The sequence below is a fragment of the Oryx dammah genome, unplaced genomic scaffold, assembly GCF_014754425.2.
Source record: "Oryx dammah isolate SB20612 unplaced genomic scaffold, SCBI_Odam_1.1 HiC_scaffold_29, whole genome shotgun sequence".
Lineage (NCBI taxonomy): Eukaryota > Metazoa > Chordata > Mammalia > Artiodactyla > Bovidae > Oryx > Oryx dammah.
This window is the reverse complement of record NW_024070213.1, coordinates 88,253,408-88,396,730: the sequence shown is the minus strand read 5'-3', so window position 1 is coordinate 88,396,730 and position 143,323 is coordinate 88,253,408. Positions and strand designations below refer to the sequence as shown.

General features: G+C 41.1%; 5 protein-coding genes, 1 non-coding gene and 1 pseudogene across 6 annotated transcripts; 4 read left to right on the top strand and 3 right to left on the bottom strand.

Moving 5' to 3' along the window:
* The first annotated feature begins 1,725 nt into the window (after nt 1-1,725).
* On the top strand, nt 1,726-1,797 carry TRNAC-ACA. Its single transcript has one exon. It is a non-coding gene; the product is annotated as a tRNA-Cys (tRNA).
* Nucleotides 1,798-30,642: 28,845 nt separating this feature from the next.
* LOC120858107 (methyltransferase-like protein 7A) lies at nt 30,643-31,173 on the bottom strand. The gene has a single exon (XM_040233967.1). It carries the CDS (start codon nt 31,171-31,173, stop codon nt 30,643-30,645), a length of 531 nt encoding a protein of 176 aa, XP_040089901.1.
* Nucleotides 31,174-52,636: 21,463 nt separating this feature from the next.
* On the top strand, nt 52,637-84,471 carry LOC120858106 (natural resistance-associated macrophage protein 2-like). The gene is made up of 17 exons (XM_040233965.1): nt 52,637-52,721; nt 53,284-53,355; nt 56,019-56,170; nt 56,733-56,852; nt 57,503-57,622; nt 58,851-58,957; nt 59,699-59,769; nt 59,869-59,936; nt 62,398-62,553; nt 63,189-63,347; nt 67,616-67,702; nt 68,573-68,692; nt 69,121-69,270; nt 69,812-69,885; nt 71,772-71,925; nt 73,665-73,718; nt 84,320-84,471. Exons 1-17 carry the CDS (start codon nt 52,637-52,639, stop codon nt 84,350-84,352), a joined length of 1,782 nt encoding a protein of 593 aa, XP_040089899.1. The 3' UTR covers nt 84,353-84,471.
* A 3,449-nt stretch (nt 84,472-87,920) lies between these two features.
* On the bottom strand, nt 87,921-102,049 carry HIGD1C (HIG1 hypoxia inducible domain family member 1C). The gene is made up of 3 exons (XM_040234137.1): nt 101,956-102,049; nt 94,190-94,324; nt 87,921-87,985 (listed from the first exon to the last, which is right to left on the bottom strand). The coding sequence occupies exons 1-3, from the start codon at nt 102,047-102,049 to the stop codon at nt 87,921-87,923; spliced, it is 294 nt and encodes a 97-aa protein (XP_040090071.1).
* A 5,759-nt stretch (nt 102,050-107,808) lies between these two features.
* Nucleotides 107,809-115,026, top strand: LOC120858172. Its single transcript, XM_040234064.1, is given in 2 exon segments — nt 107,809-107,885; nt 113,048-115,026. Coding segments are annotated over 2 exon segments (1,842 nt in total). The 5' UTR covers nt 107,809-107,877; the 3' UTR covers nt 114,882-115,026.
* An 8,172-nt stretch (nt 115,027-123,198) lies between these two features.
* On the bottom strand, nt 123,199-134,709 carry METTL7A (methyltransferase like 7A). Its single transcript, XM_040234121.1, has 2 exons — nt 133,836-134,709; nt 123,199-124,576 (listed from the first exon to the last, which is right to left on the bottom strand). The coding sequence occupies exons 1-2, from the start codon at nt 134,331-134,333 to the stop codon at nt 124,340-124,342; spliced, it is 735 nt and encodes a 244-aa protein (XP_040090055.1). The 5' UTR covers nt 134,334-134,709; the 3' UTR covers nt 123,199-124,339.
* On the top strand, nt 126,257-126,710 carry LOC120858213 (annotated as a pseudogene).
* Nucleotides 134,710-143,323: the final 8,614 nt, after the last annotated feature.

Here is a 143,323-nt window from a genome sequence, read left to right as displayed (position 1 = left end):
ACTAAAGAGCCTCTTGATGAAAGTGAAAGAGGAGAGTGAAAAAGTTGGCTTAGAACTCAACATTCAGAAAACTAAGATCATGGCATCTGGTCCCATCACTTCATAGGAAATAGATGGGGAAACAATGGAAACAGTGACAGAATTTATTTTCGAGGGCTCCAAAATCACTGCAGCTGGTGACTGCAGCCATGAAATTAAAAGATGCTTACTCCTTGGAAGAAAAGCTGTGACAAAACTAGACAGCATATTAAAAAGCAGAGACATTACTTTGCCAAGAAAGGTCCCTCTAGTCAAAGCTATGGTTTTCCCATCCCATGTATGGATGTGAGAGTTGAACCATAAAGAAAGCTGAGTGTTGAAGAACTGATGCTTTTGAGCTGTGGTATTGGAGAAGACTCTTTAGAGTCCTTGGACTACAAGGAGATCCAACCAGCCCATCCTAAAGGAAATCGGTCCTGGATATTCATTGGAAGGACTGATGCTGAAGCTGAAACTCCAATACTTTGGCAAAGAATGGACTCATTGGAAAAGACCCTGATGCTGGGAAGGATTGAAGGCAGGAGCAGAAGTGGGCGACAGAGGATGAGATGGTTGGATGGCATCACCAACTCTATGGACATGAGTTTGAGTAAGCTCCAAGAGTTGGTGATGGACAGGGAAGTCTGGCGTGCTGCAGTCCATGGGGTCGCAAAGAGTCAGACATGACTGAATGATCTGAACTGATTAATCCCTTGCCTACCTCAAGTTCAACCCCTGAGTTGGGAAGTTTCCCTGGAGTAGGAAATGGCAGCCTACTTGAACCAACTCAGTATTCTTGCCTGGAAAATTCCATGGAACAAAAAATCCTGGTGGGCTACCGTCCATGGGGGTACAGAGTTGGACACAATTGAGTGTGCACCCATGCTACTTCTTAGATGTAGGAGTTCCCCAGAGTTCTGATCCTGTTGAGACAGTGTGTAATTTCCTTGGTTCTGTCTCTCCACAACAAAGATTTGAAATGGTGGACCAGTGTTATAGCTCGGTTACAGCTCAGAGTTTTATTTGGCAAACAGGATAGTATACCCTCAAGGCATGAGGGCAGGCCACCCCAAAGGAGAGGCCCCAATGTATCTTGGCTCCTTTTTTAAATATGTTTTGTCTCCCCCCACCTCATCTGCCCTGTGCAAATTAGGGCTAACCAGGAAGGGGGCATATTTGTTTCACCTGAGGTTCTCACTCTGTTCTGCGGATTTTCTTTTGTTCCATTTTCAAGGGCTTTTCCATTTATCTTTTAGCCACTGCCATTTTGGATCCCTTTTTCCTATTCTAATTACCTAACATTTCCCTCTCAAGAGATGGGAGGCCCAGTTCTTTGGGAATAGGGGTGTTGAGGTCTCTCAGGCTACTTCCTGCTGAGCTGGGATGGCGAGGGGTGTTGGGCCTCTCCATCTTGCTAGTCTCAAGCTTCAGAATCCTTATAGTGGTGTCCATCTAAGAGTGAGTGAGATATTTTCTGCAGTTGGATATTTATATATCCTTGTTGAACTAGCATTGCATTTTGTAGCTTGTTGACCTGTGCAGAGACAAAATGGGTTAAACAATTGACAATACACACAGCAATCATAAACAGTATCAGTATGGTGATAACAGGGGTTAGTAGGCCTCCTCAGACAGCCATTTTGCCTTTTTTGCATTTCTTTTTCATGGGGATGGTTTTGAACACTGCCTCCTATACAATGTTGGACTTCCCTGGTGGCTCAGACGGTAAAGCATCTGCCTACAATGCAGGAGACCCAGGTTCGATCCCTGGGTTGGGAAGATCCCCTGGAGAAGGAAATGGCAACCCACTCCAGTGTTCTTGCCTGGAGAATCCCATGGATGGAGGAGCCTGGTGGGCTACAGTCCATGGGGTCGCAAAGAGTTGGACACGACTGCAGTCCAAGGGACTTAGATGCTACCAGATATTCTCAAAACAGTGTCTGCAAGCAGCTAGTAACTTCAACCTTACTTTTTATAAAACAAACAACTGGCTACAGGCTACAAGTGTCCTCAAAGTGCCGGATTTCATGCTTATTGTTCTAAAAAAGTGAGATTTATTTTGCCTATTTTAAAATTCCTTATCATGAACTCCTTAGGCAAAATTCAGATTTAAATTGAAGAAAGTAGGGAAAACCACTAGGCCATTAAGGTATGACCTAAATCAAATCCTTTACGATTATACAATGGAAGTGACAAATAGATTCAAGGGATTAGATCTGATAAGAGTGCTTGAAGAACTATGAATGGAGGTTGTGTCTGAAGTCAGAACTGAAGTCTGACACAGTTCAGAAAACTCAAGTTCTTATCAATACAAGGACTAGTCTGAAATTATACCCATAATGTCACCTAGTAATTTCCTTGAATGTTTGATCCATAGCTACTCTATTTTGACTTTTAATTGTAATAGTCTCTTTAATAGCCAGAGCAGATATCACCATTAATGATGTCAGTGTTTCTTTAGGTATGTTTCTTTAGAAGATGCAAGAATTGGGACTTGTAAAGTCTTCTTTAGAAGTTCAGTTCAGTTCAGTTCAGTCACTCAGTCGTGTCCGACTGTTTGCTATCCCATGAATTGCAGCATGCCAGGCATCCCTGTCCATCACCAACTCCCGGAGTTTACTCAAACTCACATCCATGGAGTCAGTGATGCCGTCCAGCCATCTCATCCTCTGTTGTCCCTTTCTCCTCCTGGCCCCAATCCCTCCCAGCATCAGAGTCTTTTCCAGTGAGTCAATTCTTCGCATAAGGTGGCCAAAGTATTGGAGTTTCAGCTTTAGCATCAGTCCTTCCAAAGAACACCCAGGACTGATCTCCTTTAGGATGGACTGGTTGGATCTCCTTGCAGTCCAAGGGACTCTCAAGAGTCTTCTGAAAGAGATGGAAATACCAGACCACCTAACTTGCCTCTTGAGAAACCTATATGCAGGTCAGAAGCAAAAGTTAGAACTGGACATGGAACAACAGACTGGTTCCAAATAGGAAAAGGAGTATGTCAACGCTGTATACTGTCACCCTGCTTATTTAACTTCTATGCAGAGTACATCATGAGAATCCCTGGGCTGGAAGAAGCACAGGCTGGAATCAAGATTGCCAGGAGAAATATCAATAACCTCAGATATGCAGATGACACCACCCTTATGGCAGAAAGTGAAGAGGAACTAAAAAGCCTCTTGAAGAAAGTGAAAGAAGAGAGTGAAAAAGTTGGCTGAAAGCTCAACCTTCAGAAAACAAAGATCATGGCATCTGGTCCCATCACTTCATGGGAAATAGATGGGGAAACAGTGGAAATTGTCAGAAGAAGACTAGTTAGAAAATATCTAACTACTGGAAGGCCTGTTCTGCCAGAGTTTCCCAGAGCAGAGTGCTTGCTCCCTGATCTGTACCCTGAGCTCCTTTCAGGCATGTTGAAGGACAGCAGCTGCAGTGGCCATGATTTACCTTTGTAGAGGTAAATGGCAAGTGGCAGTTTCCAGTTGGCAGGGCCCCTTCATGGTCATAAACTTGACCGTGATTTGGGGGAGGGGGCATTTCATGACCATTTTGTCCCACGGTAATTAGAATGCTTACTCTCAGGTCTGTCAAAGATCTTTCTGATAGGCCACTCAATGTGCTGTTACTGGACTAGGCCATAGAACCGCATCCCAAATTCTCTAGACCACCTGTCTTACTAACCTCTTGGTCCAGGAAAAGATTTCCTTTTGTTGCTTCTTCCCATATCTAGAGTTACACTGTTATAATCATTGATCTCATATGGAACTATATTTTATTTTATTAGAGGCTCAGCCACACATTTGGTAAGGTAAGAAACAGCAAGTTTGTAAAATAGGCAAAATGCAAATAACATAGTAGCAGTATTAGTAAAGTCATAAGTAAGAATTAAGCCAAGAACTTCCATTAGATGCAGCCCAGTAATATTGCAAGTTATCTGACTTAGTCTGTTCTTCCAGGGAAATTATATATTGACTTTGTCCATAAGGCACACAGCTAGTTTCCTAGTGTTATTAGATTGATTATCCTTACTATGATTTGTTACCAACATAGAGGAGACTTTAAACTTAAGTTATCATAGCCCAGTGTTATCTACATAAATCCATCCCATTGTTGTGGGAGATTTTATTTCTTGGCTGAAACTTTGCTTGTTGCTCTGATTGAGATTGAGTAATAGAAGAAAACTCAAATTTATGGCCAGGGTTAGAGCAGGCATTATTAATTGACAGGTGAGGGGAATCCCATCTAGCATTATCAATAGTGATCTGAACATGACTAAGATTTTTCTTTTAAAGTAAATTTCCTCAGGACCAACCAATTAGAGCCTTGGAGAAGAGAAATTCACCAAAGTAAGCCAGAACTAAATGCTGGTGAAGTGAAAATGAAGTCGCTCAGTTGTGTCCGACTCTTAGCGACCCCATGGACTGTAGCCTACCAGGCTCCTCCGTCCATGGGATTTTCCAGGCAAGAGTACTGGAGTGGGGTGCCATTGCCTTCTCCTCAAATGCTGGTAATTGGCCACAAACCCAGCAACTGGATTGATTTCTAAAACTAGCATAGGATCATGCCTATGATAGAAAAACATTTGATTCATACGTAAAGGTCTAAGAAGTCAAGAAAACATCATAAATGATCATACAAGTCACACTGAAGATCCTGGGCAAGCTGTCTATCTCTGATGTGTTCTCATCCTAGTGTAGTGCAGTTTCCTCTGTTTGAGTGTCATTTTGAGGTGAGTTCAGGTCAGCTGTTCTCCCTATAGACCAGTCCGGTGTAGGAGCCTTTGAAAGTGGGAATTAATCTAAGAGTCAATGTTCCTTCAATTTCACTGTGCATGAGCTAGTTAAGAGTACCTAATAAAAAGGTCCTTCCATCCAGGTTGGAGACAGTCTCTTAAATTATGTCTTTTTCCAGTCCTGGTTGCAGGTTGTGAGGCATTTGATCTTTGTTTAAAGATTACTGAGATAAGTTTCAGGAACAAACTTAGGGTGTTCTTTAAACATTCAATTAAATTTTATGTTAATATCACATAACAGCAAAGAACTATCCAGGAAATGAGTCTTAGACACAGACCTCCATTAACAAACTGGGATTTAATATTCACTGAAACATCTTTTTCTCCCTAAAACCACCCTCATTACCAAACATAACCAAATTAAGACCAGTTTGTTTATGAAATAGGTCTGGTCTCAATAAGCTTGGCCTGATGATTTATAAAACCATAATTGTTCATAGACTTTTTTGCTTTGCTGAAACTTTTATACAATCTGAGATGAACTGTTAAAACCTTTCAGGGCTAAGAAAGTCATGCCAAGACATACACATATTCAGACAGACACAACACAAGATCTAGCTTCATTTTCTAAACTTAGTCATGAATCAGATATTAGAATATAAAATTCACTAATTTATAAATAAAAGTTGGAATAAATAAAAAATTTAAAGGCTTCTTCCCATTTCCCTCTCAGTCTCAGGAATTAGAGGTGGTCTAGATAAGTGTTCCTGAGAGCCCTGGTCTCAAGGCATAGGGAGAGAGGGTCAGAATTCTAAAAAATCATTTGGTCAAGTTTGCTTTTTACTAACTGTATATGCAAAAATTTTGGAACCAGTTTTTTAGGACTTTTACCTAAATCAACTTTCTCTGAGGTCTAAACAGAATGGCAGCAGGTCTAACAAAATGGTGTTCACACAAAGCAACATGGCCATTGCAAATCATAACACAGAACACAAAGTATAAAACACACAGGCCTGTCAGTCCTAATTGCACATTCCCTTAAATACAAGATGACAGTCTCTCAGAAAACCTCCTATGGATATACAGAACTTCAGATCCAAGTACTAATAGAGTAAATGAAAACAGCTTAGGTCTTCAAAAGATTTCAAAGGGAGGAAAGGAAGCCAAGTTGAAAGAAGAGGGGAAGGGAGGCCTGATAGGGGGAGCAAAAGGGGTGGCCTTACAGTTGTCTCCTGCCACCTGCAGAACCCAGGCGTTACAGGACCTAATGCTGGGGCTCCAGAGAAGGGAGGGCTGGAACTCGGCCCTACCAGAAACCAGTCCAGGCCAGACCAGAACGAAACCAGAATTCAAGCCAGAAACCAGAATTTGAGTTCTCTGCCAAGTGGAGGTGATCAGCCTTTGATCCTCAGTCAGGCTGAGGCCCTTTGACCAGATTCTTGCATCAGGACCCGGGGACTAGAAGAAAAGGGTAGGATAGGAAGGGTTAAGGAGAGGAAAGAGGGAGGGAAGGAAAGAGAGGTCAATAAAGTCTCTCGCTCCTTGCATGGTCGGGGCACCCTGGCGAGTTGTCTGCTTCAGGAAGAGACCAGGGACAAAAGCGTCCTGGTTGCGGCCGCTGAGTCTGGTCCATTGGTAGGCAAACTGGTCCCTGAGTACCCCAAGTGGTCAGGATGTCAGTTGCAGCAAAGAAAATTCCCTACCAGAGTCACCATTTGTTGCAGGAATGGGGACCCCTTCCACAGCCCAGAAGTGAGCTCTTGTCTAACACGCAAATGAATTGTCTGAGAGGACACACAAGCTGACAGAGCAAGAGATTTTACTGAAAAGGGCGCCTGGGCAGAGAGCAGTAGGGTAAAGGAACCCAGGAGAACTTCTCTGCCTTGTGGCTCCCAGTCTTGGGTTTTATGGCAATGGGATTAGTTTCCACGTTGTCTTTGGCCAATCATTCTGACTCAGAGTCCTTCCTGGTGGTGCATGCATTGCTCAGCCAAGATGGATATCAGCAAAAAGGATTTTGGGAGGTGGTCAGACACATGGTATCCCCTTTTGACCTTTCCGGAACTCTTCAGGTTGGTGGTGGCTTATTAGTGCTGCGTTCCTTACTAGGCCCTCCTGTTGTAAAATAACTCACACAGATGGTTACTATGGTGCCTGGCCAGGGTGGGTGGTTAGAGTCAGTGTGCTTTCCCTAACAAACAGACTGATACAGAATTTGGCATTAGAAGCTTCCAGAGATGCATAACCCTGAGGATTCCTTCTGGGCTATCTGGAGTTTGTTCTCTGATGCTTTAAAGGTATTAATGGTCTTTTTCACCTGCTCCAGTGGCAAAGAGTATGCTGGCAGTTCATGGCTTGTGTTAGCAAAACATTAAAAAAAAAACATCACTTTGCAGATACCCTTAATCAGGTGCCTATAGTAAGCAAGGCTTTGGATGAGCAAGTATTTACTGCCATAGAATATTTTGTGGAAACAAGGAGTATAATATAGTTGATTACTTCTAAGTGTGCTGGAGAACTTGAGAAAACTATATGATGGGCTCAAGGGTTGTTTTGTTTTGTTTTGAGAAGCAATATTATATCTTTATTTAGCTGCACCAGGTCTTTTTCAGCATGTGGGATCTAGTTCCTTGACCAGGGATCAAACCTAGGCCTCCTGCATTGGGAGCTTGGATTCTTAGCCACTGGACCACCAGAGAAGTCCATAGGCTTATAGCTTTTAATTCCCAGCTCAAGTTTGTGTGAGGGACCTGAAAGTTTTATGACTTTCCAAAAAGAAACTCTTAATTCCTGTAGCCATGAGATTGATGTTTCTGAAAAATATACAGAAAGGCTAATCTTATGGTTACTCACAACACAGATTAAACATCCTACTACACAACACCTCTTGTGTTAAAGTTTAGGGCATTGCTTTGGAAGGAGTAGGACTCTGAAAATTGATATGGGGACATACAGGCAGATTTCAGTGAAAATGGATCCTCAAATGCCAATAGCTTACAGACACTCCTTTGCCAGGAGAAACAGTCCTTCTATCTCAGTCTTAAGAGTGACTGAAACTTGGACCAACAAGTAGTCTCCATTAATGAAGCTGAAATACCAGAACTTTGTTAGGATACGTCCATGGTAGACAGTGATTCTTCTTTACTGGGGGGATTGTATTCCCCAGGGAACTCTGGCAATATCTGGAGACATTTTGATTGTCACAGTGGAATGGGGACTGTTGGCATCTAGTTGGGTAGAGGTCAGGAATAGTGCTGAACTTCCTGAAATGCACAGGACAATCCTCCACAAGAAAGAGTAACCCAGTCCAAAATGTCAATAGCGTTGAGTATGAGAAACTTTGCCACAAAGGAAGGTATTCAAGGGCTTAGGGAGATTGGAATGTTAGACTGGATTTACCCTGCTCTTGTGTGCAGGTGTGCTCACTTGCGTCCAAATCTTTGTGACCCTCCTCTCTCTATGGGATTTTCCAGGCAAGAATATTGCAGTGGATTCCATTTCCTCCTCCAGGGGATCTTCCCGACCCAGGGATCGAACCCACATCTCTTGTGTCTCCTGCATTGGCAGGTGGATTCTTTACCACTGAGACACAAGGGAAGCTTTAGCCTACTCATTCACCCCTTCAATATATCTCCTTCCTTCTGAAAGCTGTGAGAAATACATTTGTGAAGGGAGCCCTGGCCTCCTTGAAGAGGTATATGGTAGTGATTTTCTGTAAGCCAGAAATGACAGTGGCAGTTTCTGGGCTTCCTGAATTCAGTGGGAATGATGAGATTGTAGGTTGGCAGGGGTCAAGCAGCAGCATTTATTTGGCAAAGACAAGGAAAGTATGATTATTGTTATGGGCAGCAAATCTTAAGCAGTAATCAGAATAGTCTAAGCCAAAAAGATCTTTGACATTGCCTAATTCATTATCATGTACCTAGAGTTGAAAGTGTTGAACAGCATGTAAGCAGAAAAGCTCTAGGTTTGGTGAACAAAAGTTTGACTTGAATCATCACAGTAGAAAGCCATGGCCTCTCAACCAATTCCCAAATTTGAGTCAATTCATAGACCCAAAGTCCCTGCAGTAAAGGAGAGGACAGATGTCCTTAAGGAAAGACCTTAGTCCACAGCCAAAAATGCAAATACTATATAAATTCTCCTTCTAGTCTTCCTCAAGGAAGCTGTGACTATTCAGCAGGGTGCTTGTTCAAGAGGAAAGGGGAAATAATCACATTTGTGGGACACTGTAATAATGGATTTCTCTAAACTTAATCAGGCGATCAATCTAATTGCAGCTACTGTAGAGGTGTGGTTTCATTGCTATGGCAAATGAACACAATTTTTACTATTTGGTTTGCAGCTGTTCATCTGATAGGTTGCTTTCTTTCTGTACACCTTAGTAAAGACCATCAGAAGCAGTTTTGTTTCATCTGGCAGGGCCAGCAGTACACTTTCAGTGTTCACTTGGGGCTATGTGGACTCTCTAGCCCTATGCCAGAATCTAGTCTATAGGACCTTGATCATCTCTCTATTGCACAGGATATCACATCAGTTCAGTTCAGTTTGGTTCAGTTCAGTCACTCAGTCGTGTCCGACTCTTTGCGACCCCATGAATCGCAGCGCACCAGGCCTCCCTGTCCACCACCATCTTCCGGAGTTCACTCAAACTCATGTCCATCGAGTCGGTGATGCCATCCAGCCATCTCATCCTCTGTCGTTCTCTTTTCCTCCTACCCCCAATCCGTCCCAGCATCAGAGTCTTTTCCAATGAGTCAACTCTTCACATGAGGTGGCCAAAGTATTGGAGTTTAAGCTTTAGCATCAGTCCTTCCAAAGAAATCCCAGGGCTGATCTCCTTTAGAATGAACTGGTTGGATCTCCTTGCAGTCCAAGGGACTCTCAAGAGTCTTCTCCAACACCACAGTTCAAAAGCACCAATTCTTCGGCACTCAGCTTTCTTCACAGTCCAACTCTCACATCCATACATGACCACTGGAAAAACCATAGCCATCAGTCCATTACACTGATCTTATCTGTTAAGAGGAAACTGCTACTATATACTTAGGGTAAGGAGAAGTATGTCTGGAATGTATACTTTCTGGGGTATTTCTTAGTACTCCCATGTCCTGTGATTAAAGAAGGTAAAAAATTACATCCAATTCAGGAAAGATGATTAATGACCCGGATCATTTAAGAATGAATGTTTGGGTTAACACCACAGTCAAATAACCATGAATAGCCAAGATGCTTTCTGAAGGCAAACATAGATAAAATGGCTAGTGGAAAAACATAGTTATAATACAAGTCATGCTCATCTGACCAGCTTCAGAAACAAAGACTGTGATAGTTATATTATTTCTTCCTTTTTTTGATATAAATCACTGGTGTATACATCTACCAATTTTTTTCTGTTTGCCACTTCCATTTATCTACCATCTAATATAAAAAGTGTTAATAGTAGTTAACCTCATATCTCAGGATTTAAGTCATAGGATGTCAAAGAGGAACACGACTCAACTCAATGATAAATCAACATCACCCAAAGATGGACAGAAGGACTTGTATCCCCTTTTGGGAGAGAGAGAGCATGTTTTTGGTTATACAAGGTATGGGTGATTTTGCCATTGTCTTTGTTTAAATGTAAATGTATTAAGAGAGGTATATATGGATGCCAGGTGCACAAGGGGTAGACAGTGATAGATTTGTACTGCGTCAACTTAGCTAAACTGTAACTAGGGTTTCCAGAATTCCTCTCCTTTTGTCAACTACAGATTGGCACTTGCCATCTACCTCTACAGGGATTAAATCATGTGCTGCCAGTTTTTAACACCTCTGAAAGGAGTTTAGGGTGCAGAGCAGAAATGAGGCACTCTGTGCTTAGGGAAATACTGGCAAGACAGGTCTTCAGATTTTTCAGAAGCAGATTTTATGAGTCCAATTCTTATATCTCCTCATCTAGAAAAGTACTAAAATTCTTTATGGTGATGACTGTTCCTTGTGACTAGCAGAAAGCTCATGAGACTAGCAGAAACCTTCTGGAAAAATATGTGTTGACTGCATGTATTCCCCCTTCACCAAAATCAAATATATACTACCCTTCCCCCACCATGGGCTTCCCTGTGGCTCAGCTGGTAAAGAATCCTCCTGCAATGCGAGAGACCTGGGTTTGATCCCTGGGTTGGGAAGATCCCCTGGAGAAGGGAAAGGCTACCCACTCCAGGATTCTGGCCTGGGGAATTCCAAGGACTATACAGTCCATGGGGTTGCAAAGAGTTGGACATGATTGAGTGACTTTCACTTCACTTCACTTCACTTCCTCCACCTCACCTGCAACCTCTCTGGAGCAGTTTCTCAAAGCTATCTGATGTGCTGTCTCCCAGTCTGCAGTCCTCATTTTGCCCCCAAATAAACCTCAATTCTCAACTCTCACGTTGTGCATTTTTTTAAGTTTGACAGTTTCATTCCCTGAAAATCTGCACAGGTGACATTCTGCATGAGACCAGAAGGCACAAGTAAAGCAGCAGCCAAGTTCTTTGAACCTGGGAAGACACTCTTGCAGCCTATTTTTGCTTATGTGCTGGCCCACCTTGTTGGAATGGGGCAGCAATCAGGACTGCAGCTACTATGGCTTCTGCTGAATTTCCTCTTTCATGTTTTCTGACTCCTTGTTCAGGTCCATGGTTAGCGCCAGGATTAAGGGGCATTAGCTTTTTCTATGTCACTCCCAGCATCTAATTTGGATGCTTACAGATGGTGAGAAATCCACAATGATTCCAATCTGTTCTAGGTCTTCCTTGTAGGGTCCAGATTTTTCTTGATTCTCTCACTTTTCATCTAGTATTTCTTTCTAACTGCTTGTTCTGACCACTTCAGGTCCCAGCTCCTAATACATAATAAGCAAGATCCTCACAATTACGTAAATCTAAATATGTACAATAACTCTATTACTCTATGTTACTACTAATAATTCTATGGTCTCATCAAGCGGTGATGGATTCACCTACCATACCAAGCTAGGTAGCATTCCACTAACATGCCATGCCTCTATGTCCTTTGTTTTCTCTTCTACTCAGAGTCCTGACTTCCTTCTCTGCTTAGTTAATTCCTCTATATTCTTGGCATATCACATGGTTCACACCCTTAGAGAAGCCTCCCCTGGATTCTCAGCCCTAGTTAAATGCCCCTCCTTTGTGCTTGTGCCTCCATAGCAACGTGTGTTACCTCGTAGTACCTTTGACTTTATATTGTCTTCCCCTGCTCTTGGTCTGTCTCCCAAAGGAGACTAAACTATCTGAGGGCAGGGAGTTACTTCTATCTCCAGACCAGCGCAGTGCCTTGCACATAGCACATGCTCAATAAGTGTTTGCTGAAGGACAAGAAGAACACGTTACTTTGTACTAGAGTTTCTTGGTGTATTTTGTTCAAGACCTGGAGACTCAGACAGTAAAGAATCTGCCTGCAATGCAGGAGGGGTGGGTTCAGTCCCTGGGTTGGGAGGATCCTCTGGAGGAGGAAATGGTAACCCACTCCAGTATTCTTGCTTGGAGAATTCCATGGATAAAGGAGCCTGGCAGGCTATATAGTCCATGGAGTCGCAAAGAGTCGGACATAGCTGAGCGACTAACACTTTCACTTCTTTCACATATCACAGCTCATAGTAAGAAGATAATTACCACGTAACTCCCTATATGCAAGCCCCACACCCATCATCCCATAATCCTAGACCTACTCAGGCTGATTCTACTCTGCACATCATGAAGGGGAGCTGAGAACATTATGACTTGTTCTCATTAATGTAGACCAAAAATCCTTAAGTAATTTAGGTCCCAAAGTAGACTCCTTGTCTACCTGAACTATCTGATTGAGCTGTTGATATAACCTGAATTAACCAGATAATTTTATGCTCATTCTTTGGGTTTGACTGTGTGAATATCACTTAATTTATAGACTAATAAAAAATTGCCTGTTGCTCAAACTGGATAGGTGAGTTATATAGGGTACAAACTATTCACTGCCCCTTTTATTATAGAGGATAATACAAACTATAATCTAGTTCTCTACTGGGTTTTTCCTTTTTAAAACTGAAGTATATTTCACATACAACATTATAGTGTACAACATAATGATTCTGTGTTTGTATGTATTGAGAAATGATCACCACAATAAAGCTAGTTAACATCTATCACTGGCCGTAGTTACAAATTTTTCTTTTGATGAGAACTTTTAGGATCTACTGTGTTAGTACCTTTCAAATAGGCAATACAGCATTATTAACTATAGTCTCCATGATGTACATTACACCTCTATCACTTATCTCACTTATTTATTTTATAACTGGAATTTTGTACCTTTTGTCTGCTGAGTGTTTGTTTTGTTTTCCAGTGCTTAAAATACCAAGACATTAAGCCTATAACTGGGCAGCAACCTCAACCAAGTAAAGATCACTGTCTTTCTTACCACTCCTCTTCCATTAATCGTCTTGATCCAATATTCATGAATGAATATGAATGAATGAATACAAATAGTCTCTAATTCGAATGAATGAATAATAAAAAGATACCAATTAAGCAGGTTACCTAGAGTCACAGCTCCTACAACAAATCCTTGGCAGCAACTCTCATGTGAAAAAGATGAATGGATACTTTCTGATCTCTTCTGTATTTTAACTTGACCATAGGACACCATAATCATAAGGCCTGCTATCCCTGTAAATTAAAAAAGTTCAGTTCAGTTCAGTTCAGTCGCTCAGTCATGTCCAACTCTTTGCAACCCCATGAACTGCAGCAAAAGTAGAGATTATATAATGGGATGACGGAGGAAGAGTTGGTTGGATGGCATCACCGACTCAATGGACATGAGTTTGAGTGAACTCTGGGAGTTGGTGATGGACAGGGAGGCCTGGCATGCTGCAGTCCATGGGATAGCAAAGAGTCAGACACGACTGAGCAACTGAACTGAACTGAACTAAGTAGCAGGCTAAAATTCCCAATAACTTAGAGAATTGAAAAGGGGCTCTCCAAGGGATCATTACCTGGAAGACAAACAGGCAGGATACCAAAGAATAATTCATTCATGGATTCAGTATCTGCAGTTTTGACTCTTCCCAGAAAAATCTGAACTGTATAGTGTAGTAACTTGTATAGTAATTTTCCTGATAGATGGTTTCAAATTTATAAGCTGCAAGACTTTTATCTGGGATAAGTCACTTAACCAGTGAGTCAAACAACCAAAATCTCAGCATTCATAGATTTTGGATGTTTTGACTTTATTCTTCTCTACTTGTTATTTATGTTAAATAAGAAATAAATCTAGTGAAGTGAAAAAGACTATAATCCGTGACCACAATAGTCTCTATTTAAGTCTTCTTTGATTTCTTTCATTAGCATTTTATATTTTTCAGCATTCAGATTCTTTACACATTTTATGAAGCTTATACCCAATCATTTCATTTTCTTTAGAGTGATTGTGGATGGTCTCCTGTCTTTAAATTCATTCTCCATATGTTTGTTGTTAGTATACAGAAATCTAACTGATGTTCATGAAGGATAGCAAGTTTTGACTAACTGTGTTGGCACATGTTTGTCTCTGGTTGGTGAGGATATATTTATTCTCTCAGAGTCCATTTAATAAGTGGAAATTAGAATCAGAATAAATAATCACATTTATATGTATATTTTGAAGGCTGATTAGCAATAAGTGAAATTGAAGTTAAAATGACAAACAAAAACGCAAAAAACAAATAACAGTAAAACAATGATGGCAGGTACATTGATAAATAGGTACAATGCTGAAAGCTCTGTAAGTTCAGCCAAATCTTTCTGGAAAGAACTCTGGAAAGGTATAATAAGTAATATTAAACTGAATATACTTCCTGCCTTGGAAATTCTACTTTGGGGAGCATACTCCAAGGAAATAAGTAAAGGAAAAGTCAAGAAGTTGATACAAAGATGTTTATGGCTACATTATGTATGAAGAGAAGCAGGCAACAAAGAATGAGAGGGTTAGATGCCATCACTGACTCAATGGACATAAGTTTGAGCAAACCCTGGGAGACTGTGAAGGACAGGGAAGCCTGGCATGCTGCAATCCATGGGGTCTCAAAGAGTCAAACATGACTGAGTGACTGAACACAATAAGATATGAGGGAAAACAAAACAACCCAAACAGCCCAAACAGAGGAAAAACTGCCATAGCCATATAAATACTGGAAGCTTAGGAAGAACTAATATAGTACTATGAAATGCTAAGTGAAAGAAGCAAAAACAAATAATCTATTGACACAGAGTTTAAATACATGTAATATACACATAGACCTTAGCAGTGATCATGAGATTTTAAACAATATAAATCAATTATAATGACAAGTTAATGTAAGAAATTGAAATATTCTGTAAATTATCTGCACAGGAAACTCCATCCTGTGGCAGAAAATACTTAGTGGATATTCTTAGTAAAACAAGTGAAAGAAACTATTCAATAATATATATACAAACTTTATCATTTATTTTTCTAGCAAAAACTTGGCTCTCTTCCCTCATCAAATCAAGAGTCTGTTCTTACTGAAATTTGTTTTGTTTCTTTTAGAGATTAAAGTCAGAACCTTTACTGCTTTCCATACAGTGTCTATAGTTTGTATATAATTGAGTCTAGTTGGAAACATTTTTATCTTTTGACTTTAATCACTCTAAATGTCTCTGGAAAAACATTTAATTTACAACAGACACAGTGATTAATCTCTGTTCATTATAGTGATCTGCTCAAGTGATACTGATCTCTTGAATTGTTTTTCTAGTTAAATATGCTAAAGAAGATGAAGAAATCACTGTAAAATTATTTGCCTCCATTTCTTGCTTTTACAAGCCTTAATCAAATTAAGTGGAACATTTAAACACAGAATATTACCATAAAATTAAATTTTGATTTTTTTTTGGTATGTGAATAATAAGACATATAAAGTTGCTAGATTTGTAGTGACATTTAATGGAAACATACAACTTATACCTATTTAGAAGTTTTTGTGGAATTACTCACAAACTTACATATGTCTGATTTTCATATATATATATATATATATATGTATTTAAAGTTTGTTGACTTATAGTTGTGTTACAATTATAGTTGAATTACAATGTTGTGTTAATTCCTCCTGTACAGTAAAGTGATTCTGTTATATATATATTTTTTCTTTTTCATATTCTTTTCCATTATGGTTTTTCACATGATATTGAGTATAGTTCCCTGTGTATATATATCTGAATTAATTATTTTATTTTTTTAGCAGTTGTTTTATATTTAATCTATAAAAGAGACCCCCAAATAATAATAACAAATTATCCAGGGTCAGGGAAGTAGGATCAGGTCCTCCCCATCCCAGCTGTGCCCCTCTTCCTCTCTGGCAGGAAAAGAATTGGCCCCCCAGGGGTAAATAAGTTATTTTAATAGTTCCCAGACAAAATACACACAAGGAAAGAGGCATGGCTGAAGTATACAATCATAATGCTTAGGGCAGCTAAAGTATCCAAAAGAGAAGGAAGAGAAAGCTTAGCTTTTAAAACAAATTACTGATGCTTAGATTGTGTGTGTGTGTGTGTGTGTTTAAGCCCACATACATATAGTATTTGTTAAAAGTGTGAATGTATTAAATGTATGTTGGAAAAGGATATAAAAGCCAACACTCCAGATACAATTATAATAATATTGATACTTGAACCTAGAGTGTACTGAACCATCAATGTTAGCATCTGGAACACATCAGAAAGCCAGCAACAAGCCACAGAGCATGAACATCACAAAGTTCATGCTCTCAAGTATATAGGTAGGCCCAGGCTTTCATTCAGAGCTTTTTAACTCTGGATTGACTCACAGTTCTTTTAGCTTGGGTATCTAGCTTCTGTCAGCACAGAATATTAGAAGCAGAAGTTTCTGAGGATACCCAGTGATGGAAGAAACAGAAAAATCTATAAACATTAGACACAAGAACTTAACGGTTGGAGTTGATTAGATGACACAGAGACATGTATATCTTCCTTAACTCATGATCAGGTTACATCTTGATAAGCCCATCATAAGTTGCAAATCCATTAAGTCAAAAACTCATTCAATACTACCTCACTTACTGAACAGGTATCTCCAGTGACTCAGCGGTAAAGAGTCCACCTGCAATGCAGGAAATGCCGGAGATGCGGGTTCCATCCCAAGGTCAGAAAGGTCCCCTGGAGGAGGGCAGGGCAGCCCACTTCAGTACTCTTGCCTGGAGAATCCCATGGACAGAGGAGCCTGGTGGGCTACAGTCCATGGGGTCGCAAAGAGTTGGACAGAAATGAAATGACTGAGTATGCACCCATGCACCTATTGAACATCACAGCTTAGCCTCGCCACTTTAAACATGCTTGGCATCCTTACAATAGCTTGTAGATAGGCACAATCATCAAACACAAAGTCTATTTTATAATACAGTGTTGAATATCTCATGTAATTTATTGGATATTGTACTGAAAGTGAAAAACAGAATGGCTGGGTACACAGAGTGGTTGTAAGTGTTTTGGTTGTTTACTTTCATGATGGCGAGGCTGACTGGGAGCTGCTGCTGTCCATCATCACATACCACATATTGCTAGCCCAGGAAAAGATCAACATTCAAAGGATGATTTCTACTTTTTTTTTTTTTTTTTACATGTGGGTGTCCAGATTTCCTAGCACCATTTGTTGAAGGGACTATCTTTCCAGCATTGTGTAGTCTTGCCTCCTTTGTCATAGATTAATTGACCATAGGTGCATGGGTTTATTTCTGAGTTTTCTAACTTGTTCCTTTAATCTCTATTTCTAATTTTGTGCCAGAACCATACTGTTTTGATGACTATAATTTTGTAGTATAGTCTAAAGTCAGGGAGCCTGATTCCTCCAGCTCCCTTTTTCTTTTTCAAGATTGCTGTGGCCATTCAGGGTCTTTTCTATCTCTATACAAACTTCGTTATTTTTTGTTCTGGTTCTATGAAAAATGCCATTGGTAATTTGATAAGAATTGCACTGAATCTGTAGATTGCCACCTTGGGCAGTATAGTCATTTGACAATATTGATTCTTCCAATCCACAAACATGGTATATCTTTCCATCTGTTTATGTCTTTGATTTCTTTCATCAGCATCTTATCATTTTCAAAGTATAGGTCTTTTTTGTCCTTAGGTAAATTTATTGTCAGGAGAAATATCAATAACCTCAGATATGCAGATGATACCACCCTTATGGCAGAAACTGAAGAGGAACTAAAAGGCCTCTTGATGAAAGTGAAAGAGGAGAGTGGAAAAGTTGGCTTAAAGCTCAACATTCAGAAAACGAAGATCATGGCATCTGGTCCTATCACTTCATGGGAAATAGATGGGGAAACAGTGTCAGACTTTATTTTTGGGGACTCCAAAATCACTGTAGATGGTGATTCCAGCCATGAAATTAAAAGACATTTACTCCTTGGAAGGAAAATTTTGACCAACCTAGATAGAATATTCAAAAGCAGAGACATTACTTTGCCACCAAAGGTCCGTCTAGTCAAGGCTATGGTTTTTCCACTGGTCATGTATGGATGTGAGAGTTGGACTGTGAAGAAAGCTGAGCACCAAAGAATTGATGCTTTTGAACTGTGGTGTTGGAGAAGACTCTTGAGAGTCCCTTGGACTGCAAGGAGATCCAACCAGTCCATCCTAAAGGAGATCAGCCCTGGGATTTCTTTGCAAGGAATGATGCTAAGGCTGAAACTCCAGTACTTTCACCACCTCATGCAAAGAGTTGACTGATTGGAAAAGACTCTGATGCTGGGAGGGATTAGGGGTAGGAGGAGAAGGGGACGACCGAGGATGAGATGGCTGGATGGCATCACTGACTCGAGGGACATGAGTTTGAGTGAACTCCGGGAGTTGGTGATGGACAGGGAGCCCTGGTATGCTGCAGTGCACGGGGTTGCAAAGAGTTAGACATGACTGAACTGGACTGAACTGAAGTTTGTTCCTAGGTTTTTTGTTCTTTTTGATGTGATGGTAAGTGGAATTGCTTCTCGAATTTCTTTTTCTGATCTTTTATTGTTAGTGTATATAAATGCAACAGATTTCTGTGTATTAATTTTTTAACCTACAACTTTGAATTTACCAAATTCATCAATGAGCTCTAGTAGTCTTCTGGTACCATCTTTAGGATCTTGTATGTATGTATAGTATCATGCCATCTGCAAATAGTGATAGTTCAGCTTCTTTTTTTTCCTGTTTAGATTTCCTTTAACTTCTTTTTCTTTTCTTTTCTGATTCTTGTACCTAGGGCTTCCAAGACTATGTTGAATAAAAGTGATGAGAGTGGACATCCTTGTCTTATTCCTGATCTTAAAGGGAATGCTTTCAGCTTTTCATCATTGAGTATGATGCTAGCTGTAGTTTTGTCATAGATGGTCTTTGTAATGTTGAGGTATGTACCTTCTATGCCCACTTTGTGGAGAGTTTTTATCATAATTGGGTGCTGAACTTTTTCTGCATTTACTGAGATGATTGTATGGTTTTTATTCTTCAGTTTGTTTATGTTGTCTATCACATTGATTTGCAGATACTGAAAATTCCTTGCATCCCTGAGATGAATCTCATTTGATCATGGTATTCTTTAACTTAATACACAAAAATAAGCTCAAAATGAATTAAAGACTTACTGTGAGACTGGACACTATAAAACTCCTAGAGGAAAACATAGAGAGAACACTCTCTGACATAAATCACAGCAATATCTTTTTAAATCCATCTCACAGAATAATGGAAACGAAACAAAAAATAAACAACTGGGACCTACTTAAACTCAAAAGCTTTTGTACAGCAAAGGAAAAAATAAACAAAATGAAAAGACAACCTACATACTGGGAGAAAATATTTGCAAATGATGTGACCCCTGAGGGATTAGTCTCCAAACTTTTCAAACAGCTTATGATGCTTAATAGCTTCAAAACAAACAACCCACTGAAAAAATGGGCAGAAGGCCTGAATAGACATTTCTTCAAAGAAGACATACAGATGGCCAACAGGCACATGGAAAGATTTTCAACATCGCTAGTTATTAGAGAAATGCAAATCAAAACTACAATATCACCTCACACCGATCAGAATGGCTGTCATCAAAAAATTCACAACAAATGCTGGAGAGGGTGTGGGGGAAAGGAACCCTCTTACACTGTGTGTAACTGTCACTTTGGTTGTGTCAGACTGTTTGAGATCTATGGACAGAAGCCCACCAGGCTCCTCTATCTATGTGACTCTCCAGGCAAGAATACTGGCGTGGGATGCCATGCCCTCCTCCGGCGGATCTTCCTGATCCAGGGATCAAACCCGTATCTCCTGCATTAAGCTACCGTATGATACTGTGATCTTACTCCTGGACATTCATCCAGAGGAAAACCTGACCCCAAAGGTCACATGCATCCCAGTGTTCACTGCAGCACTGTTTACAATAGTCAAGACATCGAAGCAACCTCCATGTCCATTGAGAGAGGACTGGATAAAGAAGGTATGGTATATATACAGAATGGAATCTTACTCAGCTATTAAAGAGAATGAAATAATGCCATTTATAGCAACATGGATGAATCTAGAGAGTATCATACTGAATGAAGTAAGTCAGACAGAGAAGGAGAAATATTGTATGGTATCCTTTATATGTGGAATCCAAAAAGAAATGAAACAAATGGACTTCCTTACAAAAGAGAAAGAGATTCACAGACTGGGAAAACAAACATGGTTGTCAGGGGGAAGGGATAGTTGGGGAGTTTGGGAAGGTCAAGTATACACTGCTATGTTCAAATGGATAACCAACTAGGACCTATTGTATAGCACATGGATCTCTACTCAACAGTTGTGTACCCGTCTGGATGGGAGGGGGGTTTAGAGGAGAACAGATAACATGTATATGTATGGCTGAGTCCCTTCATTGTTCACCTGAAACTACCACAACATTACTATTGGCTATGCCCCAATACAAAATAAAAAGGGTAAAGTTCGGGGGAAAGAAAACAAAAAGTCATTAGCAAAATAACAAAGTGAAAAATGCACATTAAAATGATGTATAACATAACCATATTTAAGAACATATTCTAATATCAAACAGCAAATTTCAAAAATGTAAAACCATAATTACTTTTGCTCCAACCTAATATGTGCTCCATGAAATAAAAATCTCTCTGTGAAAGAAAAGGGAAAAAAAAACAAAACAAAATACACCAAGGATTTTAGTGCGGGGAAAACAAGATGACTAAATGTCAGATTATATATTATATTTATTATATGTCAGATTATATATATTTATAAGATGACTAAATGTCAGATTTCAGTGGCCCCAGAGGCCAACTTCATGAGAAGACATGGAGAAATCCAAACTTACTACGATACCGTTGTGGTTAATTGTATCATCTTCTGTCAGATTGTCTACAGAGCTGCCAATCTACAGTGTCTGTTCATACATAATAATAGCTAAAATTTAAAGCAATTTAAAGTAGTCAAGAGCCTATCCTTAATGCCTGTCTGTCACATGTTAATCCACTTAATCACCACAATGCACTTATTTGGTAAATATTATTATCATTCCTATCTTTCACAGGTAAGGAAACAGTCACATAGAAAATAAACAACTTGCTCAACATCATGCAACTTATAAATGTCAGAACCAGGTTTTTAACTTGAGTTGTCTGACTCCAGAGGCTTGTAATACTGTCCCACCAATATGTTTATTTTAGAAAATTTAGAAAATAGAGAAAAGTTTACAAAGAAAAACAGTCAGCCACCTTTCATTACCTCGAGATAACTAACTACTGTTAAGATTTTGTATGTACTTTTATATGAATAGGTATTTTCCCCTTAATACTAGGATTGGAATATACATTCTATTTTATAATCTTTTATTTTATCTATGTATTTGAGTATTATTCTAAAACATGGTATAAAAAATCTTTACAAAAAAAGAAACAATACAAAATCTCTACACAGTATTTCACATCACTAAAGTTACCATCTCCTATTTAACCATTCTCATTTAGACTATTTCCAGTTTTTCACTACTCTAAATACTGTTACAGTGAACATCCTTACCCATAAGTGTTCGTGATCATCTAAAATTATTTCCAAATAAATAACTTGCTAAAAAGTGGAGCTGCTGAATCAAAAGTCTGTGCCTTTTTAAAACTGTTGGTGAAAATGAAGTCGCTCAGTCGTGTCTGACTCTTTGCGGACCCATGGACTGTAGCCTACCAGGCTCCTCTGTCCATGGGATTTTCCAGGCAATAGTACTGGAGTGGATTTCCATTTCCTTCTCCAGGGGATCTTCCCGACCCAGGGATCAAACCCGGGTCTCCCGCCTTGTGCTTTACCGTCTGAGCCACCAGGGAAGTCCAACTGTTGGTACAGGTTGTCAAATTGCGTGTGTGCTCAGTTCCTCAGTCACCTCCCCATGGACTGTAGCCCACCAAGCTCCTCTGCCCATGGACTTTTACAGGCTAGCATACTGGAGTGGGTTGCCACTTCCTCTCCAAGGGATCTTCCTGATCTGGGGATCGAATCTGCACCTCCTGCACTGGCAGGCAGATTCTTTACCAACAAGCCATCTGAGAAACCTGTTTTCAAACTGCCCTTTGGAAAAGTTGCAGCAATTTGCATTCATACCAGCAATAGATATGAGTGCCCATTTCCAATAAATGCTCATCGATACATTTTTTGATCAACTTGATATGTAATGCAGTATTTTTGATAACATGCATATCTTTAATAATCTTAACATCTTTTACTAAATGTTATTGGTTGTTTAGATTTCTTCTTTTTTGATTTGTCTCTTGATGTCCATTATCAGTTTTCTAATAAGCTGTTGGCTTTTTTCTTACTGATTTGTAAGGGTTTTTAGTAAGACTATATACACTACAAATATTCCCCTTCCATTTGTTATTTGCCTTTTAATTACATTTTTTTAAAAACTTTAATTTTATCTGAAAATTGTTCTTAGGCTCTGCTTTGCAAACCTGTGGGAATCTGAATCCATGCCAAGCACTGCCTAGTGCTAAATAACCATGTTATATATTTTGTACCATTGTCACAGAATGTAAATGATAGGAGTAATTTAAAAAATTGAATCACCTAACAAATGAAAACATATCATACAGCACTATTTAGTGTACTGTGGTGATCTGAATGGGACTGAAATCCAAAAGACATTCAATTTGCTGTACAGTAGAAACTAATGCAACATTGTAAAGCAAATATGCTTCAATACAAATTAATTTTAAAAATAGGGACACAATTTAAAAATAAAAGTATAAATTTTTGGTTTGTTGAAATTTTTTAAAAAAATAAGCCATCTAAAAGTCTTACTAAATTCATGATAACATTTTTCTTCTTTTGATTTATTTAATTGGAGAATTACTGCTTTATAATATTGTGTTGGTTTCTGCCATACATCAACATGAATCAGCCATAGGTATACATATGTCACCTCCCTCTGAAACTTCCCTCCCATCTCCTACCTCATCCCACCCCTCTAGGTTGTCACAAAGCACCAGGCTGAGCTCCCTGCATCATACAGCAAATTCCCACTGGCTGTTTACAAGCCATTCATGATAATATTTTGTCATTAGGTATTTTATTCAATCTGTGGATGTTGTGTGTAAATAACGGTCATATAACAGCAATTACTGCTTTCATCTGGGACAGTCCAGGTCAAGTCTGGACACAGTAGTAGCTACACATTATTAAGGAGTCTTCAGAAGTTTTCTACTTATCTACATCTTGGGGGGAGAAGGAGGAAAGGGGCCAATGAGTACCTCTAAATCCCATGGTGAGTGTCCCATTCTCCTTAGCCTCTTCTAGCTTCCCTAGTCTTGACTGTCCGAGGCAGAGTCTAGAGAGGGAGTTCCCCCTAATTCTGTGGGCAAGTATGAGACCTGCGTTTAGGAATGGAAAACTTGAAATTTCCTGGTGGAAAACAAATTTCTCCATAGAAGAGGCCAGAAGAGAGAGGAGACCTGTGCCTGAGAGGTTGCTGATGTGCTCTGGGTTATATAGGTTAGGCTAGAGATGCCTGTTACCCATTCAGGTGACTGCTGTGTAGACAGCTGGACTTGAACATTTCGAGTTAGAAGAGAGATCTGAGCTTGATACTTAGATTTGGAAACCATCTATGTACAAGATAATTGAAACCTTTTGGGGGCATGAGATTGCACAGGGAGTATAAATAAGCAAAATTAGAACCAAAATAGAAATTCCAGTGTTTAGGGGATGGGCAGAGGAAGAATAGCCAGCAAAAATGGTAGAAATGTTGAAGTTGGAGCAATACAAAGCTCCAGTGATAAGCACTGTGGTCCAGTGATAAGAACATGTGCATTAAAGTCAGATCTGCTGGCTGTGTAACGTGGGGCAAGTTTCTTAACTTCTCTAGGTCTGTTTCCCCAACCCAATATGAAGACAGTCCCTGTGTTAAGGAATGCGTGATGGAGTGAATGAGAATGCAGGAAAGCCCCTGGTTCTATTCAGCGATGCTTTGTAGGAGTTAAAAGAAGAATATGATCCCCTAAGAGCATTCTCAGTGCTTAAACCTGAGATGATCATTATTTGCTTTGCAGAGGCATGAGATTAGTAACACTATAAGCAAAATGTCTCCTAACTGTGCCAGTTAATGCCCAATCTTAGGACATAAGGATCCAGGATGTGAGTATCAGAATCAGACATTTTTCAGATACTATTTTGATGTTGGCCTATCCTTGAGCCAAAGACAGAATTACAGTTGGCCCTCAGCCCTTGGTATCCAAAGGCTTCCCTGGGAACTCAGTTGGTAGAGAATCCACCTGCAGTTCAGGAGACCCTGGTTTGATTCCTGGCTTGGGAAGATCCCCCAGAAAAGGGATAGGCTTCCCACTCCAGTATTCTTGGGCTTCCCTGGTGGCTCAAACGGTAAAGAATCTGCCTGCAAGGTGGGAGATCTGGGTTTGGTCCCTGGGTTGGGAAGATTGGTTGGAGGAGGTCATGGCAACCCACTCCAGTATTCTTGCCTGGAGAATCCCTATGGACAGAGGAGACTGGTGGTCTACAGTTCACAGGGTCACAAAGAATCGGACACGACTGAACGACTGAGCACAGCAAAGTGCTCGGTATCTATAGGTTCCGTGTCCTCAGCTGTAAGCAGCCACAGATTGAAAATACTGGAAAAAGTCCAGAAAGCTACAAAAAAGCCAGACTTGAATTTGCCACATGCTGGCAACTATTTACATAGCATTTACATTATGTTAGGTATGCTAAGTGAGCTAGAGATGATTTAAAGTATGTGGGAGGATGTGCATGACTTATATGCAGATTGTACACCGTTTTATATAAGTGACTTGAACTTGTATAGATTTTGTTATCTGGGGTGGGGGCAGAGAGGGACCCCAGGGATACTTGATTTGACTATATTATTGTCTCAAAACACTTTCTTCAAGTCCTTTTCTTCCTGAGGAACTTCCTCTGTTAGAAAATAAAACTGGGGATTACAGAACATCCTTTTCCCCTAGAACAGTAAACTCAAATGTTAAGATGTTCATACTTAATATATGTTTACCTATATTTAGAAAATACAGTAAAACTAATTTTTAAATAAACAATAAAGGTAATATGTGAAAATTACATATAGGTATAAAGATTTCAAACTATACAGAGAGGTATAAAATGAAAAGTAATTCTTTCCCCTCATCCAATTCCCTTCCCAAGAGGTAACTGTTAATAGTTTCTTGTGTATCATTCTCATTAACATAAATACTTATATAGGTATATTCTTCCCCCAACACACACAAATGGACTTGTACTCTATGTAATATTCTGTTTTCATTGCCTTTTAAATTAACACTAAGTCGAGGATTTTTTTCATATCAACTTAGGTAACTCTTCCTTGTTCTTTTTAACAGATGCACAGAAATTCTTTATACTATGTGAAAATTTACTTAACAGCCTCTGACTGATGGATATTTAAGTTATTTTCAATTTGTGGTGTTACAAATACTATAATGAATATTTTCACATATAAATGAGTTTTTGCACATTTATACAGTATAGTTATAGGATAAATTCCTATTGGATGAAGGAGTAAGTGTACTTGAAAATTTAATATTATTAAATTGCCCTCCAAAGAGGACACTTCTTACAACTGGGGTATCCAGTCCTCCGAACCTACTCCAACACTATATTGAACTTAAAAGTCTCTGACAGAATAGTAGGTAAAATAGCATCTTGCTTTACTTTCTTTTTAATTAAAGTATAGTTGATTTATAATATTAGTTTCAGGTACACAACATAGTGATTCAGAACTTTTATAGCTTATACTCCATTTAAAGTTATTATAAAATAATGGCCATATTTCCCTGTGCTGTAGAATACATCCTTATTGTTTATTTATTTTTTACATAGTAGTTTGTATCTCTTCATCCCATACTCCTGTCTTGCCCCTCTACCCTTCTTCAGTGGAATGGCAAACCTACTTGCCTTGAGAACCCCATGAACAGAATGAAAAGTAAAAAAGATATGACATTGAAAGACGAACTCCCCAGGTCAGTAGGCACCCAATATGTTACTGGAGAAGAACGGAGAAAGAGCTCCAGAAGGAATGAAGAGGCCGCGCCAAAGCGGAAACGGTGCCCAGCTGTGGATGTGTCTGGTGGTAAAAGTAAAGTCTGATGCTGTAAAGGACAATATTGTATAGGAACCTGGAATCTTAGGTCCATGAATCAAGGTAAATTGGAAGTGCTCAAACAGGAGATGGTAAGGGTGAGCATCGACATTTTAGGAATCAGTGAACTAAAATGCACAGAAATGGGTGAATTTAATTCAGATGACCATTTTATTTACTCCTGTGGGTAAGAATCCCTAAAAAGAAAATGAGTAGCCCTCATAGTCAACAAGAGTCCAAAATGCAGTACTTGGGTACAATCTTAGAACAACAAAATGATCTCTGTTTCCAAGACAACCCATTAAATATCACAATAATCCAAGTCTATGTCCCAATCACTAATGCCAAAGAAGGTGAAGTTGAACAGTTCTAGGAAGACCTACAAGACCTTCTAGCTAGAACAAACACCATAAAAACATGTCCTTTTCATAATAGGGGTCTGGAATGCAAAAGTAAGAAGTCAAGAGATACCTGCAGTAACAGGCAAGTTTGGCCTTGAAGGACGAAATGAAGCAGGGCAAAGGCTAACAGAGTTTTGTCAAGAGAACGCACTGGTCATAGCAAACACCCTCTTCTGACAAGACAAGGTGACTCTACACATGGACATCACCAGATGGTCCATACAGAAATCAGATTGGTTATATTCTTTGCAGCCAAAGATGGAGAAGCTCTCTACAGTTAGCAAAAACAAGACCAGGTACTGACTGTGGCTCAGAGCATGAACTCCTTATTGCAAAATTCAGACTTACATTGAAGAAAATAGGGACAACCACTAGGCAATTCAGGTATGACCTAAATCAAATCCCTTATGCTTATACAGTGGAAATGACAAATAGATTCAAGGGATTAGATCTGATAGACAGAGTGAAGAGCTATGGATGCAGGTTCATGACATTGTACAGGAAGTGGTGATCATTGTACAAAAAGTGGTTTTTGAAATGCAAAAGGAAAAATGGCTGTCTGAAGGGGACTTATAAATAGCTAAGAAAAGAAGAGAAGCTAAAGGCAAAGGAGAAAGGAAAACTATACCCATTTGAATGCAGAGTTTAAAAGAATAGCAAGGAGAGAAAAGAAAATCTTCTTAAGTGAACAATGCAAAGAAATAGAGGAAAATAATAGAATAGGAAAGACTAGAGATCTCTTTGATAGCCTATGGTGAATGGTGAACGGTGTTGGGTTCCTGATCTCCAATGGAGAGAATTTTGCTTCAGATTCAGAGACTCAGCTTTAGTCACTCAGAGCTTCCTGGCAAAAGTTTTATTACAGTGAAAAAGGGGTAGAGAAAGCTTCTAACACAGACATTAGAAGTGTGCAGAGAGGGCCCCACTAGTCTTATCAAGGCCTTATGTACCTTTTCAAATGGTTCTTAACAAGAGAATGGTCTTATCAGACCCAAACAAACAAACATTTTAAGATAAAACAGGATTAGTCAGAAGGTTCTTAAAAAGGAAAAATATGTCTTCCAGCAAGATATAATGTTGTTATGTAATCATTAGTACAGAGTTTAAGGAAAAACAAACCCTTGAGCAAGATAAGTTGTTTTGTTTTATAATCATTAGCTGTATGCTTAAAGAAAAAAAAGTCTTATGTGACTAAGATGAAGGAATGTAGACAAAAATCTTTGTTGCTTTCTCCTCCTTGAGGGCCCTGGACTCCTCATCAACCTAAGAATTAACTCTCTCATCTTCAAGAAAATTAGAGATACCAAGGGAACATTTCATACAAAGATGGGCACAATAAAGGACAGAAATGGTATGGGCCTAACAGAAGCAAAAGATATTAAGAAGAAGTGGTAAGAATACACAGAAGAACTATACAAAAAAGATCTTCATGACCCAGATAACCACGATGGTGTGATCACTCACCTAGAGCCAGACATCTTGGAGTGCAAAGTCAAGTGGGCCTTAGGAAGCTTCATGACAAAGCTAGTGGAGGTGATGCAATTCTAGTAGAGCTATTTCAAATCCTAAAAGATGATGCTGTGAAAGCACTGCAGTCAATATGCCAGCAAATTTGGAAAACTCAGCAGTGGCCAGGACTGGAAAAGGTCAGTTTTCATTCCAGTCCCAAAAAAGGGAAAGGCCAAAGAGTATTCAAGCTACCAAACAATTGCACTTATTTCACATGCTAGCAAAGTAATGTTGAAAATTCTCCAAGCAAGGCTTCAATAGTACATTAACCAAGAACTTCCAGATGTTCAAGCTGGATTTAGAAAAGGCAGAGGAACTAGAGATTAAATTGCCAACATCTATTGCACTGATGCTGGGAGGGACTGGGGGCAGGAGGAGATGAGATGAGATGAGATGAGATGGCTGGATGGCATCACGGACTCGGTGGACGTGAGTCTGAATGAACTCTGGGAGTTGGTGATGGACAGGGAGGCCTGGTGTGCTGGGATTCATGGGGTCGCAAAGAGTTGGACACGACTGAGCGACTGAACTGAACTGAATTGAATTGCACTGTGGAAAAAGCAAGAGAATTCCAGAAAAACTTCTGCTTTATTGACTATGCTAAAGCCTTTGACTGTGTGGATCACAACAAACTGTGGAAAATTCTTAAAGAGATGGGAGTACCAGAACCACCTTACCTGCCTCTTGAGAAATCTGTATGCAGGTCAAGAAGCAACAATTAGAACTGGACATGGAAAAACGGACTGGTTCAAAATTGGGAAAGGAGTATGTCAAGGCTGTATATTGTCACCCTGCTTATTTAACTTCTATGCAGAGTACATCATGAGAAATACCAAGTAGATAAAGCACAAGCTGGAATCAAGATTGCCAGGAGAAATACCAATAACCTCAGATTTGCAGATGATTTCACCATTATGGCAGAAAGCAAAGAGGAACTGAAAAGCCTCTTGATGAAGGTGAAAGAGGAGAGTGAAACATCTGGCTTAAAACTCAACCTTCAGAAAACTAAGATCATGACATCTGGTCCCATCACTTCATGGCAAATAGATGGGGAAACAATGAAAACAGTGACAGACTTCATTCTCTTGGACTCCAAAATCACTGCAGATGGTGACTGCAGCCACAAAATTAAAAGATGGTTGCTCCTTGGAAGAGAAGCTATGACCAACCTAGATCGCATATTAAAAAGCAGAGACATTACTTTGCCGACAAAGGTCTGTCTAGTCAAAGCTATGGTTTTTCCAGTAGTCATGTATTGATGGGAGAGTTGGACCATAAAGAAGGCTGAACACCAAAGAAATGATGGTTTTGAAATGTGGTTGGAGAAGACTCTTGAGAGTCCCTTGGACTGCAAGGTGATCAAACTAGTCAATCCTAAAGGAAATCAACCGTGAATATACATTGGAAGGATTGACGCCGAAGCTGAAACTCCAAAACTTTACCCAGCTGATATGAATAGCTGACTTATTAGTAAAGACCCTGATGCTGGGAAAGATTGAAGGAGAAGGGAAAGACAAAGGATGAGATGGTTGGATGGTATCACTGATTCAATGGACATGAGTTTGAGCAAGCTCCAGGAGATGGTAAAGGACAGAGAAGCCTGGCGTGTTGCAGCCCATGGGGTTGCAAAGATTTGGGCCCTATTGAGCAACTTTAAACTCCATTTAAAGTTATTACAAAATAATGGCTATATTTACCTGTGCTGTAGGATATATCCTTGTTGCTTATTTATTTTATACATAGTAGCTTGTATCTCTTCATCCCCTACCCTTGTCCTGCTCCTCCCCTCTCCCCTCTCCCAACTGGTAATCACTAGCTTATTCTCTATATCTGTGAATTTGTTTCTGTTTTGTTGTATTCACTTGTTAGTTTTATTTTTAAGATTCCATTATAAAATATCTTGCTTTAATTTGTTCTTTAATTGAAAGACTAAGCATTTAAATCACATATTGGTTATCTTTATATTTCTGTTCCAGTAATTTGCTTCTTTTTCTCTTTTTAAAAACAATTGAAGAATCCTATTGTTGATTTGTAATGTTTTTTAATATGAAGGAAGTTAAGCCATTGTCTCTCATCCTTAGCAAATATTTTTATAATTTTCTTGTACTTTAAGTTTGTTTATAGTCTATTTCTTTTCCCTGAAGGAGTTCTAAAATTTTATTTATTTATGTATTCTCAGTCTATTTCTTTAAAGCTTCTTCTGCACTCTAAGATTTTTTCTTAAAAAATTCAACAGTATTTTTTTCTAGTAGCTTTACTTTTATGGTAGGGTGTTTGATCTACTGAAATTGGGAGGACTGCCCTTGGGGATGGCGGTTGCTACCAAGCAGCCCTCCGCATGTCCGCACTCACCGGCCTCAGCACTTGGCACACTTCCTGGAGGATCTGTTCCTGGTTCTTCACCGAGCAGAGCACCAGGGTGCAGACCACCACATCCGTGGAGCCTGTGGCCACCTGGTGCATGTTCTCCCCGGCAGCCACTATGAAGCGCTCAAACTGCAGGTGTCGGTTCTGGGCAATGCTCTTGATCAAGAACTTCTCAAAGTTGGGGTTGGGATCAACACAGGTCACCTGGCACCCAGAGGGGTAGAACTTGAAGTTGGCCCCCGTGCCACAGCCCAGCTCCAACAGGGAGAGTTTCCCAGAGGGGCCAGTGAACTCCCTCAGGTTGCTGAAGAGCTCCTGCTTCTTGCTCTCCATCTGTTTGTTGTACATCACAGTGAACCTCGCCAGGAAGTAGGGGAACCACTGTTTGCATATCCAGTTCCACAAGCCCAGAAAGTCCAGCAGGTACATGGGAAATGCCAGGATGCAGATGGCCAGCCGGAGGATAACAATGGTGAGCGCCATCACTCAGAAAACAGGTCAACGGTTAGAGATCCGACTCCTTTAATTGCAGGAAGTAGGTTTCTGGCCACACTCCAGAGCCAATCAGCTGCAGAGGAAAGAACTGGAAATACACAGCTGAAGTCAGATCTTGGGCAAGAGACCTGTTTTATCCGATTAATAGATGTTTGGCAGAAATTGCCTCATGGCTTATTTTTCATGAAGTGAAATGAGAAGGTTCCCAGCTTTTCCTTAGAAGGAAGGCTGATTACAACCCCCTATTCCTGCTTGGGGAGAAGGCAATGGCAACCCACTCCAGTACTCTTGCCTGGAGAATCCCAGGGACAGAGGAGCCTAGTGGGCTGCCTTCTATGGGGTCGCACAGAGTCGGACACGACTGAAGCAACTTAGCAGCAGCAGCAGCAGCATTCCTGCTTGGAGACAACTGCTGCAATTTTAAATGCAGAGTGTACTCACAGCTTGCCTGTTTCCCAGTGACCTCTCCTAAGAAAACGATCTGTAGGTGAAGCCTGGCTAAAGCCCACAGCAGCAAGCCAATGCCAAAGCCTAGTCATTACTACATGCCCCCTCCTGCTTCCGTTCCATCTTGCCCCTCTATGCCTCGGTTTTTTAAAAAAGAAATGAAAGCACGTGCCCGTCTGGTCACACTTAGCAAGACTTTTCCCTTTTGCATTCTCGGCAGAGGCTGTCTGCCGAGATTATTATTATTATTATCCAAAAATGGGAGTATTTTTAAATCACTGTTTTGGGCCCCCCATCTTTTAAAGGGCAAATTTCACCTTCAAACTGTGCCAAACCACTTCATTACTGGGGCTTCCCAGGTTGCTAGGGGTAAAGAACCTGCCTGCCAGTGCAATAAGAGGTAAGAGATGCGGGTTCTTTCCCAGGGTCAGGAAGATCCCATTCCAGTATTCTTGCCTGGAGAATCGCATGGGCAGAGAAGCCTGGCAGGCTACCATCCATAGGGTCACAAACAGTAAGACACTATTGAAGCAACTTAGCACACGTATACATGCATGGAGTACATTACTGAGCTTATTTACATCAAAAAATGCTTCCAGACATGCGTATGTTTTAAATAAGAAAGCCTGGGTTTTAGGGTGGTTGGGGAACATAGAAATTTTCAAAAATAATATTTACTTTTTAAAACCAGGTGATGGATACAAAGAATGTCCTGTTGTTTCATTATTTGTTACCATAGTTTAGTTGCTAATTTGTGTCTGTTTCTTGCGACCCCAAGGATTATAGTCTACCAGGCTCCTCTGTCTATGGGATTTAGCAAGCAAGAATGCTGCAGTGGGTTGCCATTTCCTTCTCCAGAGGATCTTCCCTACCCTGGGATGGAACCAGGGTCTCCAGCTTTGCAGGCAGATTCTTCAAAGACCGAGCCACCAGGTAAGCCATTATTATTTGTTATACCCTATACATATTTTATATATTCCATCTTAACAGCTTTCTTGAGGTAGCCGTGACATAAAATAAACTACACACGTTTAAGCTATCTAGTTTGGTTAAGTTTTCATGCATGGACACACCCATGAAATCATTGCTTCGGTCAAAGTAATGAATATACCTATCACCTCCCCCAAATACCTCTTGCCTCTTGGTAATCCCTCTTTCCTGTCCTCCCTGCTCCTGGGCCACCACTGATCTCTTTTCTGTTGCTAGAGATCAGTTTGAATTTCCTATAATTTAATGTTAATGGAATCATACAATATCTACATTTTTTGGTCTGGCTTCTTTCATTTAGCATAATTGAGAGTCATCCATATTGTTGCATGCATCCGTTGATTTTCCTGCTGAATAGTATTCCTTTGTATGGATCTGTAACAATTGGTTTATCCACTCACCTGTTGATGGACATTTGGGTTGTTAACAATTTTGGGCTGTTGCAAATGATGCTACTATGGGGACTTTCCTGGTGGTCCAGTGGTTAAGAGTCCACCTTGCAATGCAGTGGAATCAGGTTTGATCTTTGGTCAGGCAACTAAGTTTCTGGGGAGCAACTAAGTCCCCACGCCACAACTACTGAGCCTGAAACCCACTAGTCAAAACTAAAGAGTCCGTGAACCTCAAGGAAAGATCCATTGTGTTGCAACAAAAGATCCCACATGACACAACAAAGACCCTGTGTGCCGCATTAAGACTCAGTGCAGTCAAATAGATAAATACACTTTAAAAAGAGCTACTGTGAACGTTAGTGTACAAGTCTTATATATGTACATATGCTTTCTCCTGGATAAATTCCTATGAGTAGAATGTGTAAGTCACATGGTAGGTAGATGTTTATCTGTTAAGGAAAATGCCAAACTGTTTTCCAAAGTGGTTGTACCACCAGCAGTGTATGAGAGATTGAGTTGCTCCACATCCTCACCTACAGTTGCTGTGGTCAGCCTTTTAATCTTAGCCATCCTAAAAATGTCTTGTGGTCCCTCACTGTAGTTTTCATCTGCATCTCCCAGGTGATTAATGATATCAAGCATCTTTTAATGGGCTTATGTGCCATCTATGTATCTTATTTGAAGTATCTGTTCAAATCTTTTGAACATTTTATTTATTATTATTATTATCATTGTTTTGGGCTATGCTGCATGGCACGTAGGATCTTAGTTCCCCAACCAAGGATTGAACCTGCACCCCCTGGGGTGAAAGTGCAGCACCCTAACCACTGGACCACCTGGGCATTCCCTGAACATTTAAAAATAGGGTTATTTTCTTATTGAGTGTTGAGAATTCTTTGCAAGTCATCAAATATGTGATTTGCAAATATGTTTTCCTACTCCATGGCTTGTCTTTTTAATGGTATGCTAAGAAATGCAGAAATTCTTGTGGTGTCTTTGTCTGGTTTTGGTATCAGAATAATGCTGTCCTTGTAAAATGAATTTGGAAGTGTTTCTTCCTCTTCTGTTCCTTGGAAGAGTATGAGAATGATTGGTACTAATACTTTATATATTTTATAGAATTCTCTAGTGAAATCTTCTAGTCCTAGATTTTTGTTTGCTGGAAGATTGCTCCTAACTGATTTAATCTCCTTACTAGTAATCTATCTCTTCAGATTTTCTATTCATGATTCAGTCTTGGTAGGTGGTATGTTTCTAGGAATTTTTATTCATTTCTTCTATGTTAACCAATTTGTTGGCTCATAGTAGTCACTTAACGATTCTTTCTTTTCTGTGGTATCAACTGTAAAGTCTCCTCTCTACATTTCTGATTTTATTCATTTGAGTCATCTCTTTTTTTCTTGATAAGCCTAGCTAAAGATTTGTCTATTAAATCTTTTTAAAAAGCCAATATTTAGTTTCATTTATCTTTTCTATTGTCTTTTTAGGCTCTGTTTTATTTATTGCCACTCTGATCTTTGTTATTTCCTTCATTCTACTAATCTCGTGCTTTATTTGTTCTTTTTTTTAGTTTCTTGAGGTATAAAATTAGGCTATTTGAAATTTTTCTTGTTCCTTGTGGCAGGCATCTATCGTTTTGAACTTGTCTCTTAGTATTGCTTTTGCTGCATCCCATAAGTTTTGGTATGTTCAGTTCAGTTCAGTCACTCAGTTGTTAACTCTGCGACCCCATGAACTGCAGCATGCCAGGCCTCCCTGTCCATCACCAGCTCCTGGAGTTTACCCAAACTCAGTCTCCAGTACTCTTGCCTGGAAAATCCCATGGACGGAGGAGCCTGGTGTGCTGCAGTCCAGGGGGTCGCTGACAGTTGGACACAACTCAGTGACTTCACTTTCACTTCTCATTTTCATGCATTGGAGAAGGAAATGGCAACCCACTCCAGTGTTCTTGCCTGGAGAATCCCAGGGACGACAGAGCCTGGTGGGCTGCCGTCTATGGGGTCGCACAGAGTCGGACATGACTGAAGTGACTTAGCAGCAGCAGCAGCAGCAGCAGGAGCATGTCCATTGAGTCAGTGATGCCATCCAACAATCACATCCTCTGTCATCCCCTTCTCCTCCCACCCTCAATCTTTCCCAGCATCAGGGTCTTTTCAAAAGAGTCAGCTCTTCGCATCAGGTGGCCAAAGTATGGGAGTTTCAGCTTCAACATCAGTCCTTCCAATGAACACCCAGGACTGACTTCCTTTAGGATGGACTGATTGGATCTCCTTGCAGTCCAAGGGATTCTCAGGAGTCTTCTCCAACACCACAGTTCAAAAGCATCAATTCTTTGGTGTTCAGCTTTCTTTATAGTCCAACTCTCACATCCATACATGACCACTGGAAAAACCATAGCCTTGACTAGACGGACCTTTGTTGGCAAAGTAATGTCTCTGCTTTTTAATATGCTGTCTAGGTTGGTCATAACTTTCCTTCCAAGGAGTAAGCATCTTTTAATTTCATGGCTGCAGTCACCATCTGCAGTGATTTTGGAGCCCCCGAAAATAAAGTCAGCCACTGTTTCCATTGTTTTCCCATCTATTTGCCATGAAATGATGGGACCGGATGCCATGATCTTATTTTTTGAATATTGAGCTTTAAGCCAACTTTTTCACTCTCTTCTTTCACTTTCATCAAGAGGCTCTTTAGTTCTTCATCACTTTCTGCCATAAGGGTGGTGTCATCTGCATATCTGAGGTTATTGATTTCTCCCAGCAATCTTGATTCCAGCTTGTGCTTCTTCCAGCCCAGAGTTTCTCATGATGCACCCTGCATATAAGTTAAATAAGCAGGGTGACAATATACAGCTTTGACATACTCCTTTTTCTATTTGGAATCAGTCTGTTGTTCCATGTCCAGTTCCAACTGTTGTTTCCTGACCTGCATACAGGTTTCTCAAGAGGCAGGTCAGATGGTCTGGTAATCCCATCTCTTTCAGAATTTTTCACAGTTTATTGTGATCCACACAGTCAAAGGCTTTGGCATAGTCAATAAAGCAGAAACAGATGTTTTTCTGGAACTCTCTTGCTTTTTCCATGATCCAGCGGATGTTGGCAATTTGATCTCTGGTTCCTCTGCCTTTTTTAAAACCAGCTTGCAATCTGCAAGTTCACGGTTCATGTACTGCTGAAGCCTGGCTTGGAGAATTTTGAGCATTACTTTACTAGCCTGTGAGATGAGTGCGATTGTGTGGTAGTTTGAGCATTCTTTGGCATTGCCTTTCTTTGGGATTGGAATGAAAACTGACCTTTTCCAGTCCTGTGACCACTGCTGAGTTTTCCAGATTTGCTGGCATATTGAGTGCAGCACTTTGACAGCATCATCTTTCAGGATTTGAAATAGCTCAACTGGAATTCCATCAGCTCCACTAGCTTTGTTCATACTTCCTTTTTTATTTTTCTCAAGGTATCTTTCAATTTCTCTTTTGATTTCTTAATTGACTCTTTGATTGTTCAACAGCATGTTTTTTTAACCTCCATATAGCTATAAATCTTCCAGTCTTCTTAAAATTAATATCTAGTTTCATACCACTGTGGTGAAGAAGATATTTGATATGCTTTCAGTTTTCTCCTTTTGCTTCTATTTTATGTTTTGGGTTTTGGCCATATGGCATGTGGGATCTTAGCTCCTCAACCAGGGATTGAACCCACACAGCCTACATTCGGAAGACAAAGTCTTAACCACTGGAATGCCAAGGAAGTCCCTGTATGTCTTAACCACTGCTATTTTCCAGTGTTGAGAATAGTATCTGGCACAGAGTAGATCCTCAATGCTGTATTATATGAATGAAATAAGTGAAACAAACATATGTGTTTGTGTGTCTTCATTCTAATGTTGTTTGGTGACATTAAATAGAAGAGACTGAGATGTCTTTCTAAACTAACCTATTCAGCTTTGGAAACTTGGTCATTCTGAACCTCTGACCCTACCTCTTGAGAAGACTCCTCCCCAACCTCTTTTTTACTCCGAGTGATTCACCCTCTAACTCCAATGGTCAGCTTGTGTCCTAGGCACCCTTGACCACTATTTTTGGTTTGAGACTTGACTCATAACCCAAGCCAGCTGTCAGACAGAGCCCTCCTGAGATTTTTGCTGGAAAAATAGGGAAAAGATAGTCTATTTGCTAGTGGTGAGGATTCCACCAGCCCGGAGCAGGTGGTGGCCACAGTCCCACCATGCAGGCAGAACCTGTCTGGGGATAAACCACACTGGGACTGAAGTAGAGCCCAGAGCAAGAGGGAGTTAGAAAGAAAGAGATAAGTGGACAGTGGCTTGGTTGATATTATCTGAGTTCCCAGATGAAGCCCTGTCCAAACTCATTATACCATTGTGTTATGTGTGATTCACTTCCCTTTGAGCATAGTCTGAATTGGGTTTCTAAACAGGTAATCTAAAACCAAAACAAGGGAATTTCCTAATGGTCCAGTGGTTAGCACTCAGTGCTATCACTGCTAGGGCCTTGGATGGAATCCTTGGTTAGGACATCTTTTTTGTGTGTTAGTTTTAGAAGGTCTTTATAGAATCTTTCACCTTCAGCTTCTTCAGATTAGTGGTTGGAACATAGATTACTATGATATTGAATGGTTTGCCTTGGAAGTAAACTGAGAGCATTCTGTTGTTTTTGAGATTGCACCCAAGTACTGCATTTCAGGCTCTTGTTGACTATGAGGGTTACTCCATTTATTCTAAGGGATTCCTGTCCACAATAGCAGATATAATTGCCATCTGAATTAAGTTCGCCCATTCCTGTCCGTTTTAGTTCACTGATTCCTAAAATGTTGATGTTCACTGTTGTCTTCTGCTTGCATGCCTGCTAAGTCGCATTAGTCTTGTCCAACACTTTGGGACCCTATAGACTGTAGCCTGCCAGGCTCCTCTGTCCATGGGATTTTCTACGCAAGAATACTGAATGGATCAAGAATAGTTGCTTGGATATGAAGTGTGTGATCATTCCTAGTTAGGGGATCTTTCCAACCCAGGCAACGAACCTGCATCTCATGTCTCCTGCATTGGCTGGCAGGCTCTTTACCATTAGTGCCTCCTGAGAAGCCTCTTAACATCTCTTGCTTGATCATGTCCAATTTACCTGGATTCATGGACCTAACATTCCAGGTTCCTATGCAATATTTTTTTTTTTTTTTTTTTAGCATCAGACTTTACTTTCACCACCAGGGCCACTGGTGACTTAACTTTCACCACTGGACCACCGGGGATGTCCTCCCTAGAGGAAGGAACATCTAAAGTGAGACATCAGGGACTTCCGTGGTGGTCCAGTGGATAAGAATCCGCCTGCCAATGCAGGGGACATGGGTTTGATCCCTGATCCAGATAGATCCCACATACCATGGAGTAACTAAGTCCATAAGCCACAACTATTGAGCCTGTGCTCTAGATCTGGGGAGCTGCAACTACAGAGCCCATGTGCTCTAGAGCCCATGCTCTGCAACAAGAGAAGCCACCGCAATAAGAAGCCTGCACACTGCAACTGGAAAGAAGTCCCTGAGCTCTGCAACTAGAGAAAAGCCTGTGCAGCAAAGAAGATCCAGCACAGCCAAAAATAAAATAAATAAACACAATTATTTTTTATAAAAGCAAAGTGAGACATCAGTGGTAAGTAGGAATTAGCTAGATGGAGGATGGGCAGAGCCAGAATGCTGCAGCAGAGGCACAGCATGTGAAAAGACAGGGAGGAAAAGGGAACATCGGTGCATTGGGGGAACAAAACATATAGGGAGCATCCTTGTGAGGCTGGTATCATACTCAGTTCAGATAAACGAAACAAAGATTTGATGGTTTACCCACAGTTTCTCAGTTGGCTTGACCTGGAATCCAGGTCTGTTTTACCCTTAAGAGGCTGTTTTTACTCTCACTGCCCCACGAATGTCTCTAATGCTGATTGGGTCCTCAGTATTATTACACTGAAATTGCAGACAGGTTGTTTAAAATTAGAAGAGGACGAAGGAGTGAACCTAAGCAATGCCTTCATGTGAGGTGTAGGAAGAAGAAAGTCCCAGTGAAGGTAGGAGAGAGAACAGTTCAAACAGAATGACTCAAACAGCACAGCGTAATGGAAGCCAAAGAAAGCATTGTAAGAGGAATGGTATCACATTTCAAAGATGGAGAGAGTTGAAGAGTTAGTGGGTTTTCTGACTCTACTTGGCGATGATCTCTTTTAGCTAATGAGAACGTAATTTCTAGGGGGAGAGGGAGTCACAAAAGGATGGAAAAAAGAGTGTTGGAGACATAGAGGAGTGCAGATCATTTTTTCAGATACATTAATTTCTGGATGCAGTAAGTAGTAAAAAGGGAAACCAACTTCAAAATGGAGGCAGTCAGTTATTTGGAGGTAATCTTGAGATAAAGGAAGGGAAGGAAGCAGTCAGCACAGGAGTTGAACTGTGATGTAGGATACAGGTTGAGCCGACCATAAGAGCTGTCCCTGGTTGGGAAAAGAGGGGCGAATCTTCATCTTCCCACCTAGATCAGTTATTTGATGTGGGCTGCCTAAGAGAGGCATAAGAGGTCATGCCTGAGGCCAACAGCATTCCCACTTGAAACAGGGGTAATAAATCCTTCATTCTCACAGGGGATACTTCTAGTGCATTCCAGCATTATCACAAGGAGGAATATTTTAGGATAGATAAAGATATCACAAGACTCAGTTTCAGTCTCTCGGTTGGGAAGATCCCCTGGAGGAAGAAATGGCAATCTATTCTAGTATTCTTTCCTGGGAAATTCATGGACAGAGGAGTCTGGTGGGCTACAGTCCATTGGGTTGCAGAGTCTGATATGACTTAACAACTGAACAAACATACAAAGACTCAATTTTGGAAATAGATACATAAATATAAACAGATATAACCTAGTTATTAGTCTTCACTGCTTGAGCCATAACATGTTAAAACAATGGGATTATACATAGTTATGGAACACCTCTTATATATCTGGACTTTGTTAACACCAGGTGTACAAAGATAATTTCCTCTTTTGAGAAGCTTATATTTTTGTGGGAGAAGAAAGCATAAAACATTAACCCACTAAGGGGCTGTGTTTATATTATTTGTATTGTGTCTGTTCCACCCATCTTCTGCCTGGTAGGTAATTGATTTTCAATAAATGCATTCAGAATGAGTTGGTGTTAGAGTAGAGTAAGAAGTGCTTGTGTACCAGACAGGATATAGGGCTAATGCTGCCTGGAGGAGGGAGTCAGCAAATGCTCCAATAGAGGAGGGGTTTTAATGGAACTAATAATAATGACAATTAAAAAAAAAACAACAATAATAATGAGGTTTTTTTCCAGGTAAGAAATGTGTATAACTATCAGCATAACTGATGCCATCATGCCCAAGTTCCTCTTGTCTTTACCCTGACCCAATCCAGGACTGTACTGTGCTCTTACTCACTTCTCTGTGGTCAAGTGCTTTGTAGTTAATAGTTGTAGTTTAATAATCATTAGGATCAGGTAGCCCCTATGCTCTGTTGATCCTCAAACAATGACAACCTTTGCTGATGTATTCCCATGAGACTAGTTACCCATTCATAATTCTTGACTTAGGAATACAGGTCCTGTTTTGAGTACCTACCCCCATACCTTTAGTTTAACAATAAAATTGTCCCAATGGACAGTGGTGGAATGTAGTTTCGAAGTCTTCTGGATCATTGTTCGCCCAATCCCACCCTGTGAGTAAGTTACCATATAATAAATAGAAACATGATTATATGGAACTGCCTGTCTTGCTTTCCTGTCTCAAGATGCCATCTCAGTTTGATGGGTATGTTTTGTTCCCTCTGTCCTCCAACAAGAAGGGAGGGGTGAGAGGACTTAGGAGGGGGCTTCTTGGGTGGCTCAATGGTAAAAAACCTGCCTGTCAATGCAAGGGACACAGGAGATGTGGTTCTTGTTCGATCTTGGGGGTCTTGGGATCTTGAGTTTGATCCCTAGGTCTTGAAGATCCTCTGGAGGAGGAAATGGCAATCCAGTCCAATATTCTTGCCTGGAAAATCCCATGGACTGAGGAGTCTGACCTGCTATAGTCCATGAGGTTGCAAAGAGTCAGACAGTACTGAACCTCTGAGTAGGCATGCATGGAGGAGTTAATTTCAAGGAGTTGTTCAAGCGGGGAAGAAAGCGTGAAAAAGAATACTGGGAGAGTGGATGGGAAGTGAGCATGGAAGAAAAAGTCTCATATTTAAATAAAACCACACATGATACTGATACATATTAACATCTATTTAGAAATCAGTTGTCTATCATGATAATGTGAAATGTTCAGTGAACTTACACAAATAGGATTTTATAAGAGAAATTATTTCTGAGCTAGAGATTTGAATGGAAGGAAACTGTTTTAGACGTGTAAGATGAGGCACTGTGATATGGTAGTTGGGGTGCTGGCTTTTGGATCTAACAAATTTTTATTCAAAGCCTGACTCTACCACTAACATGCTGTTAGATTAATTAACTTTAATTAATTTACCTTCTTAAGTAACTAATTACTTAACCTCCCTCAAACTCAGGTTCCTAATATGCAAAATAAAGATTACAGTCCTTGCCTCACAAATTTATTGTGACGAGCAATTCTTGTTTATAATGTCCTAACTATGGTACTTGACACAAAATAAAAATTCCATTAATGTTACTGTAAGTGCATTGGGGACCTAGCAGGCAAGACTGGAGTGTGTATGTTGGGAGCAGTTCCTGAGTAAAGACCACAGGAGTATTATGACAGAGTCTCCTTGCAAAGTGGATTCCTATTTTGGGAATCCTAAACCACAATAGAGACTTTTCCTGCAACAGGTTAGTTCTTAGGTGATTTCATATTTCTTCTTTTATTTTTCCATGAAGGGGGGCAAATTGAGCCCAACCCAATCTAAGGCTGTTTTGCCTTAGGGAACTTGTCTGCTGTAGAACAAGGACAAAGAGATAGGTCAGTTGTAATGAGATGGCTTCTAGTCCTGAAAGGAAGGGATCTTCTTCATCTTGTGGTGCTACGGCTGTTCTGGGCCTCTCGCACCTACAAAATGAGACAGAGATGAAATTTTAGAATAAAAGTTTTTAAATGTAATTAACTGTTTGCTAATATCCAGGAGTGGCAAATATACACGTGCATGCTCAGTTGCTCAGTCATGTCTAACTCTTTGCGGCCATATGGACAGTAGCCCACTAGGATCCACTGTCTATGCAATTCTCCAGGCAAGAATACTGGAGTGGTTTGCCATTTCCTCCTCCAGGGGATCTTCTAACCCAGGGACTGAACCATATCTCCTGTCTCCTGCATTGATCAGCAGATTCTTTACTATGAGCCTCCTTGGAAGCTCCTGAAGATATAGGATGCTTTCCTTTTCACAACAGGCAAATATGAAATTTGATTATGTTTTGAAGGGTGTGGTTTGCTTCTTGAAATTCCCTGTGGTGTCTTTAACAATGTGTTGCCCAGAGCAGGGTAAGTGGCCTTGTCTAACCAAGGGGAGGCGCACTTGTCTCCATATATAGAGGCAAGAGACAGGAGCAGAGCTGGGAAAAGTCAGACTGAGCCTGCACAATGAAGAAACAGCTTAAGGAGGAGGCAGCCCCACACTGTGAGCTAAGTACAGCAAGTAAGTACATAACAGCAAGTAAGTACATAACAGCCCAGGGAATCTGCCCACCTGAGAGCAGACCTGGAATGTGAAAAGAAGGGTCCAGCCATTTTATTTTCTAGTTGCAGCAGAAGTTCCCAAAGGAAAGGTTCTGGTCTGGAGGGACTTCATCAAGCCTTTCTGAAACACCTCATATGCATTGCAGAGAGATTCTCAGAACTAATTTGTGGTAAAGAACCTACCTGCAGATGTAGGAGACGCTGCAGACTCAGGTTCATCTTTGGATTGGAAGATCCCCTGGAGGAGGAAAGGCAACCCACTCCAATATTCTTGCCTGAACAGAGGAGCCTGGTGGGCTACAGTCCGTGGGGTCGCAAAGAATCAGACACAACTGAGCAACTTCAAGTACACACACACGCGTGGTATAAGCTTAGTTTTTTAGCTTTGGATAAAGACAGTTTAGGAGAAGGCAATGGCACCCCATTTCAGTACTCTTGCCTGGAAAATCCCATGGGTGGAGGAGCCTGGTAGGCTGCAGTCCATGGGGTCGCTAAGAGTCGGACATGACTGAGCGACTTCACTTTCACTTTTCACTTTCATGCATTGGAGAAGGGAATGGCAACCCACTCCAGTGTTCTTGCCTGGAGAATCCCAGGGATGGGGGAGCCTAGTAGGCTGCCGTCTATGGGGTCGCACAGAGTTGGACACGACTGAAGAGACTTAGCAGCAGCAAAGACTGTTTAGGACTTGCATAGTGTTGAAAGTTGGATACTGGCTTGGTTTGAGTGGAGGACATTGTCTTTATGAATCCTGTTTATATAAGGAAGACAGGGAGTGACATCTTGAAAGAGTGGAGTGTTTGAGGCTGAAAGGGAAGCCTTTTGCCTTATTATTGTCGTCATCTTTATCGTGGGAGTCTCTCTGGTTAGGGAGCATTTGAATGTGCAGAATATAAGTAGTCAGAAGAACTAGACCCTTGCTGTCTCAGCCATCCAATGCCATTTAGTCTTTTGATAATTTAACAGGCATGTATTGAACAATTAATGTTTATTGGCCCCTGGAGACACAGGAAGAGCCCTACAGGTACCATTGGGAATATCGTGGACATAGTAAAACAATAAATATAAATTATAAACTGTAATACCATCAGAATGGAATATAAAAGAGTTGGCCAATGATAAACATATATTTGTTGTCTAATTCCTCTTCCATTTTTAATTTAAGGACAGAGTAACTTACATTTCTTAGCATAAGGATCAGTTCCCAGTAAAGACTTACACTGGGAAATTAGGGTTCTCAGTCTTGTCTTTGTTCTTATTGCTAGCAAGTCATCTTGTGTGGGTTATTTTAGTTTTCTTTTGTTTCATCTGTCACTAATAATAGAGTATCTATAAAATTCCTAGGTAATAAAAGGAGGCTGAAAGTTAACTATTGAAATTTCAGCAGGTTCCAAATGGTAGAAGAAGGAATGTATGAGTCTTGATTCCCTGGTGGCTCAGGTGGTAAAGAATCCACCCGAAATGCAGGAGATACAGATTTGATCCCTGGGTTAGGAGGGTCTCCTAGGGAAGGGCATTGCAACGCCCTCCGGTACTCTTGCCTGGAGAATTCCATGGACAGAGGAGCCTGGCAGGCTGCAGTCCATGGGGTGGCAAAGAGTTGGACACAACCGAAGTGACTTAGCATGCTTGCACGCACACTAGAGAATCATATATATATATATATATATATATAGTCTGCCATTACAGATAATTTTTATTTGCTTTAAGCAAAGAAACTTTGAGGAACATATGTACTAAAAATTGTTAAGGTCAGTCTACATTGGGGGCAGCCAGTATCTGTCACTGGAATAAATAAGTTGAATGTAACCTAATGGTAATCATTCCTCACATTTGCAAGAGAAAAGCTACTTAAGTATAAGGGCAAAACATTTTTTTCTGAAGTAAGAAGTGTGTACAGACTGGCTTAATAGAATTTCTTACTTCAGGGTAAAGGAGTCTTTGAAATTTTTACAGAGCTTGGAGTTGTGTTCGGAGATAGGTGTGTCAGGACAGGAAGCCAGGTTGGGCTGTCAAGAGGAAATACACTGCTGTGAACTTTGGGTTGGGAGGAAATCAGGAGAAGCTTACAGTGAGAGCTGTGAGGAACAAAGACCAAGCTATAATTTCTGAAAGTAAGATACTAGTGGCCCTGACATATAAGCAGGCAAGGAGGTTTGGAAGCTGGCAAAGCCTCAGAGGGCTGAGCAGAGAAAGTGAAGAGCCCTATTTAATGGGCATTAATTGGGCCATTCTAGTTCTGAAGTCTCTGGTTGATGAGTGATTATTTTTGTCTAAAAACTCAGTACTTCTTGACAGCCTGGCCACATTTCTCCCCACTGTTATCACCTTTGACACCAAGGCAGCTGATGTTATTTTCAACTTTACCCTTCCTCCTTGTATCTTACCCCTTCTCTCCTCTTCTTGCTGCCTAAAATTTTCACTTTCTCTTTTCTCTTAATCATTAGATGTTCTGCATGTCAGATTTTCCTTTCCACCTTAAAACAGATTTTCAAAAGTCTAAGTCAAGTGGAAACAGGAAACTTGGTGCTGAGTTGAAATTATGGTTCTCCGATTGACTAATTGAGATGTCTCCAATTTTGAGATTATTACCATGACATAAAAAGTCAGTGACACGGTCCCTCTCCGTGGCCACTGTGTCAGAGAGAGAGAGAGAGAAAGAGAGAGGCTCTGAAGCAAGTTAAGCATGTGGTACAGTAGCAGGACTGTTTATGAACGGGGCGTGCTTGTGTGATGTTCAGCTTACCGAAATATTAACCACCAGGGTAGAGAGGGTTAGAGTTTCAAGGCTTTTCTCTTAAACTGACACCAGAGGGGCTTCTCACTCTGTTCTCTGTCAGGTGACAGACACTGAAAGTGTTCGTTGCTCAGTCGTTTCTGACCCTTTGAGATCCCATGGACTGTAGTCCACCAGGCTCCTCCGCCTGTATTCTCCAGGCAAGAACACTGGAGTGGGTAAACAGTCCCTTATCCAGGGGATCTTCCTGATCCAGGGATCAAACCCAGGTCTCCTGCATTGCAGACAGATTCTTTATCATCTGAGCCACCAGGGAAGCTTGTCAGAAGTAGATGTAATCTGTCTCCAAACTGTCTTTTTTTAAATTATGTCATTTTATATCAATATCATTTTCATAAGAGAAAAATGGGATTTGCCGGGGGCCAGCGTGAGGAACTCCACCTATGGCAAAGGTCATGAGGAAGGAAGCTTGGCATACGCAAAAGCATGATCAAGCCTCAGGAAACCCCCTGTTCCCGAGCATCTACCCCCAAACCAGAGTCTGTTTTATGCTCTCGCCTACACCTCTGACTTTATGGGGGCTCTCCCCCATAACCGTTTCTCTCGGAGAAGGAGTAAACGTGCAGCTCCAAGGCAATAAAAATTCCTGGGCGTGACAAGAGTGTTTCAGCTTAGACGCCTCTGAAGGTTATCTAGCCCGCCTGTGTAGGTTTGTCAGGCCACATGTGATTGTTTACAGCCTCCCAATCTGAGAGGCATGAGATGTTTTAGACTTACTAAAGGCAAATTCCTTTCGGAAGTTGGAAATTGTCAGTATAGTGGGTTGGTTAGGAATTATATTGGTGAAGGGTTTTTTCATTTGTTGTGCTGATAATTGCTGCTAATTACCTGCCCTGGGTGTGACAAGGGTGTCTCAGGTCAAACCTCTCTGCTGACAGACTAGCTTGTGTGACAGAATTATCCACACTCCTGCCACTATGCACATGATTGTTTACTTCCCTGGTGGCTCAGAGGTTAAAGCATCTGCCTCCAATGTGGGAGACCCGGGTTCAATCCCTGGGTCGGGAAGATCCCCTGGAGAAGGAAATGGCAACCCACTCCAGTATTCTTGCCTGGAGAATCCCATGGACAGAGGAGCTTGGTAGGCTACAGTCAACGGGGTCAAAAAGAGTCGGACACGACTGAGTGACTTCACTTTCACTTTGAATCATAAACAGCACAGAGAGTTTTGGAGTATTTTGAAAGTCTTAATTAGCATAGGGCTTTTCTCATTGTTGAGTCAATGATTGCCACCAGGCCTCCATATCCTTAGGCACCTGGGAATATATTAATCAATGTATTTGGAATATAGAAAAGGAAATATAGTAGTTTTTAAGGTTAGCAATACTAGACTTTCTGAGTTAATGAATTTTCTCTTTTGTAATAGATCACTGTACTTTGTTATAAATCACTGTGTCCTTGCTATGTAAAAATGTAACTTTATCACTATCTTAAGACTAAATAGATCTTAAGAGGAACATTGGTGAAAAGGATTTTCATTTGTTGGGCTGATGTTTGCTGCTAAATCTCCATGTTCCCTGCCCTTGTAATGAATATAACTAGCATATAGGAGAAATAAGTATTAACCTTTAAGCATATAGGAGAAATAAGTGTTAACCTTTAAGATTAATCATGTTAACCTTGGGTCAAATAAATTCCTTTCTTGATTGTAACTCACTACACCCTCACCCTATAGGAATGTAACTTTATTTGGAGGGTGGTGCCTGGTTTAAGAAAAAACACCCTTGGAAAAAATAAGTTTTTTGGTTATCAGAAAGAAAGGGTCGTAAAATGTCAGCAGGTCTCATGGCCAGAAGATGATGTAAAACCCCTAAGACCTTTTTTTTTATACATTTATGTGAAGCACCTGATTTTGATAAAGGTCAGGACTGCTGACCCTCGCGTGACTCTGTATTCATCCCTATGTGTAACAAAAGGTATATAAACAAATCTAAAAAATAAAGAAATGGGATCAGTTTCCGGAAAGACTGATTCCCCCATGTCACCTCTTTGTTGCTCTCCGTTTTTCTGGCCGAATTCCCATCTGGTGCATGGGTGTCCACCAAGCCTATTAATTTTGCCTGGGCTTCTAAGATCGGACTGGTGGGGGGGCCTCAGTGCCTCCTCTCCTTCGGGAGAACAGGAAGACGCCTGCGGCCTACGTAGGTGGTGATTGGTATTCCATGTGAACCAAGTTATTCAGCCTCTTTTTCTCTGCTAATTTTCTAATCCCTCTCTATCTGTAATTAAATAAGTTATTTCCAAGGACGCCGACTCTGTCCCCACCTTCAAATCACCCTGGATCCACCGGGGCTGGACCCCAGCGGGGATTATTGTGTATTCAAATTTTAAAAATAATTCTGAACTTCCCATCCTCAATTATAATTTAGAAATTCACATGGTTTCTCTCTCATCACCCCTAGTGGGGGCAGACTGAGTTTCAGAATCAATTAGATAAATATCCTGATGGAAAGACAGAAACTGAGGCTTCTTTATTGACCTGGAATGGAAAAACAGAGGAAGCTATCATTTCTCATTCTAAAACATGGCCAGTAATATTCCTTATTCAAATTCATAGGTTCAGACAGCAGTTAGCTCTGTTTGAAACACAGAATATTTCAGTTTGTTGACTCCTAATCATACAAGGGCAGGAGCTCACCTTCACGAATAGCATCTTATACAATATAAAAGCTATACTAAAAACAATGGTTTAGTAGGATTATCAAGTATTTTAGCCTTAAAGTAGACCTTTAGAGGAAAAGGAATTTTAGAAGGATCTGGAAATCTTTACATTTTCTTCAAAACCAATGGAATTCTGTGTTTGTTTGTTTGTTTGTTTTTAAGTCACAACTCCTTTTTATTCTCTAATAAACAACTTGGGTATGACTTTTAAGGCCTGTTTCAGCAGTTTCCATTTGTCATCAGCATGTTGAACACTGAACATTGGCTGAGGAAACATCAAAAGGAAGAAGAGGTGGCTTTGCCAGTTAGCTTTAAATATTCCTGTTCACATTTATCTAATCAGCTGATTCCATGCACACTTTTCTGGTTGCCCCCATGAAACTTCTTTTCCTACTTAATGCTGTCTCCAGTTTTATCTATATAAAGGAGTGAAAGAAGGAGAGAAGAATTAGAAGACTGTTCAAAAAACATTCCTCTCCAAAACTAAAGATTAATTTTAGGGAGACCTTTGCAACATTGAATACAGCTCTAAAATCAATGAAATGGTTTTGGGTGACTTTGCTCTTTATAAGAGAGTTTAATAAGATAAATATTAGTTTAAATTCAAATTTTTTTTAACCATGAGGGGAAAGTTGAAATTGTATGTATTTTAATACTCAGTATTTCACACTTTCTTACTGGCAATTTTTAAACCAGGTTTGGGCTATCCAAATTGTTCTTCAGAGTTCTTGTAAATGCTAAGAAAACACTTGGAAGTATTGTCAATTAAATATTCAGAATTTATGATAGCTAATAAGTGTTGGGGGATATAACTTTTTATGTGGATATAATTTAAAACTTGCAGAAAAGTTGCAAGAGTAGTATCAGGGAATGAATGCTTTCAGGGTAACATGGTATGATAATAGTAAGCTGCAGATACCTTGGGGGAACAAGAAAGAGGGACATTTAACCCAGGTTAGGTCAGATACGACTGAGCAACTTCACTTTCACTTTTCCCTTTCATGCGTTGGAGAAGGAAATGGCAACCCACTCCAGTGTTCTTGCCTGGAGAATCCCAGGGACGGGGGAGCCTGCTGGGCTGCCGTCTATGGGGTCACACAAAGTCGGACATGACTGAAGTGACTTAGCAGCAGCAGCAGCAGCAGGGGGTGAAGAAACACTCTCCTGAGGAAGATTTTTTAATTTCTTTGGATTCAGGAGAAACTTCCAAATCACAATTTCAGAGCATGGCTATTTGCACACTAAGTCAAAGTAGAAGTGAGTTAAGCTTAAGGCCACATATGCCTGTCCGACACCGACAGCTTCAGATCTCTGGTTATCCACTGCAGACGCTTATCAGAGAGAACTGATTTATCCCTGAGGTGTTCATTGAGAAACAGAAGGTACCTGAGGTGTTTGTTGGGAAACTGAGTAAATCTGCATGTTCTTTATGTTTTTAAAAAATAAACAATACATTTACTTGGCAAAATTTTTTAAAATTGCGAAACCTTATACAGTGTATATTCATGAGAGGTCCTTTCGCCTGACCCCGTTTGTGCTCCTCCACTCCTTCCTCTTGGAGAGGGCATTACCAGTTTTTGGCATATCCTTTGGATTTTGTTTGTACGTATATTGTATATTCTGTGTCTCTCTTTTGCTACATAAATGATAGCATACTGTTCTAAGATCTTTAACTTCACAGTGTATCTTGGAGGCTGCTTCCTGTCAATCCGTTTAGATCTGCCTTGTTTATGGTATTCCATTCTATGAGTGTCCTAGGGTGTTTTGGTCTTTTGACACGACACACAGTGCTGTGGGAAATATTCTTGCATATGCTGATACTTCCTATACAAGTGTTTCTTTAGTATGCGTTCTTAGAAATGGAATTGCTGGGTCAAAGGATATGTAGACTTTTGACATTTAGACAGAAAATGTAATTAGCATTCTTATCTTGTAAAACAGTCTGTCAACTTTTTTGATAAGGAATGGGATGAAATAGTTATATTACATTGACCCGTGAGTGCCCTTTTTCCCCCTGCTGTTGATGGCTGTTTGATAGGAGGAAACTTACTGGCTCTAAGAGAAGGTGACACTTAGTGGTTGGGGGTGAGCTAGAATGTCAAGGCACATTGTTAATCATAACTGTCCGAGTACTGCAGGGTTGAATCTTGTTGCTTGTATCTCCACTTGATCTTTTTCTTAGCATAACTTAATGACTGAAATGACCTGGTGGTATGGTCCTAGAGAGCAAAGTAGTCTTATATTAACTTACTGCTTCTATATGGGTGTTGGATTTTCGTGGAGACCTAAACACTGGGCGGCACCCAGAGTGTATTGACTCTCATTCCTTGCCCTAGTTATGTTCTCTAGACACTGCAAGCAATGAAACTTATAGTTGTTTACTCAATGTTTTGATGAGAAAGTTGGAATCTAGGGGATTCCCTGATGGTCCAGTGGTTGGAACTCAGGGTTTTTGCTTCCAGGCCCAGGTTCCATCCTAAGATCCTACAAGCTGCACAGAGCAGCAAAAAAAGAAAAAAGCAAGAAGCTGAAATCTAGAATCCTTTTTCTTTCTTGGAGAGAGATTTTAGAAAGAAGATCAGACTCTTGTGTTTAGAAGTTCTGTAAGTAATTATGGGAATAATCATTTAGAATACTAATTGCAATTATTCTTTTTTTGGTGAGACATTTCTTTTTAAAATTATTTAGCTATCACCCTTTCACACATGATACTTGGGGGAAAACACACTACTGTCTCAACTGTTTGCTTTTTAAATATAACCTTTAAAGGCCTGTTTTGAATAGGAATCTTCTTCAAATGTATTGAATACTTCTATGCCTTCTGAAACCAGATATCAATCATCAAGACAAAACTAATCTAATTGAATTGGTCCTTCATGAGTAGAGCAGCAATTAGAAACTTGAGTTATTCTTACTAATATAATATTAATAATACTACTCTTAAAAAAATCATTCAAGACATTTTGGCACTTCTTTCTATTTTATTTTATTTATTTAATTAGTTTATTTTTTGGCTATGCTGCGTGGCTTCAAGATCTCAGTTCCCCAGCTAGGGATTGAACCTGGGCCACAGCAGTGAAAGGCTAGAATCCTAACCACTATGCCACCAGGTGGCTCCCATAATACTATTCTTCGGGAGGTAGGTTGTCGGGGGCCTGTGCTGTGTGACTTGTCGGATCTTAATTGCCTGACCAGTGATCAAATTCACACCCTTGGCAGTGAGAGCATGGAGTCCTAACCTCTGGACCACCAGGGAATTCCCAGTAATCTTCATAACGATGTTTCAGAGTGATTGAAGTATATGGAAGTTGTCTCATATAAATAGCCCACGATTTTCCGTGTAAGAGCCATAGTCCAAGATCGGATTTGCGGTTTCTAGTTTCTTGTGTGTTATCCTGGCTTCTTAGAATTAATGTAAAATAAAAGTAAAAACGCTCTGAGTGGGGTCTAGGAGCTGTGCTGTGATTGGAATCCAAGTGGTATGCTGAGTGGTCAGATGTGTCAGTCCTATTTAGGTGAAGTGCTGGCTGAGAGGGGTGGGATTTAGTCAGCAATATTGAGGTCTGCTGGTGAAACTGTCTGGTAGCTCAAACTCTGATAGGAAGGACTTGGATACTGTTAATTATAACAAAGTTCTTGATATTGGTGACTATAGAGATGAAAGATTATGTTTTCTAACTTAGCAAGAGGTGGTATGTTTTACACTCCAGAATATAGATGAAATCTAACACCCCCTTCAGGTCTTAATTCTGAAAAATAGGTATAGAATATGTCAATTTATTGTTGTTGTTTTAGTCACCAAGTCATGTCCGACTCTTGAGACCCCATGGACTGTAGCCCACCAGGTTCCTCTGTCCATGGCATTTCCCAGTCAAGAATACTGGAGTGGGTTGCCATTTCCCTCTCCAGGGGATCTTCCCAACCAGGGCTCAAACCCAAGTCTCTTGCATTGGCAAAAGGATTCTTTTTGCCTAAGCCACCAGAGAAGCCCCAGAATATATCGCTAGAATATCTAAAAAGGAAAGTAGAGCACTGTTCACACAGGAGCAATAATGGTACAAGAGTGGAAAAAGACTAGTAAAGGATAGAGAAGGGGAGGCTTCCTCAGGTTTTTAGTAGGAGAGTTATTGGGGTTCAAGGGGAGGTGGTTAACAATTAATATTATTTACTTTTCCCCTTCGAAGTTTGAACTTACCTGAGAAGTAGATTCCTTAATCAGTAGATAAAAATTTTTAAAAAAAATTAGCCTTATTGGTGGAGTTCACTGGATATTATGCCATAGATCTGTGGCCCAATGGACTTACTGATATCCCCGCTCTAACCCCCAGTTAAACAACCCGGTGGTCCTCGCGCTCTCCTTCCCAGGCTGCTATTGCTGATGGAGAGAAGCGCAGGTGGCCTGTGGACTCCGCCTTGTCCTCCGGGTGCCTCTGCGGGGCGGGGAGGCGGGGCTGGTCATTCATCTTTCTCTCAGCGTTGAAGTGTTGGGAATGAGACCTGAAACCTTAGCGCTGAAGTCTCTGTTCGGGGAAGAGGGAGGCTGCGAAACAGTGGCCCTCTTCTACCAGTGTGCTCGTGAGCTGCTTCCCCCCAGCCCAGAATCTTGAAATATGAGCTTAAGTTGTTAGTTAGATCAAAGAAAGTCCTTAGAAACCCATCAAAATGGTGGGAAGTCAGGCTTTTGAATATCTGGGTTAATCAGGAGGCAAAGGCAGAGACTCGGAGATTGCCTGGAAGCCGCTGTGTGCCTGCTTTCGTTGGGTTGTTCAGTCGCTAATCCATGTCCGACTCTTTGCGACCCATGGACTGCAGCCCGCCAGGTGTCGCTGTCCCTCACTGTTTCCCATGGATGCTTATTACAAACTACTTGCCCACTTCCCTGAAATACCTTTCATTTCAGTTTTATTTTGAAGTCTTGCTAGCCAAAATATGATTAAGACTTTTATATTTTTTCTATTAAACATCTCTTAATCATAGTCTGAAAACTGTGATTATTTCCAAGGTTATCTAATTCAGTAGAATGATTATTCTTTTCACATAGTAAGGGTTCAGTCATACAGAGTCACCGAATGCTGGTCGTGAAACTTGTTTTAATTTGTTCTGGCTAAGTCCTCTCCCTCTCTTCTCTCCTTTCCAGAATCCTATTCTGTGAACTCAGGCACTCAGGTATCCACCACAGTGTTGGGTCCTGAACAGAAGATGCCAGATGGTAATTTACAGCTTTGTGTTATTGACTCATTTTTGTTTGGAATTAGGCTTAAACCAGTAACAGAAATTTACCATATTGTCCTTCTTGTCCTCTATTTCATAAAAAACTGTCACCATCTCCTGTCCCCCAGCCATCAATATCATGGAGACCTGCTCCATTCACACAAGGGAAACACTGAGGATTAGTCGGTGATGAGCCCTCCTGTCACGAGGGTGACACCTCCCCTTCCCCAAGCTCTTCCCTGCAGGTCTTCAGTTCAGTTCAGTTCAGTTCAGTTCAGTCGCTCAGTCGTGTCCGACTCTTTGCGACCCCGTGAATCACAGCACACCAGGCCTCCCTGTCCATCACCAACTCCCGGAGTTCACTCAGACTCACGTCCATCGAGTCAGTGATGCCATCCAGCCATCTCATCCTCTGTCGTCCCCTTCTCCTCCTGCCCCCAATCCCTCCCAGCATCAGAGTCTTTTCCAATGAGTCAACTCTTCACATGAGGTGGCCAAAGTACTGGAGTTTCAGCTTTAGCATCATTCCTTCCAAAGAAATCCCAGGACTGACCTTCAAAATGGACTGGTTGGATCTCCTTGCAGTCCAAGGGACTCTCAAGAGTCTTCTCCAACACCACAGTTCAAAAGCATCAATTCTTCAGCGCTCAGCCTTCTTCACAGTCCAACTCTCACATCCATACATGACCAGTGGAAAAACCATAGCCTTGACTAGATGGACCTTTGTTGGCAAAGTAATGTCTCTGCTTTTGAATATACTATCTAGGTTGGTCATAACTTTTCTTCTAAGGAGTAAGCGTCTTTTAATTTCATGGCTGCAGTCACCATCTGCAGTGATTTTGGAGCCCCCAAAAATAAAGTCTGACACTGTTTCCACTGTTTCCCCATCTATTTCCCATGAAGTGATGGGACCAGATGCCATGATCTTAGTTTTCTGAATGTTGAGTTTTAAGCCAACTTTTTCACTTTCCTCTTTCACTTTCATCAAGAGGCTTTTTAGTTCCTCTTCACTTTCTGCCATAAGGGTGGTGTCATCTGCATATCTGAGGTTATTGATATTTCTCCCAGCAATCTTGATTCCAGCTTGTGCTTCTTCCAGCCCAGCATCTTAGTCAGGTGGCAAAAGTTTCCTGTTTGGTGGTTTCCCTGAAACTTCAGATTTTAGCCTGAAATGTGGCAGGATTTTGCAAGTTACCCATTTTGGGGGCAGCCTGATGGAGATCTCATGTCCAAGGATGATCTTTTAAGTAAATCCTACTAAAAAATGGGTAGGGGGTGGAGATTGGAGTGTCCCATTAGCCTGACAATTTCCTCCTAAAAGTTAAGATTTTGACTTCACTGGTGGCTCAGATGGTAAAGCGTCTGCCTACAATACGGGAGACCTGGGTTCGATCCCTGGGTTGGGAAGATTCCCTGGAGAAGGAAATGGCAACCAACTCCAGTACCCTTGCCTAGAAAATCCCATGGACAGAGGAGCCTGGGGTCCATGGGGTCGCCAAGAGTCGGACACGACTGAGCGACTTCACTTTCACTTTCACTTTATCAGTGTGGCTAGTCTAGGGATGTTCTATGTTAAGCGCTAGACATCAGTGATTTTAGAAGAAAATGATTCTAAAAATTGGCAAGTGGCAGTAGAAGCGTGAGGGCTTCCCCAGTGGCTCATCTGGTAAAGAATGTGCCTGTAATGCAGGAGACCTGGGTTTGATCCCTGGGTGGGGAAGATCCCCTGGAGAAGGGAACAGCTACCCACTCCAGTATTCTGGCCTGAAAAATTCCATGGACTGTATAGTCCATGGGATTGCAAAGAGTCAGACATGACTGAGTGTCTTTCACAATGCAGTGCAATAGAAGCGTGAAAGTAGGGGGAGACCATTTGTAAAATTAGTGTTGAAAACTCATGTAGAGCTTAGTGACTGGGAAGAGGGTAGAGAGGGAGATTTATCACCATAAGCAATTTTGTATTTCTCAAGTTTTCAGCCATGTGAATGTGTTGCCTATTTAAAAATTAATTTATTAGAAATATAAATAAAAATAAAGTAACAGAGACATTATTTGCCAACAAAGGTCCATCTAGTCAAGGCTATGGTTTTTCCAGTAGTCATGTATGGATGTGAGAGTTGGACTATAAAGAAAGCTGAGCACCGAAGAATTGATGCTTTTGAACTGTGGTGTTGGAGAAGACTCTTGAGAGCCCCTTGGACTGCAAGGAGAGCCAACCAGTACATCCTAAAGGAGATCAGTCCTGGGTGTTCATTGGAGGGACTGATGTTGAAGCTGAATCTCCAGTACTTTGGCCACCTGATGCAAAGAGCTGACGCATTTGAAAAGACCCTGATGCTGGGAAGGATTGAGGGCAGGAGAAGGGGACAGCAGAGGATGAGATGGTTGGATGGCATCACCGACACGATGGACATGGGTTTGGGTGGACTCTGGGAGCTGGTGATGGACAGGGAGGCCTGGCGTGCTGCGGTTCATGGGGTCGCAAAGAGTCGGACACGACTGAGCGACTGAACTGAACTGAACCAAAAATTGATATAGAGTCAGGTTAATCTTGTGCATGTAGGTGTTACAAAGGTTTAATTTCAGTATTTCGATGATGATTACTAATATCAGTGTATTCTGTTAATTTTAACTCATTTCTTCTCAAATCTGTTAATTCAGAAAATGCTTCTGGAGACCATGGGGTCTCTGTCAGTCTTGGTGCCATCAAGCCTGCCTGCAGTAACTCCTCAATTCCACAGTCCTTCGGGGTGCACACAGAGGAGCCCTTTACCACCTACTTTGATGAGAAGATTGCTGTTCCTGAGGAGAAGGTTAGTGACAGGTCCTTAGAGAAAAATATTATTATCTAGGGAAAACCTATGTACAATGTCTGCTGGATAACTCAGGATCAGCAACCCCAGAGTCAGTTCTGGAAAGCAATCTCTGAAGACTGAATTTTTGTAGAGAATAAACAGAAACTTTTAAGGAAACTAAGGCCCTTGAAAAATTGCCAAGTTGTACTAGTGAGCATTTTTTGACCCAGAAAGGGAAAATTTCATGTTCCCTTTTGTACAGTGCCTTTTGTCTCATTTGGGTAGTGTTTGAGCACAGAGGTACTGCTATTATTGCTGGGGTTTTAGATAAACTAAATGTGATAAAATAATAGATAAATTAGATCAGCAGTTTGGAGGCGATAATCTTTTTTTTTTCTCCAAGAGACACTTTTATTATCATTATTTTTAAAAACTTTTTCTTCTATATTGGAGTATAGTCAATTAACAATATTGTGCTAGTTTCAGATGGACAGCAAAGGGAGTCAGCCATACATAGGCATGTATCTATTTTCCCCCTGGAGGTGATAATCATTTTGCTCTGTTTTCCTCTCTTGTACAGCACTCTTGTTTTAGCTTTCGCAAACTCTGGGCTTTCACGGGACCAGGATTTCTTATGAGCATTGTGGATCCAGGAAACATTGAATGTGATTTGCAGTCTGGAGCACTGGCTGGATTTAAGGTGAACATAAAGTCTTCCCTCATCCCTTTTTTTGGTTTACCTGGTGGCTCAGGTAGTAAAGAATCTTCCTGCAATGTTGAAGACACGGGTTTGATCCCTGGGTCAGGAAGATCCCCTGGAGAAAGGAGTGGCAACCCACTCCATTATATTTGCCTAGGAAATCCCAGGACAGAGGAGCCAGGGCAGTCCATGGGGTCACAAAGAGTCGGACAAGACTTAGTGACTAACACTTTGACTTCTATCCTTTTTAAACACACACAGCACACCACATCCTTTTCCTCTGCTCTGCCTGTTGGATATGAACCTTGGTGGCTACACGCTGATTCTTCATTGGCTCTGACACTTCGATGAAAAGTACTTTTCTATCTGTTTTTAAATTTTATTTTATTCACGTAGTTGATTTTTAGTTTTATTTACCCAGGTAGCTTCCTTGAACAAAAGTGAAACAGCAGATGGGAAAAACTAGAACTCAGAAAGGTGCAAGGTGACCTAGCAAGTTCTGTGCAGAATGTAATAGAGGACTCAGGTCATTGGATCCCTGAACGGGGCGCTTTTCTGAGTGTACTGTTTCCCATTCCCATTGCCAAACAACCAAACCAAAACTTCCAGTTGTCTCAAGAGTGTAATGGTGGGATTTTGCTCTTCTCTAGTTGCTCTGGGTTGTTCTGTTTTCCACCATCGTGGGCCTCCTGCTGCAGAGCCTTGCAGCTCGACTGGGAGTGGTCACTGGGCTGCATCTGGCTGAAGTGTGTCACCGCCAGTATCCCAAGGTAAGCAATGTTTGTCTCATATCATAGGTAACTATGTGTCTGGCAATCTGTGCTAGCCCCCGTATACTAAAATAGTGGAGGATGTGGGAATCGTGGCCCTGAGGGCTGGGAATCCCAAGGGAAATTCTATAGCTCCTCTTGCTGCTAAACCATGTTTCCCTGATGCTGGGAAAGATTGAAGGCAGGAGGAGAAGGGGACGACAGAGGATGAGATGGTTGGATGGCATCACCGACTCGATGGACGTGAGTTTGAGCAAACTCCAGGAAATGGTGAAGGACAGGGAAGCCTGGCGTGCTGCAGTCCATGGGGCCGCAAAGAGTCGGACACCACTGAGCGACTGAACAACAGCAACAATGTCTGGAAGACAGGTTTAAACTGACTTGATCTTTAGATAAGTACTAATCTGCCTCCAGTTTGTCTTAAATGTTCAATCTCCTTTCCTGGCTGTGAGAGTATCCTTACCTGCTTTTTATCTTATATGCCTCTTAAAAGAAAAAAAAAAAAAAACTTGGGACTTTATAGTTTGTTTTGTCTTCTCTTTCTTCATGTATCTTAGTGGTTGTTTTTTTTGTGACATGTATTTTAGGTAGTAGATACCTGGAGGTTGTTTTTTTCCCTGGCCTCAGTGAGCTAGCAACGACTAAATTTCTTTCTGTTCTATTATTTGACCAGATTAGATCCCAGATTTTATTATAGGACACCCAATTCCAACACTTTGCCCCGAGTCCCTTTGCCTATCTGTGTTTTTTTACTTGCTTGTGTATTATTACACTAAGGATGACTCCAACCTTTTCATGCTTGTTTTGTCTCTTCAGCTGTGATCAGGAGAGATATTTTCTTCTGCAGTATTTTTCTTCGCTCCTGAACAATATTTTGACCATCCTAGCATTCTCATTTTCCACTAAAACTTTCAGGATTGTTTTTAGATCAAAAATTAAGTGGAAATAATGAATGGAAATTCCATTCTTCTGTCAAGTAAAACAGAAGGAGAAGAAATTGGCATTAGCTGCTGCCCTGACCCTGACTCACAGGCTCTGCCACAAAGAGCAGCCTGGCCCTCTCCATCAGGGGGCCAAGTGCAGCTGAGTTCTGGTCCTTCATCTCTAGACCTAAAGGCTTAATAAAGGACTGTTATTGGATCAGTGCCAAAATGTGTATTCCAAACTATGGGGGAAGTTCTTAGAAATGATTAATTAGAACCATATCTTTCTGCTGTTTGATGTTTAGGTTCCACGAATCCTTCTGTGGCTGATGGTGGAGTTGGCTATCATTGGTGTAGATATGCAAGAAGTTATTGGCTCAGCTATTGCCATCAATCTCCTCTCTGTAGGAAGGTGAGGGGTTTTTCTCTAGAAAGTAATCAATGTTTTGTGGGATTTCAAAGCAAGTATAAAAACAAAAGTCCTTCCCAGGTGGCTTACTGGTAAAGAATCTGCCTGCCAAGCAGGTGATGCACGTGTGATCCCTGGGTCAGGACAATCCACTGGAGAAGGAAATGGCAGCCCACTCCAGTATTCTTGCCTGGGAAATCCAATGGACAGAGGAGCCTGGGGGGCTACAGTCCACGGGGTCACCAAAGAGTTGGACACGACTTAGCAATGAAACAACAACATACAAACAAAAACCCAAGTCATTTTCAATTTTGAAAATTCAACTCAAGTATTATTTTTTCTATGTAACCACTCTGGAACCACCTTCTTCCTAGCTCTTTATCTCCCATGTTCTCGTGTTTGGTCATGCATATCTGTGTTTTCCAGTGTGGGGCAACGTATTTTATAATTCATTTGTATGTCAGTTTATCCCACTTGTCAAGTGAACTCCTTGAGAGATAAGACACATACTTTTCAGCTTTGTGTCCTGAATGTCTGTAATAGTAGATAAAGTTTGAATGAATGTATTACTTTACTTGGTACTGTGATCCTAAAACACCCAAGGCCTGGCCTCCTTACCACTGTTCCCTTTTCCCCAGGTCCTTGCTCCTCCAAGCATCATATATCTAGAGAGTTGTTGGGAAGAGAGTCTTTCTTAATGTTTCTTTTCTTTTCTTTAATCTCCCTTTTAAATCTCTGATCTAGGATTCCTCTGTGGGGTGGAGTTCTCATCACCATTGCAGATACCCTTATATTTCTCTTTTTGGACAAATATGGTAAGGACAGTGGGAACAGAGGGGTTGGTGAAACTTCCATCATGTGGCTTACAGGGAAATCTGCCTTCTGTGAACTCACTGCTACATTTTCCCCTTCAGGTTTGCGGAAGCTAGAAGCGTTTTTTGGTTTCCTCATCACTATTATGGCCCTCACATTTGGCTATGAGGCAAGTATTACAGGCTGATCATTAGCTGTTGTTTGTCTTTTTTTCCTTAGCTTTTTAAACAAAATTTTTGTCCTTTTGTTATAAAAGACAGTGTGTATTAATAAAACCCAAATTAAGCACTAGGCCAATTTAAAAGGAATAAGGATGTAGGAGAGACTAGCGTCCAGGAAGTTCTGCAGGGACTCGTAGGTCAAAAATGACTAGAATTTCTAGGACTTTCCAGACTAGACTCCCTGGTCCCAAATTGGCCATCTCAACAACAGAACAGCCTTGGCAAGGATTAGGAGAGGATTTGTAGAGTTATTCTTGGTTGTTACCTTGACGGGTTCTGTTTTTGCTCATCCTGGTTGACAGTGAGTCCAGCTTGGACTTTCTCTGTATTGTAACAGTTAATGAACTAAAGGGGATACGGTGTGTGTTTCCTGTTTTGTGCCCCAGCCCCAACACTACATTGGGTTAAGCCTAACCTTATCATTATATGCAGTGAAGTGAAACCCAGCACCTTTCTGTGTCCAGTTATTATAAACTGATTTCTGCTTATTGGACTAGCTAAGCTTTTGAAAATATGTCTACTCTATGAGTAGATGATACAGCTTGGTCTAAGGCTTCCAAGAGAAATGCTGAACCAGGAAAAAGAGTGTATGAAAAGTGTTTCTGAGTGAGTCTCAGCAGATGCTAGTGGCAAGCATAAGTGATTTTTATATACATATGTGAGCACAGATGTTGGATCATTGAAAAAACAAGAGAGTTCCAGAAAGACACCTGCTGCTGCTGCTAAGTCGCTTTAGTTGTGTCCGACTCTGTGCAACCCCATAGACGGCAGGCCACCAGGCTCCCCCATCCCTGGGATTCTCTAGGCAAGAATACTGGAGTGGGTTGCCATTTCCTTCTCCAATGCATGAAAGTGAAAAGTCAAAGTGAAGTCAGTCAGTCATGTCCGACTCTTAGTGACCTCATGAACTGCAGCCTACCAGGCTCCTCTGTCCATGGGATTTTCCAGGCAAGAGTACTGGAGTCTGCTTTATTGACTACACCAAGGCTTTTAATTTTGGATCACAGCAAACTGTGGAAAATTCTTAAAGAAATGGGGATACCAGACCACCTTACCTGCCTCCTGAGAAATCTGTATGCAGGTCAAGAAGCAACAGTTAGAACTGGACATGAAACAACAGACCAAATTGGGAAAGGAATATGGCAAGGCTATATATCGTCACCCTGCTTATTTAACTTACATGCAGAGTACATCATGCGAAATGCAAGGCTGGATGAGGCATAAGCTGGAATCAAGATTGCTGAGAGAAATTTCAATAATCTCAGATACAGATGACACCACCCTTATGGCAGAAAGTGAACAGGAATTAAAGAGCCTCTTGATAAAAGTGAAAGAGGGGAGTGAAAAAGTAGGCTTAAAACTCAACATTCAAAAACTAAGATCATGGCATCTGGTCCCATCACTTCTTGGCAAATAGATGGGGAAACAATGGATAACAGTGAGACTTTATTTTTGGGGGCTCCAAAATCACTGCAGATGGTGACTGCAGCCATGAAACTAAAAGACACTTGCTCCTTGGAAGAAAATCTATGACCAACCTAGACAGCACATTAAAAAGCAGAGGCATTAGTTTGCTGACAAAGGTCCATCTAGTCAAAGCTGTGGTTTTCCCAGGAGTCACATATGGATGTGAGAGTTGGACTATAAAGAAAGCTGAGCACTAAAGAATTGATGCTTTTGAACTGTGATGTTGGAGAAGACCCTTGAGAGTCCCTTGGCCTGCAAGGAGATCAACCAATCAATCCTAAAGGAAATCAGTCTTGAATATTGGAAGGACTGATGATGAATTGAAACTCCAATACTTTGGCTACCTGGTGTGACGAACTGACTCGTTGAAAAAGACCCTGATGCTAGTAAAGATTGAAAGCACGAAGAGAAGGGGACACTGAGGATGAGATGGTTGAATGGCATCATCAACTGAATGGACATGGGTTTGAGCAAGTTCCCGGAGTTGGTGATGGACAGGGAAGCCCGGTGTGCTGCAGTCCATGGGTTCACAAAGAGTCAGACATGACTGAGCCACTGAACTGAACTGAGCACAGAAGCATGATTAGTTGGGTGATCAAGAATTGACTGTATTCTAAGGTGTGTCTCACAGGAGTTATTGTGGCACTAATATCAATAAGCCCTTAGCAGCCATGTTATTTCTTTAGAATATTAATTATATTATTTACACATCTATTTAGTATATATAAAATACAATATGAAATGTTTGGATACCCCAGTCATAAATTCTCTAACCTTGTGCTGCTTGGTTTTTTCTTTTTTGGATGGTTCTATGTTCCTTATTTCCTAAATAGTGTTGATGACGGGGTTTAAGGAGTAAAGGATGCAATGTTATCTAGTACCGTGTTACTCCCCTAGTGTTAAGTTCCAGAAAAGGCTAATAGCTGTTCTCTTTGTATGTAGTATGTTACAGTGAAACCCAGTCAGACCCAGGTCCTCCAAGGCATGTTCCTGCCATCCTGTTCAGACTGTCGTACCCCACAGATCATTCAGGCTGTGGCCATCGTGGGTGCCGTCATCACACCGCACAACATTTACCTGCATTCTGCCTTAGTCAAGGTGAGCAAGACCTATCTTATCCCAATGACTTATGTAGTTCATGGCATCTTTTCCTTTCGTTGCAAGGGACACATACTTAGTTTACAATTGTTGGAGCCCTGAAGGAGCGCGGCGTTTTTCCACAGTTGGACACCACACTCTTGTATCCCAAGGTGACCAGAGGTGACTGACCCCATAGAGAAGGGACTAAAGTCCTTAAAAGATCTGAAGGGGCACCATGTCTCTTGTCTTTAAATCTCAGAAACCTCAATGGCCTCATGGAGGTCAGGAGGAAGGAGCCCAACCTAGCTTTTACCAAACACAATTGTTTGCTGGAAGATTTCAGAGACCTTTGTAATTAAGGCTAACTCCCGCTTAGGTCTAAAATCAGGTTGTTTTTGTAGGTCAGCGATTCTTCAAGCCACAATAACTGAGGGTTCATCAGCCACTCAGTCACTTTCCCCTGTTTGGGTGTGTGTGATGTCATCAAAGGGTCATGATTGAACTCAGTGAACCAGGATGTATGCGGGGTCTCTCACATTTCATGTGGTCAGTTGTTTGACCTCTAGGACTTTCAGCTGACTCCAACTCATGAAATATTACAAGGAAACTTGTTCCAACTTGTCAAAAAATGACTGTTGCTGTTACCTCTCTAGTCTAGACAGGTAGACCGGGCCAGCAAGCAGGATGTTCGAGAAGCCAATAAGTACTTCTTCATTGATTCCTGCATTGCTCTCTTTGTTTCCTTTATCATCAACATCTTTGTCATCTCGGTGTTTGCCGAAGCATTTTTTGAGAAAACCAACCAGCAGGTGGTAAGTAAGCCAGGGACCTGGGTAGTAGTGAATGTGAGGGTAAGGAGGAGGCTAACTGGGCAGGAAAGCGTGACAGTGACTTGGAGCTCAGGGGACGTAGATCTCAGTGCTGCACCTAAGTCACTGCGCTAGTCAGGCTTATAGTCTAGGGCTGTGGCCAGGTCCAGAGCCATCATTCTCAGCTTTGGACTGGGAAGGGAGCATGCCTCAGACAAAGACTGCCTCATGCTGTGGTCAGTGGCTTCATGTTTATTTGCTCTTTCTCATCCCCTTTTGCTTCCAACTACTGACTGCTTTCCAGCCCTGCCATTTGGTGATGACAGGTTAGGAGGAGTCAACACACAGGAAATAGAATCTGTGGCTAGACAGACTGTTTTATCACACTTAAGTCTCTGTCCTCTTGACTCCTGATTGCAAATCTAGTTTTGATCACTCCTTTGTTTCCCATCATAGGACCTCTGATTCCTGGCTCTGCTTTGAATAAGGACTCTCTATTCTGGGTGTCCTTTCATATTTGAAGCCTTCTAAGGACCCTCTTTGGGATTGAAATGAAAACTGACCTTTTCCAGTCCTATGGCCACTGCTGAGTTTTCCAAATGTGCTGGCATATTGAGTGCAGCACTTTCCCAGCATCATCTTTCAGGATCTGAAATAGCTCAACTGGAATTCCATCACCTCCACTAGCTTTGTTCATAATGATGCTTTCTAAGGCCCACCTGACTTCACATTCCAGGATGTCTGGCTCTAGATGAGTGATCACACCATCATGATTATCCAGGTCGTGAAGATCTTTTTTGTACAGTTCTTCTGTGTATTCTTGCCACCTCTTCTTAATATCTTCTGCTTCTGTTAGGTCCATACCATTTCTGTCCTTTATCAAGCCCATCTTTGCATGAAATGTTCCCTTGGTATCTCTAATTTTCTTGAAGAGATCTCTAGTCTTTCCCATTCTGTTGTTTTCCTCTATTTCTTTGCATTGATCGCTGAAGAAGGCTTTCTTATCTCTTCTTGCTGTTCTTTGGAATTCTGCATCCAGATGCTTATATCTTTCCTTTTCTTCTTTGCTTTTCACTTCTCTTCTTTTCACACCTATTTGTAAGGCCTCCCCAGACAGCCATTTTGCTTTTTTGCATTTCTTTTCCATGGGGATGGTCTTGATCCCTGTCTCCTGTACAATATGACGAACCTCATTCCATAGTTCATCAGGCACTCTTTCTATCAGATCTAGGCCCTTAAATCTATTTCTCACTTCCACTGTATAATCATAAGGGATTTTATTTAGGTCATACCTGAATGGTCTAGCGGTTTTCCCTACTTTCTTCAATTTCAGTCTGAATTTGGCAATAAGGAATTCATGATCTGAGCCACAGTCAGCTCCTGGTCTTGTTTTTGTTGACTGTATAGAGCTTCTCCATCTTTGGCTGCAAAGAATATAATCAATCTGATTTCGGTGTTGACCATCTGGTGATGTCCATGTGTAGAGTCTTCTCTTGTGTTGTTGGAAGAGGGTGTTTGCTATGACCAGTGCATTTTCTTGGCAAAACTCTATTAGTCTTTGCCCTGCTTCATTCCACATTCCAAGGCCAAATTTGCCTGTTACTCCAGGTGTTTCCTTGACTTCCTATTTTTGCATTCCAGTCCCCTGTAATGAAAAGGACATCTTTTTTGGGTGTTAGTTCTAAAAGGTCTTGTAGGTCTTCATAGAACTGTTCAACTTCAGCTTCTTCAGCATTACTGGTTGGGGCATAGACTTGGATTACCGTGATATTGAATGGTTTGCCTTGGAGACAAACAGAGATCATTCTGTCGTTTTTGAGACTGCATCCAAGTACTGCATTTCGGACCCTTTTGTTGACCATGATGGCTACTCCATTTCTTCTAGGGGATTCCTGCCCGCAGTAGCAGATATAATAATCATCTGAGCTAAATTCACCCATTCCAGTCCATTTTAGTTTGCTGATTCCTAGAATGTCGACGTTCACTCTTGCCATCTCTTGTTTGACCACTTCCAATTTGCCTTGATTCATGGACCTGACATTCCAGGTTCCTATGCAATATTGCTCTTTACAGCATTGGACCTTGCTTCTATCACCAGTCACATCCACAGCTGGATATTGTTTTTGCTTTGGCTCCATCCCTTTATTTTTTCTGGAGTTATTTCTCCACTGATCTCCAATAGCATATTGGGCACCTACTGACCTGGAGAGTTCCTCATCCAGTATCCTATCATTTTGCCTTTTCATACTGTTCATTTGGTTCTCAAGGCAAGAATACTGAAGTGGTTTGCCATTCTCTTCTCCAGTGGACCACATTCTGTCAGACCTCTCCACTATGACCCACCTGTCTTGGGTTGCCCCGCGGGCATGGCTTAGTTTTATTGAGTTAGACAAGGCTGTGGTCCTAGTGTGATTAGATTGACTAGTTTTCTGTGAGTATGGTTTCAGTGTGTCTGCCCTCTGATGCCCTCTTGCAACACCTACCATCTTACTTGGGTTTCTCTTACCTTGGACGTGGGGTATGTCTTCACAGCTGCTCCAGCAAAGCACAGCCGCTGCTCCTTACCTTGGATGAGGGGTTTCTCCTCACCGCTGCCCTTCCCTTCCAGCAAATTTGGAAAACTCAGCAGTGGCCACAGGACTGGAAAAAGTCAGTTTTCATTCCAATCCCAAAGAAAGGCAATGCCAAAGAATGCTCAAACTACCACACAATTGCACTCACCTCACATCCTAGTAAAGTAATGCTCAAAATTCTCCAAGCCAGGCTTCAGCAATACATGAACCGTGAACTTCCTGATGTTCAAGCAGGTTTTAGAAAAGGCAGAGGAACCAGAGATCAAATTGCCAATATCCGCTGAATCATGGAAAAAGCAAGAGAGTTCCAGAAAAACATCTACTTCTGCTTTATTGACTATGCCAAAGCCTTTGACTGTGTGGATCACAATAAAGTGTGGAAAATTCTGAAAGAGATGGGAATACCAGACCACCTGACCTGCCTCTTGGGAAATCTGTATGCAGGTCAAGAAGCAACAGTTAGAACTGGACATGGAACAACAGACTGGTTCCAAATAGGAAAAGGAGTATGTCAAGGCTGTATATTGTCACCCTGCTTATTTAACTTATATGCAGAGTACATCATGAGAAATGTTGGACTGGAAGAAACTCAAGCTGGAATCAAGATTGCCAGGAGAAATATCAATAACCTCAGATATGCAGATGACACCACCCTTATGGCAGAAAGTGAAGAGGAACTAAAAAGCCTCTTGATGAAAGTGAAAGTGGAGAGTGAAAAAGTTGGCTTAAAGCTCAACATTCAGAAAACGAAGATCATGGCATCCGGTCCCATCACTTCATGGGAAATAGATAGGGAAACAGTGGAAACAGTGTCAGACTTAATTTTTGGGGCTCCAAAATCACTGTAGATGGTGATTGCAGCCATGAGATTAAAAGACGCTTACTCCTTAGAAGAAAAGTTATGACCAACCTAGATAGCATATTGAAAAGCAGAGACATTACTTTGCTGACTAAGGTCCATCTAGTCAAGGCTATGGTTTTTCCTGTGGTCATGTATGGATGTGAGAGTTGGACTGTGAAGAAGGCTGAGCGCCGAAGAATTGATGCTTTTGTACTGTGGTGTTGGAGAAGACTCTTGAGAGTCCCTTGGACTGCAAGGAGATCCAACCAGTCCATTCTCAAGAAGATCAGTCCTGGGATTTCTTTGGAAGGAATGATGCTAAAGCTGAAACTCCAGTACCTTGGCCACCTCATGTGAAGAGTTGACTCATTGGAAAAGAATTTGATGCTGGGAGGGATTGGGGGCAGGAGGAGAAGGGGACGACCGAGGATGAGATGGCTGGATGGCATCACTGACTCGATGGACGTGAATCTGAGTGAACTCTGGGAGATGGTGATGGACAGGGAGGTCTGGCGTGCTGTGATTTATGGGGTCACAAAGAGTCAGACATGACTGAGCGACTGAACTGAACTGAAGAACCCTCGCTTCATGTCACCATTTAAATTGGCTTAACATTCATGTATTACCATGCATATTGTAACTCAGGAAAAGTTTTTGATGATGTGGGTGTGTAGAAAAATTATCAAGGAAGACCTCAAGGCCATTGCTGCCGGTCTCTGCTGTCATCAACCCAGGTCCAGTGTCTCGCCTTCAGCACTCATCTCTTAGATGACCTGTGTGTGATCTATAGGAGAGGTCTTCTTATCTGAATCCTGGACTCAAAATTAAAGATTGTTCCTAAACTGCTTTGGTTCCAGGTTGCGGTCTGTAAAAACAGCAGCAGCGCCCATGCTCACCTTTTCCCAGACGATAACTCAACACTGAACGTGGACATCTACAAAGGGGTAAACGTGTTCGGATTTCTGATCTCTGCTCCTGGATCAGTATTCTCAGCATAATATCTGGTCTTTGCCGTGGGTTCACTTCAGAGCTCAGCATATCTTCTCTGAAGTGTTGTTTTTTTTCAGAGGTCCAGATACCAGATAAAACTTTTGGATTATGTAGGAGGGAATAGAAGATCTGCTGAAAAGATGAATTAATTGAATCAGCAATTCTCAAACTTGTGCTGCTATAGGCATTAATTGGGATGACTAGAGAAAGTGTTCTTAGTAAAGTGATTTATTTTTTATACTTGTTCCCCACCTAGCTGGACACTTTATTTATTTAGGCCGTGCTGTGTGGCACGCAGGACCTAGTTCTCTGACCAGCAATTGAACCCATACCCCCTGCATTGGGAGTACAGGGTCTTAAACCAGTAGAAAGCCAGGGAAGTCCCTGGAAAGTCATCTTTACTGGGGCCTCTCTGTCCCTTTATGCTGGTTACATTATGAACTTCCAAGAGCAGAATATGCAGCATCTCCAAAATTCATTTGTGCTTTCTCTTCATTCCTATTACCCTCTTCCACAATACTGTGTTAAGGAATATAATTTGGGAAATCTGGTGTAGACGTTTTTGAATAGTTAACATGTAAGCTGAGGATAAAGGCTTTAGGAGCCTAGAGAAGAGAAGGGACTAGGCTGAGGAGGAATGGGGGCCCATCCAGCAGAATTTAGGTTGAAAGCCTCCAGAATGAAGTCAGGACCCAAGTCTAGCTCCTAGGACAGTGCCAGCACAGCTTTTGGTAGAGGTGGGTGTGTAGCCAGGAACAAGAAGTGACATCAAGGAGTATGTTTGGGGTGTTGTCTCAGGTGATCTCTCTCCCTTGCCTCTCCAGGGTGTTGTGCTGGGCTGTTACTTCGGGCCTGCTGCTCTCTACATCTGGGCGGTGGGAATCCTGGCTGCGGGGCATAGCTCCACCATGACAGGAACCTATTCTGGCCAGTTTGTCATGGAGGTACGTGCTGCTGTGACTGGGATAGACGAGAGGAAGAGGACGATGCCCTTTTGTCCTTTCTTAATCCCATGCCTCTAAGGTCTTCCCAAACCTCCCAGCCCTTTTCGGAGAAGGCAATGGCACCCCACTCCAGCGCTCTTGCCTGGAAAATCCCATGGATGAAGGAGCCTGGTACGCTGCACTCCATGGGGTCGCTAAGAGTCGGACACGACTGAGCGACTTCACTTTCAGTTTTCACTTTCATGCATTGGAGAAGGAAATGGCAACCCCCTCCAGTGTTCTTGCCTGGAGAATCCCAGGGACAGGGGAGCCTGGTGGGCTGCCGTCTATGGGGTCGCACAGAGTCGGACACGACTGAAGCGACTTAGCAGCCAGCCCTTTTGCTATTTCCTTCCAGATATTCATCCTGTTTCTGTGTTTTCTTCCAGGGATTCCTGAACCTAAAGTGGTCACGCTTTGCCCGAGTGAGTCTGACCCGCTCTATTGCCGTCATCCCCGCTCTGCTTATTGCCGTCTTCCAAGACGTGGAGCATCTAACAGGGATGAATGACTTCCTGAATGTTCTTCAGAGCTTACAAGTGAGGAGGGAGCTGGGGAAACTCACATCTCACTAAGTCAGGAGGGATTCTGTACCTTTATTCTGTATTGCCTTTAGATAACAAGCCTAGTGTGGTTGTGGGGAAAATTCAGAGGAAGAAAGAGGCACAGTCTTGGTCTACGGTGAACGCATATGAAATCTCTGGCATCTAGAAGGCTTTTAGAAATGGCTTTATTTTTAAGCCTGTTGAATGGGAATTATAAGCTGTAATTACACATAGAATACAATTATTGTTTGTTAATCCAAACAAACATTAACTAATGTATAGGACACTGTTTGGCTTTATAGAGATTAAGAAGACAAGGCAGATACAGATTTTGTAAAGACTCTGTGACCATAACTGATGCTGGGTTCATGCTACAGATTTCCACATAACCCTGCAGCCTGCTGCGATGACAGGAACAATTTCTCACAGAGTAGGTGAGGCAGGGCCTGTGCTTCCCTTTTGCTAACAGTGCTGCTCTCTGGGGTGTTACAGGACCCTCTGTAGCCCCGTCTGATCTTAGTTTTTTCTTTTGCAGCTTCCCTTTGCTCTCATACCCATCCTCACGTTTACGAGCTTGCGGCCCGTGATGAGTGAATTTGCCAATGGACTGTGAGTGTACTTCTTTTTGTTTCCTAAGATGTATGGGGGAAGGATATCTTCATCAAACAGGGCAGTTATGAAATAAGTCATAAGGGGACTATGTGCTTTAAGAGGTGGTTGCTAGAGCTGCCCCCTCAATCTCTGACTAAGAAAAGAGAGACTTCTGGGGACTTCCCTGATGGTCCAGTGGTTGAGACTCTGCCTTCCTGTGCAGGGGGTGAGGGTTTGATCCCAGGTCAAGGAACTAAGGTCCTACATGCCACAGAGTGTGGCCAAAAATTAAAAATAAATGAACACAACATTGTAAATCAACTATACTTCAATTTTTAAAAATTAAAGAAAAGAAAATAGAGATGGTAAATGTAACAAAGGGGGGCAAGCACATTTTTTATTTCTGGGGGAAGTTTTTCAGCTTTTAGTGCTTTAACTCTTCAACTTCAGCCACTGAGGGTTAAAGCATCTTAAATCCATGTTAAATGATCTTGATGAGAGAGGCATAAACTAATACCTTTTATATACATGTCTAAAGGACATGGGGTATTTGAAATGACTTCTTGTATTTCTAGGGATTCATGACCTTTTCCGTTGTAGGGCTTGTTGCATTTTTTAGGGACTTATATGCTAAGGATTCATGCAAAGATGGGCTCGATAAAGGACAGAAATGGTATGGACCTAATAGAAGCAGAAGATATTAAGAAGAGGTGGCAAGAATACACAGAAGAACAGTACAAAACAGAGCTTCACAACCCAGATAATCACAATGGTGTGATCACTCACCTAGAGCCAGACATCCTGGAATGTTAAGTCAAGTGGGGCTTAGAAAGCATCACTATGAATAAAGCTAGTGGAGGTGATGGAATTCCAGTGGAGCTGTTTCAAATCCTGAAAGATGATGCTGTCAAAGTGCTGCACTCAATATGCCAGCAAATTTGGAAAACTCAGCAGTGGCCACAGGACTGGAAAAGATCAGTTTTCATTCCAATCCCAAAGAAAGGCAATGCCAAAGAATGCTCAAACTACCACACAATTGTACTCATCGAACATCCTAGTAAAGTAATGCTCAAAATTCTCCAAGCCAGGCTTCAGCAATACGTGAACCATGAACTTCCTGATGTTCAAGCAGGTTTTAGAAAAGGCAGAGGAACCAGAGATCAAAATGCCAACATCTGCTGGATCATGGAAAAAGCAAGAGAGTTCCAGAAAAACATCTACTTCTGCTTTATTGACTATGCCAAAGCCTTTGACTGTGTGGATCACAATAAACTGGAAAATTCTGAAAGAGATGGGAATACCAGACCACCTGACCTGCCTCTTGAGAAACCTGTATGCAGGTCAGGAAGCAACAGTTGGAACTGGACATGGAACAACAGACGACTGGTTCCAAATAGGAAAAGGAGTATGTCAAGGCTGTATATTGTCACCCTGCTTATTTAACTTATATGCAGAGTACATCATGAGAAATGCTGGGCTGGAAGAAGCACAAGCTGGGATCAAGATTGCCAGGAGAAATATCAATAACCTCAGATATGCAGATGACACCACCCTTATGGCAGAAAGTGAAAAAGAACTAAAAAGCCTCTTGATGAAAGTGAAAGAGGAGAGTGAAAAAGTTGACTGAAAGCTCAACATTCAGAAAACTAAGATCATGGCATCTGATCATGGCATAATGGCAACTGAACTGATAATATGGATTATTTGATAGTGTTTTTTTTCCTCTTTCTCCCTATCATTGTGTAATTTTTGCTCATTTAATCTAATCTGGGACAAAAGAAGCACTTTCAGTTTATTTTGAAATGCCCCTTACCCCTGTCTTGTGACCTCAAAAGGCACAGTGTCCTTTTCTGTTTGTGGACAGGGTGGACTATTCCACCAGTAACTGCTGATTCTTTTGACAGAGGCTGGAGGATCATAGGCGGTATTGTGGTCCTTGTCGTCTGTTCCATCAACATGTACTTTGTCGTGGTTTATGTCCAGGGTCTAGGGCATGTGGCATTGTACGTGGTGGCTGCAGTGGTCAGCATCACTTATCTGAGCTTTGTGTTTTACTTGGTAAGTCCAGCTGGGAGGAGGCGGGGGTGGTTGAGGTGGGGCTAATGCTCAGAAGAGAAAGGATCCCACAGAGCACTTACCAATCTATCTTCAGGTTATTGACACAATTTACATGAAATTGTTAAATCAGCTGTGACTAAAGAATATTTTTAGCCATAAATTTCCCCTGGTTCCTAAGAGCTGTCATTTTTCTATTTCTCTCATTCTGTCTGATTTCCATTCTAATAATTCCTAACCAGAGAGTGTAGTATGTTTGAAGAACTCGAAGAAGATCAGCCATGTAAAAGTAGAGAGTGGTACAAGATGGGGTTGGAGAAGGGAGCTGTGTTGTGTGATTTCAAATCTTTGGAGGGCAGCACATATGGGTTCACAGCCCTGCCCAGCTCTACTACATAATAGCTGTCCAATGATGACACAGGTAAATAGTGATAAACTCTCACTGAATTATTAAAAATGGTGGTTGTAAAACATTGCGCTCCATAGGAAAAGAATGGAGAATTATGTGTACCTAGATAATAAAAAAATTATCAAAATTCTAGAGTAAATTATATAAAAATAGTAATAGTAGTTGCCTTTGATTATGGGATTATGGAAATATTCTTTTCTCTATTTTCCAATTCTTCTGTAATATTATTTCTATCAATGAAAAGTAGCTATAGCAACAACACATCCACCTCCCTATTCTATGCAGGTTTCTCTAAAACAACACAGGGTTGAGGATTAGGGACTACTACAAAGAATGGCAAGGCAGTAGGGTGGAAATGCCCTGCTCGTCTTTATAACACTTACCTAGTCCCCATGTCACTGTCTGCCACAGACAATGTCTTGATTGCGAAAACATTTTAGTGAATACTGAGAAATTATGTCTTGGATAGATATATCTCTTCTTTTTTCTTGCCCACCACGGTAAACCATGGGTACACTTAGATTAAGCTGACTCTATAATATAGGGATGGTTGTTATTGTTCGGTTGCTAAGTTGTGTCCTACTCTTTGGAACCCCATGGACTACAGCATGCCAGGCTTCCCTGTCCTTTGCTATCTCCTGGAGTTTGCTCTAACTCATGTCCATTGAGTTGATGATACCATCCAACCATCTCATCCTCTGTCACCCCCTTCTCCTCCTGCCCTCAATCTATGAAACCTAAATAACTGAGTATGGCCTTGACAGAAATTGTTTTAACAATTTGCTGTAGGACATCTCCTGGTTGCTTAGTGGTTAGGATTTTGGACTTTTGCTTCAAAGTCCTAGGTTCAGTTCCTAGTCAGGGAACTGAGATCCTATCCTACAAGCTAGGCAGCATGGCCAAAAAGAAGTTTCTGTAGAAGTTAAGGGGATCCTTCTTGTACGTGGATTGGTTATGAAGGTGCTCAGGTGTTCTCAGTCAGCCAGAGGCTATAGAAATTGTTGAAGACCCAGTTTTAAGGCTGAGGACTGATTCTAGAATGAATTACTATACTACTCTTTTGTTCAGAAGACTATCACAGTTGTTCTTAGGCAGTCAGTCATTACCCATATTGTGAAGAATGGTGTGGGACTGAAAAAAAGTGGTCTTCAGGGACCTCTCCCAGTCAGATAAAAGAAACAAATGCAAAGCAGTAGGAACAGAGGGAGCTGAGTATTGAAATTAGTACAACAAAGAGTTTTGCATCTAAGCAGTGCAGTCTGGGCAATGAGGGGCATAAGAGGGCTCTCCAGAGGGGTCAGTGAATGATGACCAACTATATTTTCTCTTCCAGGGTTGGCAATGTTTCATTGCACTGGGCATGTCCTTCCTGGACTATGGGCACATGGTAAGCGTCTCTAAAGTCCTGCTAACCAAAGAAACCACCAGTGGCCGTACTCAGTAAACGCTGTTCACAGGTAGCCATCAGAGCCAGTGTTTCTGTGGTTCACTGTGTGAACATAGCCAAAGGTATGTGCTGTTGCACAGGCTACATTTAGGACTCGGCTGTTTGTTGGGAAAGGCTTTGTTTCATATATTTTTTGAAAGATAGCATTATTTTTCTTCCCAAGCTTCTAACATGGGAATTGGATTAGGTAGGATCTCTGACAACTTGACATCTGCTGCTCTCAAACGATGCTGAACATTTTCACTGTCGCAGGGTCAACTTGTTTTATCTTTATGAGAGATAATCCACTATGCCTGATTCTTAACCAGACTGACTACATGTTAAAAAAACATGTTTGGAAAATACAATACATTTTTCATAATACAATTTACAAAATAGGTATGCATGTTTTGCTTATCTAAAGATAATGGATTTAAAAGGCTGAGAAGCCGTTAAAAAGAATGAAATAATGCCATCTGCAGCAACATGGATCAACCTGGAGAGTGTCTTACTGAGTGAAGTAAGTCAGACAGAGAAGGAGAAATATTGTATGACATTCCTTATGTATGGAATCTAAAAAGAAAAAATACAAATGAATTCTTACAAAACGGAAAGAGACTCACAGGTTTAGAAACCGAATTTGTGGTTGCTGGGGGGACGGGATAGTTAGGGAGTTTAAGACGGTCATGTACGCACTGCTATATTCAAAATGGATACCCAACAAAGGATCTATTGTATAGCACATGGAACTCTACTCAATGTTATGTGCCAGCCTGCAGGGGAGAGGGATTTGGGGAAGAAGGGACACATGTATATGTATGGCTGAGTCCCTTCACTGCTCACCGCCCCCCTCCACAACATTGTTAATCAGCTATATCCCAATACAAAACAAAAAGTTTAAAGTTTGAAAAAAATAAAAAGTATACAGCAAAAAAATAAAGGGCTGAGAAATACTTTCCTTATACAAATCCTTTGAATTATTTTTATTATAAAAAATAAAATCTCAATTAGAGTAGTTTGATTCATATTATGTTTAATTATGAGATAATCTTCATCTATCAGATTCAGGATTTTTTTAACTTATTTTCACTTTAAATTTCTCAGTGGAAGTTGGAAGTTAAGAGGGGTGAGAAAGCATTAAGATGATAAATATACAGATGGTAAAACTCACTTGTGGTCGTGGTGACTAACACTAATCTTTTCTGAAAATCACTCTGATGATTTCCCTCAGAGATTGAGAACTTACTGAAATGTTCTTGGGAGTCCCGATTTTAATGACTCTCATGTACAGAGCTCTCTTGATGGTATTTCTTCTTGAGCAATTAGAGTTGGGAAACCTTCCCCTTCCTCCTCCAGGAGGGTAGTAATAGAAAAAGATGGTAGCATTTATGAACTGATGTTCTCAAGAGACTTTGGAGTGAGGAGAAAAAACCTGAAAGAAGAACCATCTGTTTTATTCCTAAAATACAACTTCTTCTAGAATCGTCATGTTTTTCTGAAGCATGCCCAAGACGACTTGCCAGGCAATCTCAGGAGCTCTGGATGTAAGCGTTGGAAAGCCCGCTCCCTCTCAGCTAGTCCTTTGGTGTCACTGGTTGCCAAGTTCTCTCTGCAGGGTTGCACTGGGCTACCTCTCTTCAGCCATTCCCTCAGAGGGAAAAACGTTGAGACCAGATGGTGGAGCTCTGGAGTCAGAGGAAATGGGTCCCTTCAGCATGGAGCTGCTGCTCTTCAGCCACTTCTGACATTTTTACTTGTGGAGCCTGGGACCATGTGATTATCTCAAACCAAGTCACATTGTCCGGTGGAGATAAATAATCAGGTCTTTTGTAGCCACTGACTTGGTGGGAACAGTCATGGGAATGCAATTGAGGGACTGCATTTCTGGTGTCTTCCTTCTGGAGTGCCTGTTGATTGATGTTCTCTGTCCACCTGAGCCCCTAAAGGCATTGTTTCCCGTGCTTTGTACACAGTCTAGAGCACAGACTGAATGGACTGTCGTTTACATGGCTTTAAGGGTAAACTTCTGTGTTCCACTGACCACACCTTTACCTCAGCCCCTCCAGTGACGTAGCACAGAATCACGAGAGACAAACTCCCCAACCGTTCCTCCTCACATCCCTTCCTCTCCCCTACCATCGTTCCCTAACTGGTCACAAGGGCACTCTGGAGATATCGGGGACTGACCTCTTAAGCTCTCGTCTGGCCTCGGTAGGTGAGGGCCATGTTGACAAAATTCTTTGTAAAGGTGGTACACTAACATTTACCTTTGCCGGGAGTTTGAGTGGGTCCAGTCAGTCTCAGATTCACAAATATTTAGAAGCCCAGGTAAAAGCTGCTAGTTTTCTTTTCAAAGTTATGTATGTGTCTTGCAGTGATGAAAATTTTTTCCCAGTTAAATGTCAGTTTATGTCACTCTGTGTGTAGTATTTTACAGTGTTAAAAGCACTCCCATACTGTGTTCCACCTAATGCTTTCAGATGGAAAGTGCACTTTCTATCCAGCCACTACTCTGGGTGCAGTAAACAGTGCTTAGAGCTGACAGCTCCCAGTGCCAGCATGTGCACGCTGCTTGTGTGAAATGCTTAAGGATACACAATTGTACTTTATGTAAGTTGGTCCTTGTTCTCCATAAAACTGTGCTGCTACAGTGTACTGGGAATTAACAGGGATGGGGAAGAGCTGTGTTTTGGTTCCTGTGAGGTCCTGCTAGTGGTTTTAGGAGTGGTTACAACGAACTTTTACTGACATTTAACAATATGTAAACTCAGTTTGTGGGGATTCCCTGATGGCTCAGGTGGTAAAGAATCTGCCTGCAATGAGGGAGACCCGGCTTCAATCTCTGGGTCAGGAAGATCCCCTGGAGAAGGAAATGGCAACCCACTCCAGTATTCCACGAACAGAGGAGCCTGGCAGGCTGCAGTCCACAGTGTCACAAAGAATCAGACACTGCTGAGCTACTTTCCCCTGGTGGCCCAGCGGTAAAGAATCCTCCTGCAACACAGGAGACGCAGAAGGCTCAGGTTTAATTCCTGATCGAGACGATCTCCTGGAGGAGGGCAAGGCAACCTACTTCAGTATTCTTGCTGGGAAAATCCCATGGACAGAGGAGCCTGCCAGGCTACAGTCCAAAGGGTCACAAAGAGTCGGACACAACTGAGTAAGCACACACACGCACCAACTTTGAAATACTGAAACATCAATTACCACCTGTATTGACCTGTTAGACTCATACTGGTTAGTGATGTTCTCTTTAGAAGGTGTAGAGGTATACAGTTGATCTCCGGACATGGAGGGGTTAGGGATGTCGACCTTCCATGGAATAAAAAATCTGCATGTAATTTATAGTCAGCTCTTCATGTTTATACTTGGCCTTCCATGACCAGTGTTCATCCAGATCTGTGGTTCCGCATGCTCAGATTCACCCTGTCTGGGATCATGTATTTCTGTCATATTTACCATTGAAAAAAAAATCCCTGTATGAGGAGACTCACAGGGTTCAAATTCATGCTGTTCAAGGCTCAACATAGGTTTAGTTCCCAGAAGACTTGATGAATTGTTGACACCAAACACTAATCTCTATCACCAATTTAGTTTTGCCATTGCTAAAGATAACATCATTATCATTCTGCCTTTCTCCACTCTAAGCTGAACATTTTTCTGTCTGTAGTCTTGTCTTACCATTGACATAGGCTTTTATATTCTGTATATGCTGCCAATAAAAAGTATGTGTATTTGAAAAGAGAAACCAAAATTGTTTAGCTTAGACATGAAAACATTTTTGGAGACCAGATGTGAATACAAGGGCAAAGCTCAGAAACAGTGAACTACTAGGATTGTCACCAAACACAGGGCAGGAGAAGCTAAGTCAGCACTGAATTTGTTCCAGAGGTGTCACTAGAATTTTCCCTTTCTGTGTTGCAAGCTTCCCCTGTCTGTCTCAATAGGAACTGAGTACTATAAACACCACCATGGAAGTTATGAGAACTTCGCTCTCCATGTTGTCCTTTCTCATTTAGCTCTTTTTTTCTTTTAATCTTTTTTTTGGCTGTGTTATGTGGCTTATGTGATCTTAGCTCCCTGCCCAGGGATTGAACCCAGACTAATGGCAGTGACCGTCTGGAATCGTAACCATTAAGCCAAGGGGAACTCCTTATTTGGGTTTAATTTTTCAGAACTAAAATAGGATGCATAACCATTTGAAGATCCTGCTTTAGCTTTAGCTCTGCCCTCTGCAGCGCTTTCTGTTCCTTCCTTGGACAGGACCAGTGAGTCCAGATGTGTGTCACCTCCTTTTGACATCTTAGCTTTGGAATATTAAAAATGACCAACACATTACTCTGCTGGTTGGAGTCTAAGCATTCGTGTGTGTGTATGTATGCTCAGTCACTCAGTCATGTCTGACTCCTTGTGACTCCATGGACTGTAGCCCGCCAGGCTCCCCTGTCCATGCAATTTTCCAGGCAAGAATACTAGTGTGTGTTGCCATTTCCTACTCCAGGGTATCTTCCTGACCCAGGGATCAAACCTGTGTCCTTGGGCCTCCTGCATTGGCAGGAGGATTCTTTACCACTGTCCCACTGGGGAAGCCCTTAACACTGATAAGATCTCTTGTAATTCTTACAACAAAAGGACAAACATAAGGCAACTGAAGGGCCAAAAGTAGAATAACATCGCTAATAACTGTAGTTGTCATTTGAATCTGACTAGCTAAATTCCAGCCGAGAAGGTAATGGCACCCCACTCCAGTACTCTTGCCTGGAAAATCCCGTAGACGGAGGAGCCTGGTGGGCTGCTGTCTATGGGGTCGCACAGAGTCAGACACGACTGAGTGACTTCACTTGCACTTTTCACTTTCATGCATTGGAGAAGGAAATGGCAACCCACTCCAGTGTTCTTGCCGGGAGAATCCCAGGGACGGGGGAGCCTGGTGGGCTGCTGTCTGTGGGGTCGCACAGAGTCGGACACGACTGAAGCAACTTAGCAGCAGCAGCAGCAGCTAAATTCCAGAGCCCATGTTACCATTACCAATCATTCTATACAATATATAGTACATATTTCATAGTATATACTTTAAGACACCAACTTGGGTGTTTAGCAGCACCAAGAACAGCACCATATCAAAGATACTTTGCTTAATACTCTGATTAGGGTTAGAATATGTTTTAGGTCAAAAACTGCCAATTGATAGGCTAATTTTGTTTGGCCTGTCCTACATTTCCCAAACTACCTGAATGCTTTTGCAGGTATATGTGGAAAATGGCAGGGTCCTGTATGATCCTATCCCAGCAATAAGTAAGAACTGATAGCTTATTCATTTTCTGGTGGCTCAGACAGTAAAGAATCCTCCTGCAATGCAGGAGACCTGGGTTCTATCCCTGGGTTGGGAAGATCCCCCGGAGGAGGTCATGGTCACCCAGTATTCTTGCCTGGAGAATCCGCATGGACAGAAGAGCCTGGTGGGTTATAGTGCATGGGGTTGCAAAGACTCAGACACAGCTGAGCAGCTAAGCACAGCACAGCAAAGTTTAGCCAATTCCTCTACCATTCAGCCCCATTTCTCAGCGAGAAATGCAACAAACTTCTCCAATGAATGAGTTCTCTCTACTAAGTCACCAAATGATACAACCTGGAGATCATGGAACTAAAAAAAGCAGCCCTTGTTTACTACACGCCCACCCCACCACCTTAGCTCACTTGAGAAAAGGCTGCAGTGAATTGTCAATGTATCTGACAATTGCTCTTGGTTGCTAAAATCAGATGGTCAACACTAAAACCAGATTGAGACAGAGCTGTTTGGAGGCTAGTAGGGGTGGTGAGGCCCGAAGCAGGTAAGAAGCCTGCTCTCTACTTTGGTTTGTTGGTCTGTGGGTCCGGGCAGGGGACCACTTTGCGGTCCACGGAAATCTAGCGTATCTGGGCCCCATTTTCAATTATGGCAAGAATTCTCAGTGACACTCCTGTTCGCCCCCTTTCCTGGTTTCCACACACCCCCTGTATTTCCCCGCCCCCGACCTCCGTTTCCTAGTTCTACTTTTCATTCATCCCTCAGACTTTTCACTGAATGGTTTCTGTGCGTTGGACTCCAGAAAGTCAGAAGCAAATGAAATAGTTTCAGCTTTCTGAAGCGCTCTGTCAGAGACGAGGAGATAATTCGCAGTGGTAGTAAAGTAAAATTAAAGTAGGGAGAAAAAACCTACAGGACACTCTTGAGCAAGATTGTGTAGAAAGACTTGAGGAACCCCTTCGAAGGTGACCTTTGAGTCACTCTTAATTTTTGTTAAAAGGCTAGTGAGCAGTAGGTGGTCAAAAAAAAATAGGAGAAGAGATAGAAGCAGAAAGTACAAAAGCATGTGCTAGTACTGGCCGAAAGAGTAAAAAGTTAATCAAACAATATAGCTGGTGAAAACCATGCAAGTGTAGGCTACCCTTTAAAAAACATCGTTGTAAAGTGGTTAGGGGCAAGCGTGTGGGCCACAAGACTCTTCAAGATGGGAGACTTTGGGGCATAAAAGTACCATGGAACCGAGAAGACAATTTATTGGTGCGAGTAGTTAACTTACAAAACCAAGAATACTCGTGGCTTTCAATCTTGTATGCACATTAGAGTCACCTGGGAAGCTTTTAAATTATAAAACCAATGCAGTTGCTCCACCTGAGGCCAATTAAACCCAGGTATTGGTATTTTTTTTTTAACTTCTGAGATGAGTAAGGCTGTGGGTTAAAAACCACTCAACTAGAACAAAGGAAAGCAATGAGAAGTAGGGGAGGGCAGAAGGTTGATAAAAGTGGCCCTGTAACATTAAGATGGGAGTCATCTGATGAGAAAGAGTTGGAGATGGAATGCGAGCTTGGTCAGAGTGATGACGTTTTGAATAATGGCTCTGGAAAATGGGGGAAAGAGTCACTCCTGCCTTTCCCTCTGGCACAGTTCCATCCTTCCGTCTTAATCAGGTCCACCTCAGTTACTGCTCTTTCCTTTTCCTTTCCATCCAGGGTTGATCAGCTGGGCATCCAGGCTTCCAGCTCCAGGCCATCCTCATTTCTTTACCCCAAAAGATCAAAGCTAGGCTAATTTATGAGAGTCAAGAGCAAACTTCAGACCCCTAGAGATGAGTACGGTACACAGTGCCTTGCCAGTTTAGAAACTGTCTTTTATAATTCATCAATCATTTAAGGAATGAGAAAGACTTAAGAATCAGCCCTATTAGGACCTCATAGTATTAGGAAAAACAAACCTTTAAAAGAATTCTTTTGGCAGCCAGAGAAAGTCTGTGTAAGGCCAAGCTCAAGCCATTGAATGGTTTAACTAGGGTTAATTCGAAAACTTATCAGCCCCACCAGATAAGAGTGAGTCACAATTGTCTGGTGTGACTAGAGTTTAGTATGAAAAGTAGGGGTGGGACAGAGATGAAGATGAAAAAGTGAGTGTGAACAGATAATGAAGAGCCTTGAATTCCATGCTAAAGTGTTTAGGTTATATTCTACAAGCAATTAATATGTATAATATAGATGTATAAAATAAAATACATAGAAACAAACAAACAAACAAAAATAAAACCAGATTGATTATATTCTTTGCAGCTGTAGATGGAGAAGCTCCATACAGTCAGCAAAAACAAGGCCTGGAGCTGACTGTGGCTCAGATCATGAGCTCCTTATTTATTGCAAAATTCAGGCTTAAATGAAGAAAGTAGAGAAATCCACTGGGGCTTCCCTGGTGACTCAGATGGTAAAGAATTGCCTGCAATGCAGGAGACCTGGCTTCAATCTCTGGGTCAGGAAGATCCCCTAGAGAAGGGTATGGCTACCCACTCCAGTATTCTTCCCTAGAGAATTCCATGGACAGAGGAACTTGGCAGGCTACAGTTCATGGGGACGCATGCAAAGAATTAGACACGTTTGAGCGACTAACACTTTCACTTTCAGAGAAAAACACTAGGCCATTCATGTATGACCTAAATCAAATCCCTTATGATTAGACAGTGGAGGTGATAAATAGATTCACAGGACTAGATCTGGTAGGCAGAATGCCTGAAGGACTATGGACAGAGCTTTGTAACATTGTACAGGAGGTGGTGACCAAAACTATCCCAAAGAAAAAGAAATGCAAGAAGGCAAAGTGGTTGTCTTAGGAGGCCTTACAAATAGCTGAGGAAAGAAGAGAATTGAAAGCAAGGGAGAAAAGGAAAGGTACACCCAACTAAATGCAGAGTTCCAGAGATGAGTTATGAGAGACAAGAAGATTTTCTTCAGTGAACGATACAAAGAAATAGAGGAAAACCACAGAAAGGGTAAGACTAGAGATCTGTTCAAGAATCTATCAATTATTGATATCTGATATAAATATCAATCTATTGATATTTCTTTGGAAATATCAAAGGAATTTCATCCAAATATGGGCACAGTAAAGGACAGAAACGGTAAATATCTAATAGAAGCAGAAGATATTAAAAAGTGGCAAGAATACACAGAAGAATTATACAGAAAAGGTCTTAATGATCCAAAGAAACATGAAGGTGTGCTCGCTCACCTAGAGCTGGACATCCTGCAGTGTGAAGTTAAGGGGGCCTTAGGAAGCATCACTACCAACAAAGCTAGTGGAGGGGACAGAATTCCAGCTGAGCTATTTGACTTCACACTCCAGGATGTATGGCTCTAGGTGAGTGCCCACATCATTGTGGTTTTCTGGGTCATTAAGAACTCTTTTCTATAGTTCTTCTGTGTATTCTTGCAGTTTTCTGCTGATGGATGGGCCTGTGCTCCCTCCCTGTTAGTTTGGCCTGAGGAGGCCTAGTCTTGGAGTCTACAGACTCTGTTGTAGGGCTAAACTCTAAAAGAACTTATGCCAATAGGTGCTTCCCAGGACTGCTGCCGTCAGTGCCCCTGTCCCTGTGGCAGGCTACTGCTGATCAACGCCTCACAGGAGACTCTCAGTCACAAGCAGGTCTAGCTTAGTCTCTTGTGGGGTCACTGCTCCTTTCCCTGGGTCCTGGTCCACACAAGGTTTTGTTTGTACCCTCCAAGAGTTTCTGCTTCCCCAAGTTCTGTGGAAGTTCTGTAACCAAATCCCACTGCCCTTCAAAGTCAGATTCCCTGGGGATTCCCAGTTCCTTTGCTGGACCCCCAGGTTGAAAAGTCTGACATGGGGCCTAGAACCTTTGCCGTAGTGAGAGATCTTTGGGATTACTGCTCTGCAGTTTGTGGGTTGCCCACCTGGCCAGTATGGGATTTGACTTAAACGTGATTGCACCCCTCCCACCATCTTGCTGTGGCTACTCCTTGGTCCTTAGACATGGGGAATCTTTCTTCATGGGTTCCAGCATCCTCCTGTCGAAGGTTGCTCAGCAGCTAGTTGCGTTTTTGGTGTTCTTGCAGGAGACAATGGGCACACATCCTTCTACTCTGCCACCTTGATATCTCATTTCCCACTATACTGTACTAGAAATGTTTTCTTTCTATGATTTTACAGTGTGCATTTGGTGTCCTGAGCACTCATATGATCTCATTTTAATTCTTCCAACTAAATAATTAGCCTCTATACAGATGAAGTAACTGAAAGGCCAAAAAAAGGATGTTGGTACCTAGCAGCAACAATATTCCTAAAACCCCAGGTAATACCCGTGGGCTAAAAGGAGACTCAGTGATTGTCCCATGTTGAATGGAACTGGGTCTTGGTTGCATCTCGTAGGATCTTTCATCGCCGTGCGCAGGCTTCTCTCTAGTTGCTGCTTGTGGGCTCCAGAGCCAGAGCTTGCTTAGTTGCCTCCAGACATATGGAATCATAATTCCCAGACCAGGGCTCAAACCTATGTCTCCTGCCTGGCAAGGTGGATTTTAAACCATTAGACCACAAGGAAGTTCCTGGCAATGTGTTTTAAAAGCAGCTAAAGTAATTCTTATTCAACCTGATAAACACTCGGGACCGTTGGTCTTCTCCTTTTCTCTTAGCACATGCCATTTTATTCCTTTTTTTTTTTTTTCACATGCCATTTTATTACTATTTTTAATGAAAGGCTTTTCTCTGCTCAGGTGCCAAAGGATATTAAGGCCCAGATAGTAGGGCTCAGGATTTAGACCATTTGAAATTTGATTTCTTTTCTCTTTTTTGGCCACACTGTGCAGCTTATGGGATCTTAGTTCTCTAACCAGGGATTGAATGCTAACCCTCAGCAGGGAAAGTTCAGAATCCTAACCACTGGACTGCCAGAGAATTCCCTGAAATTTTATTTCTAACACACTCGGTATTAAAGTATAAAAGCTCGCAGTGCATTTGCTCTTAAGATCCTGATCAGAAACACCCATCCTGAGGTAGAGTGTCATAAGAATAGTTAAAGTGAAAATTTTGCATTTGGTATTACCTCAATCTTGATTTTAGCTCAATAGATTATTTTATATACAATAAACCATTCATGTGTCTGTAAGCCATTTATTTTCTGAAAGAAAATCAATATGGCAGAACTGAAACAAGAGCTACTTTCATATGCTGATTATAGGTACTTAAATTCCAATTTTAAATACTAGCAAATCAGTCTAACCCTTTTCCATCTTTTTGCCCTCAGTACCATCTGGGATTGACAGTTCAACTTGAATGAACTCTACCTTCTGAACACCGTGGATGCTGACTCACTTGTGTCTAGATGACTGATAGCCTGACAGACTATATATGACCCACTTTCTCTTAGTCCTTTGTGCCAAATATCATGTTAATAAATCTCTGTTCAGTGGTGAGTTTTGTTCAAACATTTTGAACAAATGGTAAAGATTTCCTCATAGGAAGGGTGTGGAAGGCTGATAGCTACTAAGTGTAGGTCAGAGACCCACCCACCTCACAACAGTCCTACAACTGCCAGAGTTAAATGATTAGCCTATGATGGCCACACACCTTTATGGGTTTGTGCCTGGACTTCTGGAATTTTACAAATATATATGTGTGTATGTTTATGTAAACCTGAACATATCAGTTTGGGTAGAGTTTTATATAAAAGTAACAGATATGTTGTATTTTTTAAAACAAATATTGCTCAGATAAATCAGATATTTATTTTGTCTGAATCACAAATGACAAAGGAAAAAGAACACTGTTCTTTTTCAGAATGAACTGGCCAAATTGACTTCTTTTTAAAGTGATAATTGACTATGGCCCGTTAAACTTGACTTGGATTTAATTAAACAGCCCTTGGTAAGTACCAGTATTAGCACATCATTTCCAAAGAAGACTTTTCTTTACTTGACAGTTATATTTCATCCTGGTTGTCAGCATGCTCCGTGATTTTTTTCTCTATTGTTTTTTTTGAATTTTTTTTTTCAGAGATATGATGGTATTTTCCAAAGAGCTTAATACCTAGGAACAGGATCCAGAAATTATACTTTAACCAATGATCAGTTTTCCATTCTGGATTGTAACTCAGCCCATTCTGGCATTTTAGGTATAAAAAGAATTCTAACACTGAGCTTTGTAAGGCCCAACAGACGATAATGATAATTTTCTTCCTAATGTATGTATAGTCCCACCATGTCTTGTCTTCCCCCTTTTCCCATTAATACTCCAGACATGATTTCTAGGTCAAAGTCTATTTCTGGAGTGGCTGATGTTTCTAATGCTGACTCTCCTAAGGAATGTTAAGCATTTTAAGTTATTTATAGCAAGTGGTATGATATTAGAACTAGCCTGGGGCTTGGAAGATTAGTCCACAGGTCACAAACTGCCTGCCTGCATGTGGTTTATAGGTTTTTTTTCTGACCCTCCTTTCTAACTAGGATTTTTTTTATTTCATAACTTTTTTTTTTTTTTTAAGGGAGTCAAAACTGTTTACTTGACAACACAATTAAACAGCTGGTAGTTTAAAAGTCAGTCTAGGTTCAAGATGGCAGATTAGAAGGATGTGTGCACCCATCTCCTCCTGTGAGAGCAAAATATTGCAACTATCTGTTGAACAACCATCAACAGGAGGTTGCTGGAGCCCACCAAAAAAAATACCCCATCTGCTAGTGTTGGAGACTCTCCCACCGTGGCATGGGTTGGCAGTGGCTCACTGCAGGAACCTGGGCACCCATAGCAGCCTCCATAAAATCTGTATAATAAAACATTTAATACTTATACTTGAAAGTTTCTGCATATTGATCTGATTGAAAAGTCAGAAGATTTTCAACACCAGGCTCACACCCCTTCATGGAAGTGTAGTTGGCTTACACTGAATGGCAGCTATCCATTTTTAATAAAATACACTCCATGCCTTCTCTCATTTCCTTTCGGCACCAAAGGCATTGAGTTTACAAACCCTGCAGCCTTTGTATGTTTGAGCATCATTTTCCTCCTTCAGCATAAATCTTACTGCCTTATTTTAAAACTTAGCACCTTCCAGACATTCCCTTTGTTCATTTATAATTCGATCCTCTAAGTGGCAGGGATTTTTTTTACCAAGGTGATTCTTTAAAATGCCCTTGTTTCTTCTCTGTGGCCCTTGAAACTTCTCATAAGAGCCTTGCCAGAGAGATTATAGACCTTCTGATCTTAAAAGAAAAACTGAGTTAACACCATTTATCAGCTTTTACTTGAAAAAGAAACAAAAAATGAGTTTCAGTGTTTTGGTTTCTTTATACAGCGACAGCAACTCTAGATGAATCAGTTTGTTAGAAGAGCCCGTTTCTGAGTAAATACTTCAGTTCATCTATTTTTAATGCTGAGCCTGTTTTGGGAGAGGGGTATCTTTCTGGTAGCCTTATTAGAAGTATCTTTTCATTGTGTAATCAACATGAAGGATGACATTTCTATGCCAGAGGTCTTAAATTTTCCTGATTTCATGGAACATATTGGAGCCAACTGCTGGAATGTTTATTCTAGTGAATAGAGTAGTTGGATTCTTTCCTTGCCTGTTTTCTAAAGTGCTGACTGAAACATGTCTGTTTGTTGGTGGCACTTGAAGAGTCTCCTAGTAGGTACAGATGGCAACTTTAAAAATAATTACCTGGAGCCAGTAGAGAAAAGTATATATAATACATAGAACAGTGAGTTAGTGTCTAGACTGCAGATAGACTTTCAAACATTCCTGCATTTTTCACTTCCCCAAACGCTGGACTTCACCTTCCAGCCAGAATATTTCTCTACTACAGAAAATATCAAGGAGGAGGAAATCATCGCCACAGATCATATTACATGCCTTTTAGTGCACTTTTTGATTTTTCACCGTGCATTCTTGTTTTTATCTCAGTGGGGACTTTTTTCCCCCATCTTTGGTTTTCTTTCCCATGCCTGGAGTCAGAATCAATCTGAGGCATAGCACTTAGGACTTCAACAAGATGGAACTAGTTTTTAGAAACCTAGGGCTTATAGAGGAGCTTGAGGCCTCAGGTACACTTCACATTTATTTTCGTCTTTGTTTCTTGTGTTTTCTGCAGTGTCATGCCAGATTAGCAGTAGCACAAAGGGACTAAATCTTTCCACTCCCACAGTACTGCCATTTGAAGGGAAAAGGGATTGTTTTAGCAATTTACCTTTGTATTCTTAGAAATACTTTCAAGAAGTATAAAGATGAACACACAAATATTTAATGTTAGACATTCATGTTTGTGGTAAATAAGTCAAGTTTCTATATGAGAGTGAGGTGTAGAGTGGTAAACCAAAAAAATTTTTTTTTTTTTAATTTCACTGCGCACCCTCCTGGCAGTGCACAGCCCTGCTGCTCCACAGGGGCCCTCAGGGCAGAACCAAATTTAAATAACAACATGGCCATTCATTTGCCTCTGACGTAATTTTTGCCCATTCTAAAAAGGACTTTGTGAAAGCCTTAATTACCTTGCCCTGTTTGGAGAGAATTAAGCGATGAATACAGCATCACATTTAATATGGAGAAAATTTTTCTATAGCCATTATATAACTCCTAATTTTCAGATTGATTTGGTATAATATAGATTATTTTCTGCCACTAACTAGAAAATAAAAATTTTTTAAGTCAGAAAATCATGTCCTAGGTTCTAAAAGACATCAACAAATACATTTTTTAGTTGACTATTTATGATTGTTGATTTGGACGTCAACATCTTAAACAACTGAAGGCTATGAGAATTCTGGCTGAAACTTCTGCAGTATAATTTGCTACATATTGAAAATTCATTCTTTGTAAGTACTTTTCAGAAGGCTTCTTATTTTTCTTGTGTGTAACTTCATTTTTTGTACCTATTGAAGAATCGAGGTCTAATGTAATCCTTGTACATAGAGTAGAGAACACCTAGAAAAAAAAAACGTATATCAATAGAGTATTCATGGGAAACAAACACTGCATTTCTTCACTTGTATTTTTTCTAAAACTAACCTACAATTAAAAACAAGCACCCTCTATCTTATTAATTTTTGTTCATACAAGTGGCTCCAGGAAAAAACAAAACAAAACTCAACTTCGATCCCTGAGTTGGGAAGATCCCCAGAGTAGGAAACAGCAACACACTTGAACCAACCCAGTATTCTCACCCAGAAAATCCCATGGACAGAGAAGCGTGCTGGGCTATACAGTCCGTGGGGTCACAAAGAGTTGGACGCTAATGAGCACACATGCACAGTACCTCTTAAATGTAGGTGTTTCCTGGAGTTCTGATCCCAATGCTTCTCTCACCTCAGTCACACCTGCTGTTTCACTTGGAAGCAAGTAGATCTCTCTTCTGAGAGTGAGACCCACATATAGACTATATTAAATGTGACATTTCTACATCCATATGTAGATGGTCTCCAAAACTTGTATATAAGCAAATATGTTGAGCATGCCCCTCAAAATGTGCACTTATAAACAAAATAACTGTACTAGAGCCAGTCAATATACTGATAAATCTTTTTCGTTTTGTTTTTGGCTTTGGTTGCACAGTGTGGCATGTGTGCTTATGACCTTATGGACTGTAGCTTGCTGGGCTCCTCTGTCCATGGGATTCTCCAGGCAAGAACACTGGCGTGGGTTGCCAGGCCCTCCTCCAGGGGATCTTCCCCGACCCAGGGATCGAACTCGTGTCTCCTGCGCTGCAGGCAGATTCTTTACCAACTGAGCTGCCAGGGGAGCCTCCTTCTCTGCCTAGTTCTGAGTTAGCTTGTCCATGAGAGACATTTTACTTGAGATCTGAAGGTGAAAAGTGAAGCAGCACCTGCCGATACTTTTTGCACTGGTTAGGCTTGGTATAGAGGACCAGCTGCTATTATAGTTTGTGTGTGTTGTTGTTTATCTGCTGGCTCTCTTTGCTACTGTTGGGCAGCAGTCAGGCCCACAGGTCTTTCAGCTCCTAGTGAATCTCCTCTATTAGCTTTTCTGGCTCCTGGGCCAGATGTGGATAATAGAAGGTGCCAGCTTTTCTTAAGGGTCACGCCATCTAGGTCGGAGTCGACAAGATTCTGACTCAAGTTTCCACTTGTCTTTGTGGGTTCCAGTTCATCCGTGCAGATTCTAGTTTCTTTTTCCTTCCCAACCGCTGCCTTGCTCAGGTGTCAGGATTAGAAATATAACCAACAGCCTAACATGGACTGTTTAACCAGCTACCCAAATTGCTTAAAGTCATATCTCTATAATAAACCCCTTTTTCTGTATCACTACTAGTAGTTTTAGAAGGAAATGGCAGCCCACTCCAGTATTCTTGCCCGGGAAATTCTGTGGAGAGAGGAGCCTGGCTATAGTCCATGAGGTTATGAAAGAGTTGGACATGACTTAGTGACTAAACAACAAAAACAGCTAGCAGTTCTGCTTATCTGATTGAACAGAATGATACAGAATTTGGTATTAGAAGCTCCCAGAGGAACATAACCCTAACATAACATAACACAACCCAGAGGATGGGTTCTGTGAATTAGTTCTGGGTTATTTGGAGTTGGTTCTCTAATCTGATTAGATTTAAAGGTATTAATGGCCTTTCTCCCCGCTTCCAGTGGCTAAGAGTATGCTGGTAGTCCATGGCATACATTAGTAAAACATTTAAAAAATTATCACCTTGCAGATACCCTTAACCAGGTGCCTATAGAAAGCAAGGTTTTAGGTGATCAAATATATACTGCCATAGAACATTTGTTGGAAATAAGAAGTATAATATAGTTGGTTACTTCTACGTGTACTGGAAAACTTGGGAAAACTATACAATGGGCTTATGGCTTTTTTTTTTTTTTTAAGATGCAATTTATTTATTTATTTTTATTTAGATACACAAGGTCTCAGTTGCAGCATGTGGGATCTAGTTCCCTGATCAGGGATCAAACCCAAGTCCCTGCATTGGGAGCTTGGAGCCTTAGCCACTGGACCTCCAGGGAAGTCCCTGGGCTCACAGCTTTTAATTCCTAGCTCAGGTATGCATGAGGGAACTGAAAGCTTTATGACTTTCCAAAAAGAAACTCAATTCCTGTGGCCATGACATTGCTACTTTTGAAAAATATCCACAGAGTCTAATCTTGTGAGTGATTAATCACAACACAAAATGAATTCCCAACCTCACAACACCTCTTATATTAAAGTTTAGGGCATTGCTTTGGGAGGAATGGGACTCTGAAAATTGAAATGGGGACATATGGTCAGATTTCAGTGAAAGTGGGTCCTTGAGCCCTGATATCTTACTGACACTCCTTTGCCAGGAAAAACACTCCTCTGCCAGGAGAAACACTCCTCTATATCTGTCTGAGAAAGACTGAAACTTGAACCAAAAAAGTAGTCTCCACTAAATGAAGCTGAAATAGCAGAACTTCCTTAGCATACTTCATGGTGGAGCAGTGATTCTTCTGACCCGTGGAGCAGGGGCTCTTATGGTAGGGAAAGCTAATGTAAATCATTCTATATGCATCTATTATCAATGTAATACTGCATTCCCAGGGTGATGGTACAGCTTGGTGTCATCAGCAACGACTTTAAAGATGTCAGGGTGGTGATTTCTACCACATCTCTATTCATTTTGCCTCTTTTGCCAGAAGGCAGAGAGATCTTAGAGAATGATAATGGATTTATAAAAACTTAATCAGGTGATCAGTCTAATTGCAGCCACCGTACAGGTATGGTTTCAGTGCTACAGCAAATCAACATAATTTTTGCTATCTGATTTTCAGCTTTTAATCTGATGGATTGCTTTTTTCTGTACACCTTTTAGTATAAAAAGATTGTCGGAAGCAGTTTGCTTTCATTTGGCAGGGCTAGTGGTATACTTTCAGAGTTGAGTCTCAGGACTGTGTGAACTTTTTAGCCCTATGCCACCATCTAGTCTGTAGGACCTGGATCATCTCTATTCCACAGGATAGTACATCAGTCCATTACACTGATCTGATCTATCAAGGGGAAATTGCTACTATATTGTTAGGCTAGGGAGAAGGGTGTCTGGAATGTATACCTTCTGGGGCATTTCTTAGTATTCCCATGTCATGTGATTAAAGAAGGTGGAAAATTACACCCAATACAGGAAGGATGATTAATGACCCACATCATTTAAGACTGAAGGTTTGGGTTAACACCCCAGTCAAATAACTATGAATAGCCAAGGTGCTTTTGGAGGGCAAAGGATGGAAAAATGCCTAGCGGAAAAATGTGGTTATAATATGAGCCATGCTTACCTACCAGTTGTAGAAACAAAGACTGGATGGTTATGAATATTTATTCCTTATTTTTATATGAATACACTTGTGTATATTCACCAGTTTCTTTCCTTCCTTTTTTTTTTTTTTTTACTGTTTGCCACTTTCATTTACCTACAATCTAATATAAAAAGTGTTAATAGTAGTTAACCTTCTATCTCAGTATTTAAGTCACAGGATATCAAAAGGGAACATGACTCAGCTCAAAAATGAATCAACATCACCCAAAGGCACTTTGAATCCTCTTGGGGAGAGAGCATGTTTTCGGTTATACAAGGCATGTTTGATTTTGCCATTTGTCTTTATTTGAAAGTAAGTGTATTAAGAGATGTATATATGGATGCCAGGTGGACTAGGAGTAGAAGGTGATGGATTTGTATTGTGTCAACTTAGCTAAAATGTAACTAGGTTTTCCAGAATTCCTTTCCCTTTGTCAACTACAAATTGGCACTTGCCATCTACCTCGATTTTCAACACCCCCCAAAAGGAGTTTAAGGTAGAAAGCAGAAATGAGGCACTCTGTGCTCAGGGAAAAACTGGGAAGGCAAGTCTTCAGATAGATATTTTCAGTAGCTGACTTTATGAGCCCAATTCTTATATCTCCTATCTAGAAAAGCACTAAAATCCTTCATAGTGATGACTATTCTTTGTGACTACCAGAAAGCTTCACAAGACTAGCAGAAACCTTCTGGAAAAATATGTGCTTGACTCCATGTATTCCCCCTTCACCAAAATCACATACAGAATGATGTTACCCCCACTCCACCCCACCCCAGCCTCTTCGGAGTAGTTTCTCAGAACTATCTGAGGTGCTGCCTCTCAGGCTGAAATCTTCATTTTGCCCCCAATAAACCTCAACTCGCAACAGTCACATTGTGCATTTTTTTAAGTCGACACTTTCATTACCTGAAAAACTCACAGGAGATATTTAGCATGAGCCTAGAAGGCAGAAGCAAAGCAACAGCCAAGTTCTTTTAACCCGACAAGGCACTGCTGCAGCACGTTTCTGCTTATCTGCTGGACCACTTCGTGGGCATGGGGCAGCAATCAGGAGTGCAGCTACCATGGCTCCTGATGACTGTCCTCTTTCACTTTCTCTGACTCCTCGGCCAGGTCTGTGTTTAGTTCCAGGATGAGGGGCATCAACTTTTTCTATGTCACTCCCAGCATCTACTTTGAAGGTTTAGAAATAGTGAGAAATCCACAAGGATTCCAGAATATCCTGTGTGTTCTAGGTCATCCTTGTAGGTTCTAGATTTTCCTTGCTTTTCTCATTTTTCATCTACCATTTCTTTATAACAGCTTGCTCTGACCACTTCAGGTCCCAGTTCCTGATACATAAGCAAGAGCCTTACAATTACATAAATCCAAACACCTACAACAAATCTCTTTATGTTACTACTAGTAGTTCTACAGTCTCAACAAACACAGATTTATCTCCTACCGTACCAAGCTATGTAGAGTTCCACTAACATGCCATGCTTTTGTGACTTTTCCCTCTGCCTAGAGCCCCAGCTTCCTGCTCTGCTTAGTTATTTCCTCTACATTCTTGGCTCACCACATGGTTAGCACCCTTAGAGAAGCCTCCCCTGGATTCTCAGCTCTAAATGCCCCTCCTCTGTGCTTGTGCTTCCATAGCAACATGGGTTATTTTGTTGTAGTACATTTGACTTTATATTGTCTTCTCCTGCTCCTGGTCTCTCTCCCTCAGGAGACTAAACTGTTGGAGAGTAGGGAGTTACTTTTTATATCTCTAGACCACCAAGTGCCTTGCACATAGCACATGCTCAGTGTTTGCTGAATGATGAAAACGAGAACACATTACTATGTAGTAATGTTTCCTGTTGTATTTTGTTCAAGTATCACATATCACAGCTCATAGTAAGAAGATAATTACCATATAACTCCCTCTATGCAAGTCCCACACTCATCATCTCATAATCCTAGACCTACTCAGGCTGAATCTACTTTGCACAGTATGAAGGGGAGCTAAGAACATTGTGACTTGTTCTTATTAATGTAGACAAAAAAACCTTAGATAATTTAGGTCCCAAAGTAAATTCTTTGCCTATCTGAACTATCTGATTTAGCTGTTGATATAGCCTGAATAAACCAGATAATTTTACACCATTCTTTGGATTTAACTGTGTAAATGTCAATTTACAGACTAATAAAAAAAATTGCCTATTGCTCAAGCTGAATAGCTGAGTTACATAGGGTATAAACTAATCACTGCTCCTTTTATTACAGAGGATAATACAAACTATAACCTAGTTCTCTACTGGGTTTTTCCTTTTAAAAATTGAAGTATATTTCACATACAACATTATGGTGTACAACATAATGATTCTGTATTTGTATGTATTGTGAAATGATCATCACAATAAGCCTCGTTAACGTTTATCACCAGATATAGTTACAGACATGACTGAAGCAACTTAGCAGCAGCAGCAGCAGCATAGTTACAGAATTTTTTCTTTTGATGAGAACTTTCAAGATCTACTCTCTTAGCCACCTTCAAATATGCAATACAGCATTATTAACTATAGTCAGCATGCTATACATTATATCTCCATGACTTATGTATTTTATAACTGGAATTTTGTACCTTTGCCTACTGAGGTTTTTTTTTCAGTGCTTAAAATACCAAGACATTAAGCCTATAACTGGGCAGCAACCTCAACCAAGTGAAGATCCCTGCCTTTCTTTCCAATCCTCCTCCATTAATCATCTTGATTCAATATTCATGAATGAATATGAATGAATGAATAAACAAAAATACACTCTAATCTGAATGAATGAATAATGAAAATACTCTCAAAGATGGTTGAATCATATACAAAATTAAGTCGGTTACCTAGAGTCACAGCTCCTACAACAAATCCTTGGGCAGCAACTCTCATGTGAATAAGATGAATGGACATTTTCTGATCTCTTCTGTATTTCAACTTGTAAAGACCATAGGACACCACAGTCACAAAGCCTGCTATCCCTGTAAATTAAAAAAGTAGAGATTATATAAATAGCAGGCTAAAATTTCTCAAGAACTTAGAGATTTGAATAAAGGGCTGCCCAAGGGATCAGTATGTGGAAGATAAGCAAGCAAAACACCAAAAAATACTTCATTAATGGATTCAGTATTTGCAGTTTTGACTCTTTCAGAAAAAATCGAATTATATAGTATAGAAACTTGTCTAGTAGTTTTCCTAGGCATGGTTTCAAATTTGTAAGCAGTAAGACTTTTATTTGGTGCAGGCTGTTTAACCAGTGAGTGAACCAACCAAAATATCAGCATTCATAGCTTTTGGGTGTTTGGCTTTATTCCTCTCTACTTTTTATTAATATTAAATAAGGAGTAAATCTAGTGAAGAGATCTCTAGTCTTTCCCATTCTGTTGTTTTCCTCTATTTCTTTGCTTTGATTGCTGAGGAAGGCTTTCTTATCTCTTCTTGCTGTTCTTTGGAACTCTGCATTCAGATGCTTGTATCTTTCCTTTTCTCCTTTGCTTTTCGCTTCTCTTCTTTTCACAGCTATTTGTAAGGCCTCCCCAGATGGCCATTTTGCTTTTTTGCATTTCTTTTCCATGGGGATGGTCTTGATCCCTCTCTCCTGTACAGTGTCCTCTTTCAGTATCCTATCATTTTGCCTTTTCATACTGTTCATGGGGTTCTCAAGGCAAGAATACTGAAGTGGTTTGCCATTCCTTTCTCCAGTGGACCACATTGTGTCAGACCTCTCCACCATGCTCGCCCTTCTTGGGTGGCCCCACAGGGCATGGCTTAGTTTCATTGAGTTAGACAAGGCAATGGTCCTAGTGTCATTAGATTGACTAGTTTTCTTGAAAGACGAGAGATCTCTTCAAGAAAATTAGAGACACCAATGGAACATTTCATGCAAAGATGGGCTTGATAAAGGACAGAAATGGTATGGACCTAACAGAAGCAAAAGATATTAAGAAGAGGTGGCAAGAATACACAGAAGAACTATACAAAAAAGATCTTCACGACCAAGATAATCACGATGGTGTGATCACTCACCTAGAGCCAAACATCCTGGAATGTTAAGTCAAGTGGGCCTTAGAAAGCATTACTACAAACAAAGCTAGTGGAGGTGATGGAATTCCAGTTGAGCTATTTCAGATCCTGAAAGATGATGCTGGGAAAGTGCTGCACTCAATATGCCAGCACATTTGGAAAACTCAGCAGTGGCCACAGGACTGGAAAAGGTCAGTTTTCATTCCAATCCCAAAGAAAGACAATGCCAAAGAATGTTCAAAGTACCGCACAATTGCACTCATCTCACATGCTAGTAAAGTAATGCTCAAAATTTTCCAAGCCAGGCTTCAGCAATACGTGAACCGTGAACTTCCTGATGTTCAAGGTGATTTTAGAAAAGGCAGAGGAACCAGAGATCAAATTGCCAACATCGCTGGATCATTGAAAAAGCAAGAGAGTTCCAGAAAAACATCTATTTCTGATTTATTGACTATGCCAAAGCCTTTGACTGTGTGGATCACAATAAACTGGAAAATTCTGAAAGAAATGGGAATACCAGACCACCTGACCTGCCTGCCTCTTGAGAAACCTATATGCAGGTCAGGAAGCAACAGTTAGAACTGGACACGGAACAACAGACTGGTTCCAAATAGGAAAAGGAGTACGTCAAGGCTGTATATTGTTACCCTGCTTATTTAACTTATATGCAGAGTACATCATGAGAAACGCTGGGCTGGAAGAAGCACAAGCTGGGATCAAGATTGCCAGGAGAAATGTCAATAACCTCAGATATGCAGATGACACCACCCTTATGGCAGAAAGTGAAGAGGAACTAAAAAGCCTCTTGATGAAAGTAAAAGTGGAGAGTGAAAAAGTTGGCTTGAAGCTCAACATTCAGAAAACAAAGATCATGGCATCCAGTCCCATCACTTCATGGGAAATAGATAGGGAAACAGTGGAAACAGTGTCAGACTTTATTTTTTTGGACTCCAAAATCACTGCAGATGGTGATTGCAGCCATGAAATTAAAAGATGCTTACTCCTTGGAAGAAAAGTTATGAGCAACCTAGATAGTATATTCAAAAGCAGAGACATTACTTTGCCAACAAAGGTCTGTCTAGTCAAGGCTATGGTTTTTCCAGTGGTCATGTATGGATGTGAGGGTTGGACTGTGAAGAAAGCTGAGTGCCGAAGAATTGATGCTTTTGAACTGTGGTGTTAGAGAAGACTCTTGAGAGTCCCTTGGACTGCAAGGAGATCCAACCAGTCCATTCTGAAGGAGATCAGCCCTGGGATTTCTTTGGAGGAAATGATGCTGAAGCTGAAACTCCAGTACTTTGGCCACCTCATGCGAAGAGTTGACTCATTGGAAAAGACTCTGATGCTGGGAGGGATTGGGGGCAGGAGGAGAAGGGGAACACAGAGGATGGGATGGCTGGATGGCATCACTGACTCGATGGACGTGGATCTGAGTGAACTCCGGGAGTTGGTGATGGACAGGGAGGCCTGGTGTGCTGCGATTCATAGGGTCACAAAGAGTTGGACACGACTGAGCAACTGAACTGAACTGAAATCTAGTGAAGTGAAAGAAACTTTAATATCTTAAGTGAAAATGACATGTTGAGTTTTAATAAGAGGTAAAAAGGTGTGAATATTTGCATGAGAAGCCTGTGACTCTGGGAAGAACTGTGATTCTAAAAAATTCCAGAAGCCCATACAAATATTTTTGTATTCCTTACATATGTCAAGAAATGAATATACTGCTGTGACAACCAAGATTCTATGCAGTTAACTCTAAAACAGAAAACTGAATAGCAATCTATTGAATAGGGAAAATTCTAGTAAGTGATTTGAAACAGTGTGAGAAGTTAATCTATGACAAATCAAAATAACCATATAACAAATAAGGGGACAATTATCTGAACTAGCTTGAATTTACATCTCACACCAGACCCTACAAAAAAACTCTGGATGGGTTAGAGTTAAGTATGAAAACAAAACAAATTTATTAAGAAAATCTAGAAGAAAATAGAACAGAATATTTATGACATCTAAGAAAGGGGTAAGGTAGACTTAAAGTGCAGAGAAGGCAATGGCACCCCACTGCAGTACTCTTGCCTGGAAAATCCCATGGACGGAGGAGCCTGGAAGGCTGCAGTCCATGGGTCGCTGAGGGTCAGACACGACTGAGCGACTTCACTTTCACTTTTCACTTTCATGCACTGGAGAAGAAAATGGCAGCCCACTCCAGGGTTCTTGCCTGGAGAATCCCAGGGACGGGGGAGCCCGGTGGGCTGCTGTCTCTGGGGTCACACAGAGTTGGACACGACTGAAGTGACTTAGCAGCAGCAGCAGCAGACTTAAAGTAAGGACAAAAATGCTGTATTTTGATGACAGAATAAAGGAAACTTCTGCATGGTAAAAGTGTGGCTCTATTTTGGGGGATATCTCTTCTACTGATTTATGCATCTACCTTGATCAATACCACATTGTCTTGACTACTCTATCTGTATGGTAACCCTTAATATCAGGTAAGGATGATTCCTCCCAATTAATACTTTTTCTCAAAAAAGGCTGCTTTATGTCAAATCTCAACATGAATCAGCTGTACGTATACATGTATCCCCTCTTGAAGCTCCCTCCCATCTCTCTCCCCATCCCACCTCCTAGGTTAATACAGAGCCCCTGTTTGAATTTCCTGAGCCATATAGCAAAGCAATTATCCTTCAATAAAAAATAAATAAATTTTAAAAAAGGTTGTTTTAACCATTCTAGAACTTTTGCCTTTATATGAATTTTAGAATAAGCTTGTTTGTATCTACAAAAAAAAAAAAAAAACAAACCATTGCTGGTATTTTGATAGGAATTACACTAAACCCATAGATGAGTTTGGGGAAAACTGACATCTTTATTGAGTCATACAATCCACGAACACAGCAGTCTCTATATTCATTTAGGTCTTCTTTGATTTCTTTTATTAGCATTTTGTATTTTTCACCATACAGATTCTATAAATGTTTTCTGAAGCTTGAAAGTGGAAGTGTTAGTCACTCAGTCATGTTTGACTCTTTGCAACACCATGGACTGTGGCCTGCCAGGCTCCCCTGTCCCCTGTCCATGGAATTCTCCAGGCAAGAGTACTGAAGTGGGTAGCTATTCCCTTTTCTAGGGAATCTTCCTGACTCAGGGATTGAACCCATGTCTCCTGCACTACAGACAGATTCTTTACTGTCTGAGCCACCAGGAAAACCCTAATCATTTCATTTTCTTTAGAGTGACTATAAATGGTCTCATATCTTTAATTTTGGCTTCTATGTGTTTGTTGTTAGTATATGAAAATACAATTGATGCTTAAGTAGAATAGCAAGTTTTGACTGACTATGTTGGCATGTGTTTGTCTCTATGGGTGGGTAAGGATATATTTATTCTAAGAATCAGAGTAAATAATCACATTTATATGAAAATTTTGTATGCTAATTAGCAATAAGTGAAATTGAAATAAAAATGACAAAAATAGCAAAAACCAAATTACAATAAAACAATGATGGCAGGTACACTGAGAAACAGGTACAATGCTGAAAGCTCTGTAAAGATTTAGCCAAATCATCCTGGAAAGAAATCTGAAAAGATATAATAATTGATATTAAACTGAACATATGAGAAGTTTAAGAGGGAAGGGACATATGTATACCCACGACTGATTCATATTGATATATGACAGGAACCATCACAATATTGTAAAGTAATTACCCTCCAATTAAAAATAAAATAAAATAAAAAAACTGAACATGCTTCATGCCCTGAAAATTCTACTTTGGGGAAAATACTCCAAGGAAGTAAGCAAAAGAAAAGTCAAGAAGTTGACACAAAGATGTTTATGGCGACACTATGAGGAAAAACAAAACAACCCAAATGGCCCAAACAGAGGAAAAACTATCAGAGCTGTAAAAAAAATTGTAAATATAATTATACTTACATTATAGTATAATATACTACTATGAAATGTTAAGTAAAAGAAGCAAAAACAAATAATCTATTGACACACAGTTTAAATACATGTAATGTAACGTATTTAAAGTGTCATTATTTAGACCTTAGCAGTGACCATAATATTTTAAACAATATAAATCAATTATAACGACAGAAGTCAAGATAAGAAATTAAAATGTTCTATAAATTATCTGCATAGAATACTCCATCCTGCGGCAGAAAATACTTAGTAGATATTCTTAATAAAACGAGTAAAACAAACTAATAATATATATACAAATTTTATCATTTAGTTTTCTAGCAAAAACTTGGCTCTCTTCCCTTATCAAGACTCTGTTCTTACTTGTTTGTTTTGCTTCTTTTAAAGATTAAAGTCAGAACCTTTATTGTTTTCCATACAGAATCTCTGTAGTTTGTATATAATTGAGTTTAGCTGGAAACACTTTTATCTTTCTACTTTAATCACCCTAAATGTCTCTGGAAAAACAATTTAATTTACAACAGACACAGTGATTAATCTGTTCATTATAGTGATCTGTTCAAGTGACACTGAGTTCTTGAATTTTTTTTTTCTAGTTAAAAATGCTCAAGTGACACTGAGTTCTTGAATTTTCTTTTCTAGTTAAAAATAAATCACTATAAAATTATTTGCCTCCATTTCTTGTGCTATTACAAGCCTTAATTAAATGAAGTGAAACTTTTAAACACAGAATACTACTTTAAAGTAAAATTTTGATTCTTTTTGATACATGAATAATGACACATAAAGTTGTTAGATTTGTAGTGACATTTAATGGAAACATTTGACTTTATACCTATTTAGAAGCTTTTGTGGAATTAATCACAAACTTATGTTTGTCTGATTTATATACATATATATTTAAATTTTATTGAAGTATAATTGATTTACAGCCTTGTGTTAATTTCTGCTGTACAACAAAGTGATTCTGTTTTACATATATATTTTCTTATTCATATCCTTTTCCATTTATAGTTAATTACACTATATTGAGTATAGTTACCTGTATATATATATGATTTAAATACTTAAAAAAAAATAGTTTCCAGACTAAACACAAGGAAAGAGGGATGGCTGAAGTATACACTAATAATGCTTAGGGCACCTAAAGTATCCAAAAGAGAAGGAAGAGAAAGCTTAGCTTTTGAAACAAAATATTGGTGCTTAGATTTTTTTTTTTAACTCCACATATATATAGTATTTGATAAAAATGTAAACACATTAAATATGTGTTGAGAAAGGATAAAGAAGCCAAGACTCCAGATACAATTATAATAATATTGATACTTCTTGCATCAAGAGTTTATTTAACCATCAATCTTAGCATCTGGAACACATCAGGAAGCCAACAACAAGCCTCAGAGAATGAACACCAAAGTTCATGCTCTCAAGTATATAGGTAGGCCCAGACTTTCATTCAGAGCTTCTTAACGCTGAATTGACTCACAGTTCTTTTGAGCTTGGGTATCTAGCTTCTGGCAACACAGAATATTAGAAGCAGAAGTTTCTGACGGTACCCAAAAGTAATGGAAGAAAGAGAAAAATCTATAAACATTAGACACAAGAACTTAAAGAGATATGTAGATCTTCCTTAACTCATGATGGGATTACATCTTGATAAACCCATCATAAGTTGAAAGTACTGTAAGTCAAAAATTCATTTAATACAACCTCACCTATTGAACATCATAACTTAGCCTAGCCTACTTTGAATGTGTTCAGAGTACCTACATTAGCCTGTAGTTAGGCAAAATCATTGAATGCAGAGCCTATTTTATAACACAGTGTTGAATTTCTCATGTAATTTATTGACTATTGTACTGAGAGTGAAAAACAGGATGTTGGGTACAGAGTGGTTGTAAGGGTATTGGTTGTTTACCTTCATGATGGTGAGGCTGACTGGGAGCTGCTGCTGTCCAGCACCATCATAAGAGTATTGTATCACATATCATTAGCCCAGGAAAAGACCAACATTCAAAGTATGATTTCTACTTGAACGCACATTGCTTTCTCATCATCTCAAAGTCAAAAAGTCGTAACTATGTATACAGAGTCTCTGTATACATCTCAATAGTTCCTAACAGACTCAGTCTAATAAACTGAATTGGCTGCTACTGATTCTGAATCATTATAGAAAAGTTACAGTCTATTCAATCAATTGTATTTAGACTGGTTGGGAAGTTTTTAAAAAAAATTTTAATATAAAACTGTAATTTTATTTTTTATATTTATTTATTGGCTGTGCCAAGAGGCATGTGGGATCTTAGTTCCCCAATTAGGGATTGAACCCATCCCCCCTGCACTGGACATGCAGAATCTTAACCACTGGACCACCAGGGAAGTACTTGGCAATGAGTACTTTTAAACAGACTGTGAATGAAAATGAATTAAATGGAATAAAAATTTGATGCTTCATAATAATAATAGCTAACATTTACTGAGTATTTGTCATACACTAGGAACTGTGCTGAAAGTTTAACTCATACATGCATAGAAGGGGTTAGCTTCAATTATCTGAAAGTATTCAATTATATAAAATATTTCAATACTCAAAGATACTGGTCAAGGTATTATTGTGTTATTACAGTTTTACAGTATCCAGTCAAGGCTTGTACTTACCTACAGGGACAAACGGGGAGTCTCTAGATTTTCTGATCAGTCGGGATAACTGGCCTTCATCTTCATCTGCTGACCACTGGTTATCTGAAGACATTTTTCTCTCTAATAACTAGGGGATAAATGTGGTTGCTATGAATGATCAGAAAGAATCTGTTCCCTCTTCCAATATACTCTTAATTATGTGTTCTTCATTTGCTTGACATGACTGCTCAACTGAAATAAAGTTATCTTTCCTTCACCCTCTGCATTGTGGAATCCTTTCATTTTGTTTAGGGGTGGAGGAAAAAGAAATATACCGAGTGGTAAATAATAATCAGATTCCATGAATACAGAGTAAAAACATAGATCATAGGAGTGTTATTCAGTCCCCTTTCACTCCTCGGCATTTGTAATCACTGGGAACCTCAGAACTTCCACAAAGAGTAAGAGCAGAGTTTCTATTACAAAATACAGTTTTAAAGAATGATGGCAAAGCCAACAGAGGCAAAAATAACTCCAGATTTACAGTTGCTGGGAGAATGACCACTCCAGTTCTGCAGAATGTGTAGGGTACTATAACGTCATTGAGATTTTTACCAAGCACCTACCATGTACCAGGTACTACCCTAGTCAATGGAAATAATCTTCTTTGACTGCATAGGATGAATGAGGAAGCTAGCAAGAGCAACTATAATCACAATCAACATGATCTGGAAGTATCTGTTTGTTATCCGTGCAACCCTCTATTTTTAACCCTCATTTCTGAAATATGATGGCTTCATTCTTTGATATCAATCAGCTTTCATCAGAAAATGTAATCTGGTAAATGGCAGAAGCACAATACCTTTAGCGTACTCCACCACCTGCAGCCTGCCTTCTGGTGTTCGCTTAGCAGGACGCCGTGGATCAGAACAGGCTTTGCAAGGACGGGACACATTCAGGTGCAATTTCTAACTAACTGATAATGGGAAAGCCAGTACCCTCTTCCCAGCAAGGGGGAGTGGCCAGCTGGTATTGGCCAAGGTTTCATAAGCCCCAGGTCCTTATGAAACTTACTAGTAGCAGGACCTGGACCACAAACATTAGGTTTTCGAAGATAACATTCAAGGAAACATTAAGCTTTTCAAGAAAGGGCCTTTCCTTCTGTCTTCAAAAGGGCGCTCCCAATTCCCTCTGTGGTTGAGTCCCGGTTACCCAACTCCTAGTCCAGAAATTGAACGGAAAGTGGGGGCAGGGTTACAACAGTGGGTTTGTAGGTGAGAGTGGGGTTAGCCTTATGAGGCCAAGATTCTTGTTGTCTTTTAGTGCACTTGCCAGATGGCCGCCCACGGTGGCCGATCTGAGGCTGAGGAGCCGCGAGCCTGTCCCAGCTCACCTGACTGCCAAGCCCTCACACCTGAGTTCCACGTGGAGCTGAAAGCTGCGCGCTCGCCCTGCCAGGAGGACGTGACATCACTGCTCCCTCGGCCAATCCGAAGGCCCGGGGGCGGGAGACAGCCGGTGTGCGTGAGCTGCGGCTGCGCAGCGCGAAGCTACTCTGTCTTTCCCTGCGGGTGGTGGTGGAAGCTGTCTTCGCTGCTTCTGTGAGGGTGCACCCTTGAGGCCTCAGAGGAATTCTGACTCAGGTCTCCCAGCTGCAGCCACGAACGCCTCAGGTTGAGGACAGAGGAGCATGTAGAGTTCGCGCTTTTACCTTAGAAGTTTGAAGTTTTTAATTATTTTAGATTTACAGAAAAGTTCTGGAGAAGGAAATGGCAATCCACTCCGGTACTACTGCCTGGAAAATCCCATGGTCAGAGGAGCCTGGTAGGCTACAGTCCATGGGGTCGCAAAGAGTCGGACACGACTGAGCGACTTCACTTTCACTTTCCCAGAATAGTACAAAAAACTGTGTATCTGATAACTTAGATCCCCCTTAGTTAACATTTAGTCGCATTTGCTTTTTTTTCCTCTAGATATGGTTTCTTCCTTCCTATGAGCCGCTTCCTATGAGCTTGCACACGGATAGACCTGTACCCCTATATACTTCGTGTGCACTTGAGGCATTTTCTTACATAATCATCGTACAAAGAGTAAAATCAGGAAATTAGCAGTGCTATAATATGATAATCTCAAGAGTTTATTCACATTTCACTAATGGTCCCAATAATCCTTAACAGCAAAAAAAAAAAAAAAAAAATTTTTTTTTTTCTTGTGAAGGATCCAGTCCACTCCAATACATATTACATTTGGTTGTCAAGTGTCTTTTAGACTCCTTTAATCTGGAACATCTCCTTAGTTGGTGTATTACTCAAGATTCTTCAGAGAAACAGAACTGATAGGGTTGTTTTTTTTTTTTTTTTTTTTAATATCATTTGTTTCTTTGGCTGTGTTGGGTCTTAGCTGCAGCACACAGGATCTTCATTGTAACCCATGGACTCTGTAGTTTTGTCTCACGAACTCTAGAGCTCAGTGGGCTTTAGTATTTGCAGATTTTAAATTTCTGATACTACTCAGTGACTTTTTTTTCCCCTTCTGTGAAATGAACAGTGAAGCTGTCTGCTGAAAGGAACATTGTGGAAATGAGTGTGGTGAAGGTTTGTCCTTTGTGGCAACTGAGGGCAAATTATGAGATTTCTTAGCAACAATGAAAGTCTAACTCAGATTTTGTACTTTCTCCTGAGAGCAGCAGTGGAAGAAAATGGCTGGGATCAACTGTTTGTTTAACAAAGGTTAATTGAGTGCTGCAGACAGAAAGGTGTCTTAAGACAAATGCCCTGTCCTCAAGAAGCTTAAAATCAAGTTGGGGAGATGGATGAGTAAACCATTATCACGTGAGAACCTGTTGAGATGATGGGAGGAAGAGGTATGGACTTACAGGAGCTAAAGGATCTTAAAATTCAAACTGGAGAGTTAAAGAATTCTTTTAGAGAAAGTGACTTATGGGATTTTTTTTAAAAGAAAACTTATAGATTTTAGGTGAAGAGATGGTAGGGATGTTGCAGGCAGAGGGTACAACTTGTGGAAAGGCACAGAGGCAAACAGCAAAAGTGGTTCAAGGTGTAGAACTGGGTGGGAGTGGCTTGTAGAGGATGGAGCTATATGACCAGTGGGGCCAGATCATGAGACCCTTGCATTTTATTCATTAAAATTTTTTTATTGGACTATAGTTGATTTACAATATTGTGTTAGTTTCAGGTGTATAGCAAAGTGAATCAGTTCTCTCTCTCCATTAATATATATCCATTCTTTTTTTAGGTTCTTTTCCCATGAAAGTTGTTAACAAAATATTGAGTAGAGTTCCCTGTGCCATATAGGTCGTTATTAGTTACCTATTTTATTTACAGTAGTGTGTATATGTTAATCCCAATCTCCTAATTTATCACTTACTCCCACGTTTTCCCTTTGGTAACTGTAAGTTTGATTTCAAGATTTGTGAGTCTGTTACTATTTGTAAATAAGTTCTTTGTGTTGTTTTTAGAATTAGATTCCACATATAAGTGATATCATGTGATGTTTGTCTTTCTCTGACTCACTTCACTTAGTACAATAATCTCTGGGTCCATCCAGAGATTGCTGAAAATGGCATTATTCCATTCTTTTTTATGGCTGAGTAATATTCCACTGTATACCCGTACCATATTTTCTTTATCTGTTCATCTGCTGATGGACATTTTGGTTGCTTCTATGTCTTGGCTATTGTAAATTGTGCTGCTGTGAACATTGGGATGCATGTACTTTTTTGAATTATGTTTTTTTGTGAACATATACCAAGGACTAAGACTGCTGGATCATATGGTAGTTTGATATTTAGTTTTTTAAGGAACCTCCATATTGTTCTCCATAATGATTGTACCACTTTAAATTCCCACCAGTCGTGTAGAAGGGTTCCCCTTTCTCCACACCCTCTTCAGCAGTTTTTGTTTTTAGACTATTTGATGATGGTAGTTCTGACTGGTGTGAGGTGATTCACTGTTGCATTTTGCTAATGATTAGTGATGTTGAGTATCTTTACATGTACTTTTGGGCCATCTGTCCTTTTTGGAGAAGTATCTCTGGATCTTCTGTTCATTTTTTGAGTGGGTTGTTCTTTTGGTATCAAGCTCCATGAACTGTTTGTATATTTTGGTGATTTATGCCTTGTTGGTCACTTTGTTTGCAAATATTTTCTCCCATTCTGTTGGTCGTCTTTTCGTTTTGTTTATGTTCTGTTTTGCTGTGCAAAAGCTTTTAAGTTTAATTAGGTCCCGTTTGTTTATTTTTGGTTTTATTTTCATTACTCTAGAAGGTGGATCAAAAAAGATATTGCTATAATTTATGTCAGAGTGCTGCCTATGTTTTCCTCGAAGAGTTTTAGGTCTTTAGTCCATTTTTAGTATATTTTTGTGTCTAGTGCTAGAGAGTGTTCTAATGTCATTCTTTTACATGTAGCTGTCCAGTTTTCTTGGCATCACTTATTGAGGAAACTGTCTTTTCCCCATATATATTCTTGCTTCTTTTGTCAATGATTGACCACAGGTATGTAGATTTATTGCTGGATTTTCAGCTCAGTTCCTTTGATCTATATTTCTTCTTTTGTGCCGGTGCCACACCTGTACTCAGAAAACTGTAAGGTGCTGATGAAAGAAATCAAAGATGACACAAACAGTTGGAAAGAAATACCATGTTCTTGGATTGGAAGAATCAGTTTTGTCGACATTGAGGCAGGAGGTAGCCGGGCCCCAGGCTAGGCAATTTCAGCTATTCTCTTGTTTACATTTCTTGGTACAAGATAAAGGTGAGCTGTAGGTTAGATACTTACAACCAGCTTCCTGTTTGCTCTTCCACATGGAAGTAACAACTGAAACAGGGTAAATAGCCAGGCTTTGTCTCCTGAGGACACCTTAAAATAACAGTCATGGGAGGAATAGAGAGGGGCTAAACCTTGTCTGAGTAAAAGGATCAGGAGGTCGTATATTTCCCATCCTTGGGCCAAGGCTTCTTAGGGGTCAAAAAGGAGGGGACCCCACTCTCCCATGATATGTGATGCTAATATGTGATCTCATTGGCCTCTGGGATGGAATCCATCTTGGAAAAAATGTTGCACACGTGTGTTGGGGAGAGGCTTATGGTAGGTCAAGTGTGGAAAAAGAAACCAGATAATTGGCTAAAGGTGTTGGAGAAGACTCTTGAGAGTCCCTTCGACTGCAAGGAGATCCAACCAGTCCATTCTGAAGGAGATCAGCCCTGGGTGTTCTTTAGAAGGAACGATGCTAAAGCTGAAACTCCAGTACTTTGGCCACCTCATGCGAAGAGTTGACTCATTGGGAAAGACTGATGCTGGGAGGGATTGGGGGCAGGAGGAGAAGGGGACGACAGAGGATGAGATGGCTGGATGGCATCACCGACTCGATGGACGTGAATCTGAATGAACTCTGGGAGTTGGTGATGGACAGGGAGGTCTGGTGTGCTGCGATTCATGGGGTCGTAAAGAGTCGGACATTGCGGGGGACTGCCCGTAATGGGTTAAGTCCTGGGAGCTGCTTGGCGTGTTTGCCGAGCCCTAAGGACTTGTTCCTTAAGGCCCTGTCCCGCCCCTCCTGAGAATGTCATCATGACCTTATAGCTCCAGGGGAGTCTAAGCAATTGCCATTCTTCAGAAACAAGTATTGTTTGCCTGTATACAATAAAGGGAGTCTGGTGATCTTGTTGATTGATTATTGATTGTTGTAAATACTGCTTGAGAAATGTCATATGTCACGTAGGCTGCACTATAAATATTGTTACTGAAATAAAGGAGACTATCAGCCATTTTGGTCTGATCCTCTCAACCCCATCTTTCTGTCTCAGTCTCTTTCTTTTCTCAGCGATCGAGCTCCGTTTCCCGTGTCTCCCGGGTAGGGAAAAAACCTTGCAGTGCTGGCCGCGGCAGGTGGCGCCCAACGTGGGGCTCGAAAACGACAGCTCTTCGCCACTACTCATTATATGAACGAGTGAGTAATTGCACGGTGTCGGTGCTAATTAGTAAGAAGTGGAGTAGTAAGGATTATTGTTGAGAGTATAAATCATGGGGCAGACGCACAGCCGTCAATTGTTTGTACATATGTTATTTGTTATGTTGAAACATAGAGGTATTACTGTTTCTAGACCAAAATTGACTAATTTTCTTTCTTTTATTGAAGAAGTTTGTTCTTGGTTTCCTAGGGAAGGGACCGTTAATCTAGAGACATGGAAAAAGGTAGGAGAACAAATTAAAACGCACTATACTTTGCATGGTCCAGATAAAGTGCCTATAGAAACCTTGTCCCTCTGGACTTTAATACGAGATTGCTTAGATTTTGACAATGAAGAGTTAAAACGGTTAGGTAAATTGCTCAAAGAGGAAGATAAAGCAGCGAATGAGCCAGAATATGCTGTTCCAGAGGGGCTAGAGGGTAAGCCACAACCACTTAAATCTCCCCAGTCTCTTGATGTAAATGACGTTCTTTCCTCTGAAGACGCGGATGAATTAGAGGAGGAAGCCGCTAAATACCACCATGAGGATTGGGAGTTTTTAGCTCAAGAGGAAAAACACAAGGCTTCTGACGATGACCTGATGGAATGTATCAAAAAACTTGCTAAATTGTTATGCAGTTCAAACCATAAGGTTAATCTTTCTGCTTCTGCTCCTCCTCTCCCTCCCGCTTATGCTCCTTCTGTTGTTGCTGGATTGGATCCCCCACCTGGACCAGTGGTTCCTTCATCATCTCAGGACACCATTTCTCCTTTACAGAAAGCTCTGCGACAGGCTCAGCGATTGGGTGAGACAGTATCTGATTTTGCTTTAGCTTTTCCTGTGTTTGAACAAAACAACCAACGATTTTATGAGGCCTTGCCTTTTAAACAGTTAAAAGAATTAAAAGTTGCTTGTTCTCAATATGGTCCCACCGCTCCTTTTACTATGGCAATGATTGAAAATCTAAGAACTCAAAATTTGCCTCCTAATGATTGGAAACAAATAGCCAGAGCCTGTCTTTCGGGTGGAGATTATTTATTATGGAAATCAGAATATGTTAAACAGTGCGGCCATATTGCAGATGTAAATCGGCAACAAGGTATTCAAACTTCTTATGAAATGTTGATAGGGGATGGCGCTTATCAAGCTACTAATGCACAATTAAATTTTTTACCAGGTGCTTATGCACAAATATCTAATGCCGCACGACAAGCATGGAAAAAACTTCCTAGTTCTAGTACCCGGACTGAGGATTTGTCTAAAATTAGACAGGGGCCTGATGAGCCCTACCAAGATTTTGTGGCCAGACTGTTGGATGCCATTGGTAAAATTATGTCTGATGAACATGCTGGTATTATTCTTGCCAAACAGCTGGCCTTTGAAAATGCCAGTTCAGCATGTCAAGCTGCCCTGCGACGTTATCGCAAGAAGGGGGATTTATCTGATTTTATTCGAATTTGTGCAGATATCGGTCCTTCATATATGCAGGGCATAGCTATGGCTGCCGCCCTGCAGGGAAAAAGCATAAAACAGGTTTTATTTCAACAACAAGCTAGAAACAAAAGAGGTACTCAGAGAGTTAACAACAATTCCGGCTGTTTTGTTTGTGGCCAACCCGGACACCGAGCTGTCGTATGCCCACAAAAATATCAAGCAACTACTAATACCCCCAACCTTTGCCCTCGTTGTAAAAAGGGTAAACATTGGGCTAAAGATTGTCGTTCTAAAACAGATGTACAAGGCAATCCTTTACCCCCACTTTCGGGAAACTGGGTGAGGGGCCAGCCCCAGGCCCCGAAACAATGTTATGGGGCAACAGTGCAAGTCCCAAGCGAACAATCGCCGATTTGCACCGAGCCACAAAAGGTAGTGCCGGACTGGACCTCAGTTCCACCTCCTACACAGTATTAACTCCTAAAATGGGGGTTCAGACTTTAGGCACTGGAGTATTTGGACCCTTGCCCTCAGGCACAGCGGGTCTTGTTCTGGGACGCAGTAGTATGTCTTTAAAAGGATTAATTGTTTTCCCTGGAGTTATTGATTCAGATTACACAGGAGAGATAAAAATCTTAGCATCAGCTCCTAATAAAATTATAGTTGTCACTGCTGGACAACGTATAGCACAGTTGTTGCTCATACCCATTATACAGAGGGGAAAAGCAATCAACAAAGACAGGACTGACAAAGGTTTTGGTTCCTCTGACGCTTACTGGATTCAAAATGTCACGGAACAACGACCTGAACTATGTCCAAAAATTAATGGGAAGAAATTTCGGGGTGTTCTTGACACAGGAGCTGATATTAGTGTTATTTCTGGATACCATTGGCCTTCTTCATGGCCCAAACATATTGCTATTTCAACTCTTCAAGGAATAGGACAGACTACTAACCCTGAGCAAAGCTCAGCCTTGTTAAGTTGGGAAGATGAAGACGGACATTCCGGAGAATTCCGGCCTTATGTTTTGCCCCATCTCCCTGTTAATTTGTGGGGAAGAGATGTTCTGAGCAAAATGGGAGTATATTTATATAGTCCGTCCTCAGCAGTAACTTCCCAGTTATTAGATCAAGGTCTTCTGCCGCATCAGGGACTTGGGAAACAAAATCAGGGTGACAGTCAACCCCTTGATTTATATCCAAAAATGGATCGAAGGGGACTTGGGTGTTTTCCTTAGGGACCTCTGGTTTTCCTGCGACTCATGCCGATCCTATTGTCTGGAAATCTGAGGATCCGGTCTGGGTCGATCAGTGGCCCCTCTCTCAAGAAAAACTCTTAGCTGCCCAGCAACTGGTGCAGGAACAGTTGCGGCTTAGACATATAGAGCCTTCTACTTCTGCCTGAAATTCCCCTATATTTGTTATTAAGAAAAAGTCTGAAAAGTGGCGACTGTTACAAGATCTTCGTAAAGTTAATGAAACCATGATGCTTATGGGAGCATTGCAACCTAGATTGCCTACTCCTTCTGCTATACCTGCTAATTCTTATATGATTATTATTGATTTAAAAGATTGTTTTTACACTATTCCTTTAGCAATTCAGGATTGCAAGGATTTGCTTTTAGTGTGCCATCCACTAATTTCCAGGAGCCCATGCAGCGGTACCAATGGAAGGTCCTTCCCCAAGGAATGGCAAATAGCCCGACATTGTGTCAGAAATTTGTTGCTACTGCCCTTGCCCCTATAAGAAAAGCGTTCCCGAATTTATATCTGGTACATTATATGGATGATATCTTGTTGGCACATGTGGATAAACAACTATTGGGTGAGGCATTTGCCTCCTTGCAAAAACATTTAACAATTAATGGTTTAATAATAGCAGAAGACAAAGTACAAACTTATTTTCCTTATACTTATTTAGGCTTTACATTATATCCAAAAACTTATTGCACTCAGTTGATTAAATTAAAAATTGACAACCTGCACACTTTAAATGATTTCCAAAAATTACTAGGAGATATAAATTGGATTCGACCCTATTTAAAAATACCTACCTATGTCTTACAACCCTTATTTGATATTTTAAAAGGAAATACGGACCCTACTTCTCGTAGAGAATTGGGTCCTGCTGCCAAAACAGCCTTAGAGACGGTAGAGTCTGCTATTAGAGAACAACAAATTACTTATTGTGATTATACAAAACCGTGGGGATTATATATTCTTGCAACTCCTCACTCTCCTACAGGGGTCCTATACCAGACTAAGCCAATGCGCTGGATTTATTTAGCATCCACTCCTGATAAAAATTTGCTACCTTATTATGAGCTTGTTGCTAAAGTAGTGGCTAAAGGCCGGGTTGAGTCTATTCAATATTTTGGAAAAGAACCTCCATTGATTTGTATACCGTATACAACAGAGCAACAAAATTGGTGGTTTCAATTCTCTGATAAATGGGCCCTTGCTTTTGCCAATTTCCCTGGACAAGTTATACATCATTATCCTGCAGATAAATTATTACGTTTTGCTATGCATCATCCTTTTATTTTTCCAAAAATAGTTAAAAATCAACCTATCAATAATGCCACTCTTTTGTTCACAGATGGTTCTTCCAATGGCATTGCAGCTTTAATTATTAATGACCAATCTTATTATACTCAAACTGCTTTTTCTTCTGCCCAGGTTGTCGAATTATTTGCAGTGCATCAAGCTCTACTGACGGTTTCAACTCCCTTTAATTTATTCACTGATAGTCAATACATCGTTCGGGCTTTAAATGTGTTAGAAACTGTTCCTATTATAGGTACTTCATCAGAAGAAGTGTTTACTTTATTTTCATCTATCCAGGCTACTATACAAGCTCGGCAACATCCTTGTTATTTTGGACATGTCCGAGCTCATTCTTCATTGCCAGGACCGATATTTCATGGTAATCATGTTGCTGATTCACTAACTAAACAACTTTTTTATCAATCTGCTGTTAGTGCTGCTCAAACCTCTCATGCTTTACATCATCAAAATAGTCATTCCTTGCGTTTGCAGTTCAAGATTTCCCGTGAAGCAGCTCGACAAATTGTTAAAAATTGCCCTACACATTCTCAATTTTTTGTCCTACCCCAATATGGCATTAACCCACGCGGCCTTCGCCCTAATCATATTTGGCAAACGGATGTCACCCATGTCCCTCATTTCGGCCGTCTTAAATATGTTCATGTCTCTATTGACACTTTTTCTCATTTTCTCATGGCTTCCCTTCATACTGGAAAAGCTACTCGTCATTGTATACAACACATGTTTCTGTGTTTCTCTATCCTAGGTGTCCCTCAAATTATTAAAACTGACAATGGCCCTGGCTATGTCAGTCGATCTTTCCAACGCTTCTGTGCTTCCTTTCATATTCAGCATAAAACTGGAATACCCTACAACCCGCAAGGACAAGACATTGTGGAGCGAGCCCATCAACGTTTAAAACATCAACTTTTAAAACAAAAACGGGGGAATAATGAGCTATATGCCCCTTCACCGCAAAATGCTTTACATCATGCTTTATTTGTTTTAAATTTTTTAACTTTAGATTCACAGGGGCTTTCTGCCGCGCAACGACTATGGGGAGACCATCACCTGAAGAAGAAACCCCTTGTGAAATGGAAGGATCCCCTCACTGGACGATGGTCTGGACCAGATCCGGTACTGATTTGGGGGCAGGGTCATGTCTGTGTTTTCCCACAGGATGCCGAAGCGCCGCGCTGGATCCCGGAAAGGCTGGTACGCGCGACGGAGGAGGTCCCTTGTGTACCAAATGCGACGGATGTCCCTCAATGATGATGTGGACAATTTGCCTACTTCACAGCAGATCCATGCATTGATGCAGCGAGCCTGGAATGAAGCCCATACCCTGCCGCCGGTGACCCTTACAAACACGTTAATCATGCTGCTCATGATATTACAACAAATACAACAAGGGACGGCCTTAACATACTGGGCTTATGTCCCAGATCCACCATTAATTCAACCTCTGGGATGGAATGAGGAAGTGCTTCCTGTGTATGTTAATGATACGTTCCTCCTGGGTGGAACATCCAACACTCATATTCAATCCCAACAAGCTAACATCTCCTTTTTTGGACTCACCGCACAATATCCCATGTGTTTTTCCTACAAGATAAATCAACCTTTCTGCATAACTGTATCTGCTTTTACCTCTTACCCACAGGTGACAATTCCAGGTATCGCGCATGAAGCAGGCCGTATAACACAGCATGCAGGAACTGGACCTTTACATATACCATTCTGTGACCGTGACATCAGCATAAGCATAGGCATTGATGTTCCTTGGACACTCTGCCGAGGAAGAAACGCAACTGTCTACGACATCAATAATGCTGGCACAACATTCTTGTGGGACTGGGCACCAGGGGGAACCCCTGAATTCCCAGAATATAGGGGACAACATCCTCCCATCCTGACGATAAAACCCCATAAGATCTATCAGACAGAACTGTGGAAATTACTGGCTGCCTTTGACTATGGTTATGGATTGTATCGTCAACCAAATATTAGTGGGACTAAATATGGGAGTATAGGTATCGCTCATCGATACCCCCAGGCTTGTGTACCTTTTCCTTTTATGCTATTAATGGGATCTATATATATTAATCAGACTCATAATGTCTAACACATAAATTGTTCAGATTGCGTTTTAACAAATTGTATAAGAGGAGTCTCCAAGGGAAAACAGGTCTTAGTAGTAAAACAACCTGCCTTTATTATGACACCTGTAAAAATTACTGAAACTTGGTATGAGGAATCTGCTTTAGAATTGCTACAACGCATTAATTCAGCACTGAGCCGTCCCAAAAGGGAGATTGGTCTTATAATCCTTGGGATAGTTTCTCTCATTACCCTTATTGCCACAGCTGTAACTGCTTCGGTTGCATTAGCTCAATCAGTACAAGATGCTACTGTTGTAGATTCTCTAGCTTATAATGTTACCAAGGTGATGGGAACTCAAGAGGACATAGATAAAAAAATAGAAGATAGACTTGCTGCTTTATATGATACTGTAAGAATTTTGGGAGAAGAAATTCAAAGCCTTAATTTTAGAATGAAAATTCAATGTCACGCTAATTATAAGTGGATTTGCGTTACCAAAAAGCTTTATAACAACTCTGACTTTCCTTGGGATAGGATTAAAAAACACCTCCAAGGTATTTGGTTCAATTCCAATATCTCCCTTGATTTGTTACAATTACATCATGAGATTTTAGAAATCGAAAATGCGCCCAAGGCTTCTTTGAACATAGCTAAGACCACGGAAGATTTTCTTAGCAATCTATTTTCTAACTTTCCCAGCCTTCATTCTTTACGGCAGAGCATGATTGTGGTTGGAGTTATTTTGACCACTATACTTATTCTAATGTGTATGGCCCCTTGTTTGATCAGGGGCATAAGAAGAGAAGTTTTAAATATGAAAAGTATGATACACCGCAACATGCTGCATCATAGACATCTCATGGAGCTTTTAAAAAATAAAGAAGGGGGAGCTGCGGGGGACTGCCCGTAATGGGTTAAGTCCTGGGAGCTGCTTGGCGTGTTTGCCGAGCCCTAAGGACTTGTTCCTTAAGCGCCCTGTCCCGCCCCTCCTGAGAATGTCATCATGACCTTATAGCTCCAGGGGAGTCTAAGCAATTGCCATTCTTCAGAAACAAGTATTGTTTGCCTGTATACAATAAAGGGAGTCTGGTGATCTTGTTGATTGATTATTGATTGTTGTAAATACTGCTTGAGAAATGTCATATGTCACGTAGGCTGCACTATAAATATTGTTACTGAAATAAAGGAGACTATCAGCCATTTTGGTCTGATCCTCTCAACCCCATCTTTCTGTCTCAGTCTCTTTCTTTTCTCAGCGATCGAGCTCCGTTTCCCGTGTCTCCCGGGTAGGGGAAAAACCTTGCAGTGCTGGCCGCGGCAGGACATGACTGAGCAACTGAACTGAACTGAAACTAAGACTCAAAAGAACTGTCCTATGTAAACGACTCAACCACCTTTTACTCCTTCTTGTGCTCCTCCTCCCTAGGGGGGATGCCCACACCCTTTCCCTCTGGGTGTGCATCTCTGCCTTGCTTCTATCTTAAACTGTCTCTGTGTCTTCTCCCACTTATTGTTGTGCTATGTCCCTAATAATAAATCTTGTACCTGCATTTACAGTTTTTGCCACCATAAGAAATGCATTTTTCCCTGGGGGCAAAGATCCAGGGAAAAATAGCTTCTAGCCTCTACCACTTGTTGATCTGATGGCTAGGATTCCTGGTTTTCATCCAGGCTGTGAAAGTGAAAGTATTAGTCGCTCAGTCATGTCCGAGGCTTTGCAACCCCATGGACTGTAACCTGCCAGGCTTCTTTGTCCCTGGAATTCTCCAGGCAGGAATACTAAAGTAGGTTGCCATTCCCTTCTCCAGGGGATCTTTCCAACCCGGAGACTGAACCCAAGTCTCCCACATTGAAGGCAGAATCTTTACCGTCTGAGCCACTAGGGAAGCCCAGGCTACTCAGGTTCACTTCCTGGGCAGGGAATTAGGGTCTTGCTTCACACCACCACTCACTGCTGCCTCTCCAAGATCAAAATGACTATACTATCATACGTTTGTCAAAAATTCATCAAACTGTACAATTAAAATGGGTTGATTTTGTTATACATACATTATACATCAATAAACTGATTTAAATTTTTTTAAATGCGTAGACTACCCTAGGCAGTCTACAGATTCAGTGCTGCCGCTGCTGCCAAGTCACTTCAGTCGTGTCCGACTCTGTGCGACCCCACAGACGGCAGCCCACCAGGCTCCCCCGTCCCTGGGATTCTCCAGGCAAGAACACTGGAGTGGGTTGCCATTTCCTTCTCCAGTGCACGAAAGTGAAAAGTGACAGTGAAGTCGCTCAGTCATGTCCCACTCTTCGCGACGCTATGGACCACAACCCACCAGGCTCCTCCATCCATGGGATTTTCCAGGCAAGAGTACTGGAGTGGGGTGCCACTGCCTTCTCCACAGATTCAGGGCAATCCCTCTCAAATTACCAATGCCATTTGTCATAGAAATAGAACAAAAATGTTTTAAATTTGTACGGAAACACAAAAGACCCCGAATAGCCGAACAGTCTTTAAATAGAAAAACGGAGCTGGGGGAATCAGGCTTTCTGATTTCAGACTATACTACAGAATCTTGCATTTTAAGCTAAGGATTTTGAACTTTGATCTGAAAGCCACGAGAAGCCACCAAAGGATTTCAGGCAGGAAATGATTTTTTATTTAGCTTCCAGAAGCATCATAGAGAACAGTTTGGGAGGGGTAGGGCTGTGGTGAGGCTTGCTTAATTGAAGTAAGGAGTGATGTATACAGAAGCGAGGGAAGAAGGAGGGAAGGGTTGGTATCTGGTTGTAGGAAGAAAGAAAAAGCTAGGATGATGTCTTGGGTTCCCAGCTTGAGTAACAGTGACAAATAGTAATTTTTCTATTTGCTGAGATTAAACAAGTAATAAGCAGGTTAGAGGTAAAGGAGACCCATAGTCAGATATTGGCAGATTTTATGGCAATAGGAAAATAAGGCATGAGTGGGAGGGTTGTGACAAATTGATTTACACCGCAGTCCAGCCTGGTTAGAGAAGGGAATCAATCTTGGTTGGTAGCCAAGACAGATTAGACTTATCCAAGGTTTCTAATTTGAAAAATGGGTGGGAGAGGTAAAAGGCTGGAAGGCTGGGTTTCAAGAATGAAACTTTAGAGTAAAATTTTATATGTGGCACTTTGGAGGTTATAATGATGTGCTTCGATAGATGTTCAGTATGTCTGTTTTCCTCTAGAAATGGTAAGTTTATTTGTAGGAGCATTTTTCCCCCCAAGGAGAGGATCTGTATCTTTCATCAGACTCTCAAGGAAATCTCTTATGACCCTATAAAAATTAAGAATTGGTATTAGCCCCATTATAACCTATTTCTCATATTTTCAGACATACCTGGCATGCAGTTGCTATATGAGCAGAAGGCAAATGTTTCTCTATAAAATTTAACTCAGAAGGGCCCTACAGAATATGAAGGGAAGCAAATAAAAGCACAATAGCAAAAAGGTAGCTGACAGGTTAGCAACGTATTAATAGTGTCTGCTCTCTCCAGTGTTTCCTCCCACTTTTAATATTGGGGCAGATGAGGGGTATGCACTGGCATGCAGTTTGGTATATGGCATCATTTATGTTTATAAATAAATGTATATCTTACTGTTTAAGCCTTTGGTTTTTTAGAAAGAAAGTTTTTAGATTTCTTTGTTCCTAAGCTTTGGTGGACAATAAAGTGGAACAAAAAGCTCTTCCTCTGGGATCAGAGTTAATAATTTGTTCCCATAACCTGAGAGGTGAGATAGAATTTGAAAGGAGTGCTGTTTCTTTTATAAGCTTAATACTAGCTGCTTAGCTTGACAGGTAAAATGGAAGCCAATATTGGAGGGACTAAGAAAATCCTGTAAGTATCCACAGTACTCCCTGGAGAAGTTACGTTCAGCAGCTGAAGCAAATGCATTTCATGCAGCTGCCAATTTTTTATGGTCAGGTACAAAAATGAGAGCTTTTCCAAGTTTTTACAAAAGATTTTAAAAATACGGACTCTTCAGAAAACATTATACTGTGTAATAATTAAGTCAGTTGGAATTCCAGGATGACATTTATAGAAATGAAGGATCTTTTCTAATAGGAAAGTAGTCTTTATTCCCCTCACAAATACTTAGGGAGGCAGGGTCTTGACCACAGTGAGGGGCCATGTGGAGCAGTTCCAGTGCTCTTACTAACCATCTTATATATTGTTTCATCTTCACAAAAATCCTAGGAGATGTGGGTACTGCTACCCTCTTATGTTAAGTGAGTAAAATATTAGTGAAATGTGGTGATGAGATTTGTTCAAGTATCCTGACTTCAGGGACTTCCTTGGTGGTCCAGTGGCTAAGACGCTGCACTTCTAAAGCAGGGGGCCCGAGTTTGATCCCTGGTCGGGGGACAAGGGAGCTTCCCTGATGGCGATAGTATTAAAGAGTCTGCCTGCCAGTGCAGGAAATGCAAGAGATGTGGGTTCGGTCACTGGATCGGGAAGATCCCCTGGAGTAGGAAATGGCAGCCTGCCCCGGTATTCTTGCTTGGGAAATCCCCATGGACAGAGGAGTCTGGCAGGAGTCCATGGAGCCACAGAGAATTGGACAAAACTGAGCAGCAAGTGACTAGATCCCGCATACTGCAACTAAAGATCCTGCACCTGGTACAGCCAAAATAAATACTTAAAAACAAACAAACATTCTGGAAGCTTTTTTCACTGGACCACAATGCTGGGGAAAGCATTGAGGTGTCAGTTGATAGAGGCCTTCAATACAGAGCTGAGCAGCTTAAATTCAGTTTAATGATGAATAGATATCTTTGTAATTTTGAGTTGTGGGAATGGTCAAACTAAATTGTTCTGGAAATTATGAGCTCATGCTCAGAAAGGGGTGATGAAGAAGTGGAGGCGTGGAGACCTGTTTGAAGCATTTTCTGGTATGAGAGATCAGGACTTGGGTGAGATGTCTGTTTCTGCCTTAGGAAGCCACTTTGTACCCCAGGAAAGTTGTTTGCTGAACTTCTGCTTTATTGTGGGTTGAATTGGGTGAAAGAGGGAAAGGAAGGTTAAGTCAGTTGTAAAAGGAATGTCTTTGTACTACTCTATCCAGATGTATTATCCCCTCCTTGCCTTAAGAGCTACTTCTCTGTCATACCCTTGAATCAGGTGACACCTGGCAAGTTCCAGCATAAATGGTTTATCACTCTAGCCATCCCCATTCAGTCTATACGTGTGGTCATCCAGGCATTAATTCTGAGGCTAAGAAGGTGGCTGTGGAAATGCAGTAGAAGGGACCAGTTGAGAGATATGTGGAAGAGGCAGGACTTGATGATGAATCCATTGGCTTCACAGTGAGCACCTGCTCTATAGTACACAGTGTATTGGGCATGTAGAAGAAAGGAGGAACAGACTGGTGGCTATTAATGAGTGCTAAGAGATTTCTCAAAGAACCAACTTCTTGAAACAGCCAGCAAATGCTTTCTAGGGCATCACTTTACCTGTTCCTTAGGAAATCATTACAGATATTGAGGAAGCTGGAAAATGTTGGGTTTATTTAGGGAAGAAGAGAGTGAATTCTCTGTTGATGTGGTAAATCCGAAATATCAAAGTCATGGCAATTGTGAGGTTTAGGAATCTTCTTCACATAGATGGTGGTTCACAACCTAAGTTTATAAGAAACTCTCAAGGGACTGAACACAGACCAAATGAGTCTTAGGGGATGATTCAAGAGAATTGGTGGAGGAAGGGGCAAACGGTTATAGAGACTAGGATTCGGAAGAGCTGGAGAGGCAGGGCAGCACTGTAGGGAAGTCTGGGCTTTGGAGTCAGCTGAACTCTGTGGGAATACCAGGATGGCCATTCACTCTGTGGCCCTGGCAAGTGACAGAACATCCACTGGTCTGCTTTCTTCTTCGTCGGGTGCAGATAATTGCACCTGCCTGGTAAAGTTGTGAGCACTGTACGAAATAATGCTGTAAAACTCCCTAGTATAAAGAAGGTGGGTAATAAATGAACATTTTTATTATTAGCTGCAGGAGACGGTTGATATCAGTTTCAGATACATTTTAAAGACCGTGAAGGATGCAGGCCTGGGTTGCACTATGGGATGTGAGAGATTTTTATCTTTAAAAGTGGTGAGTTCTGGGAACCTCCCTTGAGGCCCAGTGGTTAAGACTATACTTCCAATGCAGGGGGTGTGAGTTCAATCTCTGGTCAAGGAGCTCAGATCCCCTATGCCATTTGGCCAAAACAAAAAGGTAGGTTCTGAATGGTAATTTTCCTTGTTCCCATGTAATTCTCTGTAGGTTCCCAAATAGTTTCCTTTAGAAACAAAATAATGTCAACATCATCTGCGTATTATTATTTTTTTTAAAAAAACTGAACTAGAAATTGGGAACACTGGCCACTTTATATTCATTTCCTGGGCCTTCAGTTAATATGACATTTGCCTCAGTTCTGTGGTGATTCCATGGTTCAGGGAATCCTGGTTATTCTTTATGTAGCCTGAATGCTTTTGGTTTTAAATATTGAGGTATTTAAAGTGACACTTATTTAATTGCTTTATTTTTTGCTTTTGTTGACATTAGTCTGCTATGATTCATTACACCATGAACTCCTTAACAGATAAATAAGAACTGAATTTCAGTTATGTTAAGTTCTGTGTTTTCTAAAGCAATACCAAAGAGAAAGGCTTGTATTAGGGTCAGAAGTACAAAAGGAACTCTTATGTAATGCTTGCCTCACTTTCTATTCAAGTGTGAAATATGTAGGAATTCAGGGGAAGCAGCTGGATTATTGGAACAGTTAGGAACAGGATACAATAAATATATAAATATAAAATTTAGTAAGTTTTTGTTGTTAGCCATTAAAATAAGTGTTGAGCTTGTGGACCCAGGGTCTTAACAAAATTAGGAACAAGCTGATGGAAATAGTAGCCATCCCAAAATCTGCCCTTCGGGTTCCCAGCCCTGCCTACTGTCTTTCAGTTCCTTGAAGATATTGTTTTTCTTTTTGTTTTTTGTTTGTTTGTGACACAAGCTGTTCCATTAGGCTGAAAGACTCTATTCATCCTCTGAAATTCAGCTCAGATGTCACTTCCTCAAGGAAGCCTCTGATCCTCTCCCTGGGAGGGTCAGATTTCATTCTCCTGAACTTCTTCCTCAGAGCGAGCGAGCGCTGATCACAGCAGTATATGCTCCCTGAGGGCAGAGGACAAGTCTAGCTTATTCACGGCTCTAAGCCAAGCTCCAAGAGCAGAGCACACAGCAGGCACGCAGTAAGTGTTGAATGAAGTTCACAGTAGGCACTCAGTAAATGTTGAATGAAGTTCAGTATTTATTAAGCACTAAGTACCTCACCTCACTAACTCCTCACAGTAACCCTTTAGGTAGATATTATCCCCATTAACAGATGACCAGAGTGACACTAGAGAAGTAACTTGCCTCAGGCCATATAGTCAATGAATGACACAGCCAGAACTTGATTCATGTCATTTTGATGGCAAAGCCAGTGTCCTTTTTATCTTCTATTTCTCTCATTGCATGCTATTATCCCACAGAAAAGCCAGTGTTATGAACATGGCACTATGCTTAGAAAGACAAATAGAGGGTCTGATCAGAATGCAGTGATGTACTTATAATGGACATTTGTAGTGTGCCTTCCTACCATCCATTCCTGCTTTCCCTAATCACAGGGCCTGCTTTCATTTGGAGGATACACAACTCTTCTTGTCTCAGTCTCCATGGTTTGGGTGTCCTCAGCCCTTGGGATGAAGTGCTGTGCCCATCAGCATGACCCATCCCATTGAAATAGGATGAATGATTCAGGGATGGACTTCTGACCTAGTATTGTCCATTGAAGAATCAACTGAGACTCAAATGTAGAACTCTGGAGTGTTTCAAAAAGTTGTCTTGATCTTTTCAACTGGCCATGGGTCCTGGAAGCATGAAGACTGGCGTTATTTCCAAAGACTTGACCACCTGAAAGAGAGAGAAGGGCAGATGTGGCACTAGACACTGTCTGGCCACTGATAACATTATCTGAGCCTTGCCCAGGCTGTGCCTCAGGCTCCCTGTTCCTAAAGTGAAAGTGAAGTTGCTCAGTCGTGTCTGACTCTTTGCGACCCCATGAAGCCTACCAGGCTTCTCTGTCCATGGGATTTTCCAGGTAAGAGTACTGGAGTGGATTGCCATTTCCTTCTCCAGGGGCTCTTCCTGAACCAGGGATTGAACCCCGGTTACCCGCATTGCAGGCAGACGCTTTACTCGCTGAGCCACCGGGGAAGCCCCTCTGTTCCCAAACCTTTCACTAATTCAAGTCAGAGTTCTTTTCTACGTAAGTCTTTTTGGGTTGGGAGTTCTGTCACCAGCAATCAAGGGAATCTAACCAACACAGGACCTAAAAAGCATTGACACGTTTTGCCTCTTCTCTAGAGGTTTCCATTTTGCATAGGCTTAAGTCATGTCCTTCGGTTCTTGGAATGATCATAAATGTGTGTTTTCTGGGCCTGAGAAGGTGGTATGGCAGGGATGCTTGTCAAAACAGGTGTTGTGGTTTTAGGAATCAGGGCTCTAAGACTAGCTCAGTACCTTATGGAATGTGAGAAACTTCACTATGTATTTTTCCCCACCTGTAGAGAGTAAGGATAATATTTGCTACACCATTTAAACAAAAGGGAGTTGAGAAGAATGTACCCGGTACTTTGTACTTTGGTATTACACACCTTCCAGAGACTGACCTAACCAGTAGTAAGTTGGGCAAATAAGAATGCCCCTACTTTTGGGAGACCCTGGAGGGAGGATATTCACATTCCATAGTTCAGGAGACTGTAGACTCATGTCCTAACCTCACCATAATGGTAACTGTTTTCATGCACAAGAGAGAATAGTAAACTTCCTTCCTTCCTTTCTTTGCTCTATGGATTTCACAAAGGGAGTTTTTGGACTTGAACTTTTCAAAACCCATTCAGACCCTTCCAAAATTGCCTTTTATTTTTATTTTTTGGCCATGCTATTGGCATATGTGATCTTAGTTTCCTGACCAAGGACTGAACCAGCATCCTCTGTCATTTGAAGTGCAAGTCTTAACCACTGGACAACCAGGAAAGTCCCCCAAATTGCTTTTTCTGAAATCTGCTAGCTGTATTTAGTTATCTGGCTGTAGAAGGAAAAATATGTACAGTCAAGTAGCTTAATTTTCCACCATGAAGGAAAGCCCTCTCAGAGATGCTAAGAAAAATTAAAGTAAGCCAGCAAATATATAAATCTTTCATTTTATTTCCATTCCTAAAATATATGTGAATTTATTGATTTGATATTTAAAACAGCCCTTTTGCAAAATCATCTCAGAAAACATACTAAACTTTATTAAAATGCATACAAACTTGTGCTGAAAATTCTAAATCCTCTAACTGACCAACTTGTTTTCAATACACTTGTGATGATTTTTCAAGGTTTCTGTGGTTACAAGGAACAAAGAAATCATCTTGGGACCAGAGTAGAAATTTGATCAGAATAATCCAAACAATATTTGTCTACCTCTTTACAGACTCACAGGTTGCCTATTTTGAGGGGGCTCTTACAAAGTATACCCAAACATTCAGTGTTTCCCTCACTACAGTGGGCATTTCCTTGGCTTGCAGTTTAAAACATTCAGCCAAGTACATGCTAGATAATGGGAAAAATGAACCCAAGAACTCTGCTTCATGTAGTTTTATGGATATACTAAAGTGTACTAAAGTACAATCTTCCTTGTAAGAATTAAAGACTGGAATGCAGGAGAACAAACTTTGGTGGAATACCAGAATAAAAAACATAACAGAGCTGGGCAGAACCAGGTGTGGCATCCTGCTACATTAATTTTGAAAGCTAGCACATTGATACTAAGAACAGCAAGTAGATTCAGATTCCTTAAAAAAAAAAAACAAAAAAAAACCCCTGTGCTTTTAGGTTTGGATTTTTCAAATAGTTAGTATTTCTTTATTCAGTTTGTGAATTCTTAAGATGTTTTCCCCTCTTCCTTTTCAAAATCTTCCTTTGTGTGATTTAATTCTTATTAGCATCAGCCTCTCATAGAAATGGTGAAATTAAAATCTGTTGGGTCATAATTTAAATAAGACAAACTGTGAAGTTATGGAATAAAGTACGATCTGAGGATAATGGTAGAATTTAATTATGGAAGCCCACTGTTTCTTTCAAGAGAGAGTTCAAAGTTGTTTTGTTTTTGATTCTTGGGAGATGATAAAAAATGGTTAACTAGGTTATAACATAAACTTTTAGGGACGAAATGCAAATTTACCCAAAAAAGGGAGTTCCCATCTTTCAATTACTGTTTTAAGTGTGAAGCCAAAACCTTAAATTATTTGAGCCCTTTGGGTCTCAGCTCCCTGCTTCCACTATTTCACAGCATATCCGTAGATGTGAGGGCGCACTAGCTCCCAGGACAGAGGGGCCTGTAAGTGCTGCAGCTTCAGCTTGGAGAAGCGGGCCTGCTCCAGGGCCTTCCAGCTCTCTCTGGTCAGGTTGCATCCATCAAACAGAAGGTGCCATACAGGATCCAGGACCTGTTGCCAGAAGTAATTCCAGGTGGAAGGCTTATCTGCTACATGCTCCATGAAATAAAAAGCTCCTCCCTGAGAAAGAAAAGGGGGAAAGAAAACCACACCAAGAATTTTAGTTTGGGACAAACAATTTGATAAGATGTTTAAATGTCAGATTTCAGTGGCCTCAGAGGTCCACTTCACAAGAAGACATGGAGAAATCCAAACTTACTACGATACCATTGTGGTTAATAGTGTCATCTTCTGTCAGATTGTAGACAGAGCTGCCAGTCTATATTGTCAGTTCATAAAAGTAATACATAATGATAGCTAAAATTTAAAGCAATTTAAAGCATTCAAGGGCCTATTCTTAATGGCCTGTCACTTGCGTGCTTGTGTGCTCAGTCACTTCCAACTCTGCGACCCCATGGACTGTAGCCCACCAGGCTCCTCTGTCCATGGGATTCTTCAGACATGAATACTGGAGTGGGTTGCCATGCCCTCCTCCAGGGCATCTGCCCAACCCAGGGATGGAACCCATGTCTCTTGCATCTCCTGCACTGGCAGGTGGGTTCTTTACCACTGAGCCATCTCAGAAGCCTGCTTGTCAAACTGCCCTTTGGAAGAGTTGCCCCAGTTTATATTCATCCCGGCAATAGATGTGAGTGCCCATTTTCAATAAATGCTCATCTATGTTTTTAAAAATCTATTTAATGTGTAATGTGGTATTTTTTATAACATGCATATCTTTAGTATTTTTAATTGTAACATCTTTTTCTAAACGTTATGTGTTGGAAAAATCCCCTGTAGAAAGAATGGCAACCCACTCTAGTATTCTTGCCTACAGAATTCCATGGACAGAGGAGCCTGGTGGGTTATACAGTCCATGGGGTTGTAAAGAATCTGACACGACTGAGTGACTAACACTTTGACTACTAATACTGGCTGTTTGGATTTCTGTTTTTCTGATTTGTCTGTTAATGTCCATGATCAGTTTTCTAATAGGCTATTGGGTTTTTTTTTTACCTATTAGTAAGGGCTTTTCAGAGAAGGCAATGGCACCCCACTCCAGTACTATTGCCTGGAAAATCCCATGGACGGAGGAGCCTGGAAGGCTGAAGTGCATGGGGTCGCTGAGGGTCGGACACGACTGAGCGACTTCACTTTCACTTTTCACTTTCATGCATTGGAGAAGGAGATGGCAACCCTCTCCAGTGTTCTTGCCTGGAGAATCCCAGGGACAGGGGAGCCTGGTGGGCTGCCGTCTATGGGGTCACACAGAGTTGGATACGACTGAAGTGACTTAGCAGCAGTAAGGGCTTTTATTATAATTAAACTACATACACTACAAATGTTTCCCCCATTTGTTGTTTGCTTTTTAATTACAATTTTTTAACTTCTCTTTTTATTAAAAAAAAAAACCCTTTAAATTCTTCTGAAAATTGTTCTTAGGCTCTGCTTTGCAAGCCTGTGGGAGTCTGAATCCATACCAACCACTGTCTGAGGCTAAATAACCATGTCTTGTACTTTTGTACCATTATCACAGAATGAAAGAGATGGGATTAATTTTAAAAAATGAATCATCTAACAAATGAGACCATACGGTACAGCACAGGGAACTCTACTTAATGTACCGTGGTGACCTGAATGGGAAGGAAGCCCAGAAGGGATTCACTTTGCTGTGCAGTAGAAACTAATGCGACATTGTAGAGCAACTATCCTGTAATAAAAATTAGTTTTAAAAAATAGGAAAAAAATTAAAGCACAAGTTTTTGGTTTGTTGAAGATAAAAAAAAAAAATCACTAGGTCTCTTTTGGCAGTGATATAAGTGGGAGCACTGGGACAAGAGACTTGAAGAGGAACTTCTCGGATTGTTTTAAGAAAATGGCAGACAAGCCCAACATGGGGAAATCAACAGCTTCCATGAGGCCAAGCTGAAGAAGACCGAGATGCAGGAGAAAAACATCCCTTTGACCCAAGAGATCATTGAGCAGGAGAAGCAAGCAAAGTGAAATTTCTTGTGAACCTGGAGGATTATCCACTGCGTCATCTTGGAGACCCTATCCGTGAGGTGGAGGAAAGTCCACCTGCAAAATGTACACAAGTGACAAGCTGCACTGTGAGATTAAACAGTATGTTTCTAAATTATGAACAGGTTACTGAAGAAATCAAAAGAGAAATTGAAAATTTCCTAGAAACAAATCACAGTGAAAACACAACAACTCAAAACCTATGGGATGCAGCAAAAGCAGTTCCAAGAGGGGAATTTATGGCAATACAGTCCTACCTCAAGAAACAAAAACACTGAATAGACAACCTAACTTTATACCTAAGACAACTGGAAAAAGAAGAACAAAACCCCCCAAATTAGCAGAAGGAAACAAATCATAAAGATCAGAGCAGAAATAAATGAAAAAGAAATGAAAGAAACAATAGTAAAGATTAATAAAAATAAAAGCTGGTTCTCTAAGAAGATAAACGAAATTGACAAACCTTTCGCCAGACTCATCAAGAAAAAAGAAGAATCAAATCAACAAAATTAGAAATGAAAAAGGAGAGGTTACAACAGACAATGCAGAAATACAAAGGATTATAAGAAACTTCTGAGCAACTATATGGCATAACCTAAAATGGATAACCTGGAAGAAATGGACAAATTCTTAGAAAAGTTCAATCTTCCAAGACTGAACCAGGAAGAAATAGAAATTATGAACAACCCAATTACAAGCACAGAAATCGAAACTGTGATCAAAAATTTCCCAAAAAACAAACCTGGGAGCAGATGGCTTCACAGGTGAATTCTGTCAAACGTTTATAGAAGAGCTAATACCCATCCCTCTAAAACTCTTTCAAAAAATTGCAGAGGAAGGAACACTTCCAAACTCATTCTACGAGGCCACCATCACCGTGATTCCAAAATCAGACAAAGACAACACAAGAAAAGAAAACTACAGGCCAATATCACTGATGAACATAGATGCAAAAATCCTCAACAAAATTTTAGCAAACAGAATTCACCACTACATTAAAAAACTCATATACCATGATCAAGTTAGGTTTACTCCAGGGATGCAAGGATTCTTCAGTATATGCAAATCAATGTGATACACCATATTAACAAATTGAAAGATAAAAACCATATGATAATCTCAATAAAAGCCTCAATAGAAAAAGCCTTCGACAAAATTCAGCATCCATTTATGATTTAAACTTCAAAAAATGGGCGTGGAAAGAACCTACCTCAACATGGTAAAGGCTATATATGATAAGCCCACAACAAACATTATTCTCAATGGTGAAAAACTGAAAGCATTCCCCAAAGATCAGAAACAAGACAAGGGTATCCACTCTCACCACCATTATTCAACATAGTTTTGGAAGTCCTAGTTACAGCAATCAGAGAAGAAGAAGAAATAAAAGGAATCCAGATCAGAAAAGGAGAGTGCTCCCTGTTTGCAGATGACATGATACTATACAGAAAACCCTAAAGATATTATCATAAAATTACTAGAGCTAATCAGTGAATTTAGCAAAGTTGCATGAGACAAAATCAATACACAGAAGTCACTTGCATTCCTGTATACTAACAATGAAAAATCAGAAAGAGAAATTAAGGAATCAGTCCCATTCACCATTGCAACAAAAAGAATAAAATATCTAGGAATAAACCTACCTAAGGAGACAAAATAACTATAAGCAGAAAATTATAAGACACTGATGAAAGAAATCAAAGACAACATAAACAGATGGAGAGATATTCCATGTTCCTGGGTAGGAAGAATCCATATTGTGAAAATGACTATAGTACCAAATGCAATCTACAAGTTCAGTGTAATCCCTATCAAATTACCAATGGCATTTTTCACAGAACTAGAACAAAAAATTTCACAATTCATATGGAAACACAAAAGACCCTGAATAGCCAAAGCAATCTTGAGAAAGGAGAATGGGGCTGGAGGAATCAACCTTCCTGACTTCAGATTATACTACAAAGCTACAGTCATCAAGACAGTATGGTACTGGCACAAAAACAGAAATACAAACCAATGGAACAATATAGAAAACCCAGAAATAAACCCATGCACCAATGGATACCTTATTTTTGACAAAAGAGGCAAGAATATACAATGGAGAAAAGACAGCCTCTTCAGTAAGTGGTGCTAGGAAAACTGGACAGTTACCTGTAAAAGAATGAAATTAGGACACTTCCTAACACCATAAACAAAGATAAACTCAAAATGGATTAAAGACCTAAATGTAAGACCAGAAACTGTAAAACTCTTAGAGGAAAGCATAGGCAGAACACTTGATGACATAAAGCAAGATCCTCTATGACCCACCTCCTAGAGTAACGGAAATAAAACCAAAAGTAAACAAGAGGGACCTAGTTAAACTTAAAACCTTTTGCACACCAAAGAAACTAGAAGCAAGGTGAACAGACAGCTCTCAGAATTGGAGAAAATAATAGCAAACGAACCAAGGGTTAATTTCCAAAATATACAAGTGCTCATACAACTCAGTACCAGAAAAACAAACAACCCAATCAAAAAGTGGCAAAAAGACCTAAACAGACATTTCTGCAAAGAGGTCATACAGATGGCTAACAAACACATGAAAAGATGCTCAACATCACTCATTGTTAGAAAAATGCAAATCAAAACTACAGTGAGATACCACCTCACATGAGTCAGAATGACCATCATCAAAAAGTCTACAAACAATAAATGCTGGAGAGGGTGTGGAGAAAAGGGAACCCTCTTGCACTGTTGGTGGGAATGTAATAAGTTGATACAGTCACTAAGGAAGACAGTATAGAGAGTCGTTAAGAAACTAGGAATAAAACCACCATATGACCCAGCAATTCCACTCCTAGGCATGTACCCTGAGGAAACCAAAACTGAAAAAGACACATGTACCCCTCTGTTCATTGCAGCACTATTTACAATAGCTAGAATGTGGAAGCAACCTAGATGTCCATCGACACATGAATGGATAAAGAAGTAGTGGTACATATACACAATGGAATATTACTCAGCCATAAAAAGGAACACATTTGAGTGAGTTCTAATGAGGTAGATGAACCCAGAGCCTATTATACAGAGTGAAGTAAGTCAGAAAGAGAAATACCATATATTAACACACATATACAGAATCTAGAAAGATGGTACTGAAGAATTTATTTGCAGGGCAGCAATGGAGAAACAGATATAGAGAGCAAATTTATGGACATGAGGAGAGGGGAGGAGAGGGTGAGATGTATGGAGAGAGTAATATGGAAACTTACATTACCATATATAAAACAGCCAATGGGAATTTGCTGTATGTCTCAGGAAACTCAAATAGGGGCTCTGTATCAATGTGGAGGGGTGGGATGAGGAGGGAGATGGGAGGGAGGTTCAAGAGGAAGTGGACATATGTATACCTATGGCTGATTCATGTTGAGATTTGACAGAAAACAAAATTCTATAAAAAATAATTTTTTTAAAAAAGGACAAAGATATTGAGCCATCTAAAAGTGTTACTGAATTCATGATAATATTTTGTAATTTGATTTTTTTTCAAGTGTCCACTGTATGTAAATAACTGTCAAATAGCAGTAACTGCTGGTTTCATCTAGGACAGTCCTGTAACTATAGATCAAGTCTGGACACAGTAGAGGGTACACATTTTTAACGAGTCTTCAGAAGTTTTCTCCTTAACCTATCTGTGGGGGAGAAGGAGGAAAGGGACCCATGAGTACCTCCAAAACCCATGATGACTGTCCCCTTCTCCTTAGCCTCTTCTAGCTTCACTAGTCTTGGCTGTCCAGGCAGAGTTTAGACAGGGAGTTCCCTCTACTTGCCCCTCTATGGGCAAGTATGAGACATGTGTTCAGGAATGGAAAACTTGAAATTTCCTGCTGAAAAAATTTTTTTCCATGGAAGAGGACAGGAGAGAAGAGGAGACCCAGGTCTGAGGAGGTTGCTGATGCCCTCTGGATTGCACAGGTTAGGCTAGAGAGCCTGTTACCCGTTCGGGTGACTTGTGTAGCCAACTGGGCATGAAGATTTGGGATTAGAAGAGAGATCTGAGCTTGATACTTAGATTTGGAAACCATCTGTGTGCATGGTAATTGAAAACTTTGGCGGTACATGAGATTACACAGGGGGTGTATATAAGCAAAATTGAGCCAAAATAGAAACACCAGTGTTTAGGGATGGGCAGAGGAAGAATAGCTAGCAAAAATGGTAGAAATGTTGAAGTTGAAGCAATACAAAGCCCCAGTGTTAAGCACTGTGGTGCAGTGATAAGAATATGTACATTAAAGTCAGATCTGCTGGCTGTGTCGGAGAAGGCAATGGCACCCAACTCCACTACTCTTGCCTGGAAAATCCCATGGACGGAGGAGCCTGGTAGGCTGCAGTCCATGGGGTCGCTAAGAGTCGGACACGACTGAGCAACTTCACTTTCACTTTTCACTTTCATGCATTGGAGGAGGAAATGGCAACCCACTCCAGTATACTTGCTTGGAGAATCCTAGGGACCAGGGAGCCTGGTGGGCTGCCATCTACGGGGTCGCACAGAGTCGGACACGACTGAAGCGACTTAGCAGCAGCAGCTGGCTGTGTAATGTGGGAAGTTTCTTAACTTCTCTAGGTCTGTTTCCTCAGCCCAATATGAAGACAGTCCCTGCGTTAAGGACTGCGTGATGGAGTGAATGAGAATGCAGGAAAGCGTCTGGTTCTATTCAGCAATGTGTGGATGCTTTGCAGGAGCTAAAGGAAGAATATGATCCCCTAAGAGCATTCTCGGTGCTTAAACCCGAGGTGATCATTATTTGCTTTGCAGAGGCGTTGTGAGATTAGTAACACATAAGCAAAATGTCTCTTAAATGTGCCCAGTTAATGCCCAGTCTTGGGACAGAAGAACCCAGGATTTGAATGTCAGAATCAGACCTTTTTCAGTTACAGTTTTGATGTCGGCCTATTCTTGAGCCAAACACAGAATTACAGTCGGCCCTCAGTATCCACAGGTCCTGCATCCTTGGAGTCAACCAACAGATGAAAAATACTGGGGAAAAAATCCAGAAAGTTCAAAAAAGACCAAACTTGAATTTCCCACATGCTGGCAACTATTTATATAGCATTTACCTTGTATTAGGTATTAAAAAGTAATCTAGAGATGATTTAAGGTCTGGGAGGACATGCATAGGTTATATGCAGATTCTATACCATTTTATGTAAGGGACTTGAGCTTGTATGGATTTTGGTATCTGTGGTGGGGGGCAGGGAGTGACTCTGAGGACAACTGTATATTATTGCCTCTAAACACTATCTTCAATTCCATTTCTTCCTGAGGAACTTCCTCTGTTAGAAAATAAAACTGAGGTCTCCGGTGGTATCACCCTAAACATGGCCATCTCTTCTAATCTCAGAAGCTAAGCAGGGTTGGGCCTGGTTAGTACTTGGATGGGAGAAAATAAAACTGGGGATTACAGACCATCTTTTTCCTCTAGAAGAGGAAATTCAAATGTTAAAATATTCATATTTTATGTATGTTCAAGTCTGTTTAGAATTGTTGTTCAGTTTCTCAGTCATGTCTGACTCTTTGCAACCCTGTGGACTGGAGCACACCAAGCTTCTATTTAAAACAAGTTTTTAAGTAAACAATAAAGGTAATATGTGAAAATTACATACAGGTATAAAGAATTTCAAACTATATGGAGAGGTATAAAATGAAAAATTCTTTCTCTTCATCCAGTTCCCTTCCCAATAGGTAACCACTGTTAATATTTATATGTTTATAATTCCCATTAACATACTTATATAAGTATATTCTCCTCACACACACACAAATGGATTAGCACTCTACATAATATTCTGTTTTCATTGCTTTTAAAATTAACACTATCTCTTAAGAATGTTTTTCATTGACATAGGTAAAAATTTCTTGTTTTAACAGCTGCAAAGAAATCCTTTATACTATGTGACAATATACTTAACAACTTCCCATTGATGGATGTTATTTCCAATTTATTATATTAAAAATGCTGTAATGAATATTTTTACCTTTCAATGAGTTTTTGTGTATTTTTGCAAGATAGCTATAGGATAAATTCCTGTTGGATGAAGATGTAAATTACTTAAAAATTTGACATTATTAAATTGCTTTCTGAAGAGGACACTTTCTCCAGTTGGGTGTCCAGACCCCTAGACCCACCCCAATACCATACTGAACTTAAAAGTCTCTGACAGAATAGTAGATAAAAAGGGTCTTGCTTTAATTTCTTTTTAATTGAAGTATGGTTGATTATGGAGAAGGAAATGGCAACCCACTCGAGTGTTCTTGCCTGGAGAATCCCAGGGACAGAAGAGCCTGGTGGGCTGCTGTGTGTGGGGTTGCACAAGAGTCGGACACGACTGAAGCAACTTAGCAGCAGCAGCAGCAGCAGCATGGTTGATTATATTAGTCTCAGATGTACAACAAAGTGATTCAAACTTTTTTTCCCTTTTAAAAATGTATTATTATTATTTTTACTTTACAATATTGTATTGGTTTTGCCACACATCAACATGAATCCGCCACGGGTGTACACGTGTTCCCAATCCCAAATCCCCCCCCCCACCTCCCCCTACTAACGCATATATATGTAATTTAGAAAGATGATTCAAATTTTTTATAGTTTATACTCCATTTAAATTTATTACAAAATAATGACTATATTTCCCTGTGCTGTAGAATATATCCTTGTTGCTTATTTATTTTACACATACTAGTTTGTATCTCTTAATCCCATACCACCCCTACTCCTCCCTTTTTCCCTCTCCCAGCTGGTAACCACTAGTTTGTTCTGTATATCTATGAATTTGTTTCTGTTTTATTATATTCATTTGTTTTATTTTAAAGATTCCACTATAAAATATACTGTAATTTGTTCTTTAATTACAAGACTAGATATTTAAATCATATATTGGCTATTTTTATTTATATTTCTGTTCCTGTGCTTTGCTTTTTTCCCCTCTTTTTAAAAACAATTTATTTAGGAGTCATGTTGATCTTGTTGATTTGTAACACCGTTATGAAGGAAGTTAACTCATTATCATCCTTGGCAAATATTTTTTACAAAATATTTTTGTACTTCAAATTTGTTGATAGTCCTTTCCCTGCAGGAGTTCTAACTTTTTTTTATTCATGTATTATCAACCTTTTCCTTCATAGCTTCTTCTGCACTCGAAGATTTTTTAAAAATTCAATAGTGTCTTTTCTTGGAGCTTTACTTTTATGGTAGGGTGTTTGATCTACTGAAATTGGGAGGACTGCCCTTGGGGATGGCGGTTGCTACCAAGCAGCCCTCCGCATGCCCGCACTCACCGGCCTCAGCACTCGGCACACTTCCTGGAGGATCTGCTCCTGGTTCTTCACCGAGCAGAGCACCAGGGTGCAGACCACCACATCCGTGGAGCCTGTGGCCACCTGGTGCATGTTCTCCCCGGCAGCCACTATGAAGCGCTCAAACTGCAGGTGTCGGTTCTGGGCAATGCTCTTGATCAAGAACTTCTCAAAGTTGGGGTTGGGATCAACACAGGTCACCTGGCACCCAGAGGGGTAGAACTTGAAGTTGGCCCCCGTGCCACAGCCCAGCTCCAACAGGGAGAGTTTCCCAGAGGGGCCAGTGAACTCCCTCAGGTTGCTGAAGAGCTCCTGCTTCTTGCTCTCCATCTGTTTGTTGTACATCACAGTGAACCTCGCCAGGAAGTAGGGGAACCACTGTTTGCATATCCAGTTCCACAAGCCCAGAAAGTCCAGCAGGTACATGGGAAATGCCAGGATGCAGATGGCCAGCCGGAGGATAAAAATGGTGAGCGCCATCACTCAGAAGAGAGAAAAACAGATCAGCGGACAAAGGTCTGACTCCTTTAATTGCAGGAAGTAGGTTTCTGGCCACACTCCAGAGCCAATCAGCTGCAGAGAAAAGAAGAACTGGCTGTGCTGGAAATACACAGCTGAAGTCAGATCTCGGGCAAGAGACCTGTTTTATCCAGTTAATAGATGTTTGGCAGAAATCGCCTCATGGCTTATTTTTCATGAAGTGAAATGAGAAGGTTCCCAGCTTTTCCTTAGAAGGAAGGCTGATTACAGCCCCTCTTCCGGCTTGGAGACTACTGCTGCAGTTTTAAATGCAGAGTGTACTCACAGCTTCTGTTCTCCGGTCTCTCCTAAGAAACCAGAATTTGTGGGTGGAGCTTGGTTAAAACACACCAGAAGGCTGCTGCTAAACCCCATTTATTACTCCGTGCCCCGACCTACTTCTGTTCCATCCCGCCCACTTTTTCCTCATTTTTTTAAAAAAAGAAGTGAAAGCACATGCCTGTCTGGTCACAGCAAGAGTTTTCCCTTTTGCATTCTAAGCAGAGGTTCTAAGATGTTCATAGCTGCACAGTGGGATTATTTTTAAGTCACTGTTTTGGGCTGCCCATCTTTAAAGGGCAAGTTTCACCTTCAACCTGTGCCAAATTACTACATTACTGAATTAACTTACTGGAGAAGGCAATGGCACCCCACTCCAGTACTCTTGCCTGGAAAATCCCATGGACGGAGGAGCTTGGTAGGCTGCAGTCCATGGGGTTGCTAAGGGTCAGACATGACTGAGCGACTTCCCTTTCACTTTTCACTTTCATGCATTAGAGAGGGAAATGGCAACCCACTCCAGTATTCTTGCCTGGAGAATCCCAGGGACGGGGGTAGCCTGGTGGGCTGCCATCTATGGGGTCGCATAGAGTCGGACACGACTGAATTAACTTACGTAAAAATAGTCCCCAGAATATTCACTTTTGTGAACCTAAAGTATTAAGAAAATATTTTCAGACATCCATCTGTTTTTAACAAGAAAGCCTGGGCCTTAGGGTGTTCAGGAAACACAGAAATGCTCAAAAATAATGGGAATGTTTACTTTTTAAAACCATGTGATGGACACAGGGAGTGTTTTGTTTCCTTATATGTTATACCCAATACATATTTTATAAATATGTGCTCCATCTTAACAGCTTGCTTGAAGTAGAATTAACATACAATAAACTACACATATTTACGCTGTATCATTTGGTTAAATTCTGGCACAAGTACACATACATGAAGTCTTTGCTTCAATCAAGGTAATGAACATATCAATCACACTCCCCGCCTCCCAAATACCTCTTGCCCCTTTGTGATCCCTCTTTCCTGCCCTCCACATTCCCAGGCCACCACTGATCTGTTTTCTGTCACTGGAAGTTAATTTGCCTTTCCTATAGTTGGGCTTACAAGAATCCGCCTGCAATGCAGAAGACCCCAGTTCAATTCCTGGTTGATTCCTGGGTCAGGATGATCCTCTGGAGAAAGGATAGAGTACCCACTCCAGTATTCTTGGGTTCCCCTAGTGGCTCAGATGGTGAAGAATCTGCCTGCAATGTGGGAGACCTGGGTTTGATCCCTGGGTGTGATCCCTGGGTTGGGAAGATCCCCTGGAGGAGGATGGCAACCCACTCCAGGATTCCTGCCTGGAGAATCTCCATGGACAGAGGTCCTGGCAGACTACAGTCCATGGGGTCGCAAAGAGTTGGACATGACAGAGTGACTAAGCTCATATACACACACGTACATCCTACGATTTTATGTTAATTGGAATCATACAATATCTACTTTTATTGTCTGGTTTCTTTCATCCAGCATACTTAAGAGTCATTCATACTGTTGTATGTATCCATTGATTTTCCACTGAGTAGTATTCTATTGTATGGATCTATAACAGTTTGTTTATCTACTCACCTGAATTTGATGGATATTTGAGTTGTTAACAGTTTTCATAGCTTATTACAGTAGCTTATTACAAATGAAGCTACTATGGGGACTTCTCCAGTGGTCCAGTGGTTAAGAACCCTCCTTGCAATGCAGGGGACTCAGGTTCGATCCCTGGTTGGGAAACTAAGCTCCCACATGCTGCATAGCATCTAAGCCCCTGAAAGGTTGTTGTTGAGCCGTGAAAGATGATGGGATTCTTGGCCTCTCTAGGAGAGGAATTCAATCTGGGGCCAGTGATGAGGCTTGATCACTCAGAGCTTTTGTGTAATAAAGTTTTATTAAAGTATAGAAGAGATAGAGTAAGCTTCTGACATAGACATCAGAAGGGGGCAGAGACAGTGCCCCCCTGCTAGTCTTTAGCTAGATGTTATATAGCTACTGCTGCTGCTGCTAAGTCACTTCAGTCGTGCCCAACTCTGTGCGACCCCATAGACGGCAGCCCACCAGGCTCCCCCGTCCCTGGAATTCTCCAGGCAAGAACACTGGAGTGGGTTGCCATTACCTCCTCCAATGCATGAAAGTGAAAAGTGAACGTGAAGTCGCTCAGTCGTGTCTGACCCTTAGCGACCCCATGGACTGCAGCCTACCAAGCTCCTCCGTCCATGGGATTTTCCAGGCAAGAGTAATGGAGTGGGTTGCCATTGTATAGCTACTATCAGTCTGCTAATTAGAGAAAGGAAATGTCTCAAAACTCAGAGACTGGTACTAGGCCCCTCACCCACAACATGCATTTTGAGATAACAATGGCACAAGGTGAGATGTCCCAGGCCATTAAATGATTGACATGAATTTTGAAGCGAGGTAGGTTTCCAAGCAAATACAGTCTCATAACGTAGCTTAAGAGAACATTTACATGAGTAAAACATACTGGTTTGTCAAAGTCTGTTCTTAATCTTAGGTGGAACTAACTTGGAGACAAGAGTCTAGGGTAAATATATAGTTCATTAACATAGCTTAAGACAGACATTTCCATAAGAAAAATGCATTGGTTAGCTCAAGGTTTGAGAAAAGTTAAGTTCAGGTGGAATCAGGTGGAATCAGGTGTCATCGTGGCAACACAGATCTTAAAAGAAACCTCTTTTTAAATTTATATAGAGAAGGGGAGGGCTTCCTCATAGCTCAGTTGGTAAATCATCTGCCTGCAATACAGGAGACCTGAGTTCAATTCCTGGGTCGGGAAGATCCCCTGGAGAAGGAAATGGCAACCTGCTCCAGTATTCCTGCCTGGAGAATCCCATGGACAGAGGAGCCTGGCAGGCTACAGTCCATGGGGTTGCAAGAGTCAGACACTGTTGTAGCCATGCATTCTGGGAAACAAGCTCACTCAGAAGGACAATGCAGATAGTGGAGTGCAGTCTATTACACCACTGGGCCCAAGGCAGTCTCCTCTTAGCCAAGGACCCCGACCAGTTTTTGTGAAAACCTTATATATCCTAAGTGTACTTGCTCAAATCCACCTCCCCAAATTCCTTGAAACTAGTCTGGACAAGGTAAAAGAGTGATACGATCAAAGGTAACCCATGATTCATGTGTCACAAGACTAAATGAACAGTGGATATTTATCAATAGGACTATGGTCATATCCCGATAAACATAACGCAGTTTACCACTTTGTTCTGTTACAAAGATAATTAGCATATTCTTTTAGGCAACGGAGAGTCCAGGTACAAGTCCTGAGGCTCTTTTATGCAGCGGGGGGGGGGGGGGGGCGGAGAGGGGTGTCTGGTTTTCCACTGGTATCAGCCTGGCCTAAGATGGAGCCCAGCTCTGTCTGTTTCCTCCTTCAACATGACTTAGTGACTAAACCACCACCACCACCAGAGAAGGGGATAAAAACACTAACACATAGTTTGTTTCCTCCTTCTGCTTAAGAGAGAGATAAAAAATGTCTGACACTTGCAGCCTGTTTCTTCTGTTTGGAGACCCCTAGCCTTCCTGCCTGTTACCCTCTCACCCCCACACCATAGCTACTGAACCTGAGTGCTCTAGAACCCACAGGTCACAACTAGAGAGTCCATGCGCCTCAATGAAAGATCCCAAATGATGTAACAAAAGATCCTGCATACCACGACTAAGACCCAATATGTTCAAACGTATATATTTTTAAGTTAAGCTACTGTGAACATTAGTGTACCAGCCTTTGTATGGACATATGCTTCCATTTCTCGTGGATAAATTTCTTTAATAGAATGTAAGTGTCACATGGTAGGTATGTTTACCTCTTAAAGAAAAATGCCAAACTGGTTTCCAAACTGATTGTACCACCAACAGCGTATGAGATTTAGTTGCTCCACATCCTCACCAACACTTGGTGTGGTCGTCCTTTTAATTTTAGGCATCCCGAAAAGTGTCTAGTGGTCCCTCACTGTTGTTTTAATTTGCATCTCCCAAATGATCAATGGTGTCAAGCATCCTTTGATGAGCTTATTTGCCATCCAGGTATCTTGTTCGGAGTGTCTGTTCAAATCTTTTGAACATTTTATTTTTTCTTATTGCTTTTTTGGCCATGCTGAATGGAATGCAGGATCTTAGTTTCCCAGCTAGGGGCTGAGGCTGCATCCCCTGCAGCGGAAACGCAGCATCTTAACCACTGGACTGCCAAGGGATCCCCTGAACATGTTAAAATTGGGTTATTTTCTTATTATGTGTTGAGAATTCTTGTATCAAATCATGTATGTATGTACATGTCATGTATCAAATATCTGATTTGCAAATGTTTTCCTACTCTGCGGCTTGTGTTTTTAATGGTATTTTTAGAAGTGCAGAAATTTCTTTCTTGTGGCATCCTCGTCTGGTTTTGGTATCAGAATAATGCTGTCCTTGTGAAATGAGTTTGGAAGCATTTCTTCCCCTTCTGTTTCTCAGAAGAGTTTGAGAATTCTTGGTATTAATACTTTACATATTTGATAGAGTTCAGTATTGAAGTCCTCTAGTCCTACACTTTTATTTGTTGGATAATTTTTGATTACTGATTTAATCTCCTTACTAGTAATCTGTCCGGAGAAGGCAATGGCAACCCACTCCAGTACTCTTGCCTGGAAGATCCCATGGATGGAGAAGCCTGGTGGGCTGCAGTTCATGGTGTCATGAAGAATCGGACACTGAGTGATTTCACTTTCACTTTTCACTTTCATGCATTGGAGAAAGAAATGGCAACCCACTCCAGTGTTCTTGCCTGGAGAATCCCAGGGATGGGGGAGCCTGGTGGGCTGCCGTCTTTGGGGTCACACAGTCAGACACGACTGAAGCGACTTAGCAGCAGCAGCAGCAGTAATCTGTCTCATAACCTTCTAGTAATACACACCAAGGCTGTATATTGTCACCCTGCTTAATAACTTATATGCAGAGTACATCTTGAGAATGCCAGGTTGGATCAATCACAAACTGGAATCAAGTTAGTCAGGAGAAATATCAATAACCTCAGATATTCAAATGATACCATTCTAATGACAGAAAGTGAAGAGGAACTAAAGAGATGAAAGTGAAAAAGGAGAGTAAAAAAGCTGGCTTAAAACTCATCATTCAAAAAACTAAGGTCATGGCCTATGGTTCCTTCACCTCATTGCAAATAGAAGGGGAAAAAGTGGAAGTAGTGACAGATTTTATTTTCTTGAGCCCCTAAATCACTGCAGATGGTGACTGCAGCCATGATGAAGAAGGAATTCATACGGCCTGACTCCATCTTAGGCCTGTTCATGCTGATCATGCTCGGCCACCTTTCCAATGGACTCTGAACTCTGTGTTTAGTGCCTTTGAAAACAACCACAGAAGGATAAGACCCCCTCCAGACAGGGGAACCTTGAAGATCGTATCTAGGTTACTCATCGCCTAAGAGAAAACATACACTAATCACCCCTTCCTCCAGATAGGCCATAAATTTTTCTGTATCAATTGGAGTGTAACCTCGGGTTTATTGATTATTGGCTAATTGTTTGACTGTTTGAGCACATGAGCACATAGCACGTGAATGATGGGGTTATTGGGATTGTATTTTCCTTGGTTTATGTAAGTCTCAAGGAATTTGGAGTGGTGGGTTCAGACACGTACCCATGGGGTATAAAAGATTTTCACAAATGCTGGTCCGGGTCCTTGGCCAAGAGGAGACTCTGCCTTGGGCCCACCAGTGTAATAAACTGCACGCCACTATCTGCATTGTCCTTCTGAGTGAGTTTGTTTCCCGGAATGTGTGGCTACAACATTTGGTGCATTGGCTGGGAAACTCCTCACTTTGAGGAGACAGGTCTCATTTGAGGCCACCCCGAGGCTTTGTGGCTTGAATCTCCTGAGGGGGGAAGGCGCCTCGCCCCTCTGGAAGAATTCAGCCTTTCAACGCCTGGTTTCTTCACTTTGGCAGGTAGTGAACAGCAGCAAGGGAACTGAGCGCTCAGGTGAGGAGGAACTCACCCGGCAGGGTGGAAGAGGGGGCCTGATCACCCCCCTGGGAGGGATTAGAAGGGGCACGGACCCACAGGGGCCTGGAATAGGCAGGCAGCAGCGATTGCTTGGTACACAGGTCGACAGTTACAACAGGTCGAGCATGCTACGGTTTAGGAAGGAAATTTGTGAAGGTCATTTAGGAGGTGTGTCCACGCCATCTCAGGGAAAATTATTATCAGCAATCGCCAGGGGATTTTTAGGATAGAAAACTGGTCTTTGTATGATCGTATTCTGCCCTCCCCCAGGAGGTGTCCCGTCTGCTGTGAAATTCTTGACCCCCTCAGAATTGTTAGGCTAGAAGGAAGGGGATACATAAGTGAGTATGAATTGGCTTTCCCGGAGATGGTCTGGGACATGGTATATTTAACCCATCTGTGTTTTCATCCGCACCTGATCAAGCCCACCAAGGCAGAACAGACTTTAAGGGAGAAACAGTCTTGGACCACGTGGTTTCTGGTTCGGCTGTGCTGACCAGCAGGTGAAGGAACGCCGATCCCCCTTCTCCCTCTGGGATCTGGCAGGTAAGGCTCTTCTCAACCCAGTTAGGAAGGAGGCAGAATGGCAATTCAAGTGTCATTGAGTGGAAATATCAGAAGTACATAGGGTACTGAGAACTTCGTAAACAGAACAAAAAGGAAAAGTAGAAGAAGGTCCGAGAAGGTAAGCAAGATGGGAGGAAGTGAATCTAAGGCAACTGTATTGGAGTGCATGATCAAAAATTTTAAGAAGGGATTCAGTTCAGTTCAGTTCAGTTCAGTCACTCAGTTGTGTCCGACTCTTTGTGACCCAATGAATTGCAGCACGCCAGGCCTCCCTGTCCATCATCAACTCCCGGATTTCACTCAGACTCACATCCATCGAGTCAGTGATGTCATCCAGCCTTCTCATCCTCTGTCGTCCCCTTCTCCTCCTGCCCCTAGTCCCTCCCAGCATCAGAGTCTTTTCCAATGAGTCAACTTTTCGCATGAAATGGCCAGAGTACTGGAGTTTCAGCTTTAGCATCATTCCTTCCAAAGAAATCCCAGGGCTGACCTCCTTCAAAATGGACTGGTTGGAACTCCTTGCAGTCCAAGGGGCTCTCAAGAGTCTTCTCCAACACCACAGTTCAAAAGCATCAATTCTTCGGTGCTCAGCCTTCTTCACAGTCCAACTCTCACATCCATACATGACCACTGGAAAAACCATAGCCTTGACTAGATGGACCTTAGTCGGCAAAGCAATGTCTCTGCTTTTCAATATGCTATCTAGGTTGGTCATAACTTTCCTTCCAAGGAGTAAGCGTCTTTTAATTTCATGGCTGCAATCACCATCTGCAGTGATTTTGAGCCCCCCAAAATAAAGTCTGACATTGTTTCCACTGTTTCCCCATCTATTTCCATGAAGTGATGGGACCGGATGCCATGATCTTCGTTTTCTGAATGGTGAGCTTTAAGCCAACTTTTTCACTCTCCTCTTTCACTTTCATCAAGAGGCTTTTTAGTTCCTCTTCACTTTCTGCCATAAGGGTGGTGTCATCTGCATATCTGAGGTTATTGATATTTCTCCCAGCAATCTTGATTCCAGCTTGTGCTTCTTCCAGCCCAGCGTTTCTCATGATGTACTCTGCATATAAGTTAAATAAACAGGGTGACAATATACAGCCTTGATGCACTCCTTTTCCCATTTGGAACCAGTCTGTTGTTCCCTGTCCAGTTCAAACTGTTGCTTCCTGACCTGCATACAGATTTCTCAAGAGGCAGGTCAGGTGGTCTGGTATTCCCATCTCTCAGAATTTTCCACAGTTTATTGTGATCCACACAATCAAAGGCTTTGGCATAGTCAATAAAGCAGAAATAGATGCTTTTCTGGAAGTCTCTTGCTTTTTCCATGATCCAGCAGATGTTGGCAATTTGATCTCTGGTTCCTCTGCCTTTTCTAAAACCAGCTTGAACATCAGGAAGTTCATGGTTCACATATTGTTGAAGCCTGGCTTGGAGAATTTGACCATTACTTTTCTAGCGTGTGAGATGAGTGCAATTGTGCAGTAGTTTGAGCATTCTTTGGCATTGCCTTTCTTTGGGATTGGAATGAAAACTGGCCTTTTCCAGTCCTGTGGCCACTGCTGAGTTTTCCAAATTTGCTGGCATATTGAGTGCAGCACTTTCACAGCATCATCTTTCAGGATTTGAAATAGCTCCACTGGAATTCTATCACCTCCACTAGCTTTGTTCGCAGTGATGCTCTCTAAGGCCCACTTGACTTCACATTCCTGGATGTCTGGCTCGAGATGAGTGATCACACCATCGTGATTATCCGAGTCGTGAAGATCTTTTTTCTATGTTCTTCTGTGTATTCTTGCCACCTCTTCTTAGACTATGGGGTGAAGATGAAGCCTAACCACCTCCACATACTCTGTGAGGTCCAATGGCCCCTTGCGGGAGTAGGATGGCCACCAGAGAACACCATGAACTTAAAAATAGAGGAAGCAGTCTTTACAGTAGGAGAGCTGGGACACCTGGATCAATATCCCTATATTGACTCATGGCTAGGGTTAGCTCAAGACCCTCCTACTTGGACAAGGTTCTGTATCCAGAAGGGAAAGGGAA

Bases quoted from the DNA above. Each gene is read 5' to 3' on its own strand.
- LOC120858106 (XM_040233965.1), top strand. From the start codon at position 52,637: ATGAGACCTGAAACCTTAGCGCTGAAGTCTCTGTTCGGGGAAGAGGGA. The intron at 59,937-62,397 runs GCAAGTATTACA...CTTTGTATGTAG, and splicing joins CCCTCACATTTGGCTATGAG to TATGTTACAGTGAAACCCAG. The intron at 62,554-63,188 runs GTGAGCAAGACC...TTACCTCTCTAG, and splicing joins TGCATTCTGCCTTAGTCAAG to TCTAGACAGGTAGACCGGGC.
- METTL7A (XM_040234121.1), bottom strand. From the start codon at position 134,333: ATGGCGCTCACCATTTTTATCCTCCGGCTGGCCATCTGCATCCTGGCA. The intron at 124,577-133,835 runs GTGAGTGCGGGC...TTTCTTTCTCAG, and splicing joins TGTGCCGAGTGCTGAGGCCG to GGAGGAGCTTTTTATTTCAT.
- HIGD1C (XM_040234137.1), bottom strand. From the start codon at position 102,049: ATGTCTTCAGATAACCAGTGGTCAGCAGATGAAGATGAAGGCCAGTTA. The intron at 94,325-101,955 runs GTAAGTACAAGC...TTTAATTTACAG, and splicing joins CTCCCCGTTTGTCCCTGTAG to GGATAGCAGGCTTTGTGACT. The intron at 87,986-94,189 runs GTAACCGACTTA...TTTTTTTTCTAG, and splicing joins TGTAGGAGCTGTGACTCTAG to GTGTTCTCTACTCTATGTAC.
- LOC120858107 (XM_040233967.1), bottom strand. From the start codon at position 31,173: ATGGCGCTCACCATTGTTATCCTCCGGCTGGCCATCTGCATCCTGGCA.